This window comes from Anolis carolinensis, chromosome 3 (assembly GCF_035594765.1).
Source record: "Anolis carolinensis isolate JA03-04 chromosome 3, rAnoCar3.1.pri, whole genome shotgun sequence".
Lineage (NCBI taxonomy): Eukaryota > Metazoa > Chordata > Lepidosauria > Squamata > Dactyloidae > Anolis > Anolis carolinensis.
Window position 1 is genome coordinate 246,168,643 of NC_085843.1, and position 144,179 is coordinate 246,312,821.

The following is a 144,179-nucleotide window of genomic DNA, read 5'->3' on the forward strand; positions in this document are numbered from 1 at the left end:
ACAAAGAGTAGTTGATTCCATGCAGCTCTGCATGGAATATCTGTGTAGCAATTAAAGCATTTTTGGCTTGAAATTCAGCAGACAAAATTGACCAAATCCCAGGAAAATGCTTTCGAAAAGTCTAGGAAGATTAAGGAGACCATTCAGTGAGCAATTACTCTTTCCTTGCCCATTGATTTTGTACATCTTCAAAAAAAAAAAAAAGCGTAATAAGAACACTTTCCTCTGAACAGCTGAAAGTTTAAGCTCTTTGTCATGATTTGTAGCACTTATATCACCCAGTCAGTTTGAACAAAACAGCAAACGGTGGGCTGCACATAGCCAACATCATTTATTTGACATTTTAAGTTTATGTTGTGTTTTGCTGCATTTGTTCCATTTTGAACAGATGCTTTCTTTTTTCTTTTATATCTGATGCTAAGAATAATTCTGATTGAACTAATTGAGCAGATATGCATAACATCCTCTTCTTAGCATATTTTATGCCACTTTCAATTTCACCTTAAGAAGTGGTAGAAGTGATGGGAGAAATGGAAGATGGTGATGCTGTTGATTTGACATGACTTACTATTTCTTAAGTTTCATGTTACTTCAATTTTATGGCCTAAATATAACTACTAATTGCAAGCAGAGAAGTCCCATGTAACTAACTACATAGTTGTTGAATGGTAAATTAACACCTATGTAAATCCCATTGCTTCAGTTGGTCGACTCCAGTCCAGTCTGATGACTGCATCTATTTCTGCAGCTTACACTGGCAGATTCTATAAATATTCCATATCAAATGTGAAATTACCTTCCCCATTTCGGCCCATGTTGCACTTTGCCTGGGTTCTATGAATTAGTCTCCAGTGTTAATATTGTATGTTTTATGTTGATTTTAACTATTGTTTTTACTGTAATTGATGTTTTTATTGGATAACTGTTTTATTGCTGTGTTTTGATATTTCATTGTTTTATCGGGCAAGGCCACATGTAAGCCGCCCCGAGTCCCTTCAGGGAGATGGGGCGGGGTATAAAAATAAAGTATTATTATTATTATTATTATTATTATTATTATTATTATTATTATTATATCTTGTTATAGAGATATAGCCAGATGTTTCTCCAATCCCCCTCTCCACTAGCCCTAAATGCTGGGATGTGACTGTGTGTAGCCTTAAATATGCAGCAAAGATTTATATAGGGTATTAGCAAGAGTGTTTCAATGCATATTATATTCTCCCAGTCAACCTTCACTACCTAACCAGCATCTTGATGTGAATTGGGTTCTACCAATGTGCATCTGCAGTCTTCAGTTGTTGCCTTGATTGATATGTACAATGTATACAATGGTCCCAATGTGCATTGATCACCCTGCTGGCTCCCCTATGTAGTACCTTCTAACGCATGCTGAATACAGACTTTGGCTAGATCTACACTGCCCTTCAGTGGCTAAATGGTGAATCGGGTGAGGGAAAATCAAAAGGAGACATAGTGTAGTGTCACCTGCAGAATGCTATATCATATATTATAGGAACTTAGCCACAGGATGCAGATCCACTGAGGCTACTCCACCAGCTATTAAATCAGCCAGTAAATGGTCAAGGGGGGTATGGGAACCAAATCGTAAATGTTGGGTGGAGAGCTTTGATCACTGAAATAGATAATGTCAACTACTGCAACAACTAAAAACAAAGATTATACAGACACAGGTATAATCCATGAGTCCAGAAGTCTTTAAGAAGATGTGAATTAATCTCTTCAGTTCCTAAGCAGAAATAATAATTAATATTAGGGTTGCAAGGGTCTAGCAATGAGTTGGATTTGATCAAATGATAAGAAATCCTAGGTTTACACAGTAGATTTAGGTTTAGTTCTATCATAATTTTTCTATATCTGCATCTCTATATCACATACTATTTTGAATTTAGACATCTATATATTTAGATATGGATTAAAAAGTGATCCTACATCTTTTGTAGGCTAAACAAAACTTTGAGGATATTTAATTATTTCTGTATTGTTCTATTCTCTTTTGTTGTTTCATTTTGATGTTGAGGTCCTAATCCCACTCACAATGGAGTCTTTTTAAATAGAAAAGAGTTTATTCCCAAATAAAATGCTTAGAATTGTGCTGCAAATGGTGACATAATGTGTGGAGAACATTCTCTATTTAAGATATTCTTGCTCAAGTTATCCTATAAGAATCACAGCCTCTCTCTCTTTCTCACAACACACATACAGTCATATTAATAATTTGAATGGATTTAGATTACTGCTTTGGTGGTTGTTAAAAAAACTTTTATATAATCTTGCATTTATATTTAGAATACAGTAGACTCTCAGGTAACATCATCCGTGGGGATTGGTAGATGCCGCATAAATGTAGCTTCTGGTTGCTTGATAGTTATTATTAAAAATAGACCTAAGCAATATTATGCCCCATATCATACTATAAACTCTGTACTGACTTGATATTAATATTGAAATACAATAATTAAAAGCAAATGAAGACAAAGACAAACAAATGTAACACCATTTTACTGTATTATAAAAACAGCTTTAAGAATGCAGCATTATTTCTTCAACTTTTTGGCTGGTTGTTTGAGTTCCAGTTAACTGAGAGTCTACTATATATGTATATTTATAATAGCTTAAAAGATCATGCACTAAAATCTATAAAGTCAGCCGATTTTTTAAAAAAGCATTGTTTTCTCAATTGAACTAATCCTTACATCTTTGATCAATCACCTGTCATTATTAACTACAATGATAATCTTACCCTTGTGTCCAATGTCCTTGTGGAAAGAGGCTGTGTGTCTGATTACAGTAATAATAAGAACCCAACAATTCGATTTAGTCCACTAGTTGCTAATTGAACTACTTATACCTTTTTACACAAGAGTGTACACATGAGGCATAAGATTGGAGGAAACGAGGAACAATTTACCCCAAAGCCAACATTATAGAAGACAAATAATTCTCTAAAAGGTCATGATTTTAATAGGGTGTGCTGTGTAAAAATTTAAGCATCTCAAGGCCAGCAAGCAGCTGCTGATGCTGATTAGATGCAAAGGAGTCCCTGAGTCCTGTAGTATGTCTGCTAGAATTCCCACTTCTATAAACTCTGTGAAGCCTAATTTACTGGAATCTGTTCATCCTAAACCAGTGCTGCGAAAAGTCATATCTTCTAACGGATCTGATTTTGGAAAGGGCAGCCCTAATTCATCCTCACAATAAATGTCAGAGTGCATGGAGGTCCCCAGATGGCAATGTTTGCAGGGTGTGTGCATGAGAGAGACTGGTATCCCAGTCACTATCTCCAACTGAAAACTAGAATTGGATGCTCAGTCACTTCCAGTTTCACTCCTTCCTCTTTCTTGTAGAGGGGGCTTTGGAACAATATTATTTATTTTATTCTTATATTGCCTTTCTCATGATATATTAAGGACTTCTGGGCCAACTATGGCATCTAGTAAGTATGAGAATCTGACACCTTGGTACATTTTTGTTATATATGGAGGAATCTAGTCTTACAGATGGTATTGAAGAACCATAGAACTTTGAGTCTGCGGGATATTATGGCTGCCATGGCAATCATGGGACCACTGTCTACCTAAGGTACTTTCCTTTTAGTAAGGTATATCTAAGAGTTCCAGAGAAATCATTTGTTGATATCTGTGTTGTAATTCATTTTTTGAGTTTGACTAATAGCTGCTGTTATGTGGTCTGTTTCATTCCTGTTATATCCCTTAATTTAATATTCAAGCCACATATCAAGCATCCCTTACATTTTATAATTATATTTTAAGGTATGCTTGATATGTGGTCACACACACACACACACAGTGCACAGTGCAGTGAAATGCCTCTCGCCCCCCAAAAGTACCTTCACACACAATTCTGATTTCATCAGCTTTAATCTGAATGTTCATACCATAATTATGCCATTAAGATTCAATTCTTTCCTTTTAAAAGTCCGCATGTTCAACAAAAAAACCCCTTGCTACAGAGTTCAAGTAACACATGTAGATGTTGGTCATGACATCTTTTTTAATGGTTAAGGAAGAATAAATTTTCAACAAGCAGCATCTGAAATTTTGGCAATAGGTCCATCCATCCTGTCCACCTTCTTGGTCTCTGGTGTCAGTCTCTTTAGTGTACCTTCTTAAATACTTGCTTGCACTTGACACCACAAACTCTTATTTCCTGAAAAAAAAAGTTCAGGTTTAAGATACCACTTCTTCATTTAGTTTGGTTCTCTATAAAAACATTGATATGATCTTCAAAATCAATTAGCAGACCCATGACTAATTCACACTTTACAATTATAGCACGATGATTCCACTTAAACTCAAATGGCTGAATAACCATAGAATGTGTCCCTATGTAATCATAAAAAACAATAACTGTCTTTCAAACTACCTACCATACAAATTTAATATTGGATAAACTATATTTGGCATGTTTGGTATTTGAAAAGTCAATTTAGTTCCTTGGAAGAAAGGTATGATATGCATTTAGTAAGAAAATACCTCTCTTATTGAAGTAATTATATTTATTCTATTCCTCTGATCTCAAGACTGATGATATTGGGTGTTGTCCTGTTTCCTCTCACACACCTTTTAATCATTAAAATCTGTTTAATATTTTTAAAAATAGGGAATTGATAAATATGGGGTCATGGGAAACGTCAGCCTAGAATGCTAATGTATAGATCATTAGAAGGCTTACATCTGTGATTAATTCTGTTTTATTGTAGGATTGTTACATTAACAGACATGAATATACATGCAGCTCCCTTTCCTTGAATTAATGAACTTTTTATTTGTTTCCTGTTTCTGAGTTGCTCTCAAATAATAGAAGATATGTATCCACTAATAACATTTCAATATTTCAAATGCTCTTACTTTGAATGGGTTTGTTAAAATGTAAGTCTCATTTTTGTTCTATATTTATAATCCATTCCATTCTGCCTCAGTTCTGTATTGGGCTCTAAGACTTTTTTCATCACATAAGTAAATATACCCATACATTTAATGCTTTCCCCCAATAAATATCTACATTTGACTTCATCGATTAAGGTATCATCTTCAAATATATGCACTTTATTTGTGCACAATTTTCAGATGTATGCACAGTTCTGTGCATATTTTTCTTAAATGAAATAATCACAAGCCATGGAAATGTGTGAATTCTAAAGGTAAGATACCCTTCATTCTATTATTAGATTTCTGAGTAATTGAAACAAGGGATGTATAGGAGAATTACGAGCATTTTCCCATCATTTTTCCATTTGGGCCTTCTTTTAGGGCCTTTTCAGATGGATAAAATTGCATGTTCTATGCTGTTTTCACCCCTCTTCAGGCACGGAGCTCGCTGGCTCCCATCCCATGACATTGATTTACTTCCGACAGAGCTCCATGCCGGAAGAGGGGTGAAATCAGCATTAGCTGCCATGGTGGCAACCAGGAGGTTTCCTGTGTTGCATAAGGAACAACAGGGGGAAGCCCGGCGGCGGTCTTACATAATGGCAAGATTAATGCCACATATAATACAAAATATAGTAAAAACCAACAATCGTAAAAACACAATTAAAAACCAATATCATATCCAATTAAAACTGTAAAACACTGTGTGACCATTACAACAGGGCCAGTCTGTATTCAACTTCACATTACTCCAACGAATACATCAGCTTATGTCAACTTCTATCTTAGAATGGGCCAAAAGCTTGGGCCCACATCCAGGTCTTCAGCTGCTTCCTAAAAGACATGAGTGAGGGCGCTTCCCTAATCTCCCTTGGCAAGGAGTTCCACAGCCACGGAGCCACCACCAAAAAAGCCCTGTCTCTCGTCCCCACCAAACGCACCTCTGACGGCGGCGGGACTGAGAGCAGGGCTTTACTTGAAGATCTTAATCTGTGGGACGGCTCATAGAGGGAGATACGTTCGGAGAGGTAAGTTGGACCAGAGCCGTTTAAGGTTTTGTAGGCCAAAGCCAGCACTTTAAATTGTGCCTGGAAGCTAACAGGCAGCCAGTGGAGCTGCTTCAACAGAGGCATTGTATGCTCCCTGAATGGCACTCCAGTTAATAACCTGGCTGCGGAACGTTGGACTAGTTCCAGCTTCCGAACAGTCTTTGAAGGCAACCCCATGTAGAGTGCATTGCAATAGTCCAAATGAGATGTAACAAGAGCGTGGACCACCGTGGCCATGTCAGGCTTCCCAAGGTACAGGCGTAGTTGGTGCACAAGTTTGAGTTGTGCGAAGGCCCCCCTGGCCACCACCGAAACCTGGGGTTCCAGGCTCAGTGATGAGTCCAGGAGGACACCCAAACTGTGAACCTGTGCCTTCAGGGGGAGTGCGACCCCATCCAGCACAGGCTGTAACCCTATACCCTCTTCAGCCTTACGACTGACCAGGAGGACCTCTGTCTTGTCTGGATTCAACTTCAATTTGTTCACCCTCATCCAGTCTGACACAGCAGCCAGGCCAGTTCAGGATCTGGATGGCCTCCTTGGACGCTGGAGAAAAGGAGTGATAGAGTTGGACATCATCTGCATACAGATGACACCGAACTCCAAAACTCCGGATGATCTCACCCAGCAGCTTCATGTAGATGGTAAACAACAAAGGGGACAGTACTGAACCCTGTGGGACTCCACAAGACAATGGCTGTGGGGTCGAACAACTGCCCCCTATCAACACCGTCTGGGTAATTTTGCTATAATTATGCTGGAAACTGCTTTGAGTCCCTGTTTGGTGGGGGGGGGGGGAAGAAAAGTGGTATACAAATGAAGTAAATCAATAAATATGATAGGCAATGAAGGGCATGGGGCAATGGATTTCCTACATTCCATGCTGGGCCCCGCTGGATTCCCTACAAATTATGGTGAATCCAGTATTTAATGTGATGAGGTCCTTAATGAGGACAACTTCTACCCTCAGATAACGGCCTCACAGGGCACAAAGAACTGAAGGTAAAAGCAACAGCCTTGGGTTGTATAGTTTATTTGTCATATGAAATAGGACTGAGTTGGGAAGCTCCAGGTGCCAGAGATGAAAAAGGGAAGCCTTTATCTTTGTCTGTCTATTGTATGTCATTGTTCACTGTATAAAATGCCATTGAATGTTTGCCTTATATGTATACTATAATCTGCTCTGAGTCCCTCCGAGGAGATAAAGTGGAATATACATAAAGTGTATTATTATTAGTATTATCTTCTTTCTAATTGATGATTATGACAAAAACTGAGGCAGAATGAAAAAAGGTTGCTATTCATTATTTTGCACTATAGAAACCAGGAGAAAACATTAATTCATACTGTTAGGATGCATTAATATCGTGTTTCCCACGATCTTAGGTATATGTGCACTAACCATAGTTGGTAGGAAATGTAGGTAGGAAAGGATTATTGTTTTCTATAAACGACAACATTATAGAGGAAGTACTATAAAGCCCAGGAAATACATACATTTGATTATTAAAACCCTGCTCTTATAAGATCAGGACAAACTGCTTTTCTGAATGCACCGAAAAACTATAGTGCCAATCATGTTCTTATCTCACTTACATATTCATATTCAATTTACTGTTAGGATGCATTAATTTAGGATTTCTATTGACATCCTATAATTTTCTGAAGTCAGGCCAAAACAACCACATTCTTATAACCTTGCGGTTATCATGTTTCATTGGCCAGATAGAACCTAACCTATAACCTTGAAAATACAATTCATTCTTCTCAAACATTGAGCATACACATTTTAAATCTCAGGAGAAAAACAGCACTTGAATAGGCACACAGTTATCACATTGTGGAGATGTTCTAAGAACTTCCCACAGACCTTCAGTTTCAGTAGTCAATAGCTGAGATGATACTGACACCATAAAAGAAACGATTTAACAGAAAAGATCAAACTTGGATTTCTAAAGAAGAAACTTATAGACAAAGGTAACAATATTTTAAAGAAATAAATGACCTGGATGCTCTGAACATCATTTGCTCAGTCTAAAGGGAAGCTTTTGAAGTCACTTCTCAGAAAATATGAATCTAGTTGAGGAAAATCCATTCTTAGGGTGAGTGACCTACAGGGCATTAGTGATTTGAATGGAAGTGGAACATGGACAAAAAGAAGCACTTTAGATTTCAAAAGATACCAGAAAGAAAGATGGAATCAATGGAACTGGTTCAACAAATGAAGAAATACTGGGACACATTTTATTCATTTTTGTGTCGATGATGCTGGTTTAGAAGTAACTGCTGCAAGGCTGTGTAATCTTTCAATGGGGCTGAAAAACACAGAACAGGCCATCTGCTAAAGAAAAAAGGGCCACGATCCAATTCCTAGAAAACTGAAAAAACTGAAAAATACCCACCAAAAATAAAACACAACTGATTGCCAAAGCAGTGGTAGCTTAGTACTTTCTGTTGCTCTACTAATTTGATAATATTGAGTTTACTGAACATTTAAAAATATTGCATTATTTGTTGCTATTGGACCTGAGACCATTAGATATAGGCATCTCTCCATATCATAGTTCAGAACTTGGATGGCCTAGAAGCCGATTTTGATTCACTAGGAGACAGGTCAGGCTGCACCACCTGAAGAATCTGAAAGTCATGGAAACACATGCCCGCTTTCAACTTCCAATTCCAAAAAGATATACAGGAGCAACACACTATGTTTAGCATTTCATAGTACTTACTTTCAGCTTCCAAGAGATTGATGTATCATTTTTTATGGAAAGAAATATTTGGGCAGGGTCATGGGTGACACAAAAAGAGAGGACTGTATGTGGCTCTCTTATAAAAAAATTGAAATCAGATCTAGCTATAAATAATATGGCAATCTCCATAATGCAACACAAACACTGTGCTTTCTTTTTTTATTTGAGAATCCATCTACATTAGTTCTAGATACAAAGCAAAACAGTTCCCTACCCCTGTGTAATATTAATTATAGTTTTATTAACTTATTGGAAGTCCTGCAAACAGACAAACAGAAAAACGTGTGACCTCCATACTAATCTGCAAAAAGAGAATGTCACCATGTTCATCTTAATAAGTAAAACTGTATGCAACAAGATTAATATCATTGCTATCATACATATTATAGTACCTTAAGGGCTAAACTAGACTATAACTTTAATGTATGGGTTTATTCAATGTCTCTTATTTACACTTTAAAAACCCCACAGCAGTCCCTGAGTTGGAATGGGTATAATTGAAAGTTGTCTCTTCCCTCTGCTAACTAGTACAAAAGAGGAGTTGTTATTGGCAACTTAACCATCATTGATAATATTTCCAATATTTCTATCCCGCCCTTCTCACCCAAAGGGACTCAAATTATTACCTAGTTTGGTTCTGTAAATGTGATAGAATAAACCAATTTTAAATGGAATAGTAGAGCAGAGCCATTATAGCATGACCATTATAGCATGAAGTGCTGCTATACACTTGTGTCTCAGTCAGTCCATGTGTGTAGGGGGAACGATGGGACTTTGCAGGGGTTCTTGTTTTTCATTTTTTAAATTTTAGTTTAGAATTTTTGGAAGGAAAATATCTGACTGGCGATGCTGTGTGTAAAGGGCTTGATCCTCAGCCAAAAAGAGGAATTGATATTGAGGCGAATTTGGGATCTAACAGACTTACAATCTTAAAATGTCCTAGGCCATCAGCCAGGAGAAATGGTGCCAGTTAAGAAATTTATTCTATTAATGAAAAATGAATGAAAAATAAAGTTTCAAGGGCAGTTTCAAGGGCAGATATCCCCATCTCCCAACGAGACTCCTATCCTTCCCATTGCAATTCCCTTCAGCCTGTGGAGTTAGAATTGTGTGTGTGTGCTATCAAGTCAGCTGTCAACTTGTGGCAACACCATGAATTTCATAAGTTTTTCTTGGGCAAGGAATACAGCCCACAGCACCTGGTAGTACTCTCTCATCTGAGTACTAACCAGAGTTGAAAGCCAAAAGTTGAAGGGGACCCACAGGTTGAAAACCACTGATCTAATGCCTTTACTTGAAGGCAAATTCCCTGAAAATGTTCCTTGAACTTGACTATTGATATAAACCAGGGGTCCTCAAACTTTTTAAGTGGAGGGCCAATTCATGGTCCCTCAGATTGTTGAGGGGCCGAATTATCATTTGAAAAAAACAAACAAATTCCTATGCTCACTGCACATGTCTTATTTGTAGTGCAAACCCCCCCCAAGCAACAATTATTTATTTATTTACTACATTTATACCCCACCCTCTCTCAACCCGAAGGGGATTCAGAACGGCTTACAAGTTGTATGTACATACAATATATTATATTATTAGCATAGCACAATATTAGCATTATATAATACTATATTGTACTATACCATTATACCGTAATATTATTAGTAATATTACATTTCATATATAATATATAATTAATATTATTATATTGTATTATTATTATTAGCCACCCTGAGTCCCCTATTGGGTGAGAAGGGCAGGGTAGAAATACTGTAATAAATAAATAAATATTATATTGTATGACATTATAATATTATTATCAATATTATATGTATACACAATATATTATATTATTACCATATCATTAGTTTACAATATTTCATTTACAATATTAGTAAATGAAAGAACAATACAATATTTAAAAATAAAAATAATTTAAACCAGCATATTGTAAACTTATCAGGATTTCAGTGGGAAGTGTGGGCCTGCTTCTGGCCAATGAGATTATCAAGTAGGATTGTTGTTGTTGTGCCTTCAAGTCATTTCAGACTTTGGGCAAGCCTAAGTCTAAAACTGAGGGCGGGGGCCAGGTCAATGGCCTTGGAGGGCCGCATCCGGCCCCCGGGCCTTAGTTTGGGGACCCCTGATATAAACCATAGACTATCGATATAAACACTTGTCATATTTTCAGATGATGAAGTAGTGGAGTGTTGCCCAATAAGGTTCTAAGATCTGCCGGGGAGACCCTCCTCTTGGTCTTACCTCCGTCTCAAGTGCGGGTGGTGGGGATGACCTTCTCAGTGGTGGCCCCCCAGTTTTGGAACACCCTCTTCAGGGATATTAGGCTTTCCCCCACATTACAATGTTTTCACAAGGACCTGAAAACATAGTTCTTCAGGCAGGATTTGGAAATGATTGAGACATCTGCTAATCCAAGGATCAAACTAATATTGTCACTAGCACTTTAATGGTTGAATTGGGCTGTGGCTGGGATGCTGTATTATTCGTTTTATGGCAATTTGTACTGTGCTTTATTGATTTTAAAACTGGACTTTTTGTAATGTGCTGTTTTTATCTGAACTGGTATTGTCATTGTTTAATATGTGATGTAATTTTACCTCTATTTTTATGTGTTATGGCACTTGTATGTGCTTCTGTAAGCTACCCTGAGTCCTTCTGGGAGATGGCGGTGGGGTATAAAGTTGTTGTTGTTGTTGTTGTTATTGAGGTAGAGAATAAGGGCCAAATGCTTCAAATCCAACCTTCACCTTTTCCATTAGTTTCTGATATGCTATAGCCACTTGCAGGGCACTTCAAACTCCAAAATGTAATTCTCCCTACACTCCAATGCCTGTCTACCAAACCTGGACGCTTTCCAAATAAGAATTCTAAACAAAACTGTGAGGTGCATTTATTTAGCAGATAGCAAGGTTTCAGATACAGCATTTTAAGCTCCTGTGGGAAAAGGGCTTTCAAGAGTGTAATAAACCACTACTTTAAAAAGAAGGAGTGATAAACTTTATTAGGCGTCAGTATCTAGGAACGTAAAAGAATAATAGTTTGAAAGAAAATGATACTTTCAAAACTGTTGTTCACTTTCCTTTCCCAAGCTGCAATTTATCCTAGCCTTAATGAGAAAAATATCAGCATCCTTTCTAACTGTAACACATACATGTGGGACTTACGACTACTTTCCCCAACTGATTTCCATCTCCCATATCACACTAAAATTCTCATCATGCTAGGCAGTATAGACATGGCCATATTGGTTGTCAATCTTGGGACTTGCAATCTCAAATGAACAAAGAAGGTCAAGTTTAGGAAGCTCATGTTATAATTAGGAGCCTCCGGTGGACTAGGGGATAAAAGCCTTGTGACTTGAAGGTTGGGTTGCTGAACTGCAGGCTGCCAGGTTCAAATCCCACCCGGGGAGAGCACGGATGAGCTCCCTCTATCAGCTCCAGCTCCATGCAGGGACATGAGAGAAGCCTCCCTCAAGGATGGTAAAACATCAAAAACATCCGGGTGTCCCCTGGGCAACGTCCTTGCAGACGGCCAATTCTCTCACTCCAGAAGCAACTCTGTTTGCTCCTGACACACACACAAAAAATGTTATGATTTGGATGCAAAAACTGTCTTCATTCACATATGTTTACATCTCAGTGAGGAGCACTTGTGTTACTGTGTTGTCGAAGGCTTTCATGGCCAGGATCACAGGGTTGTTGTATGTCTTTCGGGCTGTGTGGCCATGTTCCAGAAGTATTCTCTTCTGATGTTTCGCCCACATCTATAGAATCATAGAATCATAGAATAGTAGAGTTGGAAGAGACCTCATGGGCCATCTAGTCCAACCCCCCGCTAAGAAGCAGGAAATCGCATTCAAAGCACCCCCGACAGATGGCCATCCAGCCTCTGCTTAAAAGCTTCCAAGGAAGGAGCCTCCACCACAGTCCGGGGGAGAGAGTTCCACTGCCGAACAGCCCTCACAGTGAGGAAGTTCTTCCTGATGTTCAGGTGGAATCTCCTTTCCTGTAGTTTGAAGCCATTGTTCCGTGTCCTAGTCTGCAGGTGTCAGGACCCAGGCTGCAGAGCACCAATAACCATACACAGAGGCCAGAATCTATCTAATATCTTTATTGTAGGAGTATATAAAGTTAATTAAAACAAGTGTAGAAAATAGTCCAGAAGTAGACCTTTCAGGAAAGGTCAAAATTAGTCTAAAGAAACAATGTCCAATATGAAATATTAAGGTCCAAAGTTGTAATCCAGTAACCGAAACACTCACTTTGCCAAGCAAAGTGAGGGGAGATGACAAGGTCCTTTAGTCCATGAAACTTAAGCAAGGCTAGGAAGTAAACTTGATTCTTGGAACACTAGGCTTAATTCAAGGCAACAAGAAACGAGGAGCAAGAACAGGATCCGTGGTAAATTCGTGGCGAGGTCCGGGAAGCAAGGCAAGGTCCGTGGAGCAAGACAAGGTCCTGGGAAGCAAGGCAAGGCTGGAAACGGGAACAAAGGGCTTGGACGCGGGAGTAGCGTAGTCCACACACAACCTACTCCCGAAGCTGACGAATTGACTCCGCAAGATTCCTACGTGGGCAAAACACCTAAATAGGGTCTCGTTTTCCTGCCAAAGAACAATTCTCTGGGGAACCAGAACCGAAAGCCATTCTCTGTGTCCAGATGCATGACTCCCTAAAGTTTCCCATGGGAAGCGGGCTTAATCAGCTGAATGCCTGGCAGCAATTCTAGCGCTCCTGCGAGACGCCTCTTGAGCGCCTTTCTGTTGTTTATAATAATCACGGCGAGAAAATGGGGGAGATTTCGGCTCAAGGCTTGTTTGGCCGACTTCTGGAAGGCAAATCTCCTGCAGGTGCAAGGGCTCCAATTCTGGCTGGAAAAGCTCCAATTCAGGCTGAAACGGTGGGAAACCTAAGTTTTCCTCTTCATCTGTCACAACAGTGCCAGGAGCGGGACTACATGGCCCATGAGTCATCACAGCAGGGCAGCAGAAAATAAGCTTGCTCCCTCCTGCCTATGACTTCCCCTCACGTATTTGTACATGGCTATCATGTCTCCTCTCAGCCTTCTCTTCTGCAGGCTAAACATGCCCAGCTCTTTAAGCCGCTCCTCATAGGGCTTGTTCTCCAGACCCTTAATCATTTTAGTCGCCCTCCTCTGGACACCTTCCAGCTTGTCAACATCTCCCTTCATCTGCGGTGCCCAAAATTGGACACAGTATTCCAGGTGTGGTCTGACCAAGGCAGAATAGAGGGGGAGCATGACTTCCCTGTATCTAGACGCTATTCCTCTATTGATGCAGGCCAAAATCCCATTGGCTTTTTTAGCTGCCGCATCACATTGTAGGCTCATGTTTAACTTGTTGTCCACGAGGACTCCAAGGTCTTTTTCGCACATACTGCTGTCAAGCCAGGCGTCCCCCATTCTGTATCTTTGATTTCCATTTTTTCTGCCGAAGTGAAGTATCTTGCATTTGTCCCTGTTGAACTTCATTTTGTTAGTTTCTGCCCATCTCTCTAGTCTGTCAAGATCGTTTTGAATTCTGCTCCTGTCTTCTGGAGTGTTAGCTATCCCTCCGAGTTTGGTGTCATCTGCAAACTTGATGATCGTGCCTTCTAACCCTTCGTCTAAGTCGTTAATAAAGATGTTGAACAGAACTGGGCCCAGGACGGAGCCCTGCGGCACTCCACTTGTCACTTCTTTCCATGACGAAGACAACGCATTGGTGAGCACCCTTTGGGTTCGTTCGCTTAGCCAATTACAGATCCACGTAACCGTAGTTTTGTCTAGCCCACATTTTACTAGTTTGTTTGCCAGAAGGTCGTGGGGGACTTTGTCGAAGGCCTTACTGAAATCCAGGTACGCTACATCCACGGCATTCCCTGTATCGACCCAACTCGTAACTCTATCGAAAAAAGAGATCAGGTAAATCCGTGTTGACTATTAGCAATGACCGCATTTGTTTCTAAGTGTTTGCAGACCACTTCCTTAATGATCTTTTCCAGAATCTTGCCTGGTATCGATGTGAGGCTGACTGGACGGTAATTGTTTGGGTCGTTCTTTTTTCCCTTCTTGAAGATAGGGACCACATTCGCCCTCCTCCAATCTGCTGGGACTTCTCCTGTTCTCCAAGAACTCTCGAAGATAATTGCTAGTGGTTCTGAAATAACTTCCGCTAATTCCTTCAATACTCTTGGATGTAGCTGATCTGGCCCTGGCGACTTGAATTCGTTTAGAGTGGCCAGGTGTTCCTGAACAACTTGTTTCCCTATTTGGGGTTGGATTTCCCCCAATCCTTCGTCCATTCCATGTTGCTGAGGTTGAAGATGGCTTTCTTTTTGTGAGAAGACCGAGGCAAAGAAGGCATTAAGCAGTTCTGCCTTTTCCCTATCCCCTGTCACCATCACCCCATCTTCTCCTTGCAGTGGCCCTATCGCCTCCTTTTTCTTCCTTTTTCTACCAACGTAAGAAAAAAAACCTTTTTTGTTGTTTTTTATGTCCCTGGCAAGCCTGAGCTCATTTTGCGCTTTAGCCTTGCGAACCTTTTCCCTACAGGTGTTGGCTATACGTTTGAATTCTTCTTTGGTGATTTCTCCCCTTTTCCACTTCTTGTGCATGTCACTTTTGAGCTTTAGCTCAGTTAGAAGTTCTTTGGACATCCATTCTGGCTTCTTTGCATTTGTCTTATTTTTCTTCTTTGTTGGCACTGTTTGCATTTGCGCCTTGAGTATTTCACTTTTGAAAAACTCCCATCCATCCTTAACTCTCTTGTTTTTTAATATTGGCGTCCATGGTAACCTCACAACCTCTGAGGATGCCTGCCATAGATGTGGGTGAAACATCAGAAGAGAATACTTCTGGAACATGGTCACACAGCCCAAAAGACATACAGCAAACTTGTTTTACTTTCTCTTGCGCAAACTAAGCAAATCAATCTTCTGGGAAGAATGGGAAGTTAATTAAAGCTATGTTAATTAAACATGGCTGTTTCTGAAGAATACATGTATAAGTACTAGTGTTGTATAAGACAATCGTTTTAGAAGGAAGTCAAACAAAACACCAATGGTTAGTTATTCCGGAGTTGGCCAATGTAATGTGAAAGCAAGCTATAGCTTATTGTATTTAGCTGTATAAACAAATCAAGGGAGAGGTGGGACAAAAAGGGAGATAATTATGTATTAAGCTCAAACAACAAATGTCCTTACCAAGTGCATTTCATCGCCTTCAATCCACTGGGTCCAACCACGGCCTTCCTTTTCGCCTTTCTGTACACAAAGAAGTTTATCTCCATCCCACGTCACACAAGTCTAGTTAAAAAGCAAAACAGACACAGACACAAAATCTCATCAGTCTGATATCTGTTTTCACAACTTCTAAATTAGACCAAAATTCCTTCAGGAAATACAACTTAACCTTTAATGAGGGCACTATCTGTAGTATAGCTTCTCTCAAAAAAAGAGAATGGGTGATATGAAATATTATTCATTGAAAGTGAAATTACTTTAGGACATTACAAAGTTAATAACAGAAGACAAACAATGTTCTGGTCTTGGAATTGTTACAGAAAAAATCTGATTTTTCTGTGGGAGACACTAAAATAACTTGGCACTGTGTGATGTCTTCATGGGACAGTGATTTTATGGGAAATCAATACCAAATGTGAGGTCAGTGTCTGTAAATATATTTAGTGGGGACCTAATGGAAAACCTGAGGTTCTTCCACACTTTTGCTCACCTGAAGTGCATTAGAAACAGGTCAACAAGGAAGCCAATTTACCCCATCTGATTTTCACAATCCCCACTAGATGTGACTCTTAATTGGATGCTTTCATATGCCCCTTTCACATTTATTGTTGTTATGTACCTTTGAGTCAATTAGGACATATGTAAACATAGGGTTTTCTTGACAAGATTACTTCAGGAGGTATACTATTGCCTGCCTCTTACATTGAGAGTGTATGATATGCCCAAGTGGATTTGAATCAGGAAGAAATTCAAAGGTGAGAAGGTCAATCATGCCTTTCTTTTTCAGACCCATTTTGATAGCTACCCTTTGGCATGATAGGCAATTATATAGGTCCAATGAAACAAGATATGATTGAGTTTCCCATCTCCTGAACTTCTGGATTCAAACAATAGCAGGTAACTGAGCTGAAAAGGACTACTACCTTTGCAAGGAATGGGCAAATATGCATCACAGGAAGGTTGTGAAAATGTGAGAAATAGGTCACTCTGACAAATATTTGTTTTAGCTCTGTTGCTAATTGTTGAGTGAATGAAAATCCAATTCCCTCTGTTTCAAACTAGTTTTTCATTCCAAAAATTATCAAATCCATAGTATAAGACAACAGCATCTACAATGTAGGAGGTTTACAGTATGTTTTGTTTTTCCCATCTGGAGCTAATAACATCTGTTTGTGTGCAGATGTACAACAGGAACAGGTGGCTTAATTACTCCTTCCCCGATGTTTCAAGTCCAGTCCACATTACTTTAACTTCCAAAACTGGTTTTAAATAGAGACAGACCATAATGAGACCAATCATCCATATCTTTGGCATCACATCTAGTTGGGTTAAAACATAAAAATGGTTAAACATGTCCCTAGCAACAAATCTTTTCAATTTAAATACCATACCAAGAAATGTTTGCATAGTTGTACAGAAAGACAATTTTAGACACTTCTACATAGAGTGCAATGAGTACTACTTGAGTTGTCAGGAAAGCCATTAACTTTTCTTTTTTTCACCACTACTTTATATCAGCCCTACATATGGCATTTCCATATTTGCAACTATTCTAAATTCCTGATATATTGGAGCATTTTTAAAAAAGCTCCACAGACTCTCTGTAGATTCAAACAATTCATACTATTTGCAACTTTGGCTGGGGTTTTCCTTTTATCTCTATGCACCTGGAAAGCTGAGTTTTTTATGGCTTGAAAAAAAAGTATAACTTCTGTTGTTGATGTAACAACAGATTTTAGTTGCCAAATGCCCACAGTATTGGTTTAGGAGAGTTGTTGTAGTCCTCAATTGCCCCATTTCCCTTGAGCCTCTGTATCGTCACACTGAGGGGGGCACTTGTCATTCTCTTTTTCCTAGCCTCTTCCTTCTTCATGACAAACCCCACCCATAGCCAAAAGGGCAAGTCCATGAGATCTCTGTGTGTGAGGAAATTGAACGCCCCCTCGAAGGAGGCCAGTAGTGGTGGGAGCCAGTTGGCTTCACCGCCCCGATCACATGATGGAGGCTGATCTGAGCCTATTTAAAGCTGTTCTGCCCCTCTATCTTCTTTCTTTCACTAGTTCGTGACCCACCCTCCCACACATCAGGGCCAGGTAGGATTTATTTCCCCTTCAATATTACTTGCGGTTGGGGGGGGGGGGTTGCCTAACCCATACTGTTTTAGCCAGGTGTAGTAATTGGCTTAGGGAGGGTCATTTAAATAGGTTGTTATGGCAGATAAAAGGTTTCAGAATCCTGATAGGCACTATGACACCTACCTTTGTGGGTGAAGGGTTGATTCGCTTAACAGTCTCTCTAGGTTCTGTGGCTCAGGGAGATGTGAATGGTGGGTTCCCCTTAGTGCTAGAATGAGAGTGTCTCACTCTTTAAAAACTCTGAGGTTTGGACAGGAGTACTCTCAAGATGGCCTTCCAATTAAGATCGGCCAAGGCGTGCAAACAAATATTTGGTATGGCCCTCAAGATCTATTATGCTAGTACAAGGATGATCCTTGGGGTGGTCAGCAGAAGTGACACCTAACCGAAGAACATTTTCCTCTAGATGGATGACAACAAAATGGTTATTGCTTACAAGTTCTTTCTCTGACAGATTTAATTCAGTTTACTTTTTTCCCAGACTTTCTAGCAAATAAATAAATAGGTTAGAAAATGGCCATTTAGCTCCATGCTTTTGTGTATGGTCTCTTTATTTCAGGGTGGGAATTCAATAGGCCACGGGCTGCAGATAGATCTCTGACAGTGTTGCACTGAAGGTTAACCACAGAATCAAAGAAGAAATACTATATTCAGAAGAGAGAAAGAGGAATTCTTGGTTTTGCATATGCAAATTCTCTTTGTCATTGTGTATTTAATATATTTTGTTCTTGTGAATGGGAAGTTATTAGTGATTGTTTTATTCCCAAATATGTTTGTTTCAAAAGTATGAGATTTCCATCACTTTTGACCCCCATCACTGTGGTGATTAAGAGGATAACATGATCAGGACAAACTGGCTTCAAATCCCCTTAAAGTTCACTAGGATATAGGCAATCATCTTTAGCCAGCAACTCACTATTTTCCAGTTCAGCCCATCATTTTAAAGGTTGCTGGAAGTATGAAGTGTATACATGTGGGTGAGAGAGAATAATATATATGATTTTGAATTCTTACAAAGAAGGAGAGCAGAATAAAAAATGAGTTTGAAATCAATTGCTTTCCTCCTGATATGTTCTTTACTCAGTAGATTTAGTTTGGGAAAAATATTGCATAAAAGCAACTGAACAATAAATTCTACTGTAGTTCTATTTCTGTGCTTGCAGATAATTTGTTGCCCCACTGAGAAAATGGTAGCCTTGTGCAAAACATTCAAGACTAGTGCAGTCCACACAGTTTGTACCAATTGGTGTTGGTAAAATTACATAGGGGTTAAGCTAAGGGAAGACCAGCAAAAATCAGACACCTGCTTCATGTCCAAATTAACAATAAGAAAGAGGTTCAGTTCATCACAAAAACTCAGCTTGATCATTGCTTATTGCTACTGATTCAAATGACAATACACAAGCAAGCTTTTCTACCATTAGAGGGAACCCTCATTCAGCATTTTCGTCTCTTGACTCCAGCATGAACTGACCTTGGAAAAATACAATGATTTCTATCTTTCCCCTTTAAACCTAAAATTTATTTAAAGTGATTCAGTATTCCAGTAATACATTTTGTCATCTCATGGAAGCACAAATGCATGCTTACTAAAAGTGCAATAAGGACCAGTGTTTTTCTTGAGAGTGTCTGCACTTTTCCAATGAGTTGAAATAGTACAGAAGCAGCAATGCTGAGTTTGATGCTGCATTATCTCTTTTTATTCAAACTTTACACAAACCTGCACAAACTTTGGCATCATGTCAATAGGAACAAGACTATTATTGCAAAGTTGATGAAGGCTCAATGGTGTTATACAGGGAGCCAGCGAAGAATGTCTCCCATTTGTGACCTTATCATGTTTTCCCTCTATTTCGTCCATCTTTTTAAAAAAATAGCTGCCTCCTCCCCACATTGGAAGATCTAAGATGCTGAGGAAACATCAAGTATCCACATTAATTAATAATATAATGAATGTTTTCCATTCCAATCCTGCACCCCATTCCCTGATTTTAATAAATTTAAATGCTTAAAACCCAAAAGCTGTTTGGACAATTCAAGTCAAAATATACCATTGAACATTCTTTTATGTCACCAGGTCACCATATTGCTAGGATGAGGGAACCTTCATGTGGAGGAAATCTCCTCTCTTTAAAAGCCAACACAGCTTTCCTAGGAAGTTTATATTTGGTACTGGAAACCACATCATTCTCTAGCTCATAATCCTTCATCCTCCCGTTTACTTTACTAAACTTCATCCATACATATTGGAGAATATAACTTTCTTGTACATCTTAATTTAATTTACATCTTATCTATCTCCCCTTATGAGAACCAAGGTAGAGTCTCTGCTTCCTACTGACTTTACATATTCATGTGAAACTCTGACTACGGCTCCTTCAATCCCTCTGTTTGCCCAGCACTACTGAAAAATCTGTAAGGTTTTTGAGGATACAAGAAAATCATTATCAAAATACTGATATTGCAATAATCAAATCATGATTTATTATGTTAGTGCAAAGCATTCATTTGGGAAAACAGTTGTTCTTTAAGTAATGACTTGTGCCCACAACATTATTAAATCCTCCTTTTGTAAATTGTTGAAAAATCACTCATGGACCAAAAGTACATGTTTTCGTTTTTAAAACAAAATATATTTAGGGCTTTACCTACCAGTGATCAAGGCAACAAAAACAAAACACTTTTTTTACTGAGCCAAAATGAACAAGACCATACCTATCATAATTTCTGCTCTGTTTTCTATAACATGTACATGGTGAAAACTGAAGCATTGTCTTTCTAAATAACACCAATATTGGATGATAATGAAAAAAGTGTGGGTACCACTAATTGACTGTGAACCTTACATCGGATTTGGGTGGAAACACAAGTCAGCTGGAAAAAACTGTTTTGTACTAGGTGCAACAAAATATTGGCTTTCTGGTGGCAACTTCTATTTCTCTATTTCAGTTTCAAATACAGTATTGATTAAGCTTGATTCTCACAGTACATGTTTAGTTGGAAGTAAGCCTTGGTGTGTTTATCGGCACTTCCTCCCAGATAACTGTTTAAAGGATGTTGGCCTTAAATAATTTAAGCACAGCTAGATGTGTAACTCTGCACACAGCCAATCAGTGGCATAAGTCCCATATTCAGAAGGGATGGTGAGTGTAAAATATAGTAGCAGTCTGGTAGATTCATAGCTGCCTAGTAGAGTCATGCCTTACATAAAAATAGAATCTAGGATGTTGCTGTTTTCTTTGCGGAGTTGGCTGTTTTCTGCACAAAACAATCATGTGGACATTTTGCACAGAATAAGCTCCAAATGGTGAATTGTGTAGTTTTGGAAGATTTTATTTTCTATTTGCACTGGGAAGAAAATGGTTAAAATTACCAGTTGCTTTCTTCAAGATAAAATTAGTGAAGTATTACATCACTAATGAAGACTTGGTAGATACAAATTCAAGTCCCTGCTAAGTCATCAAATTCACAGGCTCAATCATTTCCTCTCCGCTGGAAAGGTTTATGAGGATAAAATGGGCAGGACAAGACAAATGTATGTAATGCACCTTGAATTTACTGAAAAGAAAGAACACTTACACTAAAATTTTGTTTTCTGTCTTCTGCCCATGCATTTCCCTCCGTCCTCATGTGATCAGAAAAGGCACTAAGTGAATCCAACTCTAAAAGGACCTTTCTCAGTTGATCCCACTCAAGAGGCTGTCAGTCCATTAGTACATGTAGCTTCTTTGTAGGAAAAGAGCAAACAATTCTAAAGAATGGCCCATGTTAAAATTAAGGAGCAAAGCTATCTTGGTGATGCCTTCCATTGTTACATTTTTCGTGGCACTGATGAAGTAGGAAATAGAGGAAAGAACTGAAAGTATGAGTATGCTTTCTTGTGGTGGTTGAGATTACATCACCTGACTTCATCTCATTTTATATTGCTGTGGTTCCTCTGAACTTTGCAATTCATTGTTTTAAACAATAACATTTTGATTTAATTTTTATGTTGATTTGGATTGATTACTGAAAACTTTGTTAGTTAAATATGGATATTTTGTGGTTGTTTTCCTTAGTGGAAGGAATGGATTTTTGATATGCTTAGAAAAATGGAGCAGATAGAATGCTGTCATTTTGTTAGCAGCCTAACAGAAAGATAAATGCTTGTGCCTCATATGCTAGGTTTAGGTGATATGGTATACTAATAAAATGAATGATACATTTGTTGTGTCACCTTACTGGCAATTTGTTTTCTTTTCTTTGCAGGATTATGTCAGGCATATTTTATAGGAAAGCCACAGAGTTGTTCATAGCTGTTTGTGGATTTTCTGCTTCAAGTAAAATATGTAGTTGAGTGGTCAAGTTTTGTACATGGATAGCCTCAGGTTCAAACCTTGGGATCGCCAAATAAAGCTGGAAAAGTGTCCTGCTCATAGTTCAGAAGATTTGAGGTAGTTAGTCTAGTGGGATGGTTCCGCTTAGAAGTAGGTACTTAAAGATCCTGTCTGGTGATATGTGACAGTGTGGTCTATTGAAAAATATGGAGCTAACTACAAACTAATGAGTAACTTTTCTATATGAACACCTGCTTCAGTCTGGCTGCAATCAATCATATTTTCCCCCAAAGATCCCTTAGTCAATAAATACCTACTTTCTATTCTCTTCAGTGGATTAGTCAACTCACTGGAATTTAGTTTTAAAAACTTAGATTAAAAAAAACTACATCAATTGAGATGCCTTGCCATAACTGATTTGTATGATATACTTCTCCAATTCGTTTTGAAGAAAATCTGTTAATGGGATGGCTTTTTGATAATGTATGGTGGCTGTTGTTTGCATGCTACAATTTATAGCTTGCTTTTTCTCAAGATCACATACATTTGTCTCCTCCTCACTTTATCCTCAGAACAATATTCTCAGGCTGAGAAAGAGTGGCTGGCCCATTATTGTACAATGAGTTTCCGGGCAGAGTGACCATTGCAACTACATGACAAATAGCTGCCATTGCTGCCATGAAATCCTGAAATTTGAAGTTTAGGGAGGTGAATTTCAAATTTCTACCCAAGAATAGCAGCAATGACAGTTAAAATTGAATGATTGTGCTATATTTGAGTAATATGAAAAAGTGTCTTGCTTTTTCAAAAGTTTTCTTTTAAGAGTAAGTCACATTTGACAAATTGTTATATTCCAAAGACATAAAAATCTTACAATCTGCTGGCTTGGAATGGTGGACTTTGAAACCTGACAGCTTTGAAAATGCCAAGTTGACAGTCCTAAAACATTGGTACCTTACAATGTGGGCATTTATATTTTGATATTATTTTGCTACATTTTTTCTTTTATTGAAACCATTCACAATCAACAATTTAAAAATTATTTATTTACCCTTCTTTAACAGAAAATATTCAGTTGCTTTAGTACTTTAATAGAAACATTTAAATCATAGACAAAATATTCTTGAGTATGGCAGCCTTCTTTTCTTTAAAAATGCACATTTGTAGGAGTTATGTTCTGGAATACTTTAACTTGAGTTAATACTGGGATAATAAAGACTTCAACTACCTCATGGCCATGAAGCTTCATTATTCTTTGCTAACTAGAATTTTTAGGTTAGTGATTCCTAGCTGGAAGATGCAGATTTTCTTTAAAAATGTAATTTAGCTTTGTAGCTTCTAGTACTAACACTGCTGGTTCCATTTCCAATTGAGCATGAAACATACTAAATCTTCCCTGCTGCTTTTCATTCTCTTAAAATAAACATGCTTCTTTAAATTATTATAAGCATTTCCCAAGGCACTCAGCATTGACAACAGAAGGGCCCAAAACACTGCCTAGGAGGAAGGAGTAGCAAGGATAGCTGTAAACACAGCAGATTTAGAGTATTCCCTAGAAGGCAACATGTGTTTACCCTGGAGATAACACCTGTCTTGTAAACTGCACAACTCTTTCGATTTTTAAACTTTGAGCTCAAAGACTTCTCTTCCCTTAGTGTATACTACTTAGGAAATGAAGTGTCGTATTAACAAAACACACAATGGGAGTGAAATATCCAAAGGGATTTGCTGCTGCTTTCAGAATGCTACATACATTGTTTACTGGTGGAAGCTAGAGTCCCACAACACCTTTAGTGACTTTATCTTTCCTCATTTGATTATTTGTGGCATGGCCATAGTACTTACAATTTGGACAATAACTTTCTTCTAGCCACTTTGACTTTATATTCAGCATACTGTATATACACGTGTGTAAATTGACCTCATGTCACAGTTTTGGGGCCATAATGATAATTTTTTATATGATCCATGGATGTTGAAGGTAATTCCATGGAGAGACAAAAGCACCAATGTCACCTTAGGGGATAAACTGTCCCTGGCTGCTGCTGCTGTCATTTCCCCACCTAAGCATTCACAAAGGCAGAGGTGGAAGACAGTTGAAGGGGCTGATGTTTCTTTCAGGTTCTTCATGGATGGACTAAGCCCTTGCCTTTTGCCACTCTACTCTAAGAAAGGCAGGGTTTCTTTTTTGATAAGGTAATATTCACACTGACCTGTGGATAAGTCAACCCAAGTTTTCGGGGTTGCTTTTTTGACTAAATATTTCTAGACTTATACATGAGTATTTTTTTTTTTTTTACTATATTTATATACCACATTTCTCATCCCTGGGGGGAACTCAAGGTGGTTTGTTGTTGTTTATTTATTTATTAGGCTTGCTCAAATAATTCGTTTTCCCCGTTAACCGTTATTAATTCGTTATTTTCGTTTGTTTTGAAGCAATTTTGAAGCATTGGTTGTCCACACGTCTGGATATCGCAGTTTCGAATCGCGAGAGGCCGTTTTTCGTTATGTCGTCGTTTTTTTCGTTAGGAAAAAACAGCTTTTGCAAATCACCCAAACTCCCACCATTCAGGCCCTTTCCTTTTGCCCCTCAACAAAAGGGGCGTCACGGGCTCAGCCAATGGGAGGGGGCGAGGGGGAAGGAGGCCGAGGAGGAGGAGGAAGACGGAGGGGGGAAATGGCCGCCGCCGCCGCCTCGCCTCAGCTCAGGCCTGGTGTCTCTCTGTGAGGCGGGAAGGCGGCGGATGGAGCCGGGAATGGAGAGACCGAGAGAGACAGAGAGGGGCCCGGCGGTGAGGTTTTGACGTCTGTGCGAAGCTAGGCAAGTGGGGTTTATATATCTGTGGAAGGTCCAGGGTGGGAGAAAGAACTCTTGTCTGTGGGAGGCAAGTGTGAATGTTGCAATTGGTCACCTTGATTAGCATTGAATAGCCTTGCAGCTTCAAAGCCTGGCTGCTTCCTACCTGGGGGAATCCTTTGTTGGGAGGTATTAGCTGGCCCTGATTGTTTCCTGTCTGGAATTCCCATTTTCTGGGTGTTGTTCTTTTACTGTCCTGATTTTAGCTTTTCTGTAGCTAAAAATGCATATAAAATTGATTCTATAGGGAGGATAAATGATTGGATTTCAACTCCTACAGCTTAGCTTTCTCTGCCAATAATGGTACCATATCAAACTAAACCTCCCAAGATTCTGTAGCAGTGAGCCATCTTGGATATTGTAAGGGATTTTTTATTATTATTATTATTATTATTATTATTATTATTATTAGACCTTGCTCCCAGGAAGGTGCCTTCGCTGTGGCTCCCAACTTATCTATCTACCTTTCCACATATTCTCCACATTGTGTGTATGTGTATGTATATTATATATACATGAGCCCCGATGGCGAAGTGTGTTAAAGCACTGAGCTGCTGAACTTGCAGACCGAAAGGTCCCAGGTTCAAATCCCGGGAGCAGAGTGAGTGCCTGCTGTTAGCTCCAGCTTCTGCCAACCTAGCAGCTTGAAAACATGCCAATGTGAGTAGATCAATAGGTACCGCTGTGGCGGGAAGGTAATGGCACTCCATGTAGTCATGCCGGCCACATGACCTTGGAGGTGTCTATGGACAACACTGGCTCTTGGGCTTAGAAATGGAGATGAGCACCAACCCCCAGAGTCAGACATGACTGAACTTAACGTCAACGGATACCTTTACCTTTACCTATACACACACACACACACACACACACACACACAATTTATGCAGGGACTATATACACAGTATATATCACACACACACCAATTTAACAAAGTTTCAGCCACAAAAACAAAGTTTCTGAAGTAGAACAATGACTTTCACAGTAAAGACAACCCAATTTAACAGGAAATAAGACTTTCAAACCAGGAACAGATTTCTGCAATTATTAAAAAATGGTTTATTATAAAAGCTATGAAAATTCGCCAAAAATCAGAGGATAAGGGAAACGTTCCAAATTTTGGTGAGCTATCAGTGTTAAATGTGTTCTACCACTGTACCAAGTTTGAAGAAGATCACTCAAAAAATGAGGATGGGAGAGTCCTGTAAAGTCCTCTCCCTCTGTGCTGTTTTTGGGAATTGCGCATGCGCGTCCGCCATTAACGAATTAATTTAGAAAATAACGAATTTTCGTTAATTTCGAATTTTTTGGGGGGCCAAATTCGGAAATACCATCAAAAACGAAAAGCTGCCCCCCTCTAGTTTTGAAACGAGTTTAGAATCAAATTTTTCGTGGATCGATCAAGCCTATTATTTATACTTCTGACTCTTTGTGACCTCATGGATCAGCCCACACCAGAGGTCCCTATCAGCCGTTGCCACCCCCAGCTCCTTCAAGGTCAAGCCAGTCACTTCAAGGATACCATCCATCCATCTTGCCCTTGGTCGCTTTACAATGTATTAATGTGGTTTAAGGTGGTTTACAATGTATTAATGGCAGAAATGCAGTGCCAACATACATATAATAGAAAAGAAAATCATAATAACTGCATACTAACATACAGCAATAAATTAAAACCATTAAAACATCCTAATATAAATATTAAAATCACATGATCCAAAAATCATGCACCGTGGCCATTCCAATTATCATTGCACATATTTCTAAATTATTCTTTGTATTGCAAGACTGGCCAAAAGCTTATTCCCACAGCCAAGTTTTTGTTTTCTTAAGGCCAGGAGGGAGGATGCTGATCTAATCTCACTGGTGAGAGAGTCCCAGAGCCGAGGAGCCACCACTAAGAAGTATAGGGTAATTCACCAAAAGGAAAAAGGTTTCTACCACCCCTACTTTCAGCTTCTCCATTTTAAAAACTGAAAATGTGTAAACATTCTACTCCATTCCCTTCACCTCAAACATCAGTTGGTGGGAAGTTGGAATGCACATTCATCAATACATATTTTGAAGAAGGTTACTAGAGATTCGTGGTGCTTCTTCCGATCACTTGGTTTGTTTAGATTTACAAAGCCAAGCATAAAAAAGGATCTCACTGACCCTATATAAATCTCCTGCACCCCGCGTGCTTCCAGCTCAGCTATCATTCTTTTAGTTTATTCGGTATTATTTGCCCCCCCCCCCCAATCTCCTCCAGCTCTCCTTTACATAAGGCGGGCAACCTAGTATCTACCAGATATTTTTGCATAACGAAAGTCTACCACCACAGTTATTGGGAAAATATTTTGAGAATGGTCATTCAAATTGCCTGACAACATCAAGGTGCATACTCATTCCATTGAGAAAAATTCAGCTACCCATCTTGAAAAAATAGCTAACTATCTTGAAGCAGGGGAAGATAGGTCATGAATTGCTTGCTCTATCACTCTATGTGCAAAGTTAGATCTCTATAATTTTATTTATTTTCTGAATAGCAAACCAGCTCTCATAAAGTAATGGTAACACATGTGGTCATCTTGAGAAGTTAGATAAGCATAGGGCTGGAGGGCTTGATTGACTTCAGTTAATGCCAACATTAGTTCTGAGAGAGAGCCAAGTCTGATGTTATATAATTTCTAACATCCATCTTGAAAAAGCAATGAAGAAACGTAACCTAAAAATGGACACAAAATCGTTCGTTTAATATCAGGCCACTCAGAAGTAAGCATAGTAGGGCATAATTTAAAGCCAAATCTGACTTCACTGAGATTTAAACCCAAATCTAACTCTTCTAAAATATGCCCTATCCCCTTTCTCACAAGCATTTCTGGTCATTATTTTGCCTAGCTTTCTTAAAATCATTTGCAAAATGAATGCCTGGAAATGTGATGTTGAAAAGAGCAAATAGCCTCATGTTAAGGACAGTTTTGTGTGTTCTGTGTGATCTGTTACCACATTTTCTTGCTCTTCTTACTGGTTTTTATGGAATAAATTTATCCTGAATTTCAATTAAATGCTCAGCCATTCCAAGTTATGGGCCGGGTGGCAATGGATCTTAGCGGATTGTCTGCAACTCATACTGATTTGGCACAAGCTTTAAGAAATGAGAACGTCCAGCTGTATCTCAATATTGTAGAGGAACAAATCAGTTTTACGGTATGCCTGTCAGTCTTAACTGGGCTATATGTAACTAGGGTAACAGTTCTATCTTATGGATGCTAAAGAAGCACCTGACTAAAAGAAAAAAGACAAATGCACAAGCCCAAGATGATAAGCAGATAGGCATATAGGGAAGAAAAGCTGTATAACTGTAAGTCTTGTATGCATTTCTAACATAACTATTTTTTGATGCATTCTCTCTTTTTAAAATGCAGTAGGACCCCACCACCCCACCCACTTATTTCATATTCTTGGTTTTATTTACCCATGTTCCAAAAGGTATTCCTCCCTGGAAGTGTTTGGTCTAGAGGCCTGGCCTGTAAAAAAAAATCACTATCTCCTGCTATTCAATTAATTTTCATACAACTTGCATATTTAAGAAAATGCCAACTCTGAGCATATTGAAGTCCACAAAAAGACAAGTTACAACAATTATGGTATTGCCTTCAATGTAGATTTATTAAATGGTGGCAATTAGCAAAAACAAAACAAATCATTTGCATTCCTTTCAGTTCAACCTGACTGAGGCAGATGGATAAGGCCATATTGACCTAAGATCAAGAATATAGATGTTTGCATCTTACTGAAATATTCATCAAAATAATTGCTTTATCAGAAAACAATGTTGTTTGTCTTTATGATCTATGCAAGCCTTTGAAACATTTATTTATAGAGCACCCCACAATTTATCAATACTGCACTCACAAGGCAGAGTCAGATATTTCACACCAATGTGGAAAGATTTCTTTCTGAGGAATGACAGCAATGGTCTCTATAGGAGTCTTCCTTTTGTACTATCCAAGACTTCCATCAAAAGATTGTGACTGGTTTTCCTTTCTATAGAAACATGTGGTATCTCCTTGAGCTCTTACCAGTTTGCAACATTTTCCTCCTGAATATATTAAATAATAAATAGATAACTTTATTTATATTCCTCCCTATCTTCCCAAGGCGACTCATTTTGATTCCATCAGGAAGCCAAAAAGTTTGCTAAGCTTGGTAACCTCCATATTAACAAAACCCAAGATTGAGACCCAAATAGTGGGGGAAAGGCATGATAAAATGAATACAATTATCATTCATAGAAGGAATAGAAATGAATTGTATCATTACTAGAAAAAATATCATCATAAACAACAAAGGTCTCTATATTCCATCATGTTTAGATGCTTCATTCACTGTGTACATGTGTGTGGCTTGCTCCTGCTTTTCATGGACACAGAGATGGTAGCTCTCTAGCTTTTGTTGCATTACAGCGTCTATCACAGTGGTTCTCAATCTGTGAGTCCCCAGATGTTTTGGTCTCCCAGAAATCCTAACTGTTGGTAAACTGGCTGGGATTTCTGGGAGTTGTAGGCCAAAACACCTTGGAACCTACAGTTTAAGAAACACTGCTCTATCAGGTTAAGCCAACATATCCAATATTATGAAGAAATTGGACATAAAGTATGGAGCACGGTGTCCATAGAGGACTTCCGACCACTTATTGATTAGAACCAATGCTTTATTCAAGAAGAAGAAAAAATGCTCAAAAGTCTGCAACTGAAAGATAACTAAGGGAATTTTAAGAGGAACATCATACCTTTTGTCAGTGAGGGAATATATATCACCAGATCTTCCTGAATTGCAACCCCCATCAGGTTGGTAATATATCATGGGACTTAGGGTCTATAAAGATCTGGGAGATCATCTCTTGCCACTCCTGACCAATAACACCCTAGGATTTGTCAGGGTTTAAGATGCACTTCTTGTATTTCTTGAAAATCCTGTATATCATACCTCAGTAAAAAGATATCACATATGGTTTTTTTCCCAACTGCAATGCCTTCTTTGGAAAAAAAAGCCTTTCTTTCAGATCGTACTGAGTGCCCTTGGGCTAAAAGGGTCTTTTTATGATTCAAAGCTTGAGGCAGTTTACCAGTCACAGCTGTTACTCCTTGCAGTTAACAGAAATACCTATTTATCCCTATACTGACTTTCCATAATAATTAGTGTTCAAAAAGAGCAACAAGGAGATACAAGATACAAGATAAAATGCAATATTTAAATGAAAAAATAAGCACAAAGCAATTAAAAACCTACCAATAAAAATAAATAGTTAGCACCCACCTGTCAGAAATCAACATAATTTAGTTGTGTCCTTGTTTAATGTTTGTTGTGGTCTTTATTATTATTTTGATGTGGATGTTGGGTATGTTTTGGGATTTGGGTGGTTTCAGTTTTTCCTTCTTTGTTTAGTATTGAATGTTTGTCACAGCTTGTTGTAAACCACCCTGAGTCCCCGCAGAGAGATAGGGCAGGATATAAATACATCATCATCATCATCATCATCATCATCATCATCATCATCATCATTAAAAACTCAAATACTAGCAGAATAAAAAAGGTATTTATCTGTTGATATATGATCAACAAAGATGGAGCCAGTTTGGCCTCTTCTAACATAAAAACAAGAAAATTCTTGATTCAGGGGCTCGGTGCATCCTTGGGGGCAAATTTTCTAATCCTCGAATAATTACTTCTTGCTTGATCATTTATATACAATACTTGATCTCGTTAGATAAGTGTTATGTTATCTGTAACAGGGTTAGTTTGTGGGAATGATAAATTTCACAGCAATTGAGATTCAGTGGCGAATTTCATAATGTTAATAACCTGCAAGCAGGTCTGCAATATTTTCTTCATGAAAACTATCATTCTTCACAATTCACACTGTTAACTGTTAATCTTGCAGTCCTGGATGACACAGATAATTTATAACAGGGCTTGCAGAATTAATTATATTTTAACACATCCCTGTTCATTATGAAGATCTTAATAGTACAAACTAAAATATAATTTATGCACCTAAAAAGTACTTGTAGTTTGTTTTTACCAGAACTGAATGACACAACAAAGACGTTTTGCCATACCAAATTATGATTTTGCAGTAATTCTTCTGCCACTGCTGTATGGTCCAGTGAAGCTTTCCATGTGAAATTCAAAACTGTAGGACATTTTTCTTTCACCAACATTGTGCATTATTAGATTACCTTCTCTAATGTAATAGATTACCGTCTCTAAGGCCCCTTCTATACTGCCATATAGTTCAAATTACAAAGCAGATCATCCAGATTATAGGATTTGAACTGGATTATATGAGCTGGGCTGTAGTACAGCTGGTAAACCAGCAGTGATAAGATCTACCACCCGAAAGGTGGCCAGTTTGAAGCCTGGTCGGGGTGAGTGCTCGACCATCAAGTCCAGCTCTCTGTTTACCTAAGCAGTTCGAAAACAGTAGAGAAATTAGGGGAGGCATTTTACAACACCATAATGAACAAGGCCAGAAATGTGGTGACCAAAAGGAAGGTGGAAGGAGGAAGTTCTGATGGCTCTTTGTCATAGAGAATGGAGCAACATCACCCTCCTGTGACTGAATCCGAGCTCAACCTCAACCTCCAAGGCACCAAAAAAACCCAAAAAACTGGACTTTGAGACAACTTACCTCCTTCTGTCTGTCTGTTCTGTTTGTCCAAAAGGGCATTGAATATTTGCCATGTATCTGTACTGTGATCCACTCTGAGTCCACTTGGGGAGATAGGACAAAATATAAATAAAGTGCTATCATTATCATTATTGAGAGTCAACACTGTCATATAATCCAGTTCGAAGCAGATAATTTGGATTTTACATGGTAGTGTAGAAGGTGCCATGGGGCTCTTCCACACAGCCATATAATCCTAAATATCAAAGCAGATAATATCTGCTTTGAACTGGGTTATTTGAGTCCACACTGCCATATAATCCAGTTCAATATGGATTTTGTACAGCTGTGTGGATGGGGCTGTAGAGATAAAAAACAGTGACCCTTCAAATGTTGCTGCACTATGACTATCTGTATCCTTTTCCATTGGGCTATGCCAACTACCGCTGATTCCACCAATTGGAAGGCTGGAGGTGTAAACATTGGAGAAGGGTCCTGTATCTTTAATGACCATGCAGAAAAGGGAATCTCAGCAGGCATTTTAACCTGGTTGTATGAAAAGCAACACCTACTGAAATTCCCTCTTCTACACAAATGTTAAAGGTACCAGGTCCTTCTCTAATTTTTAGTTTGGCAACCGTAGTTACATAACTGTAGCCCTCCAATTGTTGAAGTTCCCATCCACTGTAATATATAGCCAATGGTAAGGGATGCAGGGAGATAAAGAGCAGTTTTTAGGCTGACAACCCTGTGTGAAACCCTAATTTAAGGGAGAACTGTTGATTTGGTCTTCAACCTTGAGCGACTTCAATTTGTTTGAAATTTCTTCTTTCTAGACTCCAACAGGGGCAACACCAAATTCAATAGCCTTTAGTTGTTTCCATGGATCCACATAACAAATCATTAAAAGTCACAATGAAGTAATAAAAGCTACCTCATAAAGTCATAGAGTTTACCTGGGAACAAGCAAATACAGTATGCTGTTTTTGTGTGTATTTAAGTTATTTCCAATTTACGGCGACCGTAAGACTAACTTAATACAGCTGTTTTATATTTTATGTTTTAATTATGCTTTTATCTGGATTGTTATATTTTACTATGTTCTTATTTTAATTGTTTAGCTTTAATTGATGTTTTGTATTTATGTCTTGTGGGCATTTTGTCCCATATGTAAGCCACCCTGAGTCCCTTTGGGGAAATGGTGTTGGAGTATAAGAATAAAATAATTATTATTGTTATCACCACCACCACCACCATCATCATCATGTTTTTTTGCAAGATTTGTTCAGAGGCAGGTTGCCATAAAACAACCCTTACTCTTTAATGGGCAACCACATGCTATAAATCCTGCAATGATATTTCTTTATCAGTAATTAACGTCTGTCACAATAGAACCTGTAAATGGTACATATGAATGTATATTTCAACAGTACTGGGCTTGCTTTTAAAAGTACAAGGAAACTGTACTGTAATTTAGTCTCTTATTATGGCTGCATTTGAAATTGCTCAAGTGTGACTGCCCTCATAGATATTTCTAAACACAATAGGAGAATTGGATTATGACCTGAACTGCTATGACAGAAGTGATTTTTTAAAAAGTTGCTTCATATTCTCTATTCCCTAACAATATGGATGTTACCTTTCTTCCTGAACCTTAGTGTGTGTGCCTGAGGCAAATTTAAAGGTTCTGACAACTGACAGCGCAGTGCTTAAAGTAAACAGGCAAAGTGAGTTTTCTCAACACACTCTACAATAATCCCAGTGATGTGTATGCAAAAAGGCAGGGGGGGAAACACACACACACACAATCTTTCTCTCCAACAATACAGCTTGACATGAGAAACTATTCTTTCAGTATATTTACTAAAAAAAAAAAAATTCGGATTGGATTTGTAATTTCTTCCAGCTGAAACTGTCAGAGAAAATAATAACACTAAAAACAAAATAGTGTCACATTTAACTATGGAGGATCTCCAAAGAAAAAAGGACTTCCATAGGTGTAGGGAAGCATAACAGTTACCACTTCCACAGGATAAATCAAATAATTCCTACTAGTATCCATCCCCAAGGAGAGAGATTCCATATGGCAGACACATGCTCTAGCGATCTGTTGCTTTTACCACCACGCTCCTGACAGACCTGTGTAGCTGGAGGTTGTTGGGTCCAAGGTCAGCAACCAGATTGAATTCCACTAATTAAGCTTCAAGGATCAGGCCTGCAGCCTACAGTCTTTCACAGTTGGGCTCTCAGCGGATATAAGTAGAACGTGATCGATCCTGAAGTGACATTAAAGTTTTTCTGGCTCAAGGAGAAAGCAGGTAAGAATTTCAGAGTTGGAAGGGATCTCAAGGGTCATCTACTCAAGACTGCATTTATACCAGTTGGATTAGGCAATTTAAAGGGAGTTGAAAAACATGTACTGCAGTTATAGTTATTACTGGAAGAAAATACAGTAGATTCCCAGTTAACTAGCACACATGAGGATTGGTAGATTCTGGATAAATGTAGCTTCTGGTTGCTTGAAAGTTACTATTAAAAATAGGCTTAATGAATACTATATCCCATACAATACCATAAACTCTGTATTGGTTTGATATTAATATTGAAATAAACTAATTAAAAGCAAATAAAGATAAATAAAGACTACTTTTATTTAATGTAACACAGGTTTACTGTTAAAAAAACTGATTTTCATTTTTATTTAAAGTATTTCTTTGATTTTTTTTTGCTAGTTGCTTGAGAGTTTTGATTGCTTGAGTTTTAATTAACAGAGAGCCTCTTATAAATGGACTACATATGCTAACTTGAGTACATATCCATTATTTGGGCATTATTGTATTCAGAGGACTAATGGAAATGGGATTTAGAAGATGTAGAGCTGATTTCATTCCCTATAACAATAGGCAACCTTGTCTTCACCAGTGGTACTCAAACTGTGGATCCCCAGGTGTTTTGGCCTACAACTCCCAGAAATCCCAACCAGTTTACTAATTGTTAGGATTTTTGGGAGTTGAAGGCCAAAACATCTGGGGACCCATAGGTTGAGAACCACTGTGTTTAGATTTCTGGGAGTTGAAGGCCAAAAATACCTGGAGACCCACAGGTTGAGAACCACTGATCTAATGTGAATTCCAAGGTGGACTTCAAGGCATGTTGAAAAACTGGCTTAAATCAAAGCATGCATCTCTTGGCTACAGACAGAGACAGTTCTTGAATTACAAACATCTAATGACTCATAATTAAGAATGGGGGTGAAACAACAGGAAGTGAAGCATGCAAATTGTTTGTTTTTGTGAGCAGTGAGGAAAGCAAAGGTGTAACTGAACTGTAGCCACTGAGAAGGTGGAAAGCTCATTGAACAGTGAACAAATAATTATAAAACAAATTTATAATATAAAATTGTATGCAAGATCATGAGAGAGTCTCAGTGTAACCATTCTATCGAATGTTATTTTTCTTTATTCTTTATACTTTGTATCCATTACCTTTTCTTGCTCAAACGAAACAGTTGTGGCACTTCTAAAATGTGGAATGCTTACTCTGCAGCCTTGAGACGGATAAAGTGCCAGATTATAGTGCTTGGCTGGTGTGAACAAGGACAGGGATCAATATTTAAGTCCATTGTACTTTTATTTATTTATAATGCTTAATGATTTTCCCTACGTATGCATTTTATTTCTATGCACAAGTGATGTTATTATTTATTTTTACATATATAAAAACCTTCCATTTCACATTAAGGTCAGGATGGAAATAATAGCCACATTTTCTAGTTATTTATTCTCTTCTCACAGTTTGTTTCTATATAAATCAAGAGTTCTCTGAGATTCAAGATTAGATTAATGCATTCAACCACTGTGCTAAACATCTTAGGATCCTTTTCTTTTCTTTTTAAATCAGTTTTCATCGCACAGGCAGCATTAACCCTGAAGCCAATGCAGAGAAGAGAGACATTTCAACTAAATATCATTAGACTTTCTCTTCATTGGAAATTAAGAATGTTATTTGTTGATGATCTCCCCTTCAAATACTAACCAGGGCTGACCCTGCTTAGCTTTCAAGGTCAGATGGGATCTGGCACGTTTAGAGTATTAAATCAGAAAAAGGTCTGGAAACAATTCCCTATGAAAAGCAGTTTAAAGAAGTGGGTATCATCCTTGAGAAGAGATTGAGGTGTGACACGATAGACCTGTTTAAATATTTGAAAGAATGCCATATAGGTGTAAGCTTTTTTTGGCAGCTCCAGAGACTTTGATATGGAGCAATGGATTAAAACTATAGGAAAACAAATTCCACCTAAACATTAAGAATTTTCTGATAAGAGTTGTTCAAGAGTGGGCTATGCCACCTTGGAATGTAGTGGCATTTTCTCTGGAGGTTTTTCAATAGAAGCTGGATGATCATGTCAGGAGTGCTTCTGATGTGTATTCCTACAATGCAGGGGATCTCCTCCAACTCTACAGTCCTGATTCTACATGAGTTGTTAATTTGAGAGGTCCCTGCCCTCAAGTTTATAATCTTTAAAAGACACAGCACACAAGGAAAACAGAATGGCAGCAGGGGAAGAGATTCAGCAGATGTCCAGCAGATGCTGGCTGTTCTTCTCGCTCTCTGAAGGCAAAGCAGTGGCACTGAGATAAGAAAGCCCTCCTTCAGCTGCTAGGTCTAGGCACTGTGCAAGCCTATTCTTTCTCATTTAGAAGCCATCGCTTTGGAATTCCACATGGCTCCAAATGCTAGCATAAATATTCTCCAAAGAAGCATTGTTAATTAATGTGGCAAAATGCTTGAGGGTCCAGCAGCAGCAGCAGCAAGTTTTGGCTCTGCTTTAGGGCTGTGCAAAACTATCATAAATCGTTAGTAATTTGTTAGATTCATGCTAACGAATCGCTATTAAGAAACATGTAGGAAAGAGGGAGAAAAAGAATCAAAACACTCACCAATAATTTTCATTAAGATTCTGTAAGTTTCGGAAGCCTCCCAAAATCAGTTTAATTTTCAGTATAAGAATTAAACAACTTTGGCAAAGACAAAGAAAGTCATTGCTAGTATTTAAATTAAGACACAGACTTCTTGTCGCTTGCACTAGGAAGGAAAGCTGGAGTGGGGCTAGCTGAACTGGAGGGGAGACTGAGAACACAGCATTCTGGGAAATGTAGTTTGGGAAGGCAAGGACCCCTGCGGCAGAGAATTCACAAGGCCCTGCCCTAAACTAATTTCCCAGAATGCAATGCTCAGCATCAAAAAGCCCCAATGAGTGCCACAGCAGCCAGATGTTTAAAGTCAGTCTAATAATAATAAATAAAATTACTGAATCTGCAAAGAGGATGAAAGTAATAATAGTACAAATCTGTGCTAAGTTGAAGTTATGTGGTTGTGTGTCATAAAAACAGACAAACATTCAAGGGGATTGTTGGTATTGCATTTTGGGGGGATAAATTGTTTTTGTTTACACTTTTTAAAATCCTCAAAAATCTGTAGATGTGTGAATCATTCTGAAACTTGGGGGGATTGATTCCCTGGTTATCTTGTACACTGTATATAAAATTCAAGTAAACAGATCTTGTCGTATATATATATATATATATATATATATATATATATATATATAGTTTGTGAAAATTTCAAAAATTCCTCAAAGATTAGTGGATGAGTGTAATGTTCCAAAACCTGGTGGGCTAATAGTGGAAAATGTGTGATGAAATTATAGCAAGTTTCATCATGATAGCTCTAAAAAAGAGGGAGAAATTAGCCTCTGACGTTTCTCCACTTGCTGAATTACTTAACGAAAAAAGCAATGAAACATTTGTTACTTCGTTACAGGTACAAAAAAAATTAAGTCCATAATTTTGGAAACATCCTCAAAAATGATTCACTCCCTTTCTCAATTTTGTAATGAATATTGAAACATTTTCCAAACCAATGTATCACCTAAAGTGAAAGATGGTGGGCAAGAAGACATTCTGAATCCAACTGTGGAGCTTGATTAATGTCCGATAGCTGGACCAAAATGAAACCTCCTGACCATCAGCTGCCTCTGACTGTCTGGCCTTCCATATCCATCCCAGAATTTAGAACTCTTTCTGGGTTTCTGAGACATTGTTTATACAAGAAGATAACACTCATCACTACTGCAAACCACAAATGGGCTCTCCTAGAATCATAGAATAATAGAGTTGGAAGAGACCTCATGGGCCATCCAGTCCAACCCCCTGCCAAGAAGCAGGAAATTGCATTCAAAGCACCCCAACAGATGACCATCCAGATTCTGCTTAAAAGCCTCCAAAGAAGGAGCCTCCACCACAGTGCAGGGCAGAAAGTTCCACTGCCGAACAGCCCTCACAGTGAGGAAGTTCTTCCTGATGTTCAGGTGGAATCTCCTTTCCCGTAGTTTAAAGCCATTGTTCCACGTCCTAGTCTCCAGGGCAGCAGCAGAAAACAAGCTTGCTCCCTCCTCCCTATGACTTCCCCTCACATGGCTATCATGTCTTCTCACAGCCTTCTCATCTGCAGGCTAAATATGCTAAGCTCTTTAAGCTGCTCCTCATAGGGCTTGTTCTCCATACCATTGATCATTTTAGTTGCCCTCCTCTGGACACATTCCAGCTTGTCAACATCTCCCTTCAGCTGCGGTGCCCAGAATTGGACACAGTATTCCAGGTGTAGTCTGACTAAGGCAGAATAGGACGCTATACTCCTATTGATGCAGGCCAAAATCCCGTTGGTGACTAATCTAAGGAGATTTCAAGCAGGTTTTTAAGATCAAACCAGGAAATTCTGTGTTTTATGCAATTCAACAGGTTTTAAAAAGAGTCTTAATGATTTTATTGGATTTAACTATGTATTTTCAATAAGTCCCCTATTTAATTCTATTTTAATGTTTATATGATTTAGGTTTTAATTTAAACACTATGATTTTAGTGTTAGCTGCTTTGCGTCTCTTTTGAAAAAGCAGAATACAAATACAATAAATAAATAAATAAATAAATAAATAAATAAATAAATAAATAAAGGAATTATGCCCATGTGACTGTCAGAGAAAATAAGTTTTTGGTGCTCTACAATTGCAACTTGTGAAGTGTCCCTTACTGAAGGATCCTGAAAAATCTTCATGCACAATACAAATTTCTGTCATACTTCTTTGTCCATAAGAGCTTCAGGGTTGCATTAGACAATATTTTAATGATGTACCTCATGGATCATGTTTGCCAGAGCAAGGAGCTCCAAGAAGAATCAAGACCTTGGGGTTAATACAGGAATGTATTAAATCCACTTCTAGATGTCACACTAAAGTCCTGATCCAGACTGTGACTTAAGGACTTGCTCTAGAATGGGATCAGTATTATATAGCCTACAGGCCACATGTGGCTCTCAGAGCACTTTTGTGACACTGGGGCTCTCCAGGGATCAAAACAAATTAATATTGCTTCCAATTTTGTTTTTGTCTTCTAGGATCCCCTGGTCATTTTACTTCCAAAAGAGCTCTTTAATAACACTATGTAACAAAATTTGCTAAATGTTCTGTTCCTAGTTTGGTAGCATTATTTCCTGTTTAATTGTGTGGTACTTACTTTGAAAGTAATTGTTGTACTCCAGAAACTTTGTTTTTTGTGGCTGCCACAAACTATATTGAATTGGTTGAGACTCGAGATATTCATTGAAAAACTATAGCAAAATGTGCAGCAGGATGTACCACAAAAACTTTTTTTTTGCAATTTAATAAACCTCTTCCATGTTTTTATGATAGAACCAATTAGGAAATTACATTTGTAATGCAGGAACAAAAATCGGGTTACATAGTGTAATAGAAAAGGATCCCGAAATAACTTCACTTTCTTTTTCTTAAAGAAACACCTTTCATGGAACTTAAATAGACTGGTGGTGAAGCAAAAAAAAAAAAAAGTTAATGTGTCATGACCCCTAGAAGTATACAGGCAGAAAATATTTTAAACATATTTTTTGGCAAGGAGATGTTTTTGGGGTATGTTTATTTCAAGATGTTTTAATTAATTATTGTATTATGCTAATTCTGTATATTGTTTTATGTTTTAATTGTACATCAAATTGATGTTTTAGCACTTGTCCCCATGTGTGCCACCCCGAGTCCCTTTGGGGAGATATTATTATTATTATTATTATTATTATTATTATTATTATTATTATTATTATTATTGTCTCTGGGAGGGGTTAATGCAGCTCTTTTCTCCCACAGTTGCCCACTCTGCTGGAGAATAAGGTCAGCTATGTCTACCTTGACCCTTAGTTCTGCTTTCTGATGTAAATGAGATTAGTTGTCCCTAATTCGTCTTAGTACAGTAACACTGTGTGCAAGACTGAAGTTTTTAATTGTTTATTTTTAAATGCCTTGGTTTATGCAATGTTGTAACAGGCTCTGGTTTTCAAATCAGACCCATGGAAATCACAAAAGAGTCTACTGAAACAGATGGAGGCATACAAGAAGAAAAATGGGGAAATGAGCACAGAATCTGTTCCAGTTATCGCACTTGTTCCCTACCAGGCTCTCCTGTTACATCTCACTTTCTCTAAGCAGCTTGACCAGCTTTCTTTAGAAAACAACGTATCCTTTGATGGGCATTAGAGTTTGTGTAACTTGATTGTTGATGAAATGCCAAGAGACTAAGCTAGGGTTTTAGGTGAATGTACTGTACCATCTTGCAAACACACTTCCTCCCCTGTGAATACTTTCATCACTTAACAGGCTCAAGTGGATGATCGGTGTAGGCACCATCACAGTTTTACAGTGTTGTTTTTAATTTCAATTTAAAAGGAGTTTTCTGTTTTTTCCCCCTGGGAATCTCTAGGTCCTCCAGTACAATCCTGTATATATACTGACAAGAAAGCAAGAGAATTATAGTATGCATGTGTGTGTGTGTGTGTGTATGCAGCTATCCATATGCAAAGATTCAACCACACTCCTTGCACTGCTAATCACTTCCAATATTTAGCAAGTCTGTCCTGCTGTTACACTCTAATTATTCCACAAAGCCAGCCATGATATACCAAAGTCTATAATCACTATGTTTTGTGGACCCTTTTCCTGTTAATTAGTGATCGTGTACTGTATTTTAGTTTTGATCAGTATTTTCATTTTTCAGGAGTGTTAAAAGGCCAAACATTTAATTGGCTTTTTAAATATCTGTAAGGAGATAAAACCTTGGGCTAATGATCAAACCAGACTTTCCTTTACAAGCTCTTATTGCCACACCTATTCCATGCTGGTTCTGCACAGCAGCCATTTATTCTTTTCTAATTCATCTTTCCCAAATCTGACTTCTGATAAATGACCAAGGACTTATCTAAGACAGAGTTATTAGCTTCAGTTAAGGAGGTACAGTTGTGAGTTGTTCTGTCTTAAGAACAGGTCCAATCAATTCCGCTCTCTGGTTCCCTTTCTTTTAGGTCTTCACCACGGTGTCATTGGATCTATGATACTTGTATAATATCGAAAAACAATGCATAGGATGTCTTCTAACTCATAGCAAGTTGGTTACACTCACTAAGGATAACAGGAGCAAAGTGCTTGCTCTAACAATTGCAAAAGGTCAAAATGCATGCATTGAACTAGCCCAACACAAACTGATCATCATTACTATCTGCACCAATTTCATATAAAAATAGTGGGACAAGCTCCAAATGTATGATATCTGGAAGTAGCATGGATGATTATGTAAATGAGCTGTGGTTCAATTAATTATTTTCTTCAGCTCTAGTGAGTACTATGGGGAAATGCCTTTTCAGTGGTGGTCCCATATTTTTGGAATAGGCATTCACTGGCACATTGGAAACATTTCCATCAATTCCAAAGGCTCAGTACTCTTTAGAAGTGAGAACTGTGTGTGTTACAGTAATCCATTCAAGGGAATTCATATGAGAAGCAAATTATATTAGGGTGATCATGTGTTCTCCTTCCTTTATTTCAAGATGTTCTTTATTGGAAGACATGACCATAAGAAGAAAAAGCAAAGGCTTTCCTTTTGCCTATAACTCTTAACACCTGGACATCAGATGAATAGTCACATGGTTTACCAGAGTACAATCTTCTTAAGATATATTGCATTTTTATTTAAATTATAGTAACTATTTGCATCTATATCCATGAATTATCATATTCATATTTTCAACATCTTTTGGTCTCTTTTGGGTGATGAGCTTAAATAAGAACATCTGTTTACATGCCAGAAACAAAGAACAATGCATGAGCTTTTGAAAACATTTGAGGTGCTTAATTTTGTATAGTATTTACACATTTCCTCAACTGAGCCTTTGGCTACCTTCTTTGTAACAAACCTCCCTATTTTTCTTGGCTTATGAGCCAAGTATATTTTCTAATCAACTCGAAGATGGAAACAATTCAGCCATTTTCAGACATTCACAGAGAAAATGAAGGAAATTAGTTGGCAAACTGATTTAGCAGCTGCATCAAAGAAAAAAAGTGGGTTAAATCACTTCCAATTTAGCAGGAAGCTATTCCTTGATTTTGTGAGACAACTATTATCAGAGCTAAACATGGGTTTTCAATGTGACAGAGGTTAGCTTGCTTTCATTTCTGTGATGCGCATTGGTTCTAATGTAGACCAAAATTCCTTTAATCATTGTTCTAAATTGTGCAGTCCCTTTGGCAGGATGCATAAGCAACCACTATCATCGGTTTACTGATGAAGACAATAAAGCTTCCACAAAAAAAGAAAAGGAGATACTTCTTTGGATACTTCTGGGCATTGAGCATCCACTGTTTCAAGGACCTTGAAACAAGTACACTGCTCAATGACTTTTGTTTTATATTACTTTATAGTGATTGGTTCCATTCATAAGGGACAATGTTGATTTTCTACAATAGTTATATGTCAAGCATTGAGTTTTCATGCTTTTTCTTATTTTTTACTTTTCATGAGAGAGGAGATTAGAAGCATTCTAGTTTTAAAACAGGGATTGTGTGGTCCTCCAGATATTGAACTCCAGCTGTTAGCAGCTCATGCTAACATAGACAAGGGTAAGGGATGCTGGAAGTGTGTGTCAATTCAACAATATCTGCAGGACTCCAATTTCCCACCTCTGTTTTAATTTTTTTTGTGTGTGTCAGGAGCAACTTGAGAAACTGCAAGTTGCTTCTGGTGTGAGAGAATTGGCTGTCTGCAAGGATGTTGCTCAGGGGACGCCCAGGTGTTTTTGATGTTTTACCATCCTTGTGGGAGGCTTCTCTTATATCCCCGCATGGAGCTGGAGCTGACAGAGGGAGATCATCCATGCTCTCCTTGTGTTGAATTCGAATCAGCAACCTTCAGGTCAGCAACCCAACCTTCAAGTCACCAGTTCTGCTGGCACAAGGCTTTAACCCATTGTGCCACTGGGGGCTCCCTGTTTTAATATAACCAGGATTCTTTCTGAACCCTGAACCAAGGAAATGTGTTTTGTTTATACTGCTATTTGCTAATATGAAGATCTGAAACAAGTGGCCTATTTCATATCTGTCCTGATTTGGCAGATACAATCCTGATAATTCTCACTTTTTAATATGCTTTAAAAATGTCTAAGTTTCTCTTTCTTTCACTCATCCTTTTTCCCTCTTTGCCCAGTTGATTTCAATTGCTGAAAAAGTAGTCTACACTTCATTAACTCAGCAGGGAGGAGGGGTAGTCAAAATCTCGCCCTTCCCAGTAGGTTTAGGAAAAGCAGAATGCTGCTTAGATTGTGTGTTTTCCTCATTAATAACTTTGATAATTTTGATTATATTGACATTGTTAGCCACATGGGTTCCATCCTTCATCTGTGAAATTCTGAAGGGCATGCTATTCTCACTATTATTTTATAAATCATAATTTGTATGGCTTAGGTAACACTGGTTTGTTTAGCTTGGCTGTGAAGTATTTCTGCTTGTTATATGTTATCCTCATAATAATGATTAACACCAAATATATACATTGTTACCTAGCACTGGGAATGTAAGCACATATGCAAGAAGCTTACTATTGAATGAATTGTGATTCTCCTTTATAAGTTGACTTCATGAGTTAACATTCTGTAAGGAAGGGATATTCACTAGCTAGTGGCAACAATGACCATAAAGGGTTGTTGTGTGTCTTCCGGGCTGTATGGCCATGTTCCAGAAGTATTCTGTCCTGACGTTTCACATCTATGGCAGGCATCCTCTGAGGTTGTAAGGTAATGACTATAAAGGATCTTAGCCTAAGATTTGTGGATGTGCAAAATTTGAGCTTTCAGCAATTAAAATCCAATATTCAGGCCACTATTCACATAGCTCATGGTTTTCAAACCATAAATATGCCAAGTCTAGCTCTTGTTAACTGTGTACCTGATTAGAAGTTAAACTCAAAATATAGTAAAGGTAAAGGTAGAGGTTTCCCCTGACGTTAAGTCCAGTCATGTCTGACTCTGGGGGTTGGTGCTCATCTCCATTTTAAGCCGAAGAGCCGGCGTTGCCCGTAGACACCTCCAAGGTCATGTGGCTGGCACAACTGCGTAGAGCGCCGTTACCTTCCCGCCAGAGCAGTACCTATTGATCTACTCACATTTTGCATGTTTACGAACTGCTAGGTTGGCAGGAGCTGGAGCTAACAGCGGGCACTCAAGCCGCTCCTGGGATTTGAACTTGGCACCTTTCGGTCTGCAAGTTCAGCAGCTCAGTGCTTTAACGCACTTCACCACCGGGGCTCCGTATATATAGTGAAGTTTATTCCCTGGATAATTTCAGCAATACAATTATCTATCTATCTATCTATCTATCTATCTATCTATCTATCTACCTACCTACCTACCTGAAGGTAGTGATAATATATGTGCACACATTATTCCTATCTCCCGCATCTTTGAAAATGGCATCCTGTTTTACCATGGACCAGTTAGATTGTCTAATTTAGAATTTGGAAACACTAGGGTGTTTAGGTCCCCAAATTTCCCACTAGATATCTGTACTGCAGAGTGATGGAAGCCACAGTCAATCTGTGGTCTATTTTTTATATAATGTAATTGTGGGTCTTTTTATACCCTAATAATATAATATTGTAGCATTTACTATTCCAGCTCCCATGTAAAACTTAAATGAATAAAACATAAATGGCTGCTTTTAGACCACACAAAGCATAAACAACATAATCTTTATGCCAAATATAAAATTAAACTCAGATGAAAACTGAGGTTGCTGAATTTACCAAATGGACACAATAGAAGCAGTGACAAATTATCATCTTGTATACACCAAGAACTGAAGTACCCTTCATTTGTGCTATTTATACATGCTAAGGGCAGAATCACAGACTATAAGAGAACTGCATCTGAGTCCTTGGATTGTTTCAAGAATTCTTATAACCCATTAAAAGCCAATCTCAGCAGACTAATTTTCCAATTAGTTCCTTCCTATTCAGGCTCTTGTGGTCAACTATTCTTTGTTTTGGCTTGTACAAAATTGCACAAACAAGACACTTAAACATGAGCATCCAGATTTGTAGCTATTCCCGGGACTATGTATTCTTGGTTCATCTTTCATCATATTAAGAAGAAATTTCAAACAAAGTATGACAGTCACAATTTATATTCCAAGCAGCAAATAAAGCATGAAAAAAGTATCTGGCAAGATTTATAGTCATATTGATATCAATTAAAACATTGCATAATATACCAGATTGGAGCAATGGACCAGATTCATTCTGAAATTCTTTTCTAAAAGCCAAGTGAAATGACTTGAATGTCATATTTAATGCAGGAACGCATGTAACACACATCTTCTATGTTAAAATTGTTTACATATTCTCTAAGCTAAACGTTGTGATACTCATCTCTGCTTTGGCAATGGTGCAAACCAATAAGGGATGGAAAGAATATTCAAAAATATCTGAAAAAAAAGGTTAAAATAAATATATTTTGAATGTTGGAAAACCTTGACAAGAAGAATTCTGGACTGCTAAAAGTCTTTATAGTCTAGGACTATTTTCTATTTGGGACCTATTCTGTGCAAAATTTGCACATAGTTGCACATGGAACACAGTATTTCTGCACAAAATAGCAATATGTGAATTTTGCATAAAATAAGTCACAAGTAGAAAATAGACTTCAAAAACTGAGTTTTGAAGATTTTCTCAAAGCAGGAAGAAATTACTTATAGCTACCTTTGGTAAAGAATTACACCCCTAGCTGTAATTCAACAATTAAGCATATCAAAATTATGTGAAGTGACTTTATTGTGTTGTCTAAATTTAATTTATTTGTCCAACAAGACAGGAAAATAAGTAAAAAAAAACCACAAATGCTCCATGGAGAGGGAAATGTCTATATTTAGATGATGATAATGATGATGATGAGTATCTTTATTTATACCCCGCTTTTTCTCGCCAAAAAAGAGACTCAAAGCGGCTTACAGTAAAATCGATAAAATATGATTTAAAATCCAGAAAACATACAAACATTAAAAAGAACTAAATATTGATAGATGAGAAACAAATAACCATGGAATGGGAGTGTCTGGTCAACATGTACCAGCACACTTTTATAATTAAAAATGCCATCTGATTTTTTTTCAGGTCCTTTTGCTATAATCATATTCTTGATAATTCTTTTTTTAAAGCTGAGAACTAGATGTCATTTTAGAATTTCCAGTACTTACATTTTTTTTCAGAACAATCTAGATCAGTGGTTCTCAACCTGGGGTGCCCAGATGTTTTTGGCCTACAATTCCCAGCAATCCCAGCCAGTTTACCAGCTGTTAGGATTCCTGGGAGTTGAAGGCCAAAAACATCTGGGGACCCTAGGTTGAGAACCACTGATCTAGAAAATAACTTTGTAAATCACAAATCTGAAAGACACTAAATAAGTATTAAAATAACAAAGCAGATTGTACCAGGAAAAAAAACTTTGCATAGTTAAAAAGTCAAGCAGAGGAAGCAAAACTCTGGTTTTGTTTAGTGTCAAGCATAATAGGCCTCTTTATGTGTGGACAGAAATGGAACTGAAGGGAAAAAATAGACTTTTAGATACATGCCTTCGCATTGTTAGGTACCTGACTTGGACAGGACTGAATAAATATTTTACTGTCCTAGACACCAGTAGTGCGCAAGTAATATAAATAGCTTAAGGCAGATTCACATAATTGTGAGCACATGAGCAGGGGGATTTCTTTAGTAGGTGCTTCTATTAGAATATGTATAGTGAAAGGAGGAAACAAATGCCATCAAATATAATTTCTATGAGCAAGGCATAGCTTCTGCCCAATTATAGGTATTGCTGCTGATCAAATCTGTGATTAAATTTATTATTGAATTTCTATCACCTATTACAGACAAAACCATCAAAGTTGTTTACAAAATTAGAAAGCCTACAAGGTCAAATAGAATAAAAAAGCTTGAATCCTGAAAATTATGTGCTGCAGGAATTTTATGAAAGTGAGTTTTCAGTTTCTTCTTTCTCACTGACTGCAATTCTCCCTTTCCTCAAAATGTGAAGCAGAGTTAATCTAGAAGTTGCCCAAAGTGTTTGCTTTAGTCAGAACTGTCTTAGCCAGGAAGGAGTGCAGATAGCATATCAGTTAAACCTGGGCAATCATGGCAATAGTGGTCACTTGAGCATCCAGGAGCAATGCTGGATCCAAGGGCACTCAACATACCCCTTACAGCAGGGAAGGACAACTGAAGCAGGTTCAGAGGCCAATTTGCTGCTCTGTGGCTCACAAGGTTGTGGCCTGCCAAAACTGCCACCCTCACAGAAAAAAAAATAGCAAGCTCCAGGAGATTCACATCAAGTTTTGCAAAATGAATAACTGTTGAATTACTTCTAAAAACCATTTAAAAGGTCAACTGCTACCCCAGTGATTGATACAGCGTTCAAGCACTATTATTCCACTTTAGCTATCATAATGCCATTCTGTGGAATCCTGGGATTTGCAGTTTAGGGAAGGAGTGTTCACAATTTTCATTCAGAGAGCTCTAGTGTGGTGGTTCTCAACCTATGGGTTCCCAGATGTTTTGGCCTTCAACTCCCAGAAATCCCAACAGCTGGTAAACTGGCTGGGCTTTCTGGGAGTTGTAGGCCAAAACAACTGGGGACCCACAGGTTGAGAACGACTGCTCTAGTGCCTCATCAAACTACATGATCCAAGATTCCAATGAATATAGAAATAGCAATTAAAGTGGAATAATTTTGTTTTAGTATTTTAGAGTGAAAGAATATCAGGATAACACATTCTTCTTTGGAAAAATTCGTGGTAGAAAAAGAAAGTTGGTCCAGAGAGTGCCCTATCCCCAAAACAGAAATTCTATTATCCAACAGCATCTTTCTCTTGAGTGACTGACTTTCATCTTGTCAGTCTATACCTAATCCATCACCACCGAGCAGTAATATTTCAGAATTCCCCAAAGCTTCCTTGATATTAGTTGGCAAGTAGAGTGGGCAACCTGCATGTCACAGTCCGAAAGCCTAGAATAGCAAAGTCTAAGATGAGGCTCTGCACTAGATAACATTAGAAAGTCACAAGTGTTATGCTACCTATGAAAAGGCAATTCAACAAAGATGTAGGAAATTATAGGTCACCTCTCTTGCCATTTGTTCTGAGGTCAGTGAAAACTAGTATTAAACATACAATACTCAGTCTTGTAGAATAGGGGTTTGTAAAATGTCGTGTATGACACTTTGTTTTAGAAGAAGAATCAAGATAGTTTCTGAAAAGCTAAGTTCTGTCTCATAAACGTAATAGATTTCTTTCAGGGGATCAAAATATGTTTGGATAGGGGTGCTCTAGTAGATAGTAACATAAACAGTCTCCAAAATGCTATTGATATTCTTTCACCAAAGGCTGCTATATGAACCCAGAAGTCATTGTAAAAAAAGAAGGGTTGAGTAGCAACCAACAACTGGTAAAATAACAGGAATTAGTAGGTATGAAGAAATGAAATGTGTTTGCAATGGGATCCCCCCCCCCCTCCGGCCCAAGATTTTTGTTTTCTCTAATGCTTATTGACTTGTTAATTCCTGGACTAAAGTAAGGGTGAGTAGTGAGGTGTCCAAGTATGTCAATGACACGAAAGTATCCAGAGAAATAAAATCAACAAAGAGATTATGAAGAGCTTGAAAGATCCCTCTAAGTTGGGTAAATGAATAAATGAACATTTGATGTATGAATGGTGTCCACTTGGGCAAACATTCCTAAAATTTGTAGGATAGAGTCATAGCTTTGTGATGACTGACCATGATATCAGAGAGAGCTTAAGTAAAATGTAAATGTGTGGCATAAAATAAAATAAAACAACCTCTGTGTTAGCATTACTGGGGGGAAAATCACAATATCCTTTTATACAACTATGGTAGACCTGGACCTACCTGGGTTCTTGCAATGAAAACATTTTTCTCTTTTTGTATCTCAATTTTTTCCATTCCTATCTTAAGATAAAGTGGGGAATTTAATTTGTTTTTAGACGAGAGCACTGAAATCTTAGAGATGGCCTGCTGTTTCAATTCCCTTGGCATTTCTGTTATCTTCTTCACCCAAATAACCTTGTGAAGCTTTACAAACTTCATTCTAGGACTCCGTAAAAGTGTCTTCCTCTCAAAGTATCAGACAATGTTTAGTCTCTGATTCAGCTAAGCAGTTTGGTATTAGGAAGCCTGTGCTGCTAATTGGTATTATTTCTTAGGAGCCACAGAATATTGTTTGCTTGTCAAAAGCTTAAAGGCCATAAGGGAAAAGTCTTAATAGTGTCTGTTTCCGTTACGGGTGAACCTTTTGTTTCTGGTATAAATAGCTCTTTAAACCATGTTCATTCTTCCCTGGTATGTTCAAAATCACTAGCAGAAAGTGAGCAACAGAGAAGATAAATGCCCTGCTTCAGCTATCCAGCTCAAGATGATTAGCAATATATTTGGTCCTCAGTCCAACATAAATCAATGATTTTACCGAATTTGTTAATTTGTTAGTTATCAATATCAACCAAAGTATACAGTCTTAAAAATTATATCTAAATAAAAACAAATGACATGTCTTATAGAATAGCTCTATACATATGGGAAGTAAACCCTACAATGTTGAGTGAGGCTTATTTCCAGAATCATTTGTATAGGATTTTATATTCATCAACACATTTATTCTATGTTCAAGTTTGCACTGGTTCAGTGGTGCTGGGTAAATATTGCAGATAAAAAAGAAAACGAAGATCTGCAGAAAAGCTTTACTGCAATGGCTGTGACCACTGTGAAGTAGGATTTTTAACCCAGTCTTTTTTTGTCATGCAACAGTAGCTGAACTAATTCTTACCATGCATTTGCGATCATCCACCCCTGTTAAATCCTCCTCAAATTCCTTCCCTATGTGGAAATCCATGATGTAGTTTTTAAAAGTACTGAGTGTTCTAATGATCATGTGGTCTCCATTCTGAATGATCTCTTTGTCAGGTTTAAGCATATTGGCTATTTTTCTTATAGCAATATTTACATCTGGAAGAAAAAAAAAAGAAAGACAAAGACCAAAAGAAGAATAGGATTGCTGTATGGTTATTTATACAAGATCTGGTAAAAACCTAAACACTATGCAGTGGTTTTTAAAAAAATGTTTTCAGTATATGTAATTTTTTAAACATTGAATCCAGTGTTCAATTAGCCTTTTAAATTTGTTTATATACTTTGTCCTTTGTTGATAATATACCATATGCATTACTGATACTATAATAGCAAGCTATGATCATTTTAATTTTGATGATTCTGAAGTGTGTTTGTACGCATGCAACTTTTGAGTTTTATTTCTACCTCCTTTTCATTGTTTCAGTACTTTCTTTGAGAAAGTTAGAAAAAGATTTATTGAAATGACACTGTGAAATACTGAACTCATACAAAAGCCACACAAGTATTGTGTGACATATACATAGATGACTGTGCAGGAGAATCAGATCCATCCCAAGTCTACATGGTATAAAAGTATGATCACATAAGAAATGACAAGGAAAAAAACTTACCAAGTGCTTTCAAGTAGTCCTCAAAATTGTCATTGCTGAGCATTTTCCAATAACCGTTGAAATCCGCAGGCATTACTCGTGTTTGTTTTCTGGTGCAAAATCAAAGCCTTTGCCTAGCGTGTTACTTCTTTACCATACAGTTTAGAGCCTTTAGCTGAAACAAGTTTGAACTCCGGTTTCTTTTATCTGCTCCTCCGACCATGCAGTTATGCTAGTCCCTTTAAGCCGATTAGTGTTGGAAGTGGTACCTTTAAATCCTCCTACAAAGCTGAAGCTTTTAGTTTGCTAATGACAGAGGAATGGCTTGATTTAAATGGAATAGGTCATTGCACTTCCATAGAATGGCTGATAAGGCCACTGATTAGCTGGATATCAAATCTAACCATATTATTCTTTCTCCCCAATAGAATAAGAATAATAAGATAACTTTTTCTGACACAGAGACAGGTTAATATTGCTGTTAGAAACATATTTGGTGGATTGGTAAGGATAGCAGCAGTGACAAATTGTAACCTTCTGGTGAAATTTGATGTCTTTGAGCATATTTATACTGCATACTTTATGTCTCCATCTTGCAGAAACCTGAGATTGGTGATTTTGGCACTTACAATCTTTTGCTAGAAAGCTGTAGTGGTCTTACTGAAATGCTGGATTAGACCATTATAAACACACCAGTTAGATCAGGCATGGACAAGCATTTTTGCCTTGGGGCCGCATTGTGGGCCCGGCTGGGAGGGCTGGGCCAGGAAGGAGGGCTGGGCACACGCTGGGGGGGGGGAGGGCCCTGGAAAGGACGGGGCCAGGAGTGGGCATGGCAGGACTTGGGTCATCCTCAGATTGTCCTCCCAGCATAAGGATAGGGCTGTTTGTCCCATCCTTATGCTGGAAGGCAAGACATGCGGTCACTGCCCCAATCCTTCCTATCCTCCTCCCCCGATCCTCAGGCTGTCCTCTTGCCATTATGCTGGGAGGAGGGTGAGACATATGATGGCTGAGTGTGCTCTGGAGGGCTCTCAGCTGCCATGTGCTTTCCTCAAGCCATCCTCCTGGTATAAGGATGGGATCACTCGCACCATCCTTATGCCAAGTGGAAGGTGAGCTACATGGTGGCTGAGAGTGCTCCAGAGGGCTCTTAGCTGCTACGTGCCTTTCTCCCCCATCTTTTTGGCATGAGTCGCAGCGGGCCACCATGTCCTTATGCCAAGAGGACAGGGAAAATGAGGCAGGCCTGAGGTAAGCACCCAGGGGGTCGTATCCAGCCCCTGGGTCTTAGTTTGCCCATGCCTGAGTTAGATCCATGGCAGTTATAGTGGTACTGAACTGCTACATGGATGGAGCGTACTCCTTGTGTACTTTATGCTGTACTTTCTACCACTAACAAGAGACTGCACCATCTGCTATGAATAGCTAAATTTGTCCTTCAGGTCATGCTTACACAGTAAACTTTGAATGATGGGTACTAGGTGGAGATATTCACTAGCTGGTTAATAGATGCCTGAAAAAGAGCTAGCCATTATTCATCCAGCCTTGTATTATTAGAGTAACACCCAATTCCAGCTATCGCCCAGCATTTTCAGCAGAATGGCACGCTTTTATTAATCAGAACACGCTTTCAGTTAAGAGAATGAGAAGTCTTTCCAGACCAAGAAATAAGCAGTACTTCACAGAAACCCATTAACTGCAGTGCAAATAAGCAAAGGGGAAAAAACCCACACACCGTGTTGCACTGCATTATTCAACAATACACTGTAGCCTGAAAGGAATCACTTCAGACTCTAAAAGTCTTCCTAACACTTAGGAATACAGCAGGGAAATTTTTGAACAAACCTACTGGAGAACAAATAGTTTTCAGTGTAGCATTAACTGAAGGTTAAATTAATTGAGTTAGCTAATCCAAATGCTGGCTGCTGTGCTTCTGAATAAAGGCTGTTTCCTCTATCTAGTGGGGCAAGAAGGAAGGCTTTCATAATCCAAATTCTGTATTTCTCAGGGGATGCCCAGTTCACAGTGATATGCTACTTATTTCATGTTTATTCGACTTCCATACTTCAAAACCCTGGAAAAATTAATTTTTAAGGCCATCTTACAATACAGGGTTTTGAGATCTTTCCACATAACATACAAATATAAGTTTGAAGGGGTGTTTTTTAACAGAATTCTTTACAAAAAGTACTATTGCTGTCTTAATACTAAAATATAGTTATCCTTTCCATAAAAAGGATCAAAGGAAAATGTCCACTAAAAGGAAAGGATAAAAGGGAGAGAGAGGATGATAAGAAAAAGTCAGAAAGTGACCCAATGGCTAAATGATGTACAGCCATATTAAAGAAAGCAATTTGCTTGGACAAAGGAAATGTTCCTAGTAAAGTCAAGTTAATCATGTATAAAACATTCTGAAACACACCCTAAACATGTTTTGCTGATATGGTAACAGCTAGAACACTGAAATATGATACAAAAAGTGTGATTTATATAATTTGAAAATAGTGCTTGCTTGTTATTGGTGAGTTTGCAGGTATCTCCAAATGCTGTCATTGGGTTTTTATAAGCATTCTATATAAAACTGATTGAATAACCTGCCCTATCAAGCCAGAACCTGTCCGGCACTATTTAAAAAATGCTAAATTTCATCTGCTATCAGACTCCATTCATGAACCTTAAAGGGTTAAGGAGAAAGAATCCTCTTCAAATTTCACATTCTGACAAATTCCCAACTGAACTGGCTGATCCAAAAAAATTCCAAGGCTTTCTGAATTGATGAAGTGTGCCCAGGAGGACCAAATCCTCAAAATCCTGAAGATTTGTTGCCATTTGGATTCAGATGGATGCATAAAGAAGCAGGATATGTGCTTCCAAGTATTTTTCCAATGTTTCAGCAGAAAAGAAACAGTAAAAATGGGAAAAGGGAAGATGACTACAGGATGTGGTTTTGTGACTGGCCATTCTATCTTCTAATCACAGTTAATGGTTTTACAAAGACTCTCAATCCTAGTGCTTTGGAGAAGGGATGTCAAAGTAATAAGTTGCAGGGATAATCCACTGTTCAGCACTTTTGGCTAGAAAAAGTAAATGATTTTTCTTGTGCAATCTGAAATGGTGTAACATTTGAGTCCTTACTTGAAATAATTGGATATTATTGGAAGAAGTGTTGTCTTCTGTTACTTTACACTCAACAGCCACCATCAATTCCAAAATGAGCAGAAAACTCGACACCTTGAACTTTTTTACTTGTCCTGTGATCCTACTCCCTGCACCTAGCTTTCCAATATATTTCAGGTATCTTGTCCAAAGATAGCTTTATGATAAGGGTCCAAATTCCTATTTGGAAAGAATCCACAGGTTCTGGCCTGTTTCCAAATTGGCCCTACCGATTTGGAAACATTTTCCCACGATGCCTATATAGCACAGTCCAACACTATACATTTCAGAGAATCCCCTTGCCCAATCACTCCATGCAACAACTTTATGGTTTAAATTAATAAATGGAACAGAATAATTTATTAAGATAGAACAACTATTATGCTATTCCAAAATGAGTATACACTAATGGGAATGCCATAAACATGTCTACTGCCCATGTATGCACAGACACATACAAATAATTATCACTTTCTAAAACCTCATTATTTCTCTAAGAAGGTCATTAACCTATTCAATATTAAAAACAATAACAATGTAGTTTTCATCATTGATATATCAAATATTTGACCTGAAAACTGACTAGAAAGAACCAATAGAAAGGTTGCCTCATATCAACAAGATCATGGTATTGGAGAATGACACTACTGAGACTGTGTCCAGAAGGCATAGGGACAAGTGTACTGAACCTGATTTCTGGGGAAGAATTAGTTTTACTTCTATGTTATTATCTGCAAGATAGCATGCAAAAATGATTTCTCATGAAGATCTATACAAATTTACATTTAAATATGTATTCTATTCAGTCACAACTCAATTGCGGAAATGTAATGAAATAAGCATCATTCAGAATCTTGACTGGTATTCTTATCACTTTATAACGAAGTGCCTGGAGACATTTTAAAAAATGACTCCCTGGGTTTGAGCAGAAAAGCAGGCTAGAAAATTTAAAAATAAATAATAAATAACTATGCTTCTGAAAAATCAGCTGCCAATTTATGTCACAGGACTGAATTGCAAAATAGACAATTCTTCTCTTAAATAATGCCCGGAACAAAATGGAAGTTGAAATTGATGTTTCAGGTTGAATTGTGTTAGTATGAAGAAATGGATTAGCTATGTAACCAATTTACTTAGGATACACTATGGTTCTATGTCCCATTCAATTAACTAATTTTCTTAGAATTTATATTAGAGAGAATTCCAAAACACAGATATGAAAAAAATGGTTTTCCCTCATTGCATCTTTAGAAAAATAAATGCTGCTATAGCACAACAGAATTTTCAACACATCAATCCACTTACTGATGGCAGGGAGGGGAAAGCCCTTGCAAATCCAGTTGACAAGTGGGATTGTTCTTTGCACTGACATGACAACAACTGACAATTTTATACTAAAGCAGAGACATTAAATGCATTATAGCATTGTGATATGGTAAGAAAATTACACAAATAATTCAAGAGGACTCAAAAATCACACTGATATATTAGGAGAACTACAATCTTAAAATAGCCCAGTCATATATAAATAGTCCACATCTTCACAAGGCCATCATAACCTATCTTATCTTTCTTGTTTATAAAACGACATTACCCACAGTTCTGTGGCTGAGACAAGGAGGTGGGGTGGGAATGGGTGGACTATGAGTTAAGGCAAGTACAGATCTTCACAAAGAACTGACACTTCACAGGAAATGGGCAGAAAAGGATAAGGGACCACGGGACTAATTAATAATTTCATAAATCATGGTTTATTTAGATGATTGGCCATGAATTATGAAGCCTAGGCCAATCATCTAAATGCGGCCACTTCATGAAATCAATGTGGCTAATTTCCATATACATTGTTTAGCTAGTTGATAAACGTTCTTGTATATTGTCCTCCCAACCCTGTTCTATGCCTGTGAAATGTGACTGTCTACAGACGTCACGCTCAACTTTTGAAACCATTCCATCAGCGTTGCCTCTGAAAATTTTTGCAAAAATGTCAGTGGGCTGGAAGAAAGACTGGCCACGTTGTACAAATGCCTGATCACTGTCTCCCAAAGCAGTTACTATACTCTCAACTTCAAAATGGAAAATGGAATGTTGGTGGACAGGAAATGAGATTTAAAGATGGGCTTAAAGCTAACCTTAAAAACTCTGGCATAGACACAGAGAACTGGGAAGCTCTGGCCCTTGAGCGCTCTAGCTGGAGGTCAGCTGTGACCAGCAGTGCTGTGGAATTCGAAAAGGCAAAAATGGAGGGTGAAAGAAAGAAATGTGCCAAGAGAAAGGCACATCAAACCGACCCTGACCGGGACTGCCTTCCACCTGGAATCAATGTCCTCACCATTGAAGAACTTGCGGGTCAAGAATAGGGCTCTACAGTCACCTATGTATCCATCGCCAAAACACTACATTTGGAAGGTCATCATATCGGACGCTGACGGATTCCCTAAGCATTACAAATCAGAGGGGAGCAATTTAGCAACTGGTACTTATTTCAAGTAGACATACATTTATAATCCAACAAACCTCCTTCTTCTTTACTCATTCAGTCATTTTCGACCTCATGGACCAGTCTGCGCCAGAGCTCCCTGTCAGCCGTCGCTGCCCTCAGCTCCTTCAAGGTCGAGCCAGTCACTTCAAGGATACCGTCCATCCATCTCACCCTTGGTCAGCCTCTTTTCCTTTTTCCTTCCATTTTCCCCAGCATCATGATCTTCTCCAAGCTTTCCTGTCTTCTCATGATGTGGCCAAAATACTTCAGCTTTGCCTCTAGTATCCTTCCCTCCAGTGAGCAGCCGGGCATTATTTCCTGGAGGATGGACTGGTTTGGTCTTCTTGCGGTCCAAGGCACTCTCAGGATTTTCCTCCAGCACCAAAGTTCAAAAGTGTCTATCATCCTTCGCTCAGCCTTCCTCATGGTCCAGCTCTCGCAGCCATAGGTTACTATGGGGAATACCATTGCTTTCACTATGCGGATCTTCGTTGCCAGTGTGATGTCTCTGCTTTTCAGTATTGTATCAAGGTTGGCCATTGCTCTCCTCCCAGGAAGCAAACGTCTTCTGATTTCCTGGCTGCAGTCTGCATCTGCAGTGATCTTCGCACCTAGAAATATAAAGTCCGTTACTGCCTCCACGTTTTCTCCCTCTATTTGCCAGTTGTCAATCGGTCTGGTTGCCATGATCTTGGTTTTCTTGATGTTTAACTGCAGCCTGGCTTTTGCACTTTCTTCTTTCACCTTGGTGATAAGGCTCCTCAGCTCCTCCTCACTTTCAGCCATCAGAGTGGTATCATCTGCATACCTAAGGTTGTTAATGTTTCTTCCAGAAATTTTAACTCCAGCCTTGTATTTGTCAAGTCCCGCACGTTGCATGATGTGTTCTGCATACAAGTTGAATAGCTAGGGCAATAGTATGCAGCCCTGCCGTACTCCTTTCCCAATCTTGAACCAGTCTGTTGTTCCATGGTCTGTTCTTACTGTCAGATTTTTAAACAGATTACTTAGGATACAGACAAGGTGACTTGGTATCCCCATACCACCAAGCACATGCCACAGTTTGTTATGGTCCACACAGTCCAACAAACCTAGTGAATATGAACAGTCTTCCAGTGCTTGCAAGGAACCTGAGATCCAACAAGGGCAACATTCATTCACTTTGAATAGCTCCGAATATCCTTTTAATCAGTTTTAGGGATTTTAACTGTTAATTTTTAATTAGTAGCATTGATGTTTAATTCTATTTTAATGTTAATATAGTTTGGGATTTTAGATTGTACTGAAATGCTTTTAATGTAAGCCTTTTGGAGTTTCCTTTGTGGAGAGAAAAAGCGAGGTATAAATAAACAAACATAATAATAACAATAACAACCACTTCATCCTGGGAAGGAACCCTAATTTGAGGTGTGTGAAACAGTTGTGACACTGAAGACATAGGAGGAATATACATTTTCATACATTTGAACATCAAGTCTCTGCAGAAGCTTTGGAGTGGAATATGCAGATATCCCTCAAGACTGTGGCTTTCCAAAAACAAAGCAAGCAAAAATACTTCCACCAGACATATTTTTCTTTATAGATAAAGGTATTTGATTTATTTCTCTGTTAAAGTGAATAACTTTGCTAAAGCATACTGTCAGTCGTTCAAAGAGCTGAGCACAGCACTGTATCGCTTAAGAGGTTGGAGCAAATCCCCTTCATTTCTCCGTTCTGTTTCTTCGGTGTATATATTGTGTTGCTTAATGTAGGAAATAACTGAGTCTGGAACCAGGTACTTTACACTCTGCCCTTTACACAAGGCCTGTCTTATACTGGTGGCACTGATTTCATTCTGGATCCACTCTCTCACCAAGTGGATATTGTGTTGGTATCGGCTCAAAACCTCTGATTTTAATATACACTGAGAAGAATCACTGCCAGCACGACTAATGCACACCAGTCCAAACTTGCCCACTATTTCTAAAATGTGTTCTTCTTTCCAAAGATCAGGCACTTGAAATGTCTTCAGAAAATCAGCTCCACAAAGAAGTTTTAACTCTGAGACACCTGTAAGGACATGACAAATGGTTACTGTGTTTCCAAAAAGGGTTACTTTCATGGATTTTTTAAATAAAGTATCTATTATCTACCTGTATTCATTCACAATTGTTCTTTATGCAAAGACACATTGGCAATGTCACCATGTCTATTATTTACTGAAAAGCAGCACAACTTATAAAGTTGGGTAGGCTCCAATTAATACATACACATGGTTACACTGCCTAGGAGATATTTTTCCAATCCCAAGGCAATATGCAGGAGATAGAAGGGATAGGAAACAGATTTGTTGTAAGATGGTATTTTTTTAATGAATGGAGCAAATGTGCAGTCCATCAAGATTCAGCAGTGATCTAGAAACCATTAAAAAAGTATTACCAAGAATAAACTAGTCCTTCTGGTGTCTGTAATGTATAATACAACAACATATTGGCTGTACCGGAATGTCAAGGGGAACTGCGTTGTTTAGCTTTTAAATTATTGAGAAATAATTCGTGAAACAGATAACATTTACAGGGGGATTTGTATAATTGAACAATATTTCGGTCACAAGCACTATTCACAAGTGAGCAAACCACTTTACACACTGCTATTGATCTGTTAATGTAACCCAAAAAACTCACTTTCCTAAAAGCAAATTATAGCTATTGCAGACCTGGAGAAATGCAATGTTCCTGCAATAACAGCTGCATTATTAGGGAAAACTTTTGTGCCATCTGTGCAGATGAACAAAAATGATACATTTATTGCAAGGCAAACATCAACTCCTCCAAACCATAAATGAATGAATATTAAGTTTGGCAACAAAACCACCCTTTGAAAAACTGGTGGAGTTGATGGCACCTTGAGTTCCTACCCTGCTGTCTCAGTACTGGTGATCTATACTGATGCGAATTAAATAATATCTATGTGATTCTTGTGACCTGTATTAAAATTTGACTTGTCACTAGGAGACAAATGCAGTTAAGTTCAAGGCAGTTACTTACCAGTAGATCTAGAGATCATGAGACAGATAAAGAATCTCGAAAAGTGGTCCTGGTCAACCAGATCTCTGTATTCTCTACCAGGGTCACCATGAGAAGCTGATAAGGGGAAGTATAATCAAGCTCCAGAACAGCATCCTATTGGTGATGCAGAATATAGGATTGGTTTGCAAGGAGTGTGGGAATGATGAGACGGTATATGAGAATGAAATGAAGGGTATGAGGTGATGATCCAGGGATTGAGATTATAGAATCATAGAATCATAGAATAGTCAAGTTGGAAGAGACCTCATGGGTTGGATGCAGTCCAACCCCCTGCCAAGAAGCAGGAAATCGCATTCAAAGCACCCCCGACAGATGGCCATCCAGCCTCTGCTTAAAAGCCTCCAAAGAAGGAGCCTCCACCACAGTCCGGGGCATTAGTGTGATGAAGAGATAAGTAGACAGATAGGTGATTTTGTTATGTGAGCAGAACATGTGGTGGGAGGGCCTGTGAATGTAGGTTCAAGTATCGAAACCACTATCTGCAGCAACTGATTTGTTGAGGGTTGGTCAGTGCCAGCAGTTGCCACTTCAAAGCCCATCTTGTGCCAACTAATACTCATCATATGTTATGGAATCCACTTCAGAACCAGATTGTGTTCACAGAAGCAGCAGTCACTGAAACTGAAGTAGCATGGTAAGGTTTTGATTAATCCTTTCCTTGATCCACTTCTTATTGCACTATCTGCATTGTCATTGGTCCTGGGAATTCTTAGGGTGCTATAGATGGGACTCTGTCAAAGACTGATCCAGATAACATGCCTGCTTCCTCAACAGGTAACATGGTAGGGTCTGTAAAAGCCCTAGAAAGTGATGGGGTTCTTCAAACTGACAGAAACATTGAGTGGAAAGGATAATTTTTTGGCTGCAATGCTAGTCATTCTAACCAGAGATTCTCAAACTGTGCTCTATGGAGCCCTTGGGGCTCCACAAGTGATAGTGAGGGGCTCTGCGGCACCATGCTGCTTCCCTCCTCCTCCTCCTCCTCTTTCCTCCTCCTCCTGAGAAATGCAGGGAAATTGAAGTTTGGAGCTGCCAAAATAGCAGCAATAGCAACATCCTCCCGAGGCATAGATCTTTTCTCCCCTGCCTTCCTTGCTGCTCAAACTCTTTTTATCCACACCCAGACCCTCCCTTCTTTTCTTCCAAAACCTTATTTCCCTCCCACTGCTCAGGGGATGCTTTGGTTGTGCTTTTCCTGAGTGGCAGAAGGAGCTTGGACTGGATGGCTCCTGGGATTTCTGCTGCTGTTATTAAAGTTTGGGTGTGCTTTGATTGTGCTTTTCCTGCATGGCAGAAGGGAGTTGGAATGGATGGCCCCTGGGGTTGGTCTTATTATTATTATTATTATTATTATTATTATTATTATTATTATTATTATTATTATTATTACATGGCTGCTGGGATCCTCCACTGAAAAAATGTTAAATTTATATTGGTTAAAATTGTTATTAGTTTAAATATTCTTTCTGTCTGTCTGTCTGTCTGTCTGTCTGTCTTTCTTTCGTACTGCACATGAGATATGTGCAGTGTGCATAGAAATTAGTTCATGGGGTTTTTTCCAATTAGTTCACACCAACACTCTCCATACATCTGCAACTGGCTCGGCCCATTGGTCAAATTTTAAAACACAATGCAGCCCCTGTGTCCAAAAGTTTGCCCATGCCATCCATGTTCTATACGTTTTTAGGACAGAAGAAACAACAAAACCATTGACCAAAACACACCAAATTTGGCCACAAAACCAATTACTTTCCAGGGAGTGACCATCAAAATAAATAAATAAGTAAAAGAGACAAGGCCAGAAATATCCCAATTTTTTTTTTAAAAAAAAAACACTCTGCGTAGGTGCAAGAAATCTCCCTCTTGCTCTGCTCTTCCACCCCCACTCACCAAAATTACCCTCACCACCAGATTCATTCCTGCTGCCCCATGTTCTGGCTGCAGGTGTTGGCACCTTCCTTCTCCTGCTCAGAGCCTCCTCCTCTGCCCCGCCATCACTGCAGGTCCCACCCCGCCTGGCCGAGGCCTCCCCGCCCTGCCCCCAGGTCTGTATACTCAGGGCCGCTGCCGCCTCTGCTCCTGCCGGCCAGGCCCCTGGTCTTCATGGGGCTCCTGCAGCTTATGCTGGGTGGCTGCAAAACCTGGCTCCCAGCATTAAAAAACTCTAAAACCAGGACAGTCTCCTCCTGCTTGAAGCCTCTTGGACTTCAGATCCCATCAGATAACTATGCTTTTAATGAACGAAGGTATATACACAGAGATGGTAGCTCTATAGCTTTTGAAGTAATTGTTGCATGACAACCTCTATCACAGTGATTCACAACCTGTGGGTCCCCAGATGTTTTGGCCTTCAACTCTCAGAAATTCTATCAGCTGGTAAAGTGGCTGGGATTTCTTGGAGTGTAGCCCAAAACACCTGGGGACCCACAGGTTGAGAACCACTGCTTTAGCTGGACACAGTTTATATTCTGAATACAGAGTATTTGAGAGAATTCACTTTTCAAATCTCTTTTCGGTCATCAAATGAGAAAAACTCAAATTAAGAAAATAATAAAACAGCACAGACACGATAGGTAGGTAGGTAGGTAGGTAGAGAGACGGGTAGATAGACAGATGGCCTCTTTAGTTTTCCTCTGAATAAATAAATGAGTTGTGCTCATTCACAAGTAAGCACAAACACCAACATGTATAATCAGCATATAACATACCTTCATCCATCCATCTTGGCAATCATTAAAAAAATAAAAATAACAAGTATAAGTAAGAAGGACCTAAGAATTCATTTGCAAAAAAAAGCATCAAATCTTGAAATGAAGCCAGAACTGAAAAATTGAATGGATTTTTAAAGAAAATTTGCTGATAAAATCGAATCCAAAGGGAAAGTGAGTGAGAATACACTGTTTGTAGACTTCTGAGGACTATTGTTAAATAATGATTTTGCACGTTCATAACTGACAATGCTTTACTAAAGTCTAGTGTGTATAATATTGCATCAGTTTCAACTGCCTATCTGAGCCTTCATTTTTGTAAGCTTTTGACTGGTATACTGGAATCAATACTGGTGGAGATAAAGTTATTATAATACTCTTTACCTTTGAGAAGGGAAACCAAAGTAGCCAAAGGCGAAACCACCACTGGTACAAAGGAAGCAGCTAGATTTAACAGCTAGAAAGATCTCATTAAGAGACAAAACTTTTGGACCAAAAAAGAGAAAAAGCCCATAGACTATGATATCTATCCAAGTTCAATTTGGAATGAAATAAAGATCACATATCCTTTATAAAAATGAAAAGACTGTTGTATATGAGATACCAAACTTTATTCACCTTTATTGGAGTTTTAAAATCTTACAGAAGTTGCACAAAGTTGCATGAAAACAGAATCAAAAGCAGACCTTGCAAATGTCTCAAAGGAGTTTTCAACAGAAAATAGCAAAAAAGGCATTTTCAAAAATGGCAGCTACGAAGAATGTAGTAGAGATGTTAGTGACGTTCTCCTCCTTAGAGAAAACCCTGTGGATTTCTTAAAAACAAAATGAGATGCAAGGTTTCTCCATATACACACACATACACATATACTTCTCTCCATTCAGACTGAAACTTAAATTGAAGAAGAAATCAGAACCTCCCTCCCCCTTTGCAAGGGTTCCTAGGATAGGGTTTCAATAGTAGGCATACACCATGTGACTTGGCAAACCATTACTTAAGTCAATTAGGTCATCCACTGCAAGAGTAAAGATAATGGAAATCCATCCATGATTGTGATGTTTATTTATACCCCGCTTTTTCTCTCTACAAAACGACTTACAATAAACCAATGCAATACAATGTAAAACCTAAAAATATATAAACATTAAAATAGAATGAAATATTAATGGTATGAAAATCAAACAGTTTAAATCCTTAAAACTGATTAAAAATGTATTCAGAGATAAATCCACAGCACCCCCTGACTTGATGTTTAAAAACCCCTTCTTTAAAAGCCTGCCTGAATAAAAAAGTTTTAGCCTACTTGGAATCTTCTGTGCCATTTGTTTGCAAAGAAAGCCAGTAATTCTTGTCTGGTTTTATATTGTACTGAACAAGAGACATTAGGGGCTGAGAGATGGATTGTTGTTGTTTTTTTCCAGCTGCAGGCTTGCTTAAAAAACTGAGGACATCGTTTTTCCGGTGTGTGCCTGATGGCGGTGAGTCGGATCTGCTGAAGCTCCTCCAGCAGATCAGCCTGCTACACGACTGGGTAGAGCTGTAGCTCCCTCTCCTCCGTGGATCGAAGCGGGGAGACTGCGAAACCCAAGGCGCGACCCGACGACCTATAGAGGGGTCCTCTCCTCAAGGGGGGACTCCTGGAAAGGTCCGGGACAAGCGCCACAGGGTATGGCGAGTCGTGATTAGGCGGAAGGGACGGGGACCCATCCCGGATTCTTCACCGGCCGCACACATTTTAAAGTATACAAGAAGTTTTTACAAGTACAAGTCGACTCTTAAGAGAAGGGACTGCAAAGGTGGTAAGAATACTTCGCTGATTTATGTTTGTTCTAGCTCTAACTAACTAAGTTAGACAGACCTCCGATCCGGAAGGAAGTAACAACAGCTGATTTATATATATACATATATTAAAAGGCAATACATAACGTTAAAAGGGAACTTGCCTTTCCTCTCCTTGAAAGGGAAAGGGAGAAGATCCCTTAGGCTTAAGATCTGATCCCCCCTTCCGAAAAAAGGGGGAAAAAGGAGGAAAGAAAACCTTTGCGGAGAAAAAGAAGGCAATAAAATGGCGCCGTGAGAGACACAAAGAGCGACCTTGAAAACGATACCTGGCTGATAAGAAGATAGCCGCGAGCTGGATGTTATGCCCTGGAGAGATTGATAGTGAGGGAGGACACCCGAGCCAGCATTCACAGAGCGTGGGAGCTTTGGCTGATATCCAAGACAGAGACGAGAGGAGAACGCCCGGTCACGCGAGAAAGAGCGAGACCCACCGCTCTTTGAGAGAGCTGAACAGGAAGTCTCGGAGGAGACTGCTGATATCGCGAGACCGCAAACAGAAGTGAGAAGCGGCTAATCGCTCCCAACACGAATTGAAGGTGAACGCGCAGGCGGGAACGCGGAGGCAATAACAGATTAGCCTGCTAGACGAAGGTAACAAACAACCACAGGAATTTGGGAACATACAGCTGGGGGCAGTAAACCGGCAGGCTCTGTCTCTGTCTCAAAGAGTCAAAGAGCCAAAGAGACATAAGTCGTTTTGCCAGAGGGAAAGAGAATTAATTGGGGTCCTTTTTTGTAAGACCCGGTGAGTAAAGATCCCTCCCCCCTATGTTTCCTTCCCTTTTCCTTTTTCCCTAGAGATCTATTAGCTAAAAAGAAAAATAATACTAACAACACCAAAAATTAATAATAAAGAATATAACAAAGAATATAATCTCAAGAAGAACTCCTCAAAACTTAAGATAAGTGGAAATAAGGAGGGAGAGAGAGAGGGAAGAAGAGGGAGAGTAGAGGAGGAAGATGGCATACAAGCTAAGAGACAGAGATCTGAAGGATAACAGAGGCTTTCAGAAGAGAGCATCAATCTCTGAGGATATTCAAAATAGAGAAATGATGGAAACCATATTAAAAGAGTTGCAGCGAATGCAAGAAAAACAGGACGCGTACCAAAAATTGGCGCAAGAACAAATGCTGGATTTTAAGAGGGAGATAAAAGAAGAGTTAAAAGAAGTGAAGCAAGACATAAGTGCATTGAATCAGGAACTGAGAAATTTGGAAAGGGATAAAAAAGAGCTCAAGAGAGCGCACGAGAAGCTCCAAGAAGAGGTTAAAGCCGTAGAACTCAAAAGTAACAAAATGGAAGAAAAGCAAGAAAGGATGGAAGCCAAAGAATTAGAGTTCCAATTAAGATTTAGAAACGTATGGGAAGAACCAAAAGAGAATATAAGGAAAAAAATGACTGAAATAATATCTAAACTGCTGCAGTGTTCGGAAGAAGAAGTGGAAGATAAGATGGATAGAGTATATAGAATAAACACCAATTTTGCAAGAAGGAATAAAACGGCTCGCGACACAATTGTGAACTTCACAAAGAAGATATTTAGGGACGAAATCCTCAGAATGAACAATGGCCAACCAATAAATTACAAAGGGAAGAAGATCGCCGTACTGAAAGAATTTCCGAGTGAAGTGATAAACAGGAGAAGAAAGTATACATTTCTAGTAGAGGAACTAAAAAAACATAATGTCAGGTTTCGATGGGAAAGACCAGAAGGATTAATGGCGACCTATCAAGAGCAAAAATTTTGGATCACGTCTGAAGAAAAGGCCAAAGCCTTTCTTAAAAGATTAAAGGGGGATATGGAAAAACAGGGTATTGGAGAAAACGAAGATTCAAGGAAAATGAGGGATAGAGAAAGGAGACTGAGAGCAGAATCACAAAGTAGGAAAGACATAACCCTAGGCCTCCCAGGCACAAGTCCTGGGGAGAGAGAGGACTTATTAGCGGCGGGGAAAATAAATGACGAAGCAGCCACAGAAGAGGAAGAAGAGGAAACAGACGGGGAAGAGGAACAAAGGGAGAGCGAGAACGAAGGATGAAAGATATGAAGAGACAACTGAAATTCTACAGTAACAATGTTAACGGTTTAAACTCAACTTGTAAACGTAATAAAATATTCAATAGAATTAAGAAAAATGCCTATGATGTAATTACATTACAGGAAGCGCACATCACACAACTTCAGGCAAAATACCTAGAGCAAAAAAGTTTGGGACAAGAATTCTATTCCCTAGACAAAAAAAAAAAGAGGGGGGTAGTTACATATATAAACGGCAAATACCCGGCTAAACTAACCTTCAGAGACACAGAAGGGAGGATGGTTGGAGTAACAATTACGATAGAGAACGCAAAAATCCTAATTTGTAATATCTATGCGCCAAACGACACAAAGTCATCGTTTGTAAAAATATTGAAAGAATCAATTATGGATAAGGAATTCGATAGTTTAGTAATAATGGGAGATTTTAATGGAATATTAAATAGCACAAAGGATAAAAGTGAAGATGAAAGAAAGAGGAAAGGGAAAAGGAAATATAACAGAACTCTACCGAAGGCTTTTAAAGACCTAAAAGAAGAATTCAATCTACAAGACGCATGGCGTCTTTTACATGAGGATGAAAGAGACTTCACGTTCTACTCGGCCAGGCATAAGTCCTGGTCGAGAATAGACATGATTTGGACATCGAATTCACTAACCACTAAAATCAAAAGAGTTGAAATATTACCAAGATTGGATTCGGACCACTGTCCTCTAGAATTAGTGATAAACCAAACCAAAAAATGTTGGAAATGGAGGCTAGAAGCGAACTTAATCAAGAACAAAGAAGATATCGAAAGAAATAAAAAACTAATAAAAGAATTTTTTGAACTAAACAATAACCAAGAAACACCAGACCATGTAATATGGGAGGCAAGTAAAGCAACTATAAGAGGCTACTTCATCCAACAGGGATCGAGAAGGAAAAGGAGGGAACAAGAACAAATAAGGGAAGTGATGACACAAATTGAAGAAACAGAAAAGAGACTTAAAGCTAACCCAAAGGACCAAAAATTGCTCAGCGAGTTAATTCTGAATCAGAAGAGGAGAGAAAATTTGGAATTAGGAAAGAGAGCAAATCAACTAAAATATATTAAACAATCGCATTTCGAGAATGCCAATAAACCAGGGAGATGGCTATCCAGAAGACTAAGAAAGAAAAAAGAAGCAACATATATTAACAGAATCAAGGTAGGGGCTGAATACTTCACATCGGAGGAAGATATTAAGAAGCAATTTAAAGAATTCTACAGTCAGCTATATGAGAACGACCAAATTAAGAAGGATAAAATTAACATATACTTAGGGAAATCCAAGTTACAAAAAATCTCTGAAGAAGATAGGGAAGCGCTCAACAAGGAGATCTCAGAAAAAGAAATCCAGAAGGCCATCAGGAAATTAGATGTAAATAAGGCCCCAGGCCCTGATGGCTTCTCTGCGATATACTACAAGACTTTTGAAAAAGAACTAACTCCCCACCTACAGAAAATAATGAATAGTATAAGGGAACAACAACAAATGCCTGAATCCTGGAAGGAAGCCCAAATTTCAGTAATTCATAAAGACGGAACAGATTCAGAAGATATAAGGAACTACAGGCCAATCTCATTACTCAACGTCGATTACAAAATCTTTACAAGTATCCTAGCCGAGAGATTGAAAAGCTTCTTAAAGAACTGGATAAAAGATGATCAAGTGGGCTTCCTCCCAGACAGACACCTTAAAGATAATGTACGAATCATTTTGGACATAATAGAATATTACGACATAAATGTAGGGAAAGAAGTATTATTTTTAACCATAGACGCAGAAAAAGCCTTTGACAGGGTCAACTGGGACTTCTTCAAATTATTAATAAAAGAATTGGACATAGGGTACTATTTTCAAAATGCTATAGAGGCAATCTACCAAGATCAAACTGCAAAAATCTCAATCAACCAGCAAGATACTGAAAAAATAAGAATTAGAAAGGGCACGAGACAAGGTTGCCCTCTGTCACCCCTCATCTTCATAATGTCATTAGAAATATTATTAAATAATATAAGAGAAAACAAGGACCTCAAAGGAACAAAAATACAAGGAACAAGCTATAAGGTGAGAGCTTATGCAGACGATATTGTCTGTATTATTGAAGACCCCGGGAAAAACAGCAAAAAATGGTTTGACGTAATTACGGAGTACGGAGACGTAGCAGGTCTAAGAATTAATACGACCAAAACTAAAGCCCTCCCAAAAAATATAGTAAAGGAAAAACAAGACCAAATAGCAAATCAATTAGGTATCCAAATTACTTCAAAAATTAAGTATCTGGGAATCAATATCACCGCAAAAAACTCACAATTATTAAAGAACAATTATGAAACTAATTGGAAAAAAATAAAAAAGGACCTAGAGAATTGGAAAACTCAGAAATTATCATTATTAGGTCGAATAGCAGCGGTGAAGATGAATATTCTTCCAAGAATGATATTCTTATTTCAATGCCTCCCCATACTGAGATCTAATAAAAGTTTTATAGACTGGAAAAGTGATCTAAGCAGATTTATCTGGCAGGGAAAGAAACCCCGAATAAAAATGAAGAGTCTAACAGACGATAAGAGAAGAGGAGGCCTTGCGATGCCAGATCTAAAAATGTATTACGAAGCCAGCAATTTAATTTGGATAAAAGATTGGATACTCTTAAAAAATAGGAAGTTACTAAATTTAGAGGGATGGGACCTCAGTTCCGGATGGCACTCATACTTATGGTATGAGAAAACTAAAAAAGAGAAGAGCTTTAACAACCACTTCCTCAGATCATCGCTAATTAAAACATGGAGTAAATATAAGCTGAGAATGTACAACAGAACACCCAGATGGCTTTCCCCCCTAGAAGCATCCCAGAGAAGACTTATCGGATGGACAGACTGGCCTAGTTATGGAGAAATAATAAAGAAAGAGAGACAAGAATATGAGCTATTATCACAACAAGAAATAAAAGATAAGTACAGTAATATTACGTGGTTGCAATATTGGCAATTGAAAGAATTCTTTAACAAGGATAAAAGTCACGGCTTTATGGATAAGGAGAATAAGTGGGACAAAGTATGGATCTCAGACAATAGAACTCTCTCAAAAATTTATAAATATCTAAACGAGTGGAATACTGAAACTGAAATAGTGAAAAACTGCATGACTAAGTGGGCTAAAAATATTGGAAGGAGCATTTTAATGGCAGAATGGGAAGATTGTTGGAATAGGAAGATCAAATTCACGTACGCTTATAGTATGAAGGAAAACTGGTGGAAGATGTTTTATAGGTGGCACTTTACCCCTAATAAATTAGGCTCAATAAATAAAAACAATAGTACAAAATGTTGGAAATGTGGAGAGACAGAAGGAACATACCATCATATGTGGTGGACCTGCAGAATTGCAAAGGAATTCTGGATAAAGATTCACGAATACACCCAAAAAATATTAGGCAAGAAGCTACCCAAACTGCCAGAAATATTCTTATTAAATATATCAAGAATCCAAGCAGGTTCGAATGATGAAAAGATCTTAACATTCCTTTCGACTGCAGCCAGGATAGTGTTTGCTAGATATTGGAGACAGAGCAAAGGCCCTACAATAGAAGAATGGCTAATAAAGGTAGCGGAAATCAAGAATATGGACAGATTGACTTATCTATTGGCCAAACAACAAGGAAGACCAAGAAAGGAAACGGATTGGAATAAAGTAGAAAGCTTTTTAAATAGAAAGAAAATCTTATAATGCATGAGGAAGAATTAACCTTAGGAAGAAGTACCGGACCGGAACCAGAGAAGAGACAATTGAAGACAGCGGATAAGAAGAAGAAAAGAAAGGTAGAATGCAAAATGACCCCGGAGCAGTCCTGGAAGTACACATCATCAAATGCCCCCCCCCCCCCCCGCACACCGACCTCATCCATACCCGCACCCTCTCCCCCCCCCCCCAGTATACCTATCCTTACCCTCGATGGATTGTCACCTTGCCGTGGTGAGGGGGCTTGCGTGTTCCGATGAACCTGTGGGCACTGGAGTGATGCACTCCCAGGAGTGGCCGCAGGGGAGGTTCCAGACCAAGCACAATCCGAAGACCCAAAGACCTCAACGGCGGAGCAGGCGGAGGATAACATGGTACATGTTACAACGGCTGTGAAGGCGGAAGAAGGCTGCAACAGACTGAGAAGCCACTGTCGTTGTGTTAACCACACCACTGCTGGAACCTCACTCTGTGAAGACTGTGTGTTGACCGGCCGTGCACCGACCTCCACACATTAAAAAAAATCACGCACAGGCGTCTTCCAACAAAAATAAAAACAAACCTACAAAAGTCCCATGGCGATCAGCGAGTGGCGACGGGGGCAGGACTGTGAAATCTGGAAGCCCCTAGTCACAGACTGGCACATGGGCGGTGGATATGGACTCAGTCGTTCTACCTCAAGGACCGAGGCAGTTGAGTAGTCCGGCAGCTGTATCCATGACTGAGCAGCCCTTTTTAGGATCCGCTCTGCTCACCCCACACGGGGAAGGGGCTAGAAAAGGTGCCCTAAACATAGTCTGCCTCTCCTACCCTGACTGGACTGCCGCGTCCAGAGGGGTCACCACTCTGCGGCCAAAAAAGAAAAATGAACTTTGGAACATGGAACGTACGGACATTGTTAGATAACACTGACAGCGAGCGCCCCGAACGCAGGACTGCTCTCATTGCAAGAGAGCTGGGACGCTTCAAGATCGACATAGCAGCCCTTCAGGAGACCCGGAGAGCAGGAGAGGGGCAGCTGAAGGAAGAAAAGGGAGGCTACACCTTCTTCTGGAAGGGACTACCTGAAGAAGAGCGAAGAAGAATACACGGAGTTGGCTTTGCTATCAGAAACGACCTGGTGAAGCACCTGACTGAAGCACCCACTGGCATCAACGAACGACTTTCAACCCTCCGAATTAACCTTGCCAAAAACCAACAGGCAACCATCATATGCGCCTATGCACCAACTCTAGTTGCTGACGAAGACATCAAGGAAAAATTTTACTGTCAGCTGGATACCATCCTATCGGAGATACCTAAGGAGGACAAAATCATCCTCCTGGGGGACTTTAACGCAAGAGTCGGAAGGGACTCTGACCTGTGGCCAGGGATCATAGGAAAAGACGGGGTCGGAAACAGCAACTCGAATGGCATCTTGCTTCTCACCAAATGCGGAGAGCACAACCTTGTCATCACCAACACGCTCTTCCGCCAGAAAAACAAGCTCAAGACATCATGGAAGCACCCTCGGTCAAAGCATTGGCACCTCCTGGACTATGTTATCACACGTGCCAGAGACCGCCGCGATGTGCTTCTCACAAGAGCCATGACAGGTACTGATGACTGCTGGACAGACCACAGGCTAATCCGATCCACGATGGCTATCAAGATCGTCCCCAAACGCAGACTCCAAGGAAGAAAAACAAGGCGAAAAATGAACACCCAAGCCCTTCAGGAGCCCTCCAAACGAGCCCTTCTCCAAACAACACTCAAAGATCATCTACCCACAGAACACCCCGAAAATGTTGAGGAACATTGGAACAAACTGAAGACCTCCATCATCACAGCCTGCGAAGAAAGCATTGGATACCTAACTAAGAAACATCAAGACTGGTTTGATGATAACGACAAAGAGATCCAACAGCTGATTGATAACAAAAGGAAAGCCTTCCAAACATGGCAGAGAGACACCAACTGTGCTGCCAAGAAAAAGATCTATGCCAGTGCAAAAGCTGAGATCCAAAGAAGGACCAGAGAACTCAAGAACATCTGGTGGACAAAGAAGGCTGAAGAAATCCAACACCTTGCAGATACCCATGACGCTCAGGGATTTTTCAAAGCCACAAAGATCATTTATGGACCAAGAAACCATGGCATACAGCCCCTACGCTCATCAGATGGAACCAAAATTCTGAAGGACAAAACATCAATTGCACTACGTTGGAAAGAGCACTACCAGAACCTGCTGAATCGCAGCTCCAATGTGGCCGAAGAGACCCTCTCACAAATCCCGCAACAACAAACCAGGGATGAGCTTGCAGCACTGCCTAGTTTGGAAGAAGTCAGCAATGCCATCAGCCAACAAAAAAACAACAAAGCTAGCGGACCTGATGGGATTCCCGCTGAAATCTTCAAAGAGGGTGGACCTGAGCTGATGCAACAACTCCACCAGCTTATTGAAAAGGTGTGGATGACCGAGAAAATCCCAGCAGACTTCAAGGATGCCACCATCATCACCCTTTTCAAGAAAGGGGACAGAACAGACTGCGGGAACTATCGTGGTATCTCCCTTCTAACCTCCGCCGGGAAAATCCTCGCAAGAATCCTTGCAAACCGCCTTCTCCCTGTCTCAGAAGACACCCTCCCAGAATCCCAGAATGGCTTCCGCCCCTCCAGAGGAACAGTGGACATGATCTTCACTGCTCGACAGCTCCAAGAAAAATGCAGGGAACAAAACCAACCTCTGTACATGGCATTCATTGACCTTGCAAAGGCATTCGACACAGTGAATCGCAGCGCTCTCTGGACCATCCTCCAAAAAATCGGGTGCCCTGACAAATTTGTGAACATCCTGCGGCTCCTCCATGATGACATGATGGCAACAGTCTTGGACAGCAACGGCTCCCAAAGTGACCCATTTAAGGTTGAATCAGGTGTCAAGCAGGGATGTGTTATTGCCCCCACCTTATTTTCCATCTTCATCGCTATGATACTTCACCTTGTTGATGGGAAGCTTCCCACCGGAGTGGAAATCATCTATCGGACAGATGGCAAGCTATTTAACCTCAGCAGACTGAGAGCCAAAACCAAGGTCACCACAACATCTGTTATAGAACTCCAATATGCTGATGACAACGTAGTCTGTGCGCGTTCAGAAGAAGACCTACAAGCCACTCTAAACACCTTCGCAGAAGCATACGAGAAGCTCGGCCTCTCACTGAACATTGAGAAAACCAAAGTGCTCTTCCAACAGGCACCAGCTAATCCCTCTGCAAAGCCAGGAATACAGCTTAACGGTGCAACATTAGAAAATGTTGACCATTTCCGCTACCTTGGTAGCCACCTCTCCACAAAAGTCAACATCGACACTGAAATACAACACCGCCTGAGCTCTGCGAGTGCAGCATTTTTCCGTATGAAGCAGAGAGTGTTCGATGACCGGGACATCCGTAGAGAGACCAAGGTGCTTGTTTATAAAGCCATTGTCCTCCCAACCCTGCTCTATGCCTGCGAAACGTGGACTGTGTACAGACGTCACACCAAACTCCTGGAGCGTTTCCATCAGCGTTGTCTCAGGAAAATCCTGCAAATCTCTTGGGAAGACAGGCGGACAAATGTCAGCGTGCTTGAGGAAGCAAAGACCACCAGCATTGAAGCGATGCTCTTACGCCATCAACTCCGTTGGACTGGCCACGTTGTCCGAATGCCCGATCACCGTCTCCCAAAGCAGCTCCTCTACTCTGAACTCAAGAATGGGAAACGGAATGTTGGAGGGCAGGAAAAGAGATTTAAAGATGGGCTCAAAGCCAACCTTAAAAACTGTGGCATAGACACTGAGAACTGGGAAGCCCTGGCCCTTGAGCGCTCTAATTGGAGGTCAGCTGTGACCAGCAGTGCTGCGGAGTTTGAAGAGGCACGAACGGAGGGCTTAAGGGAGAAACGTGCCAAGAGGAAGGAGCGTCAAGCTAACCCCGACCGGGACCGCCTTCCACCTGGAAACCGATGTCCTCACTGCGGGAGAATATGCGGGTCAAGAATCGGTCTCTTCAGTCACCTAAGAACACACGCCCAAGATACCAAGGTTGGAAGACCATCGTCCTCGAACGTCGAGGGATCGCCTTACCCATACCTACCCTATCTATTCACAACCCCCATGGACAGTTCTTTTTTGCTTCTTTTCTTTTAACATCTGTTAATAACTAAAAGTTAATAAAGATTATTTAATAAAAAAAAAAAAACTGAGGACATCATCTGCCTCCTGCATAATTTTGGATTTAAAGTGGATAGATGCTCTAGTGCAGGCATGGGCAAACTTTTATCCCTTGGGGCCACACTGTGGGCTTGACCGAGACAGCCAGGCTGGGAGGGAGATGGCCTGTGAGAGGGTGGGGTCGGGAGGGGGCGGGGCAGGGCCCGTGTCATCCCCAGATTGTCCTCCTCGCATAAGGATGGGACTGCTCACCTCATCCTTGTGCCAGGAGTTAAACATGACACGTGGCAACTGCCCCGATCCTCCTCTTCTGATCTTTGGGCTGCTCACACTGTCCTTATGCCAGGAGGAGGGCTCTCAGCTGATTCATGCCTTCCTCTCCTTTCTGCAAAAGGATGCAGCGGGCCACCATGTCCTTATGCTGAGATACAGGGAAAATGAGGAGGGCCTGAGTTAAGCACCCAGTGGGCCACATCTGGCCCCCGGGCCTTAGTTTACCCATGCCTGCTCTAGTTTGATGAAGTTCTTTGGCATGATCTTCCCTGATACAGTGGTTATTGCTGAATTGGGACATCCAGCTTCAAAGGTTCGACTTATTAGCTTTCAGAAGCCTTTACCTTGATTTTATAATTTGTTTTCCAAAATCTGCTTTTAAGATTTACATTTGATAAGGGGCTTATCAGGTAGGCATTTGTCAATTCACTTAGCTATTACTCGTTTAATCTTTATACAGGGTGTTTGAAAAAAGAACTACCTAGTTTTAATGTGTTTTAACTTAAAACTAGGGAGTTCTTTTTCAAACATCAGGTATAGTGGTGCATAGTTGCAGCCTTCTAGTGCATCTCATACTTTTCACAGCTGTGTATGTAACAAAGACTGTCTACACAAGGGTTGATCACTACATCCTCCCAGCTATTTGGAAAGCCAAAGTCCTTACCCTTAGTTATCTGATGGGATCTGAAGTCCAAGAACATTAGAAGGTACATCACTGCTCACTTGAGAAATACACAAAGTCAGTTTCAATTTTCTGTTCATATGAGTGGTAATGGGTGACCAGTACTGCAGCAGCAGGATGTTCCCACCTACACACACTAATTAAAATATATAGAGGATATGTAAAAAGGAGAACACAGAAAACCTTTTCCCCAATTAGAGTTCCCAGTCCACCTGAAGAGAACCACTGCATGTATGTTCAGTGGGTGGGATGGGGTGGGCTCCCCTATAGAGCCTGCCACTGTAATATCATCCTACACACCATGTGTTCCTGTGCAAGTCTTTTATAGCTGAATGCTCCACTTATAGCTGCATCTCTTGCTGAACGACGTTTTACTAACCTTTGATTATCACTTGTACTCACCAAAAATAGGAATGTCCAATTTTCCCACTCATACATGGATGTTAAACAACTGATGGTACCAGATTTGTCACTTAAACAAGGAGCACAGTACTTACAGCAAGAACAAACCTGTGAGTGATGAAGGGAATGATGGCCCAGCAGCTTTTTCTATGGGCCGATTGTTTTCCCCAGGCAGTTTCCTGATATGGTGTGATTTAAGCAGTTCTTTGTAATGGTGCCTGTGTTAAAATAAAGAGCCCTGTGTAAGGTAATCCTCTCAGAGATACAGAAAGCGATTATCTTGCACTTTCAGTTTCTAAAACTCAATCGGCTTTTGTGTACTTCAGGGCTTAATTAGATGGCTGGAGAATTTGCCATATTAATTCAGTTCACTGAAAGATTTGTGGCAATAGTAGCTCACACACTTGCCCAATTTGAACATCTTCGATTGAGCATTATTTCCTTTTTATGCTACTGTTACTTCTCTAGGAAAATCTAGGAGATTTGTATCTTTTGCTGGATCTCTGCTTCAGAAAATACAATAAAATGTAATAAACATTTCATTAAAATTCATTACAATTAAAACCAGTATCAAAAAGTGAGAGGAGAAAACAAAAAGAGCCATTTGCTATTATTCAAAAGACTACTTTAAGCATATTCAACAGAGCTGAACTTTTTTTCTTTTTTGAGAGAAAGACATCCAGATTACTTTTGAAAGTCATCAACTTTCAAAGAGGGACCGAATGCTATTTGTGAGTGCTGTTCAAAAAAAGTGCTAACCCAAAACTCCCCTTAATATGTGGAGCAGACACGCAAATCTTCATTTTTTTCATTCCCATGTTCAAGAACAATTTCAGCTATCTTCTTCCCATTTTTATCATATTTTATGTGAAATGTCAAGCATTATTTGCATTTTAGGACTTAAAAACTCATTTCCACAAATATAAATATGGTTTGCCTGAGCTAGGAAATGTATTTTTTATGCAGAACATATGCATTTCTTGCAAAAGGCATGGATCCTAATGCAAATATGTTGGTTTCCCGTCCCCTGCACAGGAGTCCATAGATTTATTCAACCTGTGTAAATATTAGATACACTATGTGAAAATTAGATAATGATCATGACACAGCAGAATTATATGTAGTTTTACTGCACATGAATTAATGTATTTTGTAAAATATATATTTTAGAAGAAAACTCATGTGCATTTTTGCATAAACGACTTTTTCTCATCAAGATCCCCAAGGGCAAAGATTCTCAGGCTGGTTTTCTTTTCTATAGCAGGATATTTCAATTGTTGGCACCCCTTCTTTTTTCTGAGTATTCTTCACATCTACATACATGTTTGGATCCAAGCAAGATCCTATTGAACAATTCAATACATGAAAGTCTGTGGAATCCCTTCTCTTGTTCCTGCTGAAGTAAAAGAGAGGCAAAATAGATGCACAATGGTCAGAAGTAACTGCAGAATTACCTAAATTTTAGACACCAGTGACAAAGCCTGGTTAAGATGTTTTTAGAGAGCTCAAGGAATCCCTCAGTTCTGACCTACTGTATATATCAGGCATGGGGAAACTAAGGCCCGGGGGCTGGATCCGGCCCCCTGGGCGCTTACCTCAGACCCTCATTTTCCCTGTCTTCTCAGCATAAGGACACGATAGCCCGCTGCATCCTTATGCAGAAAAGACAAGGGAGAAAGGCACGCAGCAACTGAGAGCCCCCAGAACACTCTTAGCCACTGCATGTCTTGCTCTCCTCCCAGCATAATGCCAAGAGGACAGCTCAAAGATTGGGGGTGGAGGATCGGGTAGAAGGATCGGGGCTGTTGCCGCATGTCTCATTTTCCTGTCAGCATAAGGCGAGCAGTCCCATGCTTATGCCAGGACAACCTTAGGATGACCCAGGCCCTGCCCCACCCCCGTCCTCTCACAGGCCCTCTCCTTCCCCGCCTGTCCCTCTTGGTCGGGACCACAATGCAGCCCCAAAACAAAAAAGTTTGCCCATGTCTGGTATATACTCATGTAAAGTGGCTCTCATGTCTACATCGAGGGCAGGTTTTGAGGCCAAAATTATGGATTTTGATATGCCCCGTGGATAAGTCGAGGTCGTTCCATAAAAAGGATCATTGCCAACTCATGGGAGCAGCCGCTTTTGGCCACCAGTGCTGTTTATCCATCTGGACATTCAAAAGGCCTGAAGCATCACCACAACAAGAGCATAGAGAGAGTTGGTACTTCTTTTAAGTTTCCCTGGGATAGACTAAGCTCCCTCCTTTCATCACTCAACTCAGTGAAAGGGATAGTTTCTTTTTTGATAAGAGTTAAGGTACTAACACTGACCTATGGGGAAGTCGACCAAGTTTTTTGGGATTTATATGTTGACGAAAATTTCTAGACTTATATAGGGTATTTCTTTAGAAGAAAGGTCCCTGGTGAAGTTGTTCTCCTCAAGCCAACCTGGGGGGAAAGCGGTGGAAATCTAGTATGTATACATGCTTCAGTTCAAAATGTATTGCATGGCTAAGCCCCTACATTGTAAGCATAAACTAGTGTCCTAATTCTTCTCTACTTACTCTACCATTCAGGATGGTTGGCAGGTGGGGTGTTGGTGAAGGGAATAAGCAATGCAACTTTAAACTGAATCCACTACTCTGGGGAGTTTCACATGATCATAGTTGTCAAGATCAGTAAGCAATTGCATTGCTGCTTCCTTTTAAATAAGCAGCAAGGAATGAGGATGATTCATTTAGGTGACTACAGAGGATGAGAGCAAGTGAGAGTCACGTCCTTCTTAATGGGTTCAGGCTTACAGCACATTAATAATGAAAACATGGTGGTTGCTTAAAACGTTTTATGACAGAAAGGATTCCTTTCCCCACATAGGTCTCTATTTTAGGAAGTGCCAATCCATCTCCCCATCCTATATTCACTTAACTGAATGTAATACCTCTTGAACTCTATAGGCTTATTTGTCAACACAAATGTAGTGTTAGCTAGCAACACAAATGTTAGCACTTCCCAAGCTATCACTGAAATGTATGTAGTTAATGTCAGAGTCAATTCAAACTGAGATTCAAAGTGAACCAAAGACTAAACAAAAAAAGTACCAAGCTATATGCCATTTGTATGTTTATTTCAAAAAAATTCTTCCCTTGTTTTGATTATATTTTAGTCATATACGAGACTTGCAAATAGGAGTCACTGGTAAATCAGTTTGGCAGTACTGCAACAAGAACATCCAAACACTGTAGAAAATAAATATACCCAAAGGATCTTTTGTTGCAAAGAAGGGCAAGGCACCCACCAGCTGGTCAAAACAAAATATACATAACTTCCCTCTCCCACTTGCTATTTCCCAACACATTTTGCAAAAAAAGCGCCTTATTTAGAGGTTTTCCAGAGACAGGGTCACTAGTCATTTCTCATAGTTACAGAAATCCTAGAGGATTAAGAAAAGCAGATTGTAACAACTGCACAGCAGAATCTGCTAAGCATTATTTGAATATCAGTTTTACAGGCCAGACAGAATGTATGTGTAAGCTGTCAGACTGGGCACTGCAAAGCAAACAGGAAGATATACTCTTAGAGCTACAACAAGTAAGCATTTTGCTCTTGTGCTTTTTTTCTTCTGATTCCCAGAATTAACAGTTATTTTTGCTTGTCAGGAGTGTGGAATAGCATCAAGAGAGAAAGCCAAACAGAATCTAAATAAAGCAAGATGTTGTGTCACAAACAGAATGCCATCAGTGACAGAACTGAGTAGTTGTCAACATGGAATCTGGAGGGAGACCAGGGCTGTGCAATGCCTTCCAAAACAAATGTGCATGGGCTGAAGGGATGAGCTAGATCTACCAGCTCTTGGATAGATAAAAAAGTGAAAGAGCTGTGAGCTTGCAAACTGTGCTGATGTCAAAAATGTAGTTTATCTTACACATACATATATGCATGTGTCTGCCCAGAGAGAAAGATTTATTTTTACAGAGGTTTGTCCAACAGGCAGAAGAAGCTAGTCAAGAACTGATAAGAATTTCCGAAATAGTAATATGAATGACACATGAAGGATGTCATCTAAGAATTTCCTTTGACAACGCTTTCAGCTAAACAAGGTGGGATGCATGTATTGTCTCATGCAGTGCTAATCAAATTATTTGATACATATATCAGGACAAATGCGTACCTACATGCGGCATGACATTTTTTGCTCTTGTTCTCCTCCCCTACCCCCATCCCAGTGTTGGATTGCCCATGCTACCTGGAAGACTGCAGAAGTTGTAAACAGCAACCAAAATGTCTCAATCCTATTGGCCTTGGAGTCATGAGTAGATTTCAAATGGCCTTTACTATCATGTGCAATATTTTTCTACTCAAAACTAGATTGTGTTAGGAAAGAATTTGAACTTCATTGGTAAATATGTTAGGCAGACTGGCAAGGAGACCCTTGAAATATCCCAGACCATAAAAATACCAAAATGCTGCAAGGAAGGGCAAGGCACTCACCAACTAGCCAAAACTAAACCTGCATAATCTAGCACAGTAACAAGCACAGACCAGGGCCAATGTATTAATGTATTGCTGTTTGCATAGCAATGGAGCCAGATGACTCAAGCAAGCAAATCTCCCCAACAAGTACATAGGGCACTGGGAGGAAAGAGGAAAAACAATAGCACAAGATCATTTGTTGTCTTAACTTGCAGGAAAAGCTCTCCTTACTTGCCTTGTGTGTGTATGACACACACACTTACATCTAATCTACATAGTTGTTTCATGAAATTTACAATGAGGAATATATTTGACACACACAGATGATACTACCTTCTCTTTGATCAAACAAGCTTTGACGCAAACTTCTAGTTTGCGGCCTGCCATGTTGTAGCAATGTGAAATGCATTTAGACATTCATTCTAAGATATTCTTGTTAACAATGACAATGCCAAGAAAAATGTCCTTAGATGAAACAAAAAAAGTGAAGACAAGATTTCTTAAGGACTTTAGACTGTTCAAGCTGCAGCCCTATAAAGTGCAGGGAGAATGGCATGAAGAATAGAAAATAAATCTTATCATAGGAAAGTATAACGAGTCTTTCAGGAAGGAGGTGGAAGAAATGGAAGAGCAGAACAGACTTCTGCAAAGGTGGCTGAAGGACAGAGGCATGTTGAGAAGGGTCAAGGCTATGAATGGACAATAAGACAGGCAAGTATTGGATTCCGGACTTATCAACACAATCAATATGCTGCTGTATGCTAACCAATCATTCCTGCTTGTAGCAGGAGCAGTTAAGCAAACCATAGATCTTTGGTAGGTGCTTTATCTACTGTGATATGTAAGCACAATAGGAAGGTGGTTCTTTGGACTATTTATCTAACAACAACCCAGAGAATTAATCCAGAATTTGTTAATACTGTACTTATTCTCTGGCTTGCTAAGGAAGAGATGAGACAAAGTCACTATACTGTTTCATCCACACATCACAATACACTGCAGTGCTGAACTCTGGGAGACTTAGGGGCCATTTTTGCCCTCCCCTAAATCCCTATAGGCCACAAGAACTATTCCCTATTGTAAAAGCTTAGGGGCATAATCACAAGGTACTGTTAGAAGCCTCTGGATGAACTCAATTGCTTATTTGAAGGCTACTGTAAGCAGGAGCAACATAATACATTGGCATATCCACCACAAGTGTAAGCTGTCTCAAATTCCTGTTTGTCATGACTCTGAAAGTGGCCGCCATTAATACAATACTTCAGACAAAATAATGGGTGACTGTAGCTTACTTGACACATTATTCGTATGTAAGGTATCCATGCACACAAAAGGTTAATAGGCTCATAGTTACTTGCACTGTTGGTTCACGCTACCTTTGCATATTCAATATAAAAACAGTATCAGCATTACCTGAGAACTGCTATGGTCTCAATCCACTGTCTCTGTTGACTCTCCCAAGCATCCACTCTGATCCAATCTGATGTCTCAAGTGCAAGATGAGCCATTGCTACTCGATGCTTTGCTGCCACTAATCCTTGCTTTCCATAATCATCGTTAACTGGTGAAATTATACCTCCAATCACTTGGTACTTTCCTTAGTAAGGAAAGAGAACAATAAATAAAATCCACTGTTTTTAATCTGTTTTTGTAATAGTGATAAAGGAAAAACTGAAAACTGTGTAAACGGTAAAACCCATTGTTCCTTCTCCTCTGTGATTAAACTGTTGGAAGTTCTATTATTGAAGCCTTAACTCTATTAGACAGTAGTAAAAGGAAGAGTGGATAAGCATAAAATCTTCTGCAAATAGAAACATTTTTCATCTATAATGCATAGGATTAGACAGACGGAAGATAAGGTTAATGAATTTTTAGTTCAAGTAACTGTACCAGAACAGCTTCAAGATAGCTCAGTTGATGAATGTTTTAATTGACCAATGTTTATTTCTTCGTATCCAATGCATACTGGTTAACAAGATTATCATGCCTTATCCTTATTCTAAAGTGCCAATATTATGTTTCTGCAAATGCTTCCTGCAATTCTCTTTAACAATACAAAACAAAACACATTACTACAAAAAGGGGAATAAATTGTTAATAAAAGGTTATTTAGCCCAAAACAAGAATGTTACACCAAAACATATTTATATGAACTTTTTACTAACAGGTCTTCTTCCATATGATTGAACATGTTAATTAAAATGTGAAAATAATATCTTATTTTTCAGTACTGTAATAAATGTAATGAAATCATTGAAACAGTAAGCTTTTCGAGCCAGGTCCTCAACACCACAGTTCAAGTTAGGAAAAGTCAATATCATATTTTCTTAGAAGTCATAAAATTCACGAATGTATAAACAGCAAAGGAGTACTGCAGGAAGACAAGCTTTCATCTATATGTTTGCGAAAGCTGCATGCCAAATGAAAATGTCTAGCTACATAAAGAACCTCAAATGTTTTCATGGATTAGTGTTGGCAATGATGTCAACCTAAAACCATTCAAAGTTGCAGTTGTTTATCATGAACATGTATGAAATGGCCTTAAATCACTCAATATTATCTACTGAACGGCAACAGCTCTGCGAAATCTTTTCCAGCCTTGCTTTAACAAAGATTCAGAAGTCAACTTAGGATCTTACGAACACAACACCACATCATCATCATCATCATCATCATCATCATCATCATTTAATTACTTATTAATCGCCCTCCATCCACGATGCTCTAGGCGATTTACAAGATAAAATTGTAAAAGATAAAAATACATACATACAAATATTAATAAAATTAACATAGATTAAAAGCTCTAGTAAAGAGCCAGGTCTTGAGTGCTAGGGTAAAAGGCCCTAACTCATGCATGGCTCTCATGTAGGGTGGCAAGGCATTCCATAAGGCAGGGGCAGAAATAGAAAAAGCTCTGCGCCTGGTCCTTTCCAGGTGCACTTCTCTAGGACCCGGTACATAAAGTAAGTCTCGTTGTGTGATGACTCATGGGCCTTGTAGTCCTGTTCCTAGTACTATTGTGGCAGACAAAGAGGAAAACATGGGATTTTCGCCGGTTCAGCCAGAGCCGGAGCCTCTCCACCTGGAGGATGTTGACGTTTGCCCTCAAGAATTCAGCCAAACAGGCCTTGGGCAGAACTCCCCCCCGTTTTCCCGGAGGGACAATTATACGAAAGATAGAGGAGTCAGGGAGGCTAATCGCAGAAGCCTGAGAATCGCTGCCAAACAAATGGCTGATTAGGTCTGCTTCCCTTGGGAAATTCTAAGGAGTCATGCATCTGGACAGAGTTGGGTTTCGCTTCTCGTTCTCTAGGGAAAGAGTTCTGTTGGCGGGAAAACGAGACCCAATATAGGTGTTTGTTGCAAGGGAAACTTTGCGGAGTCAATTGATCAGCTTGAGCAGAGAGATCGTGTGTGGACTTCGTAATCCCTGTTCCCTGCTTCCCGGATCAAGTTTCAAGTCTTGTCTTGTCTCACGGTTTACCACGGACTTTGTTTCATGCTTCTAGTTTGCCTCGTTTTAAGTCTTGGATCAAGTCAAGTATCAAGTTTATTTCCAGCCTTGTTGTCAAGCTTCATTGGACTATAAAGACTTTGTTATTTCCCCACACTATTGCTTGGCAAGGTGTGTGTTTCGGTCAAGTGGATTACAACTTTGAACTCTAATATCTTATATTGGACAATACATTTCTGGACTATATTTGGCCTTATCTGAAAGGTCTGCTTCTGAACTATATTCTTCACTTGTTTTTATTGATTTTATATATTTCTTTAATAAAGATATTAGATAGAGACTGGCCTCTGTGTAAGGTTATTGGTGCTCTGCAGCCTGGGTCCTGACACATTGGGATGGTCGTTGCGACCTCCGATGATGGGAGAAGGAGAGACGGTCCCTAAGGTACGATGGGCCCTGGCCGTAAAGAGTTTTAAAGGTCAGAACTAGCATCTTATATAGACCACGGTAATCAGTTGGAAGCCAATGCAGATGCTGCAGCACTGGTGTTATGTGGCATTTCATGGGTGTTCTTGTGAGTAGCCTGGCTGCCGCATTCTGAACAATACGGAGCTTTCGGGTCGTGGACATCAGAAGGCCAACATACAGGGCAATAGTTGCAATAGTCCAGCCTAGACGTGACCATGTCATGGATGAGTGTTGCCAGTGCCTCATCAGATAGATAGGGTACCAGTGCCTCGCTTGTCGTAGGTGGAAAAAGGCCTGTTTGCTGGCAGCAGCGACTTGAGCTTCCATTGTCAGCTGCAAATCTAAAACGACACCCAGGCTCTTAACAGTAGGCGAAGGAGATAGGGCAGCACCATCGAAGGTGGGTAGCAAATGGGTCAGACCAGTCGAGCGGCCATGCCAGAGAATCTCGGTCTTCGCCGGGTTCACCTTCAGTCTACTAGCACGTAGCCGGTTCGACAGAGCCGCCAGACATAAGGTGAAATTGTCTGGTATTGACGTTGCTCCAGGCTCCAAGCGCAGAAAGAGTTGGGTGTCGTCCGCATATTGATAGCAGTCTAGGCCGAAACTCCGAACCAAACTAGCAAGGGGTCTAACGTAGATGTTGAAGAGAAGAGGGGAGAGAATTGCACCTTGGGGAACCCCACATAGGAGGGAAGATCTGTCAGAGACTTGATCCATATACTCCACGCATTGGCTCCGGTTTCGCAGAAATGAGTTGTACCAATTGAGGGCCTGACCGTGAACTCCGGACATGGCGAGACGGTGAATCATGCATTCTACCTCTCAGTCTACAATACTGGGTACACAATATACAGCTATCAAGAATTCCCTCAGAATTCTACTAATAAATATACTTACTCAAGTAATGTATTGATATAATTTCTTCCAAAAAGGGCAAGGCAATTTCCAATTTCAAAACACAATAAACAACAAAGTATTACAGCTGTCTTGTTTTTGCATTATTTATTTACCATCAATTTAAGTTCTAGCTTTTTAAAGTTATTTGTACATTTAAACCACCTTGGATGGTCCAAATGTTTCAAATAAATGTGTTTCATTACAAGTAAGGAATCACCTGTCTTTCCAGCAATAGTTCCAATAGTTCTGAATCTTGTACTGATAAAAATACTATCTTTCCATCCACTATAAATACAGTTTGCGTACCTCCTTATCTGAAACACTTGGGACTAGAAGTGCTTTGTATTTCAGATTTTTTATTTTTGGATTTTGAAATATCCAGAACATTTGCACTTATATCTTGGAAATGGGACCCAAGCCTAAACCCGACATTTATTTATGTTACATATTAACCTAATACACATAACAACAGCAGCAGCAGCCTGGAGATAGTTTTATACAATAATTTAAATAATTGTGTGTATGACCCAAGGTGTGTGTACCCCGAAAGCAAAGGTGTCATTATCAGCCACCCAAGTGGACAGCTTTGGATTTTGGAGTATTTTGTAATTCCGGATAATAGGTACTCAACCTGTAAATAATTAAACTCTGCTATTCTGTGCTTTTCTCCCTCAAAGGTGACCCAGACTAGGAAAATAAAAGTGAAATATTAGAAAAGAAGGGGTTAGCTTCAAACTGCATATGACCAGGTAAAGGAGCAAATATATGAGATCTGGCAACCTGACAAAGTGGAAGGGAAAACAAATCTTAGTGGCTATGCAGTAATTGCTACAACCTGTTTCATTCCTGCAAATTGGAAAATGAAAATTATGTTGCTTTGTAAGACCCACAGATAATTAATAATCACATCTAAAAGCTATGACTTTTCCTTGCTGATCAAGAAGACTGAAATGCAAGAACCATTGCCTTTCATAACTGCAAATTTCACAACAGGTGTAGGATCCCGATCCAGTCATGATTTCAGCCCTACAATTTCACAATGGTTAGAGCTGCCTCATCAAACTGCTCTTATTAGGTGAGGGCATTATATGAAACACAGAACTCTTTTTGTTATATTTTAACTAACTGTAAATTAAAAATCCAGCAAAATATGTCCCAAAGAAGACAATGCCTAATGTGTTCCTTCCCGTGTGTATACATGCAACATTGCATGATAAATTAGCAATTTCCTTATCTGCCTGAATTCTCTGAAATTTGCCAAAACACTCAGGGCTGACAGAGGCTCTTAAATATTACCCAGTATATTTTGGAAGCTGGGACAACCATATATAAACTAACCATGACAGATGATTTTTCTAATCTATTTTTAGTAGGTCCCAGTAATGGGCACTCTAGGCTCTGCCGTAAAGTAATTTATGGCCCCACTTCAAATCTACACTTTAATAGAAAGTGCAAACCCTTCTATTAAAGTGAAAAACTGAAGTGAGGCCATAACATTGCATCATGCTTATCACAGACCAATTACTCCAGGTCATACTGACTACAATTACAGTTAGAAAGCAGTCTCCTGTTTTCAGTCTGGGGAGAGAAATAAAAATATTATTGAACGGTGTGCTGACTCTGCAGCATCTTGAAATATTAAATTGGCCATCTTGAATCTGAAAAAATCTGGCCATTGTCTTTCATACTAAGATTATCTGATATTACAAAAACATTATCTCTATCATTCAATACATGAAAATTGGGACATAACAGCTAAATAACACCAGAGTCTGGTCAAGATATTAAACTGTATTAATGAGGAAGAACACATAAGCTAGAAGAAGCTGTAACAGTTTGCTCTTGCTTTAATCTACTGAGAAGGGAAATATTCTTCCTCTCTAATTTTTGAACTATGAACTCAGTGAACGATAGGAAGACACAGAAGAATACAGGGGAGAATTTTAAACTGTGAAAGTTTCCAAAAACTGACTTACTAACAAAAGGATATAAAGGAATCCTAGCCTTTCTAAGGACCCTTCCATACTGCCCCTACATCCTAGGATCTGATCCCAGATTATCTGCTTATCCCAGGTTTTCGGGTTGTGGGTTAATCCAGTTTAAAGCAGATAAACTGGGATCAGATCCTGGGATGTAGGGACAGTGTGGAAGGGGCCTAAGGAGGAGATCTAAAGACTGGGAGCAGCTATCAAGAATACCCTCTTCTTTGTTCTCACCAAATACGTCTGAGAAGGGTGGTGGGACAGAAAGAAGGGCTTCTCCAGATGATCTTAAGAGTTGTAATGAGATCTTAAAGAGAGATCTGGTTCTTCAAATATACTCCAGCAACTAGTGAACTAGTTTTAATTTTGCAAATATACTCCTGGTCACTCCTCAAACCTGGGCTTTCAAGCTCAGAGTTGAATCTACAAGTATTCCAAAATTGAGTGTGAGTTTTAGGGGAAGCGTAAATCCACCAGACACATGCTAAATCTGTATTTCAATTGACCATGATTAAGTTTCTATTTCACCACTATCATCCAGTCCTTTAAAGCTACCAGGCACCAGTTGAGCACAGGAACAGCTTCTTTGCAATTACGTGAAAATGAGTAATACAGCAGAATACCACCAGCATACTGGTAACAGCTGGCCCAAAAGATCTGGACCATGTATCCCAGCCATTTCATGTACAGGCAGTCCCCAAGTTACAAGCTTTGGATACCATAGGGAAGAGTTAACACCCATGTGGTGTTTCTTTTGCTCTCTGTGCCCCTGTTAAGATTTCACCTCACTTTCTGTCCATGTGATTACTGGATTTTGAAAAAAAATGGCTTGTTGTGGAGACACCTTTTCTCCATGGTAACTCTTTCAGGAGCAGATTTCCCTTCTTAAGAATAGATTTCTCCAATTTCCTGTTGTCTCACCCCCATTCTTAACTATGAGTTGTTTGTAAGTTGGATTTTTGTAACTTGGGGTCTGCCTGTATATATTAAATAGCATAAGGGAAAAGAGAAAACCTGACGAACTCTGTGGTTCAGTGGTCAAGGATCTGAGCACCACCATCAGAGAGCACTCTGCACGAAAGAATGGAGCCACTGTGAAACAATAGATCAAAGTCCCATTCCAAAGAGGCAACTCAGAAGGATACAATGACTGATGTTAATGAAAGCCTCTGAAAGGCCCAACAGAACTAACAGAGCCTCCCTTCCCCAGCCACTCCAGTTTTCTGTATAGGCTGTCCACCAAGCCAACTAAAGTTGTCTCCATTATCAGACCTTGTCCAGGAAGATATTCAATGAGGAAATATGACTGTGACTAAGCACATGACTGTGACTGAGCTGAATCATGCTTTATTTGTTTGTTTTGGCATGGACACACCACTGTTCAGCTCCCCCAGAGTCCTACAACAGATAAAAATAAATATAAAACAATAACTAGATTAAAAACGTTTTATAATTAAATGACAAAACACGTGTTAAACGTAATTTATTTTCTGTATGCACAATACATTGAAAGATGGGGAATGTTGAAGATTTTAGATGTGATGGGAAATAGATGACATTTCTCAGTATTATATGGCTTTGCTTGGTTAATGAATAGAAAAATATATAATGAATTTATATATTTAGTTTATGTCTTACAACTTCCCCATAAGCTCCAGAGGTTTAAAGGAGACAGTGCTTCAGGGTTTAAGAAGAATTATCACAGATTACACTTTAACCTTTTCTTTAGATTACATGGAAATATCTTATCATGCAGTATTTAATTTTCTCAAGTTTCATTCTGTAATAAAAATCTAAGTTAAACTTATGCCAGCAACCACTGTGACATTAATTAAATCTGACACTAACGTGGCAGCTGGGATCAGGCGGTTTCTTCTTATGGTTGCATAGTGGTTGCTTTAAATGTGATGCAAATCCCAAGCAATGGTGGTGGAAGAGGTTTTATTTAATAATATGCAACCTTCCTGTTGCTACTAGTTATCTAGATCTTAAAATGCATTCAACATCTGTTAATGGGGATTAAAGGGTAATTTCCAATGCAGCTGCTATCAGGATGATACCACTGTGCTAGAAAAGATGACATAATTACTGGCAAGCAGGAGACAGCTGGCAAAGACTCTACAGATATCTAAGAAAGGATAGTTTTCAATAAGTATACACTAATTGAGAGGTGGTCAACAGTGAGATTTTGTGTTTGAGACAGCCAATGCAAACAAAAAGCAGCATGATGCTTGGAAAGGATGGTGCACAGAAGGCTTCTTAATAACTTAAAACCATGTAGGGTTTTAAAGGTCTAAACCAACACTTTGTACTTTGCCTGGAAACTAATTGGCAGCCAGTGGAGTGACTTTAGGATAGGTGTAATATGCTCACTCCTAGATGTTCCTGTACCCAATCTGGCAGATGTATTTTGAACCAACTGGAATTTCCAAACTTGGTACAAGAATAGCCCAATGTAAAGTGCATTACAGAAGCCCAACCTTAAGGTTACCAGCTTATGCACTGCCATTTTTAGGTCCTCCAATTATAGGAGAGGTGCAGCTGACATATCAGCAGAAGCTGATACCAAGCTTTTATAGAAACTTAGGGTTCTACAGAACACAGATTGTGCACACAACTACAATTTATATTAAAACAGAATGTGCTTTCATTTGAGAAATGTTTGCCATAGTATTTAAACCCTTACATTAGAACAAACATTCCTTGGATGTCAGGTAAAAGAACAGCAAAATAAAGACAAGAAACAACAGAGCAGCATCAGCAAAAAGCAGTGTACAAGATACATGGTACTTCTGCTCAACCAATGTTAGCAGGGATACGTCTTATATTTGGCAGCTAAAGTAACATTTTTTTTCAGTTGATATGGGGCAGTGATATGTTCTATCCAGGATTGGCTGGAAAACACTTCTAGCTTTGATTTACTTTCATTTTCATTTATTTGAGAATATTTTATTTTGCTGATGGGGAAACTGCCCATGGTTAGCTTGGTGATATGGGGATACCTTTCCCCCTGATTTTTAAAAAATAGGCTCTGGTGCTATAGGATGCATATTCCCCATCTCTGTTCTAACCAGTCACATTTAGTCACATTGGTGGCTAAAGAGAATACAGCCAAGAAAGGAGATTGAAAACAGCTACACGTATTGTAGATATTTAGCCCTAAGTGACAGGCTTTTTAATCCCAATTTTTTTGACCTAGGCCTATTCCATCTTCCATTCTTCCCATTTTGGAATCCAAAACAGTCTCGAAAGGTATTGAAGGTAAAACACATAATTCATTTCTGACCATTTTGACACTGTAAAAAGCAATGCAAGATAATAACAGCACAGGGGAACACGAGGGTCTGAACACATTAGCACTAACAGATTGCAAAAAGATATTTGGCACCATCAGCGCAGTACTAAAAGGCACTTGTAGAACAAGAAATTGAATCACATGATAGAGAGGAAATCTAACCATGCATGACAAGGCATGAAAAGTTAAACAAGGTTTCCCATGAGTAATAATAAAATACAAAAGGGTGTATTATTTTCCTAGCTGCTCATTGGTCTACACTGCATTAAGAAAGTGACTTTATAATACTTACAAACTGCAGGAGCAGAAGACAGAGACATTCATTTAATTTAAGGAGACAAGGTTGCTTAGGGAATAAAATCCTTTACTTAAGAATGGCAAAAAGAGAAGAAAATAAAGGAATCTGTTTGAACTAAAAAATCGGTAGCAAAAATATTTGTTTAAATTTAATTGAAAAATTAATTTGTACTCAGTTGATTTAAAGAGGTGGTGGTACATTCAAGTGACCTATGCAGAAATCTATGTGTCTGCTTGTTTCCTTGCAGACAATGATACTGCACTTATAAAACCATTGTTGTTTTGGAACTTATGTTCAGATGAGTAAGGTATTCTGCATGAAAAAATGAAATGTTAACTTTTTTGGACTACAAGTTCCAAAATCCTACGCTCATTTTCCCTGGACTGTGAAGAAATTCAATAATTTCTTGAATAACTTTGATGCACAGTTATCCTGTTAGATCTAGACCATTCTGTAACATAAACCCCCAATAAAAACAGTTTAGAACTCTATCATGTTGAACTAGCATCTCAAATATCAATAAGACTGACATTCTGATGCTAGATTCATTTCCAGCACCAATATGTTTTCACTATAAGAGTAGTAAATGCACTGTTTGGAAGTGACAACAGTAGATTCTCACTTATCCAACCTTCGGTCATCCAGCGTTCTGTATTTTCTGACTCAGTTTGTCTCCCACTCGGATCCACAGTTGTTTCTCCAGGCAAGCAAGGATCACAGATTTTTAAAAAATCTTCACAGGACTGAACTTTTTTCTGATTTAACTCCTGACAATGTTGTTACTGTAAGTTCATCTCATGCAATTCTATCTTTATTTGTAGTCAATGTTTTAGTAGTCAATGTTTTTGTAGTCAATGTTTTCAATACATTGCAGTGTTTTGGTACTAAATTCATAAATACAATAATTACTACATAAAGCTACTGTGTGTATTGAACTGTTTTTTTCTGTCGATTTGTTGTAAAATAATAATAATAATAATAATAATAATAATAATAATAATAACAACTTTATTTTTATACCCCGCCCCATCTCCCCGAAGGGACTTGGGGCGGCTTACATGGGGCCCTGTTGGATAAAACAATCAAATATCAAAACACAGCAATAAAACAGTTATCCAATAAAAACATCAATTACAGTAAAAACAATAGTTAAAATCAACATAAAACATACAATATTAACACTGGAGACTAATTCATAGAACCCAGGCAAAGTACAACATGTGCCGAAATGGGCCGAAATGGAGAAGGTAATTTCACAGTTGAAATGGACAAAGTGCAATATAGCATTGGCAACACCTCGAGAATGGGGCTATTCTAAAATGGGCAGATAGATCAATCCGACACCAAATTAAGTATCAAAGGCCTTTTGAAAGAGCCAGGTTTTTAAGCTCCTACGGAAGGAGAGGAGGGTAGGGGCCTGCCTGATCTCTCTAGGGAGTGAGTTCCAAAGCTGGGGGGCCACAGCGGAGAAGGCCCTCTCTCTCGTCCCCACCAACCGTGACTGCGAAGGTGGTGGGAGCAAGAGAAGGGCCTCCCCTGACAAGCGAAGAGAACGTGCGGGTTCGTAGGGGGGGATGCGGTTAGGAAATGATGTTTTGGTGCTTAATTTGTAAAATCATAACATAATTTTTAATAAAATAAAATTTTAATAGGCTTTTCCTTCATCCCTCCTTATTATCCAACATTTTTGCTTATCTAACATTCTGTCGGCTCGTTTATGTTGGATAAGCAAGACTCTACTGTATTTGCAAACTGCTTGCAGACAATTGCTTATTTGCAATCATGGGCTTTCCCCAACAACAGAGGTTTAACTATATAATGTTACCCCTATAACTTAAAATAGGGTAATATTACACCTTTTGTGCTGTAACTCAATGCTTCTCTGTCAGGACCCAGGCTACAGAGCACCAATAACCATGCGCAGAGGCCAGATTCTATTTAATATCTTTATTAAAGGAATATATAAAGTCAATAAAAACAGGTGAAGAATATAGTTCAGAAGTAGACCTTTCAGGGAAGGTCAAATATAGTCCAGGAAATTAATGTCCAATATATGATATTAGAGTCCAAAGTTATAATCCAATAACCGAAACACACACTTTGCCTTGCAAAGTGTGGGGAAATGACAAGGTCCTTTAGTCCATAGAACTTGACAACGAGGCTGGAAACAAACTAGATTCTTGGCAAAACAAGGCTTGATACGAGGCAACAAGAAGCAATAAGCAAGAACAGGGTCCGTGGCGAGGTCCGTGGAAACAAGGCAGGCTTGGAACTAGAACAAGGTCCGTGGCAAGGTCCTGGAAACAAGGAACTGGAGTAGCGTAGTCCACACCCGATCTCACTCCTGAAGCTGACGAATTGACTCCGCAAGGATCTCCTTGCGGGTAAACACCTATATAGGATCTTGTTTTCCCGCCAAGGAACACTTTCCCTGGGGAACAAGAAGTGAAACCCATACTATGTCCAGATGCATGACTCCTTAAGATTTCCCAAGGAAAACAGGCTTAATCAGCTAATTGTCTGGCAGCGATTCTGGCGCTTCGGCGATTCGCCTCCCTAGCGCCTCTATCTCGATTATAATTATCCCTACGAGAGAACGGGGGAGAATTCTGCCCAAGGCTTGTTTGGCTGGCTTCTGGAGGGCAAACATCCTGCAGGTGCAAGGGCTCCAATTCTGGCTGAAACGGTGGGAAACCAAAGTTTTCCTCTTCGTCTGCCACAATAGTACTGGGAACGGGACTACATGGCCCATGAGACATCACATTCTCAAGCTATCTGATCAGGGGAACCAGCAGGCCTTCCCCTCCATGTACCAAGGACTGGCACCTTATTTATGTCCATTGGCTAAAACTGTCTCCTCCTTTCCTTAAAACATGCTGCAGATTTCCAGCCAATGGTTTGTGGACAAACACTGATTCACAAGCCACCGCTTTCAAGTAGCATTGGTATAACTATAACTTTCAATTACTTTTACAATTACGAGAGCGTGGCTCCACTAAATAGTGGATGAAGAATATCACATAGTTACAGTCTTGGTTCATACATTGCCTCAAGCTATATTATGGACGTTGAGGTGACACCTAACTGGAATGAAGAGGCATTTTAAATAGCAGAGGCTTGGGGCATATAGCATTAAGATAGGATTTCTTTTTTTAAAAACAACAAGAACCTAGAACATTACTATTCTAGTTAGTTTGAGAACCAAGAAATTAAGAGTTACTGTCCAGTGCTGGGGCTCTACCAGTGTCAAGGGCTGAAGTTGGCATGTTTAGCCTGCAGAAGAGAAGGCTGAGAGGAGACATGATAGTCATGTACAAATACGTGAAGGGAAGTCATAGGGAGGAGGGAGCAAGCTTGTTTTCTGCTGCCCTGCAGACTAGGACACAGAACAATGGCTTCAAACTACAGGAAAGGAGATTCCACCTGAACATCAGGAAGAACTTCCTCACTGTGAGGGCTGTTCGACAGTGGAGCTCTCTCCCCCGGGCTGTGGTGGAGGCTCCTTCCTTGGAGGCTTTTAAGCAGAGGCTGGATGGCCATCTGTCAGGGGAGCTTTGAATGCGATTTCCTGCTTCTTGGCAGGGGGTTGGACTGGATGGCCCATGAGGTCTCTTCCAACTCTAATATTCTATGATTCTAAGTTTATCAAAGAAACACAAGGTGAGCCAAGACCATATTTCCTTAAATGGAAAACTAAAGCCTTGAGTCTTTTTAAGGTCTGGCTAACAAAACAGACAGCCCACAGCTGGAGTAATATGTACAAATCAAGGTCAAGAGTCCAATTAATGCAGAAACTACTACAAAGCAAGAACAATCAGTAGCCAAGTTTGCAGTCCAAAAGTCAGATGCCAAGAGTTCACTCATCAGAGTTACTAAAGCAAGTCCAAAGGTACAAATAGAAATTCAAGTCCATAAATCAAGCCAAAAAGTAAATCCAGAGTTCAGATTCAAGGTTTCAAAATACAACAAGGTCAACAAGGTATAACGGGGTTATAGCAACAGCAGAGTGCAAATTAGGATTATAGGAACAAGATTAAGGTCCAGAATTCTAACTCAAGGTGTAACAGTGCCAAGGTCCAGGACAAGAGTTCGACATTATCTTCTACCAAAGACCCATCTCTTCCAGACCCCTTTTAATCCTGAGTTTCTCATTGCTGCTCAATTCAGCAAGCCTTCACAGATAATCCCCGAAGCCTGTGAAGTTTTTCTCGTAGAGAAGGTCAGATTAACCCCCTCCAAGCTCCCAGCAGCATCCAAGCCAGGCCTAACGAACTGCTGGCTAGGACAGTAACCTAAAAACAAAAGCATCGATTACATTGAGAAAATATTTTGAATCTTGGAACTGGTAAATGTTATTAAAGTAAGTTTTAAAAGTAAGTTTCAAGGCCACTGAGGGCCCATCTACACAGCATTTAAAACACAGGAGTTCCTGAGTTAAAATGGGGGGGGGGGGGGGGGCTACATAACACTAGCAGTAAATCCATACTGATTTGCAGCAACTGACAAAGCACATGGAGTAAAAATGTCCCGTTTTATCCTGATTCCGTCTGGAAAATGTGCATATTTGCATCGCTGTATATCCCTGCACTCATGAAAAACACATTATTTCCTTCTTCCCCCCCCCCCCACCCCGGTGGAGAGTATTCCAGCACATGTCCACTTTTTAAAAGTCTGAAACAGTTGGTCAGCTGATTGTGCTGTGAAACGGACACATAGCTGATTTAAAAGAAGAATGAACGGGGAGCAATTAGAACTCTCTGAAACTCTTTATTTTAAACTTTATAATATTCAACAGAGCTTGAACAAACAATTGGTGAAAGAGAGAAATCCAACGGAATTTTTAAAAATTCCCTCCAATATATGCTGAACCTCATATGTGCACATGCAAATTGGCTTGTATTTATATTAAGATAGTCACAGTCCAGTGCATAATGGAGTGATTTTTTTTTTAAACTTCAGATTTACCAAAGTCATGGTCCACAAGACTATAAATAAAAGAGTAGATAAATCATTTAGTTTGCTGTCATCACAAGGAGAGAGAAACATAAGAACTGTTTTGGATTGAGCAGAGAATAAAGCAGCACTCATGGAGAAATGGTAGAGAGATTGAAACGGAGAAAATCTCAAGGATCCTTTAAAAAGCAGATGAAAGACTGTCCCTCCATCCCAACTGCCACTGTTCTGATCTTAGGAGGAATGAAACAGCAGTGTCTGCTGGACTTAACCCCGTTCCTTGCTACCATATATTTACCTTTATGCCCTATCTTATTTGGATTGTAAAGCCTGGGGGCAATTCAATGATTTGTAAGCTGCTCTGAGAGCCTTTGTGACTGAAGAGTGGGATATAAATACTCTACATAAATAAATATGGATAATCTTGATCTTATTTTGTTACCAAGGAAGCACTTTCACTCAGTAGAATTTAAGAATGTCTTGTGTAAACAGCAGCAACCTGATGGTTCTGCTTCCTTGACTTCATACTTTACAATGTAAACTAAACCAGTTCTGCAAGACAACTTAACATAAAAATAGCTGTCCCAAACTGGCCCCTGGTCCTTTACTCATATAGATGGGATCTGATCACTCTGCTTAAGATCTGTTAGATATGAAACTAGGTAAATGGAATTAACATTCAGATTTATTTGTTACATGAACAGACAATGGTACTACTGAAGATTTTCTCAGAAAAGCAAATAGCAGTTTCAGAGATTTTTTTTGTTGAATCCACTCAATTCCAAGAGTCCTCAAGTTTTCCCTATGTTTATGTGTATATGATGATGATGATGATGATGCAATCCCAGGCAACAGCAGAATTGACAAGAAGCAACTGGAAAAACTTACACAATATAAGTATTTAAAGATTGAATTGCAAAAACTCTGGCACAAGCCAGTAAAGGGTGTCCCAGTGGTGATCAGCACACTGGGTGCAGTGCCTAAAGACCTTGGCCAGAGTAAAAACAATAGGCGTTGACAAAATTACCATGTGTCAGTTGCAAAAGGCCACTCTTCTACTGGGATCTGCACGCACTAATCGCCGATACATCACATAGTCCTAGACACTTGGGAAGTGTCCGACGTGTGATCCAATATAACAGCCAGCATAGTGATCTTGTTTGCTGTATACTAATCTTATTGTGCACGAAATAATAATAATAATAATAATAATAATAATAATAATAATAATAATAATAATAATACAGCTCTACATTCAAACTTTTTTTTAAAAAGGTACTCCTTTGGAAAATGTCCTATTTTCCAAAAGATGTCAAAATGTCAAATACCCCCCCCCCTCCGAAATTGTCCATTATAACAGCACACCTTGTTTTTCTTTCAAAAGCAGCACTGCTTATTGCATTTTTTTATCGCACCCAATAGACAAATGATTTGGAAGTTTTTCAGACAGTTCACAAATAAAGTTTTAATTCATAAGTTCTGTAAATGCAGTGAAATACAATATAAAATCTAACTAAAATTATAAAGGCACAGAACAAAACCAAAGAAAAATTCAAACAGTATCAGAAAGTAGGATTTCAAGAATCCCAAAATCACTAAGTTTTACAACCAAAGCAAGTAAAAAGGTTAGGATAAAAAGGTTTTCATAGGAGCTGGTGTGTATGTATGTGTGTAATTCTTGAAAAGATCTTAGAGACTGAAAAAAAACAACATTATTCCCCAGTGAGTGTCATGCTGAACCATTATATGGGCCATCTTTCATTTCAACAGTTAAAGTAAATACCAATATTAGGAGTTTGGCTTGTCAGCAGTAATTCATATAGCATTTGCTTCTGGTTTTCCTAACCTTTTCATAGATAGTATTCTAAATCTTAACTGTAAGCATCTTCATTGTTTTGGTGTCAGCCGTGTATTTGATATTTGCAATCTGCTGATTGCTCTGTTTCCTGATGCTTTCCAAGCATCCACAGGTAACGCTCTATCTGTCAACAATTCTGAGTCTCAGATTTTTAAATGAATGTCTGCCCATCCCTATCTTGAATTTTTGCTGGTGCTGGAATGAACATGACCCAAAGAACTGTCTGGGTCATTAATTGTTCTGTCCATCTAAGCAGAACATGAACACTACTGAAACACAGCTTTTCTGATGTTTTCTACCCACGTTGTTTTGCTGAAATGTGCTTTCAGATAAGACTTTTATTGCGCAAAATGTACCCCCATTCAATGAATTTTATTGGGAATGGGTCTAGAGGATGACAGCTTCACCTTGTAACAGTGTCATGCCCTCGTCACTTCTACCTTTATTTCTTGACACGCAAAGACACAGAGAAAAAGATGGAATAGCTACACAATATCCTTTTGATTGGACTCCTAGTGAAAGTGCACTGGAAAAAATTCATTGTTTTCCCATTTTTCTTGTTAAAACTGCAAATGGACTATCATTTCTTTAGATTAAATGGTAAGATCAATAAACAGATGTGACAATGCAATTTAACTTTTCCTCTCCCCGTAAAAATGGGGCAAAGCTCTTTTCACTAAGTTTAAACTTGCAATTATCCCACTAAACCATTGGCAAAACTTCACAGTAATGGTGTGAAAATCCTATTTTATAGCTACACGTTTTGTGCCCTTCTTCAGAAGTTGCTAAAACTGCAAAGTTCCTATGTAGCACGCTGTGAAATATCTGGTATAAGTCTTGAACTTTAATTAATGGAACTAAAAATGTGTTGAAATCGTGTGAAATGTTTTTGAATCTCCGAGTAATTCTCACTGATTTTCCAGAGAGGTTTATAGACTGACCTGTTTGATGCAGGTGATCTCTTGCTAGTTCAAACAAACGCAAGTGCATATTTGTTATGGGATTAAAGGAGCCACAGGCAAGAAGGGTGAGAGGTGTCAGATGCTTCATTTAGGCCAGCGGTCTTTAGCAGCAACACCTTAATGGAAAAACAGCAACAATTAAAACAGTCTATCTAGCTAACATATTCCTAAAGTGCTTCTCATAACAAAACTCTGAAACACCAAGGAGTCCATTATTAGAACAACATGACAAGTCAGCAGAATGCATGTTGACTTTTCCCAATCTGAGAACACCCACATATTTTAGGCTAGCATTCTCATCTACCACAATCAGTGTCAGCAATTAAATTATTGTTTTTAAGTGGTTTGTTGTTTAATGGTGATTATAGTTTTGACAGAATGGTGGAATTATTGAGTTAGAAGGGGATTTATGTACCATTAGGTCAAACTCCCTGCTCAATGTAAGATCTTCACCCACAACATTCACAGTAGGGAGCTGTCCAGCATCTTTTTGGAGATATCCAAAGAAGGAGATCTCAACTCCTTTCTGGGTAACTGGTTCCATTGTTAAATTGTGTCCACTTGTAGTGTCAATACATTTCTTTGACTGTTTTGGTAGAAATCTACCCCCCTGTAACTTAAAACTATTAGACCTAGTTCTGCCCTCTGGAACAGCAGAGAACAAGGCTGTACCCTTCTCTTTCTGACAGCCCTTAAGGCAGGAATGTCAAACTCATTGTCTCTGAGTGTCATGGCAGCCTTATGGTTGCCTTCAAAGGGCCTTTTGTAATTGTAAAACTATAAATATAAGTATGTTGCCCTAGCACGAGCCACATAGAATGATGTGGAGGGCCTGCTCTGGCCTGCAGGCATTACGTTTGACATGCGTGCCTTAAGGTATTTAAAGAGTGCAGTCATGTCACCCCCTTAATATTTTTTATACTGACCTTGAATCATCAGGTGGGTAATAAATAATAATAATAATAATAATAATAATAATAATAATAATAATAATAATAATCTTTTCTTCACCAACCTGAACATTCCCAGCTCCTTCATCCTCCCCTCATGTTTTGTTTTCTGGGTCTCTTATCAATCTCTTGCCCTTCTCTGAACTCACTCCTATTTGTTTATATGCTTTTTAATTTGAGGTGCCTAGAACTGAACATAGTATTCTGAATGAGGTCCTACCATACTGGGATGATTAATTCCCTTGAATGGAAAACTATGCTTCTATTAAAGCAGGCTAAGATAGCATTTTCTTTGCTGCAGCCCCACTGCCAGCTCATATTCAATTTATGATCTGCTATAATCCCAAAGCACATTTCAGATGTGGGGGGTACTTGACCGTTGAGTCAAGTACCCCACACCCCTCCATCCCATACCTGTGCATATGGCCTCTGTGGCCTCAATGTCTCTGTTAAATTTTATATCATTTTCAGCCCAGTTGTCTAGTTTATCAAGCTCCTTTTGAATTCTGTTCCTATCTTCCAATGTGTCGGCTACCTCTTCCAGCTTTGTAAAATTTGCAAATTTGGTAAGAATTCCTCCTACCTCATAAGCTACATAACCAATCAAAATATTGAAGAAAGTTGGCCCCAGGACAAAACCCGCAGCACTCCAGACGTCATTCTAATTTGAAGCAACACCAGTAATGACAATTCTTGAAGCAGAGTTTTCCAATGAATTATGGATCCATCTGATTGGGTTTCCATCTATTCCATATTTAGTCATAGTCCAGGTTTTATCTATTTATTAACAAATTCTTTTTACATTTTAATGTGTAAGCTGCTTTAGTACTCCTATGGCAAAAAAAAAACTGGGATAAAAACTAAATCAATAAAATACAAAAAAAATGTTCATGCTGAAATGTAGACTTTATTCAAATGAAAAACAGAGTTAGATTTTTAAAAAGTTCATAGACACAACTACATATAATTCACTTATTTCTGAACTGTGCAACCTACTACAGTTGCATAGCATCCTCAAGATGACTCATAATAGAGGACATCACAAAGTCAAACATTCTGTGCACAAGTAGCTTAGCAGAAAAAACATTTGTCTCCTTCTCCATCCCCATTCAGTATACTTATCCTGTGCACCAACACACAGCTTCTCTACCCATTGCTTCTCTATTACTAATGGGGATCTTTGCTTTCTTAATGAGACTTCAACTCTTACTAGTATGACTGTCTGTGCTGTTGGCACTCAGAAAGTGAGCTCAAAAGACTGGGGCAGCAGTTATATAGGATTAGTGGCTGCTAGCTCCAACCCTGAGCAAGTTAACAACTCAGAAGAGAGCAGATGGCCAAAACCAAACAAAAGCCTCCCCATAAGACTTTAAAAAACAGCAAAGGAGTCAAGGATGAGCCTAAAATCACGGCTCACCTTCTACTCTCTACTCAGAATCCTGTGGGTTTGCAGTTTTGTGAAGCACTAAAACTCTTTGGCTGGGAATTCTATGTACTCTTCCCTAAACTGCAAATCCCAGGATTCTATAGGCTGCTTCCACAGCAGTTAAAGTAGCATCATAAAGCTATCACTATGAGGTATAAATATGTCCTCTCTTCCATTCCTATCTGTTGTTCATGCCCCTCTCCAAAGTGGTCAATACTTCAAGTTCTTAAGCATACTTAGTCCACAGGTTTTTAGGGCTCCCCTGTCTCTGATTACTGTATATTCTCATATTTAAGTCATTTTAGTAAAAAAAATCAACCCCCACCCCCAAACTGGATTGACTATCTACAGGTTGGGGTGAGTACTGTATTCATATATATATAAGGAATGATCCTTTCTTTGAGCAGAGTGGCAAAAGGCAAAACCTTAGTCTGTCCAGGAGAAGATGAAAGAAAACTGATCCACTCTACTCTATCTGCTGTGAATAACCACAAACAGTTATGCCTGCTGGAATTTTGTTAAGTTTATTGGCTTCCTTTGCTTCTTACATTAAATTTTTTCCTTACATGCCCTATTTTTTACTCTCAACTTAGCCATGGGACATATCAAAATCCACAACTTGCCCACCAAATATGCCTCGACTTATACATGTAGTTGACTTATACATGAATATATACAGTAGTTATTTTTCTCTTTCTAAAGATTTTTTGTAATACGTATGCAAGTCTTGGGGCTGACTCATCATTCTTTCTTGTATGTGTGGTGCCATTTTCGCTTCATAAATAATAGAACATACTCAGTCTAAAGATCAGAAATAGAAAGAATGATGGGTTGGGAAGAAATACATACTGCTTCTGTCTGTAAACATGGAGACATTATGGATATTATAAAGAAGACATCCATAGAATTATGGAGTTGGAAGAGATCATAAGGGCCATCCAGTCCAACCCCCTGCCATGTAGGAAAAGCACAATCAAAACACCCCCAAGAGAGGGCCACCCAAGCCTATGTTTAAAAGCCTCCAAAGGAGCCTCCACCACCTTGGGCAAGTCACAATCTCTCAGCCTTAGAGAGAGGCAATGCCGAAGACTCCTGAACATACCTTGCCATGGGTTATGTCAGGATTGTCATAATTTGGACCCAATAATAAAAACTTCAAGTGTTTTCTTTTTAATGCAATTGATTTCCTATAGTGGCCAATTTGCATTTTATTCTCACTGAGAAAATTCTGGTACAAAGTTGTAAACTAATGAAAGCCTAATTAAGAATACATGATTCCGTGAAGCTGCAGCTTTTACTGCAGCATCTGTAACAACAAACACTGTGAATTAAGGATCATTAGGAAAGGTCCTGGGAACAACTTCACTTGCTTTAAGAAAAGGGAAGCATTAATCAAGTTAGCAACACTCTGCTAAGATGAAAATAGGAGTCAAAAGTCAATTTACACCTTTTTTTGTTTTTGTTTTAAATTCACAACACCCCAGAATAAAATTTGCCAACACTTCAGTCTCTCTCTCAAAAAATAGCTCACTGAATTTGTTCCCAAACAACTGCCTCTATTATGCAGGCAAGGTAATAATAACTCTCATGGAAAAGTGCTACAGCATAATAAGCGGGTCACATAATATTTCTTCCATGGATTTGTTGGGAGGTTGACATCAGGGTTGCAAAGTGTCCCTAACTGTAAGAGATGTCCTTTATTTAAAGGTCAGACATCTATTTATGTATGAGCAACCAAGAGGATACCCCATATTTCTAGGTATTGGTTGAACCCTCTGCCCTCAAATTACATGCTAAAAGTGAGTGTATGACAGGGAAGTTTGTTGTGAGTTTGGCTGGTATCCAATGTGAAGGAGCCTTAGGCAGACCTGGCTTCAAGGAAACCAGGTAGGGCTCAGAGGCTGTAAAGAGGGGCCACGGAGAGAACAGAATGTATCAAAAGACGGTTTTGCTTCTGTAGGATTCAGACAGGGTTTGAAATTGACATAGATAGGGATATGACTTGATAGAGACAGGGATTGGAGCTGAAGCAAGGACTTTGGGTTAGAGAAGGAAGGGAGAACTTCCTATGGTTTGGAGTGGCATAAATAATATTTTATTAAATGTTAATGCATTTTACTGTGTTTAATAAACATATTCTTGCTGCTGTTTGAAACCTGTCTATGGCTCTCTATCAAGTCCAAATTGGAGTCAGGCCATGCATGACAAAACTAAAGAATCCATAAAACAGCACGGACACAAGCCCACATTTCCATTCCAGCAAGGAAATAATTGGGAGAATAAGGGCAGAGTTGGAGTTTTGGAACCAACCTAGGTAAAAGGATGTCATAATAATAATAATAATAATAAAAACTTTATTTATACCCCGCCACCATCTCCCCAACGGGGACTCGGGGCGGCTTACATGGGGCCATGCCCAGAACAATACAATACAACAAAATATAATAGAACAACAATCATAGCACATTAAACAACACAATAAAAGAAAATATACATATACAAATATAATCACTTTTTGCACTTCTGACCAAGCAGCACATCCAAGTCAGTGGCAGTATTTTTTTCCTTCTGTGATGGTGGTGGGCTTACCATCAGTTTTCCAGAGGTTTGGCATTCATATTAGATTTGAGAACTTGCAAGCACCTGGAACTCTTCATGAGAGGTCCTCCTCATGAAAATTGACACAGAATTTATGTAGGCTGTCTCACATGTCCCAACTAGATGAACTGAGTATTCTTGATATCTTGAAAACCTGACAACCTAATGGCACTATGTGTTGCTGTAGTTCTCTTTAAAACAATGGTTCTCAACCTGGGGTCCCCATATGTTTTTGGCCTTCAACTTCCAGAAATCCTAACAGTTGGTAAACTGGCTGGGATTTTTGGGAGTTGTAGGTAAAAAACATCCAGGAAAGAAATGTTTTGCAGTTCCTTACACAAGATGCGACATTGTATTTGCACTCATTCGTGGATTTCTTTTTAAATCTGAGATGTTTCAGAATAAAAAAATATTGTTCTCTTTTCCTCCTTTTTTAATTACAACGGCATCATGTTTGAACTATAAAGTATCAAAGAATGGCCCTTTGGCACCAAAAGGAGCAAATTTACTCTTCACCTACCTCAAGAGACCATTCCTCATTTTTTTCAAAAAGCTTTCAGAAGAACTCTAATTAATTTTTTAAAATCTCTACAAATTACTCCCAAACAGAATGGAACAGGCAGCAGTGACAACACCTAGCAAAACTCATAAAGCCCCAAGGAACCAGATTATGAGATCCCATTCTTCTTTAGAACAATCTAGAAGTGCACATGGTTTACATTCTTTCTGTTGTTGACAAGGAGTGACAATCTTTTCATTTTTGCACACGGGCAACATTTGATTTTGACAGTATATCTTGAGGTGTGTCATCATGGATGAAAACTTTTTGAATGGTTCCTAAGATATAGCTTTACTTCTCTGACCTGACCTGAAGTCAGTAAGAAGGGATATGAGTGTGAAGATCGATACAGCTATGTTGACTAGACATTTCAGGGGATGATGGGTCCAAAAATTATGTAAGCAAGAGCCAGCATATGGATGTGAAAGAATCATAGTTGGAAGAGATCACAGTCTAGCCCCCACCATGCAGGAACACACAATGAAACCACCCCTGAAAGATGGCAATTCAGCCTCTGCTTGAAAATCTCCAAAGAAGAAGACTCCATCACCCTCTGAGGCAGCATATTCTAGTCCCAAACAGCTCTTACCATCAGGACGTTCTTCGAAATGTTTAGGTGGAATCTCTTTCCCTACAGCTTGAATCCATTGCTCTGTATCCTAATCTCCAAAGCAGCAGAAAACAAGCCTGACCCCTCCTTAATATGACATTCTTTCAAGTATATAAACATGGCTATCATGTCCTCTCTCAGACATCTTTTCGCCAAATTAAACATACTCAGCTCCCTAAGCTGCCTCTCATAGGCTTGACTTTCAAATCTTTAATCATTTTAGTCACCCTTCTCTGGATACGTTCCTGCTTGTTTTGAATATCATTCTTGTCCAATCTCCTTTTTGTTCAGGCCAATTGGTGGAAGAAAACGAACTTCCTTGGGAAGCGTTCTTGGCACCTTCTGGTTTTCTCTCTTGGCCACATTTTAACACTGCAGCAAGATCTCTGTTTGAAGTGGGTTTCACCAATTTGTTTAATTACTTCTGTGTTCATCACTGAGAGTCTGGAAAGCAAGTTCAGGAGGATGCAATGAACAGATGGGACTGAAATCTCCCTCAGCCATTCCTCATAGGGCTTGGATTCCAGATCTTTGATCCCTTTGGTCATTTTTAAAGCAAAAAAGAAGGCTTCCATCACATTTTGATCTTGTTGGGGGAATGTGGATCAACAGACAAGGTGCCAGCGTTGGAAGGAAAGTTCTCTCACATCACCAGAACCTCCCTCCCCACCATCACAAGCAATAAAGGCAAGTAAGATCACTGAACTACATTGACAAGCTTTTCAAACAAATATTATATCCCTAACTAGTTATGTTTCAGATAAATGCTCTGCATTCATGTTGTCCTCCTATGCCAAAAAACAATTTGCTGTCAACCTGCTTGGAGACTGAGGCGACAAACCTGCTTTTAGCCTGTTCACAGAAAAGTTATCCTATTAAAAAGATATCCATTTCTGTCCATAAGTATTAACTTGAAAGATAGGTTTGAATTTCCATGACAGAGACTTCTAGTAAAATAGGGCTCTTCAGAATCTTTGATATAGCCCTCAGGAAATCTATTTTGAACAGATGCAAGTGCACACACACACACACACATGCTATTGTATTTTAAATAAAGATGCCATAGTACATCATCTGATCAGAGGAAGATACACAGCTGTAAAGTTTATGGCTTCAAAGCAGTACTCTGCAAATACTTCATTCTTTTTGATAGTTGTAAAGCACTGACAATACACCTACCATGACAATGAAGACAAAAAGAAAAATATCCTCCTAAAAATAGACCACTTTGCTCAGTAAAGCTCATAAATTTAACTATCCATGTGGCTCCAGAAATCCCATGAAGAAATAACACATTCAAAACATACCTTACACATGCAGATTCTATTCTATTTACATGGCACATGCATTTCTTATCAAGGGAAGTCCCTATTTTGTCCTGAATCTGAAGGTCAAACTCGACGGAAGAGGAAAACCAGGCATATACATGGCTGCTCTGTTCATATATGAACCAAATAGACATTTTGATTGATAGTTCTTACACTCCAACCTTTTATCATGCAAGCTGTAGCAATCCAAAATAGTTACCATGATACAAAATACCATGTTAGGGAAAGGTGTATCTTTAATATGAAATGTACATGGATGAGAATGCAAAACACTGTAAATAAAACACATGTAACTATTTTAGCTACATATTTTCAAATATACAAAAATACATTTTTACAATAAATTGTGCAATGAGTATTCCTGGATCACTTATATTTCTATAGTGCATCAATAATAAATGATGTTACCAACGACCAAAGAAGGATCTCCTGAAACAGCCAGTAATCGGAGACATTCATGATTAATTACAAGAATCTACAATAAAGTGCTGTGTCTGCATTTTAATTTATGAGCTCCTGGGTGTGCCGCAAAATTAGTAAAATGAAGGACAAAGTGCATACAGGTACCTTGTATTGAGTGACAGAGTGACCCTTGGAAGAATAATTTAATCTAAGCAATAAGCTGGCGGGCAGAGGAAAATGTGCTACTATATCTTTTATATGAAGAGTAATAAATTGGCATTTCAAAAAACCACTGGGATTCTTATATAATGGGATCATTCAACATTAAATACTTTTCTTCACAGATCTCTTGCTAGCAGCTATCTTTTACTAGCAGCCTCTTTCAAAGTGGCACCTCTTGTGAACCCACAGCTCTTCCCAATACAGACAGCTACCTCAAGGTAGAATTGCCAAACCAAGAGGGCTCAGAATATATAGACTCTAATGGAGAACTCCCCAGAGCTATTACTGCGGAGCAGGTTGCTCAGCCCATTCAACAAAGAAGTCTGAATCCGTCTATCAGTTCCAAGGTTGTTCAAGGTTGATCCTCCTAACTGTTTCTGTCAGGGAAGGGATGGCAACAATTTAAGGCCATTCAGAGATGCCAAAGTACTGATGCCGAAGCACTGACCCTTTCCCCTGCTAGTTCCACTTGGAGGGGTAGGTAGTATAGGGCTTTATAGGTCAAAACCAGCACTTTGAATTGTGCCCAGAAACAGTCTAGCAGCCAACAATGCAGTGGCTCGTTCCGTACAGCCAGCCCAGTTTAGTAATTTGGCTGCAATGTTTTGGACCAGTTGAAGAAAATCCCAAACATCTTTTGAACCTTTTTATTATCACTTAAACAGACTAACCTGAGCAATGAATGGCAGAAAAGAGGAGCATAGACAGTTGAAATGCAAAGCCTCAGAAAACTAAAACCAAACAAACCCTTGTTCTATAATAAACAAAATGTGCAGCTTCTTTTTATCACCTTCCCAGGTAGGCAACCTGACAACCTACAGATGCTTTGGACTACAACTCCCACACACCTTTGATATGCAGTGCAGGGTTGATAAGAATTACAGACTAAACCATCTTAGAACGCCATGATGCCTGTCCCATAACATATAAGCAATGCAGTATGAACTATAAAACAATACAATACTAACGTCCTGAGTGAAATTTGATGTACCTTTAAGGCTCTGTAAAATCTATCGATTATTTTTCTCTTGCAAGATGTAGAATGTCTTTTAATAATAATATTTTAAAAATATTATTACTAAAATAATAGGATCATCTATAAGTACACGGCCAAACACTCAAAGAATGCTATATTTTTACATAAATTCGAAATGCCCGAGATGCTTACAGAGATGTCAGCCCTCTCTGGAACAGTCTCTGATATCCTTCACGTTCGCATCTCTCCAGACTCTATAATATGACACAAGTTGGTGTCTGCTATAGTTCACAGTTGAATAATTCACACACTCCCCTTGCATAAAAGCTCCAAGTGCAGCTTCTCACATTTTTCTCCAGCTGCACCAATTAGCTTTAAGAACACAATTTTCCAAAATAGTTTAATTTTAAGCAAGGTCAGAATAGAGGCATTAACCTGCAGCCAAAAGGGAGATCATCCTTCTGTGAACCCCGAAAGTATTAAGAAAATCCAATTTTTCCAGCCAAACAGTCTTGAAGATTTCTTGACCACACTCAAAACTAGCCATACACAACCTGTCACCTTCCACTCTGCAGCAACAATATAAAATGTGAAACTGAGATCGAGATGGGGAGTTAACTGTGTTTCCTTCCCATGGTGGGCACAGGGTTTTGTGAGTCATGGTCCAAATAAATAACTTTGTCCAGCTTTGCCCATCACAAAGTCTTTTCTTGTTGGAGACTAGCACCAGTTTTCAGAGGGAAGATCCTACCTAGCCATTTCTACCAGACTTCTGGATCACTTCTACTGATAGAACTGCTTTCTTCAGAATAATTGATGCAGTTTACTACCACTTTAGCTGTCATAGCTCAATGAGATTAAATCCAAGGTCTTTCTTCAATCAGAGACTAGGTGGACATTTATTTCATCCACCCAGGAAGCCTGTAAGTCATCATGAGGGCAATTGTACTATACTCATTTGTAAGCAACCCAACCCCACTGAGTAGGCAAACAACACGATCATTAGGCTGCAATTCTATAGTTCATTACTTGGGATTGCACTGTCTGAAGTGGGTCTTAGTCTCAAACAAAAATATGCAATATGCTTGGATGATGCAATTCTAAGCATATTAACCTCCAGGTCCCAATGTACTTGGTGAAATTAATTTCCCAGAAAGTGCAGAGTAGGACTGCGTCCTCCATGAAATATATAAAGCAGATGATCACATTCAAAAGTTTCCAAAATTCTAACCTTTTAAAAAAATTATCAAAGCCTCATTGCTAAAACAAGTGTTTTCACATATTTTACACTGATGACTTCATAATTAGCATTCTATACCTATATGCAAATTGTGTGGTTGCCATCATAATTATTTGTGATTGCTTCTTCATGAACAACATGAATTAGCTGCATCTAATCTGTGAACTGCTAGTTCTAAAGCGAACACCTGCAAAGAAATGGAAATGACTCTATGTGACATATTTACACAGTCTCTACAGCACAGAATGTCGGGTTTCAAGTGTCTCTTTATATTTTTAGCAGCGTAATACAGAGGCAATCAACATATTCATGCAGTGAAGTCACAATGGCGGTTTCGGCGCTGTGTTTGTGTTAAATAAAGATGTGGAAGAGGGCATGATTTCTGGCAAGCAGAAAATCACTTCTCATTTTGCTCTCTGCTATTTGGGGTGAGGGCCAAATGAGGAAAAAGAAATGTCTCTAGGAGGCAGCTCTGTATCATTTCAGGATACAAAAAAAGGTAATCTATCAGCCAAAGTCAGGCACAAAAGGAATGTGTTTAAAATTAAATAAATGAATTCACTTTCAGTACTAGAACTGAAAACAGTTCACTGTTCTTTTACATAAAAGCTTACTCTTGGTTGACTCAAGATTTTTTTCCATTCCAGACAATTTCTTCAGGTGGAAACAACAACTTTGCCATTGTCAAAGGCTTTCATGGCTGGAATCACTGGGTTGCTGTGAGTTTTTCGGGCTGTATAGACATGTTCCAGAAGTATTTTCTCCTGACATTTAACCCACATCTATGGCAGGCACACTCACAACCTCTGAGGATACCTGTCATAGATGTGGGTGAAACATCAGGAGATAATGCTTCTGGAACATGGCCAATCAACCCGGAAAACTCACAGCAGTCCAGTGACTTTGCTGCTGCTATTGTTAAACAGTTTGGAATCAAACCCCCCAAATATTGCAATCTACCTTCTGTCCAGCCCCAGCCTCAACCACATACTGCCATTTTCCAGCTTGCAAAAGTTACTTTGTTGGACTTTAACTCCCAGAATCCCCTCACTGCCTCAACTTTTCTCAGGTCTGCACTTTATAGCTTTTATAGCCTTTAGAAAGAATTCAGTCTGTCATTCTTCTGGATAGATAAATACGAATAAAAATGTGTTTGACAACTGATAATACTTATCCTGAAGACTGCATATATTCACAGAAATGAATGACTAACATTGTTTAATTAGATGTAGTTATGATCCATTTCTATTGGCTTTCATTCCTACTAAAACCTTTGTCTCATGCTACATGCCACATTAACCACATTCATAAGCTTGTAGACACAAATGTTACAGTTCAGAAAAAAGCATTTTTCGCATCTCTTATGAAAGCATCGTATATTTGAAAGACATACTGAAAAATTAAAAAGATCACCAATCAAAGGCTTCACATCTATAGAATTAATCATATAAAACCATGTGCTGTACTGAATTCAAACAATATATGAGTCACTCATATCAAACACACTTTACTAACTTTGACCATGAAAATAATAGACTTCTCAGCATGTGCCACCATAGGCAATAATAATAAACAGTCCAGGGGCTTTTCATGTTACACAATTACAACACTATGATTTTGCTTTAACTGCCGTGCTAATCCCCTATGAAATCCTTTGTAGTTTAGAGAATCATTAAGACTCTCTGGCTCGTAGGAATGCAAACTCTTATAAGGCAAGAGGTTATATTGATGATAGCAGTGCCAATATGATCTCTCACTTCAGATAGACTTTTGCCAGGCCAAATGTGCCAAATAGCTACTGGGCAGCAATAGTGTATGTGTGTATGTGTATATTTGGAAGTGGAGAAACTGTTGAGGATCTCTCTTGAGTTGACTCTAAAGGAGCTAGGAATATGCAGAAGGGGGTGCTGAATAAACTCCTGCATGCCCTTTATGACAATCCAATCCAAAACTAAACAAAAGATAGTACTGGAACATGAAGCTCCCAGGTCAGAAGGCGCTCAATCAACTACTGAGGAAGAGCAGAAGACATGTATTAGCAGTAATGTGTCCAAGGATGTAACTGGGCTCAAACTCCTAAGCAGCTCAGATGTGAAAGGAAAGTCTGAAACTATACAACATACATAGCAGCAATATAAAATGTGGGAAACACTAATTAGGGAAAACAGGAAATTGTGTTCCATACCTTGTCTTAAAAGAGTCATACCCATATTTGGTTGAAATGGACAAGAATAGGACATTTTCAAATGGATAATTATATAATGTTTTACTCTAAAATTAAAATCATTTGTGGCGACGGGGGAGGAGATCAGAGAAGCATCTGGCTACATCCCTATAGTCAGAAGCAGGAGGATTACATCTGGGTCTCCTATGGGAGAGGGCTGCTGAAACCCAATTGTAGGTCCAGATGGGCTTTAGTCATTGCAGAAGGGAGAAAGGAATATCAACTTGCAGAACAACCAAAAGAAGACATATATGTACAAATAAAACATGGACTTCCATCTGCATATGTCACTAACAGGAAGCCAACTTGTGTGTGTCTGTATCCATAGTTCACAGACCATTTAAAACGTACGTATTTGACACCGTGAATCGCAATGCTGTCTGGACCATCTTCTTGAAAATTGGATAACCTGATAAATTTGTGAATGTCCTGTGGCTCCTCCATGATGGCAACAGTCTTGGACAGCAACAGCTCCCAAAATGACCCATTTAAAGTGGGATCAAGTATCAAACAGGGATGTGTTATTGCCAACCCTATTTTCCATCTTCATAGCTATGATTCTAAACCTCGTTGATGGGAAACTTCCCAGAGATGTGGAAATCACCTATCGGACAGATATCAAGCTCTTTAACCTCAGCAGGCTGAAAGTTAAAACTAAAATCACAACAACATCTGTTATAGAACTCCAATATGCTAATGATAATGTAGCCTGTGCTCATTCAGAGGAAAACCTACAAGCTAGTTGGAAATACAACAGATTTTCTGATCACAGACATCTGTGGAAAGCCTCAATACAGAGCCATTCTTGAATTATCCAAATGAAGAAAGATGTTGTGAAAATACCACCTTTTATTGCTCTTTACCTGCTGTGATTTTCCCCCCTTCTACTCATGGACCTTATTATAAGTAGCAAGGAAACGAGGCTGCAGACGACCACATGTGGATAAAAAAAAAAACCCATCCAACCACCCCAAGCATTCACAGTTTATTGCATGAGCCTAAAGCATACATTACGAGAATACAAAAACAGAACTAAATCTATATTTATCCTGTCGAGAAAACTAAAGCAAGCAGTGGACAGGCATTTCAAAATGGAACATCATCACATTTCTGATTTGTCTCCTCTTTGCTACTGAGGTGCCATCATATTCAGGCCTTTTGAACAAACGGGAGAATTTCTGGATTTATAGATTTAAGATCCTAAGACACAAACACAATCTATTCTAGAGGATAAAGCCATCACCCACTGAAGAATGTTGAAAACATTGTTCTAAACTGCCACCTTGACTGCAGCTCAATTTCATCTTTACTGACTAAAGAAGGGGGAAGTTAAAACATATTGCTCTTTATATATAATATATATATATATATATATATATATATATATATATATATACACACACACACACACACACACACACATACATACATATATATATATATACACACACACACACTGTTTGTTAACCACTTATATCCATATATACATGCACAAACGCATATACATTATGTGTGTGCATACATGTATATACACTTTATATATACAGTGTGTGTGTGTGTGTGTGTGTATATATATATTACAGTTACAATATATACTGTAATCATTTACATATATTCGCTTTCACATCCTTAAACCCAGTGGTCTCTCAGCCTCCAGATGGCTTTCAAACAATCCAATCCAAAGCAGTGCTCACACAAAGCAGTGAAATGAAATAAAATAGTTTACTGTGTGCAATCTGACTGATGAGTTTCCATAAAGCTCTCTCGAATCTTATTTGCTGCGAGGGGCAAAGCAGGGCACATAATATGAGACCTTGCTGTCAACATCTCTCAGTAAAAATACTATTTTTTCGATGTTGGACTTTCCACCAAAATGATACAGAGTTTACCTTTTGCTGCTTCTTTAAAAGATTTATTCCTTGATTTCCTAGGAAGTTTAATGTTATTTATCCCCAGCCCTTGGCCCTGCGTCTTCCCTTCCATAACCACAAAACTGGATTTTCTGCAGGATCAAACTAGTTCTTTTCTCCTTATTTTATCTTGCTGAAATACATCATACACAGATTCAGACACTGCCAAAATCTGGCACAATAAACAAGCCATAAATTAGCACCTAGCAGATAACAACAGAGTGCAAATATTTCTATTTATTATTCTTTTTAAAAACTATGAATTCTCTCCTCTCTGGTTTTAGTGAGCCCCTAAGCCTCTCCACATGCTGCATAGAAAGAATGAAAAGGACACTGATTCAGCTGATAACATTATAGCAACATTAAATAAAACAAAGACAGCACAAAAAACAGGAGTATTTTAGATTGTCTGAAATATGTAAGTCACAGAAGTTGCATGTGCAATATGCGTTAGGTATCGTTTATCTGAAATGCTTGGGATCAAAAGTGTTTTGGATGTTGTTGTATTATTATTTTGGAAAACCTGTATTTGCATATACAGTAAAGTCTCGCTTATCCAAGCTTCGCTTATCCAACGTTCTGTATTACCCAAAGCAGTCTGCCTTTAGTAGTTAATATTTTCAATACATCGCAATATTTTGGTGCTAAATTGGTAAATACAGTAATTACTACATAATGTTACCGTGTATTGAACTGCTTTTATGTCAATTTGTTGTAAAACATGATGTTTTGGTGCTTAATTTGTAAAATCATAATGTAATTTGACATTTAATAGGCTTTTCCTTAATCCCTCCTTATTATTCAACATTTTTGCTTATCCAATGTTCTGTCGGCCCGTTTATGTTGGATAAGCGAGACTCTACTGTATGTACAAAATGAGATATCATTGAGTTCCCAAATGAGTTGGGAAACATGACATTTGCTTCATTTACACCTTATACACACAACCCAATGATAATTTTATACAATATTTATAACAATCTTGTGCATGAAACTAAGTTTGTATAAACTTTCAGAAATTTTAGGTGCCACTTTCTCAGCCACCCAATTTTAGAAAAATAGTGTTCAACTTGTAATTATCATCTTCTGTTTGGTTTCTATTGTTAACTAAAAAAAAACCTCAACTTATTGATGCCTGGTCTACAACTTTGTTATCATAAGAACATCCACAAATTTGAACAACTACCAAGAAAACATGACATAATACTATTGTAGCATGGTATAAAACAGGATAATAGAAATTTATATGTCAAAAGCATATTACTAGGTTGGACTGGTACTAAGTATAAGCTGAATCTCAGCTCTATTTGAAAATCAAACCTGTCTATCTAGAAAACTACCTTTCCTAGGACAAACTCTGTGGGACTTATATCCAAGTACACATCTATAAGTCTGAGAATATCATCCATGGATAATATAACAACAATAACAACAACAACAACAACAACAACAACAACAACAATTATCCATCTCTCCTGATGAGAGAATAAATACAGGATGAGGAAAAGATGCCACCTGACATTTTTTTTCAAACATTTCACAGGTTTCTGGCTGTTCCTTTTAAATCGGGGTGGAAATCACACAGACTTCCATCTAACATTGGAATGTAGATCCCATTAGCCTTTGCTAATGATGAAGAATGCTGGGAGTTGTGGTCCAATAATATGTGGGCTACACCTAATCATCACCCTTATTTAACATACTGAACTCAAATGAAGCCTACCTGGTGAATACAATGTTCCCTCACTTATTGCTGGGGTTAGGTTCCAGGACCACCCGCAATAAGTGAAAATCCATGAAGTAGGGACACTATATTTATTTTAATATTTATACATTATTTTAGTATTTATACACTATTTTAAGTCTTTATCAACCAATTGTGTGTTGATAAATCGCCTCCTTCTCCTCCTGTTGCCACTTGGGCTCCTTTTCTCTCCCTTTAGCTTCTCCTGATTTATAATAGTCTTTTAGAGTTTATTGAAAAACCGTGAAACAGTGAATCTGCAAAAAGTGAACCGCGAAGTAGTGAGGGAACACTGTACACTGAAGTACAGCTCCTATGATCTCATAATCTACCTTTATTATGGGATTGAGAACTATCATCCAAAATATCTAGGGAGCTAATATACAACACAGAATTATTTGTATGGCCATCTACACTGCCATGTAATGCAGCTTGAAACATTATATAGTCAGTGTAGATTCGTCTAATGCAGTTTAACTCTACTGAACTGCATATTATGAGTCTACACCAGGCATGGGCAAACTTGGGCCCTCCAGGTGTTTTGGACTTCAACCCCACAATTCCTAACAGTCTGCTGGCTGTTAGGAATTGTTGGAGTTGATATCCAAAACACCTGGAGGACCCAAGTTTGCCCATGCCTGGTCTACACTGTCCATATAATGAAGTTTCAGATCGCATTATATGGCAGTATAGCTCCACCCTATGTTTATGCTCAGAAAAGTCATGCCAGTGAAAACTACCACAAAGTACGCAGCTGACTTCCAACCATTTAACATGTAAGACACTGAACTGGGGCCTAATCTGAGTTTCCAACGTATCCAATCCTAGTCTATCCTAGCTTTTATTTCAATCCTATCTCAGGATGCATAATTTAATTTATGTAGATGCCACCTTTCCCCCTATGGTTGGGATAAACAGCGGCTTACAAAAGAACCTTTAATAGAGATTGGAGCCCTCCGTGGCACAGCGTGTTAAAGTGCTGAGCTGCTGAACGTGTAGACTGAAAGGTCACAGGTTCAAATTCAGAGTGGAGTGAGCTCCCACTGTTAGTCCCAGCTGATGGTCTGAAAGGACCCTGTTGACCATTTCTGCTACCTTGGCAGCCACCTCTCCACAAAAGTCAACATCGACACTGAAATACAACACCGCCTGAGCTCTGCGAGTGCAGCATTTTTCCAAATGAAGCAGAAAGTGTTGTCGAAGGCTTTCATGGCCGGGATTACAGGGTTGTTGTATGTCTTTCAGGCTGTGTGGCCATGTTCCAGAAATATTCTCTCCTGACGTTTCGCCATAGATGTGGGCGAAACTTCAGGAGAGAATACTTCTGGAACATGGCCACACAGCCTGAAAGACATACAACAACCTGAAGCAGAGAGTGTTTGATGACCAGGACATCCGTAAAGATACCAAGGTGCTTGTTTATAAAGCCATCGTCCTCCCAACCCTGCTCTATGCTATGCCTGCGAAATGTGGACGGTCTACAGACGTCACACTCAATGCGTTTCCATCAGCGTTGCCTCAGTAAAATCCTGCAAATCTCTTGGGAAGACAGGCGGACAAATGTCAGTGTGCTGGAAGAAGCAAAGACCACCAGCATTGAAGCGATGCTCCTATGCCATCAACTCCGCTGGACTGGACACGTTGTCCGAATGCCCAATCACCGTCTCCCAAAGCAGTTACTCTACTCCCAACTCAAGAACGGGAAACGTAATGTTGGTGGGCAGGAAAAGGGATTTAAAAATGGACTTAAAGCCAACCTTAAAAACTGTGGCATAGACACTGAGAACTGGCAATCCCTGGCCCTTGAGCGCTCTAACTGGAGGTCAGCTGTGACCAGCAGTGTTGCGGAGTTCGAAGAGGCACGAATGGAGGGCTTAAGGGAGAAACATGCCAAGAGGAAGGAGCGTCAAGCCAACCCTGACTGGGACTGCCTCCCACCTGGAAACCGATATCCTCACTGTGGGAGAACATGCGGGTCAAGAATAGGTCTCCGTAGATGGCTATCTACGGACACACACCCAAGACCCCACAACTGGAAGGCCATCGTCCTCGGCCTACACGGGAGCTAAAAGCTAGTCCCAGCTTCTGCCAACCTAGCAGTTCGAAAACATGCAAGTGTGAGTAGATCAATAGGTACCGCTCTGGCGGGAAGGTAACGGCGCTGCATGGTCACGCCTATGGCCACATGACCTTGGAGGCGTCTACGGACAACGACGGCTCTTCGGCTTAGAAATGGAGATGAGCACCAACCCCCAGAGTCAGACCCGACTAGACTTAATGCCAGGGGAAAACCTTTACCTAGAGATTGTATCTATTATGGTGTAGTGGCTCGAGTATTGGAGACCTGGGTTTGAATTGCAGCCTCAGTCATGGAAACCCCATTGACTAATTTTGGGCAAGTCACACTGTCTCAGCCTCAGAGGAAGGCAAAGACAAACCTGCTCTGAAAAAAACCTTGCCATGATTGGCTTGACATTAATTGGAAACTAATCAAAAGCACATAAAGCACAACCATCGAACTATTGTAAAACCCAGATCATTTCTAAACCCCAAATTGACAATAAATCTGTAAGAAACTATTTTAAAACTTTAGCACATGGTATCACAATTACGTTCCCCCTTAAGAGTTCCAAATATCAGAGCCTGGATCTTTGCTTTAACTTTTCAAGACGGGTTTGAAACCTAGCATTGGTCTTTAACTGATCATAACACTAGTAAAAACTCATAATACTCTGCACATGCTCAGAGGTACCCTTAGTGTTAAGTTTCTTCTCATACCAAACATGCCTGCAGCCCGCTATGCTGGTTATATATCAGGTAACGTGTGTATGGCCCTACACGTGTACGCACTTATGACCCTTGGGATGAATTTCTCCTTCAGTCCGTCTTCCGCGATTCCGCCTCCAATCGGCGAGGGCTGGACTTTCCCTTTTGGATTTGAAAGTATCTTCCCCCCCCCCCCCCCGAAGTAGCTCAAATGGACTCGTCCGCTGGAAAACAGACAGACCCGTCCCTGGGAAGGAGCTTTTTACGGACGCAACCAATTCTGCAGGGGGTGATAATAATAGGCTGAGGCGGGGCTTGGAAAGGCAGCGTGTTAAATTTGGAAGCGTTGATTTTCCTACTGCCTGCTTTTCTTTAAAAACAAATCTGCCTTAAAGGGAAAGAGCAGGTCCTAGCCTCATATACTGTATACAGAAAATTATATTCTTATTTTAAAAAGCAAACTTTACACTGAGACCCACTGGAGCGTTGCATCACACCAAAATACTGGTGAGTCAGGCTGTTTCCTGCCTGGGGGAGTCCTTTGTTGGGAGGTGTTAACTGGCCCTGATTGTTTCCTTTCTGGAATTCCCCTGTTTTTTGAGTTGTTAGAGTGGTCCAGCATTTCTCTGTGTTCTCAAAAAATATGCTGTGTCCAGGTTGGTCCATCAAGTGCTCTCCTATGTCTGACTTCTCTGATTGAATAGTCTGCAATGCCTTTCATCTTCTCTGATGCGTGTTTGGGCATTGGACCACTCTTACAACCACCATGTCAGTTTACACAGAGGAAACCATGAGAATGAACAAAATCTGGCTATAAATATTTTTAAAAACTCTAAAACCAGGACAGCAAATAAAGAACAACACTCTGAAAACATGGGAATTCCAGACATGAAACAATCAGGGCCAGCTAATCACCTCCCAAAAAAGGATTCCCCCAGGCAGGAAGCAGCCAGGCTTTGAAGCCGCAAGGCCATTCAATGCTAATCAAGGTGGCCAATTGCAACATTCACACTTCCCTCAAACAGACGAAGTTCTTTCTCTCACCCTGAACATTCCACAGATATATAAACCTTACTTGCCTAGTTTCTAACAGACCTCACAACATCGGAGGATGCCTGCCATAGTTGTGGGCGAAACGTCAGGAGAGAATGGTTCTGGAACATTGCCAAACAGCCCAGAATACTAACAGCAACCCAGATAGATAAGATAGATAGGTTTTTAAAAAGATTTCCATTCTTCTAATAGTGTGTCTAATGACTTATCCCATTTCTGATTTATAGCAGATCCTAGTTTTGTTGAAAAAAAAGTTTTGACTTGCCCAAGGTCATCCAGAGCAAGAAAGTGAACCCTGGTCTCCCAGTGTCCCAGGGTGCATCTAGTAAAGGTAAAGGTTTTCCCCTGTCATTAAGTCTAGTCGTGTCCAACTCTGGGGGTTGGTGCTCATCTCCATTTCTAAGCCGAAGAGCCGGCATATACACATATAAGGTAATGTGGCCATAGGCATGACTGCATGGAGCACTGTTACCTTCCTACTGGAGCGGTACCTATTGATCTACTCACATTTGCTTGTTTTCAAACTGCTAGGTTGGCAGAAGCTGGGGCTAACAGCAGGAGCTCACCCCGCTCCCTGGATTCGAACCACCATCCTTTTGGTCAGCAAGTTCAGCAGCTCAGCAGTTTAACCCGCTGAGCCTTCGGGGGCTCTAGGGTGCATCTACACTGTTGAATTAATACAGTTTGATAGCACTTTAAACTGCCATGGCTCAATGTGATGGGTCATGAGAGTTGTAGTTTTGCAAAGTCTTTAGCCTTCTCTGCCAAAGAGTGCTGGAGCCTCAGCAAACTACAACTCCCAGAGCATTGAGTCATCACATTTAAATTAGTGTCAAACTGCATTAATTCTGCAGTGTAGATGCACTCCTAAGGCATGTGTCACCAATGCTTTAGGAGCAGACATATCTAGGAATAGTTGATGCCAAAAACACTAAAAGGAGGGCCTTGTGGTTTTACTCTCTGTGCAAAGTTTTACGTGTGGCTAGAAAGGCCTCTAACAGTTGACTTCCTATCATTCTTGACTATTCAGATCAAGTGAAGTCAGCTTAGCCATTAACTTCAGTGGATATATGCCTTTGTTTATGCTCATGTGCTTTCTCCCTCCCCGCTGAACTGTAAGAGACAGAACATCAATTTTAATTTCATTAATCTGCAATTACAGAGTGCAAAGAGGTGGTCTAATGTCATCTTGGGGGAAAATTATAGTTTCCTGGTTGGCACCTAAACAAAACCTCCTCGTTTGTATAATGTCCATTTCCATTTAGATGACCTTTCATCCTAGTGCGGTTTTTTATTATTATTTTATTTTTTGTGGGTGAACTGGTCGTTTTTCAGAATACCTTATTACAGTCCCGACTACATTTCTGTCATAAATATGATTAATCTCAGACAGTAATTCAAACCGTCGTGCTTTGGGAGAACACACCAACAGAAAATTGAATAAAACGGAGATTTGCTCGACAAGAATCCTATAAATCAGCAACAAACAACAAATTCTAATTGGGTCAGTATTACCTCTTTTGCCAGGAGTTTTGCCAGGAGTTTTAAGCTGCTGTTGTTACTGTTGTTTTAAGGATAGGCTTATTTGAAAAATAAGTAAAAATGAAATACTACTGTGTCGTACTGTACTTTAAAAAGTGCTAAATTATTACCATCACCATTATACCATCATTGGTGAGACTGGGGTTAGTGGGTAATAATTATTTTTATGGAGCCAGTCCTTTCAGGAACAGAATCAGACCAATATGTTCTGATGTGGATCTCACTGAAATAAAACTGAATTGCCACTTATTCAGCCTTCTTTTCCACTTCTGTGGAATGAAAAGGTGTTTGGCAGATAGGTCCTCTGGCAATAAGATTTATTGTGTTTGCTTTAAAAAGGAAATTGCTGAGCTTTCTAATACAGGTCTCTTCCTGTTCCTTCCTGATTGGAATCGCTACTGGGATGGATGGTATTTCGGCTTCATCATTACCATGGACCTTGCTTTGCATTTCTTATTGGTTTAAGCTTCAGGGACCAAAAGTGCCAATGCAGCCTTTCTTAGGGCCCTTCCAGACCGGCCCTATATCCCCGGATCTGATCCCAGGTTTTCCATTTATCCCTGATTACTTGGCAATGTGAACTCATATAGTCCATTTTAAAACAGAAAACCTGGGATCGGATTTTGGGATATAGGACCTGTCTGGAAGGGTCCTTAGAATCATAGAGATGGAAAAGATCACAAGGGTCTTCCAATCCAACCCTCATCATGTAGGAAAACACAATCAAAGCACCCCCGACAGATGGCCATCCAGCCTCTGCTTAAAAGCCTCCAGAAAAGGAGACTCAGAGATAGCATATTCCACTCCCAAACAGCTTTTACTGCCAGGAAGTTCTTCCAAATGTTTAAGTGTAACATTTTTCTATAATATGAAAGTATTGCTCCAGAGCAGCAGAAAACAAGCTTGCCCCCTCCTCAATATGACATTCTTTCAAGTATATAAACATGGCTATCATGTCCCCGCTCAGCCTTCTTTTCTCCAAGCCAAACATACCCAGCTCCCTCAGCTCTTCCTCATGAGACTTGGCTTCCAAACCTTTGATCATTTTGGACACATTCCAGCTTGTCAATTTTCTTTTTGAATTTTTGGTGCCCAGAACTGGACACAATATTATTCCACGTGAGGTCTGACCAAAGCAGAATAGAGTGGGACTGTGATGTTCCTCAATCTCAACACTATACTCCTATTGATGCAGCCTAGAATCACATTGTCTTTTTTATCTGCCGCATCACGTTGTTGAGTCATGCTCAGCTTGTGGTCTATTAAGCTTCCCAGATCCGTTTCACATATACTGTTTTCATGCCAGGTGTCACCCATCCTATATCTGTGCTTATCATTTTAATTGCCAATGTGTTGTTTCATGGTTGGGGGATATTACAATGCACACGGTCTTACTCTACTGTTGCCACCTTCTATTGCTATAGTGCAACAATAATTTGTAACACAGTACCTTGATGGAGATACCATCTCAATAAGTAAGGTCAAAGGATACAGACTTGTAGCAGCACATTGAAATCCTTGGAGGAGGTGGAAAGCTCTGGACGTGGGGATATATATGTTCATGATTTTGTTTATGGTTCTGCTGATGAAGCAATTCAATTTATTATTCTGAATGATTTTCTTCAATCACTTCATATAAGTTATAATGAGATACTGCTACTAAGAAATCGGAATTGGGATCCCAGCTTTTCTGGATATGAAAAAGACATTGTACCTAGGCATCTTACCTGGCCCTGGGTACAGATCTAGAAGTTGCATATTTTCTGAGCATATTAGGGAAGCAAAATAAGTAATAAGCAAACATTAAGAGTTTAGAGGCTGTAAACCAAGTCAGGATCCCTCGGAGCCTTGAAAAGTTACTTTTTATGTACCAGAGCTCCCAGAGTTGCACAGAAGCATGTGGCCATGCTGGATGTGAATTCTGGGAGTTGTCATCCAAAAAGTTGAGATGGATCCACGTACCCTTGACTTGATTCTTTTCTCTCAAAAAGAAAACAAAAGATAGCTAGCTCTTCCATTAAACCGGTAAGAAGGAGAAATGCATATTGCTTCTGCCGAAATAGAAGGAAATGAAAAGTGGAAACCCATTATCTAGACATTAGAAAGATTTTGAGCATCATTAAGTGCAGAAAGGAAAACGCACTGGGGTCAGAGTAATAATATTATTCTTTTATTTACAAGTGCATCTCAGATGCATGAAAACTGTTTTAATGTAATACAATTAAACATAAATTCATGCATTTTGTTTCTGGAAGCAGCTCACAGGCAACATCAGCTATTTTTGGCTGGCTGTTGAAGATCCCTGACATTTATAAAGATAAGTGGTAACACATCTAGAATCATGCAACAGCAGAAGGCCTCCACAATAGCAATCTTTCCTGGACATTACTGCAGGACCACTTTCTTGTTGGCTGGTGATGATGGGCATTGTAGTCTAGCACAAACACATTGATGAAGACTCATTAATGAGTGATGCGCATATCAGCACTTCTAGGAACCCTAACTCTCACAACATCTGCCTGGCTAGTAGCATCTGTCAAGAGTTGAATTGCCCTTGACCTGTAAAGAAAATGCAAACAAAAAAAAATTCAACAAATAATAACAACATCCAAACATATAGTAGAGAGATAAAGACCCCTTTCACACAGCTGAATAAAATCCCACATTATTGGCTTTGAACTGGAATATATGGCAGTGTGGACTCAGATAACCCAGTTCAAAGCTGATATTGTGGGATTTTCTGCCGGGATATTCTGGTTTATATGACTGTATGGAAGGGTCCAAAGTGAATACTAGAATTACTAGAAATCATATATGTCTCTACTCAGAAGTAAGACAGGGTGCATTTACACTGTAGAATTGATGCAGTTTGACAACACTTTAACTGTCATGGTTCAGTGCTGTGAAATCCTGAGATTTGCCACTTGCTGAGGCACCAGCACTCTTTGGCAGAGAAAACTAACCAACTTTTAAAACTACAACTCCCATGATTTCATAGCATTGAGCAATGCAGTTTAATTGGTGCCAAACAGCATTAATGGACAGTTTTGATGCACACTGAGTGTGTCTGGTCAAAGGGGCTTACTGCCAGAGAAGTACAGTAGGTACATATTGCTTCTAAATGACTTCAAAGGGAAAAAACTAACTTACCACAAGGGCAAACTAATCAGTAATATTTATTATCAGATAATAATCATAAAATAATAGTGTCCTGGAGTTCTACAGAAGAATAAAAATGTTTTAACCTGGTGTAAAAGTATGTTTTAAATGGCTATACCATGACTTTCTAAAATTCAAGGTGGCTTATAAAAAAATTAAAGCAATAACCCCAGACATTTTATCTGCATGATGAATATAAATGTAGCCTCCCACACAAAACAGAATGAGCTATCATAAGTTGTAACAGTAGTAGGAAGATCTCGATAAAATTCTCCATTCCAAAGCCCTGAGGATTTGGTGAGTTTTGCACCTCCGCTCGAAGGTTAAAAGAGAAGAGTAACAATAAGCTTCATGGGTTTATTTCATAGATAATTATGGTGAAGGCTTCTCGCTTCAGATTCTAGCACTTCATACCCCACAGACAGATGGAGAGTGGAAGCCCAAACTATGTGGAAATGGCCTGTTTCTCTTTGGGGAGGAGGAAAAAAACTGAGCAACTAATGTAATCATTCCCCAAACTGGTGTTAAAACACAAAGCTATTGCTATGATATGCATAATCATATCCCACTATATATGACCTTAATAGGAGTGGTTTCCAAAATAAAGAAATTATAGCTATTCCTCCACATTTGCAGTTTTGACTATTGCAGTTTGATTCATCATGAATTTGAATTAAAAAATTCCCTCTAGGAATCTCTTTAGCTTTCTCTTCCAAACAGAGCTGATACCTCACTAAACTATAACCGTCATGAGTCCATAGCATTGAGTCAGGGCAGTTAGAGTGATGTCAAAATGCATTAATTCTACAGTATAAATGCCCCCTAAGGGCATATCAAGGCAAATAATCCACAATATCTGCTTTGAACTAGATTATATGAGCTCACACTGCCATACAATCCAGTTCAATGTAGATTTTATACAGCTGTGTGGAAGGGGCCTTAGTTTGCAAGAATTGAAGTAAGTTGAGGACAACGAAGGGAAATGGAAGAGAGAAGTTGCATTATTTTAAAATCCAGTGAAGAAGTAGACAACAGAATTAATTTATGGTATTAAATCTGTAAAGTTGGGGATATGAGGTTAGGGAAAAAATATAAACCTTCCTTGTTTGGTTTTTTCCAATATACCTCACAACCTCTGAGGATGCCTGCCATAGATGTGGGCAAAACATCAGGAGAGAATGCTTCTAGAACATGGCCTGAAGAACACACAACAACCCTGAAAAAATATTATTTATTTTATGTTACAATGATTTTTTAATCATTAATACCTTTTGTATTCAAGGAGGGGATGTGCTTAAATTATTCCAAATTTTCATTTAAATTTACATTACACTACTACATAAAAAATTACCCAAATGCAGGTAAAAAAAATCACATCCATCTTTTACCAATTTCTTCTTGCCACATTTGGCCCCAGTTACTTCACCCCACTTTTCCTTGCTACTTTCTTTTTATGTTGCCTCCTTCAAATTCTCTTTCATTTCCACTAATTTTTCTATTTTTCTCCTCCTAGCTGTCCTTCTCCAATGCTCTATGCTCTCTTTCTATGATCTCTGTCTCTCTTGGATTCTCATTTTTTGTATAGTACTCTGAAGAGTTTCTTTCTTCTTTATTTCCCTGGTGCCCTTCACCCATCTTCATAATTGTCTGGTTCTGTGTGAATCCTTTCCTCTGCTCTTTATCTGCACACCTCTCCTTTCCCACTTCCATGTAATTCTTTGGCTCCCCACACCCATGTTATTGTCTGCATAGGAAGGCTTTTCTTTTCCATGTGCACCCTTGCACCATGGGCTGCTTCTGCCTTCATCTCTCCAGTTATGATGTCCCTTGAGATCACTGATCACTGCATTAACTGCTGCCATAGAGTCACAAGATCAGTGGGAGGCAGTGGATGAGGAGTACAACATTGCAAATGAAAATGCTACCTTCTTCTGGAAAATGCCCTCAAAAACCACACTAAAAGCCAATCCATCAATGTCAAAAACATGAGATCTTTCACAGTTTTAATACAGTTTTGGATTTCCTGGGTAGTATTTTAAAATTCATAGTAAACTTTCCAAACTAGGGAGGGGCACGAGAATGAAAGAAGCTGGTTAGGCAATTTTGCTAATAAACGTTCTGATTTCATATCAACAATAGGCCAATCATAGATCTTTTGGGGCCTTTGCTGATTATTAACTCTGCCTAGAAGTGGCCCTCATAGTGTCTCTATACCAAACATGAGCAAACTTCAGCCCTCCAGGTGTTTTGGACTTCAACTCCCATAATTCCTAATGGTAAATTGGCTGGGATTTCTGGGTGTTGAAGTCCAAAACACCTGGAGGGCTGAAGTTTGTCCATACCTGATCTATACTGTAGGATTAACTAAGATCCCATCAACACAGCTGTATGATATCCACATTGAACTAGATTATATGGCAGTGTGCACCCAGATAACCCAGTACAAAGCCGATATTGTGGATTATCTGCCTTAATATTCTGGGTTATATGGCTGTGTGGAAGAACTCTCAATTTGATGTCACTTTAACTGCTATAGGAGCCCCTCCGGTAGCGCAGTGGGTTAAACCACTCAGCTGCTGAACTTGCTGACCAGAAGGTCAGTGGTTCAAATCTGGGAAGTGGGGTGAGCTCCCGCTGTTAGCCCCAGCTTCTGCCAACCTAGCAGTTTGAAAACATGCAAATGTGAGTAGATTCAATAGGTACTGCTCCGGCGGTACGGTAATGGCGCTCCATGCAGTCATGTCTTGGAGATGTCTATGGACAATGCCGGCTCTTCAGCTTAGAAATTGAGATGAGCACCAACCCTCAGAGTCAGACATGACTAGACTTAATGTCAGGGGAAAACCTTTACCTATACCTTTTAACTGCCATGGCTCAATGTTATGAAATCCCGAGAGTTGCAGTATTTGGCAGAGAAGGCAAAAGACCTTGTAAATTATACCCCCCCTTAATTTCACAACATTGAGCCATGGCAGTTAAAATGGTGTCAAACTAGATGCACTCTCTGAAACCCTTTAAATGTACCGTATGTTCTTTTCAAAAATGTTTTGTTTTGTTTGTGGTGGTGTGCCCTGGGATTTAATTTTTTTTAGAAAAGTCACTAAGTGAGAATAAAATATTTCTGTTGATACTGGGATTTGCCTCTGGATGTTTTGTGAAGAAAAGCAATGTCATTCATTTATTTAAAAAACAAACCCCTCAAGTTTTATAGCAACAAAAAGATTTCCTCCAATGGGAACATTTTCTTTCTCTGTTTTTCCCCTGCAGTTTCATTGTGAGCAAGGGTATTCTATATTCTGGTTTATTTTCCTTCATGAAATGTATATTAACGTAATGAATATTAATTCAGTGATTCCAATCTCTAGATTTTTCTTTTTATATCCAGTCCCTGCCCCTGTATAACTTAAATGAATTAATTCTGTTGTTAATTACCATTCTGCACTGCTACCACTATGATTATTGGAAACTCTCTAGGGAAAATGCAATGAAAAACATAAGGGGTCTGATGGGAATCTGCTAAAATTGGCTAATAATAACTGCAAAGGCTGTGGCTTAGCAAAGGCAATATCTATGCTGCAGAGTGGGATAAGACTACAAATGGCAAACAAAAGACTGCCAATTATACAGTCTGTCTGGAGAATGCCAGGGCTCAGCAGCCTTGCCAGAAGTTTGGCATCTGTTTTGTGATCATTCCCATTCAAAGTTCCTTTGAACTTCATGGAAAGTTGGGAATATAGAATTGCTGCAGTTTGTAGCTATGAATGTCTAAGATCTGTCAACGAATCAGCAAAGCTAGGCAAGGCAGTCTTTTGTGCTTCTGGCACTGTTCCTTGCCAATGAATATTTCTCGTATTGGGAAAGAATGAGCAAGACAGAAAAATATTCTGACACATTGCTTTAGGATGAAAGATCACTTGAAATATACGAAGACTCTGTAATGATATTTTTCAGTGCAGGTTGCGAAGGAGATCCAGGCGCAATTGAGCAAGCAGGTAGGATGTCCAGACAAAATATATAACAGGAGCCCTCTTCCTTTAATGGTTGTGCAAAAGGGAGGGTGTGTGTGTGTGTGACAAACAACACCTGCTGAAACTCACCTGCCAACCCTACAAGCAAATAGTAGCAATCCTATCAGGAGACTGAAATTCTTCAGGAGATCCAATATTCTTCTGTCATGGGACCAATTCCCAGGGCTGAATTTGCAAGCCCTGGATTTGGAGCCATAACATAAACAATCCTGAATGCCTCAGGAAAGCACCTGGCAGCAGAGCATGGGAACTCGGGGTTGAAAATCTAAACAATTATAATGAGTAGTTTGTGTGGGAATAGTAGAAATGTGAGACAGGGGGTGGGATTTGGTGATGATATTTACGTGTGGTGTTACGTTGCAACCAAGGTGATAAAATTGCTTGTATGTAAACATTATGTCATTCTCGACTTTTCCAAGTCGTGTGTTCTTCAATAAAGATCGGTTCTGATAGCAGCTGTCTTTGATCTGCGTTCATGCTGGTTGTTTGAAGTGAGCAGGACATTTAAGTCGAGAATCCCCATTCTCACCCTCCTGCGGAGCCGCAGTGAAGTGGAAATGAGTGGAGGGGGCGATCAAAGCCCGAAAGGAGCAGAGGGGCCCTTGCCAGAGGCTCGGCCGCTGGGAGAGGAAACGCTACAAGATATCGCTTCCTCTACCGGATACCCCAGACCGAACGGAATTACCCAGAGAATCCCCAGAGGAGGGAGATGTGTCTCAGCAGCTGCAGAGACCAGTTGGGGGTCTGGAGGGAGCATGCCGGAGACCGTGGCCCTACGGTTGTCTATCTTGGAGACCAACCTGTCCAGGCTGTCGGAGACCGTGGGAAGATTGGTGCCGCTGTTGGAGGAGAATCTCCAGAAGGAGCCCACTCGATACGGTGCCGAAAGAGAGCCGAGTAAGGACTCGGCTTGGGGCCAGAGGGGCCAGCGCGCATCGACGCAGAGCCCGGCGGCGGCAGGCGGTGACGGAGACGAGGAGTACTGGCAGGAGATGGAGTTCAGGGAAAGGATGGCGCGCGAGGAGGAGCGCCAGCGAGCCTTGGAGACTCTGAGACCGCCAACTCCAACAGTACTACCGACCCCCCGAATGGGTGTCGGGGTTGAAAGACCGCTGGGACCAGGGATCGGCTCCAGCGGGTTAATGGATGAAGGCGAGGAGGAGCCGGAGATCCCCGAAGATGGGGAGGATGCCCCGTACGGCGAAGGAGTGCGAAGTGCGGGGGCTACAGCAGGACCTGCATTCAAATGGGTGGAAGGGCCGACAGCAGCGGCGGAATCCCGAGGGCCGCGGGGAACGACCGCTGGGCTGGGACGCGGAGTGATCAAAGGGCCAGCTCAGGGGAACCTGATGCAACCCCTCCCCAGACTACCCATGCAAAGGCAGAGGGCTGCAGAATGGATGCCTAGGAGAGAGGAGCTCAAACTAGAATTCGGAGGGGAATCTTCCGAACTGAACTTTTTCCTCATTGGCATCAGAGGATACATGGAGGACAATGCACACACATTCCCCTCCGAAGGAAGCATGGTGCGGGCCATTGGTAATACTCTGAGGAGGGGAGCGGCCAGCTGGTATGTGCAACTACATGCCAGACGCGACCCGTGCTTGAGGTCAGTGCCCCAATTCCTCGCAGCACTGGAAAACCGATTTAGAGACCCGCTGGAGCAATTGAGGGCTCGAGACCAACTAAAAGGAATAAAGCAGAGGGATAAGACGGTACCCGAGTACGCAGAAGAATTCCTCCATCTCGCGGAAAGGGTACCAGAGTGGTCCGAAGTGACCAAAGTGGAAATATTCAAAGAGGGACTGCGCCCCGAGGTATTTAGTTGGGCGGCACACAGAGATGACCCAGAGACACTATGGGGTTGGATTCAACTGGCAGGGCGCGTCGAATCCACCCTGTCCCAAGTAAAGCGCTTCCGGAGCGGCGGCGGCGGCGGCCAGCAGAGACCGGTGGCGAGGGGTCGGGGAGAAACGAGGAAGCAGGAGAAACCCGGAGGGAGGCCGGGAATCCCCTTCAAAGGAGACGACAACAGACCTAAACCGGGATGCTTTATATGTGGGAAGACGGGCCATCGGGCGGCAGAATGTTGGGCCCGAAAGGGAGAACCGCCCAAAGCCTCAAAGCCCACGCCAGCAGCCGGGAGACGAGCGGAGGAGGAGGTGCGAGAATCTCCGGAGAGGCTGGTGAGTCAAGACAAACGCATGCTGGTGGTGCCGATCTGCTTGTCGGGGTTAGAGAATCGGGCTACCTGTAGAGCGTTCGTGGATTGTGGTTGCTCTAGGAACATTATAACTCCGGAATTAGCAGGGGCACTAAAGTACCAGCAGACGCTGCTTGACTCCCCAATTGCATTTTCGCAGCTAGATGGATCAGTTGCTGCTGGGGAAGTATCTACGAAAGAAATACAGGGGATCCCATGCAAAATTGGCAAATGGGAAGGAAGAATATCCTTTGTGATAGCCCCTATTGCCACATACAATATCATACTAGGGATTCCATGGCTTGAACAGGCAAACCCCGCAGTGGATTGGAGAGGAAAGAGCCTGGCATTTAAAGAGCAACAAACACAATGGGAGATAAGCAAAATAGCAGAGGAGGAGAGCGAGGAAGATGAAGGGGGGGAAATAGACCAAAAACTATTGCCCCCTGAATACAGGGACTTTGTGGATGTGTTCAATCAGAAAGAGGCAAGTAAATTACCTCCCAAAAGGAATATAGAAGTAGAAATCGAAATAACCCCAGGAGCAAACTTACCAAAACCAAAAGTGTATCCCATGTCTGTCCAGGAGAAGGAGGAATTGAGGAAATACATTGATAAGAATCTGGCGCGAGGCTTCATTAAGCCGTCCAGCTCCCCTTTGGGAGCCCCAGTGTTATTTAGGAGAAAGAAAGACAACTCTTTAAGACTGTGCATTGACTATCGAAATTTAAATGCAATTACTAAGGATAATAAATACCCTATGCCCTTAGTAAAGGATCTGATTACCGTGTTAAAGAAAGGAAGCATATTTACCAAACTTGATTTAATTGAAGCTTATCATAAATTAAGAATCAAACCCGAGGATACTTGGAAAACTGCATTTTCCTGCGCATTCGGCCATTTTGAATATAAAATTTTGCCTTTTGGATTAAAAAATGGAGGCGCTTGTTTTATGCAGCTTATAAACGAAATCTTACATCCACTATTATATCGAGGAGTATTCATATTTTTGGATGATATCCTTATCGTAAGCGAGGACAAAGAGCAACACATTGAACTAGTCCGGGAAGTTTTGCAAAAACTGAGGGAAGCAAAACTGTATGCGAAACTCTCCAAATGTGAATTTAATAAAACGCAAATTGACTTTTTGGGGTATCGAATATCTCCGGAGGGGTTAGCTATGGACCCATCCAAAGTGTCGGACGTAAGGGAATGGGGAGTGCCTCAAACCAGGAGACAATTGCAATCGTTCCTAGGATTTGCAAATTTTTATAGATCATTCATAAAAGGCTTTGCACAGATAACCGCACCCCTCACAGAACTTTTAAAAACAAAGGGGAAAGGGGAGACAGCGAAAGTGAAAGCCCCTGGCGCCAAGTTGAGCTGGACGCCAGAATGCCAAAAGGCTTTTGAAACCCTAAAAGAACGCTTTACAGGAGAACCTGTCCTAAAGCACCCCGACATTCAAAGCCCTTTCATAATACATTGTGATGCTTCGGATTGTGCATACGGAGCAGTACTATTGCAAAAAGATCAAAATGGGAACTTAAAGCCTTGCGGATATTTATCTCGGAAATTCAGTGAAACTGAAAAATGTTGGCCCATATGGGAAAAGGAAGCATTAGCTATATTAAAAGCCTTGGAATGCTGGCGACACTTCCTCGAAGGGAGTGGAATCCCATTTGAAATTTGGTCTGATCATAAGAACCTCCAGTACTTACAGTCTCCTCGAAAATTATCCCCCAAACAAATTAGATGGGCACAATATTTTAGCAGGTTCGATTTCCAATTAAAGTTTTTCCAAGGGAAACAGAATGTTTTGGCAGATGCTCTTTCACGCATGCCTCAGCACGAGGACATAACCACAGCAAAAGAGGGAACGTTATTTTCTGAAAGGCAATGGGGTTTAGCTGTCAGTACAAGAGCGCAGGCTCAAAGGGAGAGCATTGCTACTGTCAAATTTGAAGGAGAAGATAGTTGGGAAAAGGAACTGAGGCAGTCATATGAAGGAGATCAGTGGATCTTATCCAACGCGGGAAAAGGGGAGCAGAAGGGAGGATTTTGGTTTGTGAACAAGAAACTGTATATCCCAGCGATATTGAGGATTAAGATTTTGCATCGTTTTCATAATAACCAGAGCGCTGGTCATATGGGGATTACAAAAACGACGAAGGCGATAGCAAAACACTGTTGGTGGCCAGGGATGAGAAAGGACATAAAAACTTATGTTATCCAATGCGATGATTGTGCCAAAAATAAACTGAGAGGAGGGAAACCAATGGGACTATTACAAACGGTAGCAGAACCTACCAGGCCTTGGGAATGTGTAGCCATGGACTTCGTGGGAGAACTGCCTGTTAGCAGGGGGCATCGCTACATATGGACAGTATTAGACCTGTTCTCTAAGCAGGCCCACTTTATAGCACTGGCTAAACTACCATCGGCAGAGAAACTGGCTGAATTATACATAAACCACATTTACAAACTTCATGGATGTCCCAGTAGAGTGGTCAGTGATAGGGGTGTTCAATTTACAGCAAAATTCTGGGAAAAATTCTTGGAAATGCTAGGAGCAGAAAGGAGCCTAAGTTCTGCTTTTCACCCCATGACAAACGGGGCGGTAGAACGTACTCAACAGACGCTGGGGCAGTTCCTTCGCATGTACTCTAATCTGAGACAAAATGATTGGTCTAAGTGGCTAGCCTTTGCTGAACTAGCTTTTAACTCTACCATACATTCCGCAACAAATAAAACCCCCTTTGAAGTAGTTTACGGGTATGAAATCCAGCCTCTGCCCCAATTGCCAAGGTGGGCAGAGGATGAAGAAACAGGGGCAGGGAAATGGAAAACCCAAATGCTCGAATGTTGGAGTAAGGTGACTGCATCCTTGAAAGAAGCACACAAAAAGTATAAAACATTCGCAGACAGGAAAAGGGTGGAAGGCGATAAACTGGAGAAAGGGGACTTAGTGTGGTTAAGCACACAAAACATCAAATTGGGGCTACCTTCAAGGAAACTAGGCCCCAAATTTATTGGACCTTTCAGGATACAGGATGTGATAAACGAAGTGACTTTCCAATTGTCCTTGCCAAAAAGTTTGGGGAAAATACATCCAGTATTCCATCGCAGTTTATTGAAAAAGTATATGGGTACTTTGGACAAAATGGATACCTAGTGTTCTTGTTTGATTTATTTCAGAGTCGTGATAGAAGAAGCACGGAAGAGGAGGACGAAGAAAAGGGGGGCGCCATGTCATGGGACCAATTCCCAGGGCTGAATTTGCAAGCCCTGGATTTGGAGCCATAACATAAACAATCCTGAATGCCTCAGGAAAGCACCTGGCAGCAGAGCATGGGAACTCGGGGTTGAAAATCTAAACAATTATAATGAGTAGTTTGTGTGGGAATAGTAGAAATGTGAGACAGGGGGTGGGATTTGGTGATGATATTTACGTGTGGTGTTACGTTGCAACCAAGGTGATAAAATTGCTTGTATGTAAACATTATGTCATTCTCGACTTTTCCAAGTCGTGTGTTCTTCAATAAAGATCGGTTCTGATAGCAGCTGTCTTTGATCTGCGTTCATGCTGGTTGTTTGAAGTGAGCAGGACATTCTTCCAAAACTACTTTCCTCCAAATATATCAAAAAAAATGCTTTCAGAACTGCACACACTTTCACACTCTTTTTCTGGCAAACATTGCAGGTTCAACAGAGGTCAAATCAGCAGTATGAGCTACAAATACATGTTATGCACTGTTGTACATAAATGTTATCTTCCTATAAGTTGGTCTTAAGGTTTTGTTGGTATTCTTTAAATCTACATACAGTAGATATTATTGTTATGCATCCACGTTTCAAAATAATTCTATTTTAATATGACAATGACAAAACACCTTTGCAAAATTGACATTGTTCAAGACAGGGCATTTAAAACATTTCTACTTGGGACCCCTTTCCACTCAGGAAATATTTATGTGACCCCTGGATGTATAGGTATATAAAATTAGTATAAACATCAAAGATTTACTGATAACAAAACAGCATTTACAATGCTTGCTAAGCAGGCTGATTTTTCTTTTTGTGAAGTATAGTCAAAACATCTTCTGCAGAGTCCACTGTACAATTGATGTGTAGTAAATGTCTAAAAGCAGCCACTAGGTGACAATCAGGTTTTTCTACTGTTGCCAAATTTTTGAGACCCAATATTGAACTAAGGTGGGCCCATTTGGGCTCTGGATCACAGTTTAAGAAGCAGCGGTCTAGGATATCCTTTTTTAATTTGGGCTTTATCCTATGCAGCTGCAACACATTGATACACTTTAGCTATCAATGTTCTCCTGGCATTTGTAATTGGATGATATACTTGGAATTCTTTTCATGCATACAGTCACTGGAACTTCCTTGTGGAGAATTCTAAAGCACCCTCACCAAATTACAAATCCAGGACTCCACAGAACAGATTGATGACAACTAGAGTAGAATCATACTGCTATAATTGTTCACTGTAGATACTCACTTAATACCCTTCTACACTGCCCTATGTCCCAAGATCTCATCCCAGATTATCTGGCAGTGGAGACTCATATAATCCAGTTCAAAGCAGATAACCTGGGATCAGATCCTGGGATATAAGGATGGTGTAGAAGGGGCTTTAGTGACCTCTAGCTCAGTTCGATTACAATGAGCACTGTCCACAGCCAACATGGGGGAAAGCTTGTCATATACAACCTCATCAGATGGGGCGAATTTAGCATCCTAGGATGCTTTCACCCCATCTGTTGTCGACCGCGTTTTAGGGGATCGGGGCCCTTAAGGAGAGACCCGATCCGGTCCTGAGAGAACAGACCTTGGCGGAGCCAAAAGGAAAATACGAGCCGCATACAACCTGAAGCCGAAATGAAGAAGGTCCGCCAAAGTTGAAGGAAAATCCGCCAAGGAGTCTTTATTGAGCAATTCAGCTGAAGAGGACTCTAGTAGCGATCATTCGACTTACTAGAAGTCCCATACAATCAAAATAAAGCCATATTTATACAAAATTTCAGTCTGACAGCCCTTTGAATTTCCCGCCCTGCTTCCCCGCCCATCTGATCGTTGATAGGCTAGAAGGTTGAACGAGGCGGGCTTTCGTTTCCCGCCTCGCTCCGTTGGCCCAATAGGAAGCTGCCTTACGTCTCCACTCGGGCCAGTCAGGAGAGAGAAGGCGGGAGTTAGCGAAACAATGAGGTGATGGGGACAGGAACCAGAGGATTAAGTCCTGCTAGACTGATTTCTAAAGGGTGCTATTGTATTAATGGCAGCAATCAAGGATGTCCGGGTTTCTGTCACGTATACAGATTTTAGATATGCCTTGGGGTGTCAGAGATGGAAGCAAAGATGGGTGGTGATGAGCCATATTGACAGGCTCTGCAGGGCGCCTTCCTGAGGTGTCCTGGATATTTTTTTGGGTGAGCTATGACAATGTTTGCCTTGGGGCGAATCTCCTTTAGGTCAACAACTCCGAATTCGGTGACTCAAGCCCTATATTGTCCATGCAATTTGAATTTGATTGGATTTAGCGGTGGCAGATTATCCTTTTGTTTTTGGGAAAGGAAGCCTGGGTCATAGGAAATGGGATAGGTTCTGGGGTTCATGTTGAGTTCAAAATATTTCCTATTTGATTTCATGATTTGACAATTATATGAAATAAAATGAAAAATAAAATAAAGTTGGAATATAACCCAGGCTGGGAAAAATACATATTTTCCGGGGATTCCAAAGAGTACAAATACATATAGGCAGATAGATAGATTTCATGGAAATAAGGGAGAATTCATAAAAGTGAGTTACATTTCATAAAGGGGAATCATGAATGATATAAACAATTGAAAATATTTGATAAGAACGAAGTTCATAACATCTGGAGAACCCAGCATGGAAATTCATAAAAGTGGAGTTTTAGCATCATGATTTTACAATTCATGAAGTTGTTATCTCTTGCCTCAGGCTAAAAGGTCAAACACCTTTTGTGCAGAGAGTTTTAATAAACCACAGTAAACTCCAGTAAAAAGTCTCAATCACCTTCTACTATAAATATATGGAATATAGAACATAAAGTCTTGATTTTTGAACTATCTTTTACAAAGTCCTGGGGGGGGGGGTGGTCACCTCGATCACACATCTAATGGATGGAGCCTGACACTGGACATCACACAACGTTGTGTCACATCCGGCCCTGCCCACAACCACGGTGAAAGCTTCGCCTGACGCTTTCCCTCCAGCATGGGAGATTTCTCGTGTTGTGCTGGCTCCAATAGAACCAGCATGGGGCCTCTCCATGAGGGTGACACTTTCCCCATGTGATGGGGGAAAGCATTGCGTTGCCAAGAGGGAGCTGCGCACAGGATGACACGTTCACTCCACTGCTCCCTCTTTTCTTGCAGAAGCCAGGCGAAGTGGGACGCTTTGCCTGGTCTTTCTGATAAGGTTGTTAGAGGTCTCTTGGATATATATGGTTGGTGACATGTAGACATACATGGTATATAATATTTTCTTTAGTCTATTAAATGTTTGCATCTCTTGAGCTAACGGCCATTCTAATACAGGAGTCTTTTCCTTCTGGATGCATCCCTCTGAACTTCCAGATGATCCATTCCCAGAAGGTGCCAAGAGAGCATCAAAAGTGATAGTATCAAAAGTGCAAGAACCGTCCAGCGGAGGGAAAAACAGGCAAATATAGTACAGTACATGAGTGTTCTAAAACGTAGCCGCATTCAGCTCTACATCTAGTTTTATCACAGTTACTCTAAGTTTAATATGGAGGTTAATGGTTGGAATAGATTGTATTTAATCATTGAATAGTATGGACAAAGAAATCTTACTAGTAGTTCAGAGCAAAGAGAACCATGAAAGGAACATTAATGGTAAAAATGACACCAAAAGAAAACAATAAACCCAGATGCCCAAACCCTTACTAAAACTGTTGTCTTGCACTAATTCTGGAAGTGGTATAAAATTGCATCTAGCACAGCAGCCAATGGGTGTATAGGAGAAAAATGCCCCCTACCTTCTCTACAGTTGCTCATCCCTATTCTAAATAACATTGTAAATTAATTTGGAAAATGATTACTGGCCCAAGTCTAACAACTCTTTAAGTTATGGTGTCTCATGGTGTTTTTGTACTCACAGAATTGAATCTCACTTGTCATGACATATGTGTGGTGCTGACCTGATTTGTTGTTTTATTGTCTCAAACTGTATGATGCCATTAAAAATGGTTCTAAAATACAAATTCCAGAGGATATATAAATCTATTCTCTCTTCTTTCCCTTCTTTCCTCCTTTTTCTTTCTCTCTTTCTCAGAAATAAGACCGACCAGGTAAACTAAAGTTATTTGTGTGATTAAGCTGGATTCTCCCCATTTGGCAATAAAATATTTTAGACGCTAGGAGAATTTGATGGATGATGTGATAAACCTCACCCAGAGTAACCTTGAAATATTGTTTTACATCATTTAATACACAGAATCCTACACAAAGTGGCAATTGGCTGAAGAAATCATCAAATCTCCCATCCATCTTTATTGCTTTACATTTAGGCCCAGATCCCTACTCACACACCAGATGGCAACTTCTGCAGAGCCTCAAAGAATCCTTTGCAGCATATGAAATGATAACTGCCTCTTGAGGACAAGGAAAATCAGGCTGCATATCCCTTCTAGCAGGTAACTTATTGCCAGTCACTAAATGGCTTGTCTGTGTGTAGCTAATTCGAAAGCTGACAGTAGCATAGCAGCTAGCTTATGTTCAGCCTAATTATTTCTGTAGAGATCACTCTTGTAATGAACGCTTTAAGAAAAAGCATCCTGAAGAGCACTCTGCAGAAAAGTTATCGTCCTTTCCATTTGTTGATGCCTCAGGATCCAATGCTTTAGAAGATTCAAAGAATATTGGATAGTTTTGCAATGCAATCATATTTAGTTATATCCAGTTCAAATAATTAACTATGACTCAGGCCCATCCAAATCTCTTATATGAGACTGTCCAGGAACTGGGATCATTAGGAGGGACCCTCCCCTCAGAAGCATTGCTGGTGAAGAGGTGAGAAAGGGCCTTATTGGTGGCTGCCCCTAGATGCATCTACTACACTATAGAACAGGCATGGGCAAACTTTTTTGCCTTGGGGCCGCATTGTGAACCCAGCCAAGAGGTCCAGGCCAGGCTGGGAGGGAGGGCATCCAGGCACATGCTCAGTGGGACATGCCTGGGAAGGAGAAGGTGGGGCCAGGAGGGCTTGGGGCAGGATCCGGGTCATCCTCAGGTTGTTCTCCTGGCATAAGAATGCCACTACTCACTCATCCTTATGCCAGGAGGAAAATGGGACATACAATGATTGCCCCAATCCTCCTCATCAGTCTTCAGGATGTCCTCTTGGCATTATGCTGGGAGGAGGGCGAGACAGACGATGTCCAAAAGCACTCTGGAGGGCTTTCAACTACTGCATGCCTTCCTCAAGCCGTGCTCCTGGTATAAGTACAGGGCCACTCATACCATCCTTATGCCAGGAGAAGGGCGAGACACACGGTGTCTGAGAGCCCTCCAGAGGATTCTCAGCTGCTGCGTGCCTTCCTCCTCTGCCATTTCTTCATAAGGATACAGTGGGCCACCTTATGCCCAGAGCACGGAAAATTAGGAGGGCCTGAGGTAAGCACCCAGGGCACTGCATCCGGCCCCCGGGCCTTAGTTTGTCCATGCCTTCTGTAGTATCAGTGAAGTTTGACAGCACTGTAACTGCCATGACTCAATGCTATGGAATTAGGAATTGCAGTTTAGTGAGCACTCATTGGTGAAGAAGGCTAAAGACTATATAAAACTCCAATGATGCCATAGCATTGAGCCATGACAGTTTTTGGACTCATTATTACACATGTATTTTCCCTCAGTTGATCCTTACTGAGGTTCACATCTATCACACCTTATCTCTTATTGAGGCTCACAGATCACTTAAGATAAAGAATAATTTCTAATAATAATTTTAATGGTATAGTGTTCATAGAGTAAAATTCCAACCATTGTCTTTCTATTGCAGTAGTCTTATTTTTCCCAACGTATTCCATTGGAAGCACTCCTATTCTTTTCTTCCATCTCTCCAAGATTTCTTGATGCAAGAGAAAATTATTTGCAAACATGGCAAACACTGCCATTTACAGAATGATATTTGCATAATTAAATCCTTAACACGTAATCTCTGTGTCAGCCAGGCATAACAGGATCAGAGTAGCACTGCTAATACAACTCATCCTGGTGTGAAAGTACAGCAGGATCAGAAGCTGTGATGATAGAAAAATAAATTATGTTCCTTGTTAAATAAATATTAGGTGTCATTAATCAATGGACACGAATCCTGTCTTTCAACGAGTGAGAGGAATAGTTTGCGAAGGGAAGAACCCGCTAATGAGAATGGCAGCAAGGTTTGCAAACAGTGAAAGGGCAACATATACTCATGAAATTAAAAGGTATATTCACATCAAAATTCTAGTTTAGGGAGGCTGAAGCATGATCCAAGAGATATTCTTGGAATGCAGCTCTCATCAGCCTCAGCCAATTCAGGTTAAATATCCCTTATTGTGATGACTCATGGGCCATGTAGTCCCGTTCCCAGTACTATTGTGGCAGATGACGAGGAAAACTTGGGTTTCCCACCGTTTCAGCCAGAATTGGAGCCCTTGCACCTGCAAGGTGTTTGCCCGCAAAGAAATCCTTGCGGAGTCAATTCGTCACCTTGTGGAGTGAGATCGTGTGTGGACTACGCTACTCCAGTCCCTTGCCTCCAGGACCAAGCTCCAAGCCTTGTTTCACGGACCTTGTTCTAGCATCAAGCTTTCCTTGTTCCACGGACCTCGCCACGGACCCTGTTCTTGCTTATTGTCTTTTGTAGACACGTATCAAGCCTTGTTGCCAAGAATCTAGTTTGCTTCCAGCCTTGTTGTCAAGCTTCATTGGACTAAAGGACCCTGTCATTTCCCCACACTTTGCCTGGCAAAGTGTGTGTTTCGGTTATTGGATTATAACTTTGGACTCTAATATCACATATTGGACATTGTTTTCCTGGACTATATTTGACCTTTCCTGAAAGGTCTACTTCTGAACTATATTCTTCACTTGTTTTTATTGACTTTTTTTTTTATAAATTTTTATTTTTTAAAACACAAAAAATACATACCGTAGACATACAAAACATTTACAATTCCCACCACCAACACGAGGATTGTTTTCTTTTTACATATTCGTTTCTTTATGAGACAATTTTTATATCTTTATCTTAATCCATTTCCAACCGATATACTATATAACATTTGTATCTTATTTCTTATGGCTTGATCTCCAGATTGATTCATGATATAGTTCTTTACCATTGTCCATCTTTCTTCCATTTCTCTTTTTCTATTTTCATTAGTTTTTACAACATTTAGTTTCACATTCATAATTTCAAATTCCATTTGCTCCACCATATATTGGTACCATTTATTTACTGTCCATTTTGATTTATCTTTCCACCCTAATACTATTACTGCTTGTGCACATTCAATTATTGCTTCTTTTATTTCCCTTTTATTTCCCATTTCCTCTCTTTTCCCTAATACCGCTATTTCCTTTGTTATGACCCACTCATTTCCTAGTATTTGATTTGACTCATTTTGTATAGTCTGCCAAAAATATTGTACATGTTCACATTCCCACATCATGTGCATAAACCGCCCTTTCTGATGACATCCATGCCAGCACTGACTACTCCCCTTTTTATAGTAGTATGCTAATTGGCAGGGTGTACGAAAGGTCTACTTCTGAACTATATTCTTCACTTGTTTTTATTGACTTTATATATTCCTTTAATAAAGATATTAGATAGATTCTGGTCTCTGTGCATGGTTATTGGTGCTCTGCAGCCTGGGTCCTGACACAAAGTGGCATTGGTGCGCTCCGTTTGCCCATCTGTTTGGGGATGATGAGCTGAGAATAAACGAGAGTCTATGCCCAATAGTTTTTGTAGAGCCTTCCAGAATCGAGAGGTGAATTGAGATCCACGGTCAGTGACTAAACTCTTGGGCAATCCATGTAGTCGGAAAACATGCTGAAGGAATAAATCTGCAGTCTCCTTGGCCGTGGGAAGGCCATCACAAGGAATGAAGTGGGCCAACTTGGTGAAAAGGTCCACCACCACTAGGATCGTGGTATATCCAAGGGAGGGTGGTAGGTCGGTGATAAAATCCGCAGAAATTATCTCCCATGGACGAGATGGAGTAGGAAGGGGATGCAGTAGCCCTGAGGGCTTCTCCCTTCTTGTCTTGGAACGCTGGCATACCGGGCAGGTATTGACGTATTTTTCTACACCCTTGCGGATCTTGGGCCACCAAAAATCTCGTAGGATCAAATGCATGGTTTTGAATAGCCCAAAATGCCCTGCTGGCTTGCAGTCATGACATAGGTGAAGTGCCTTTTCTCTGCCTGGTCCTGGAGGGATGTAGACATGATTTCTGTACCATAGTAACCCATCCTTAAGTGAGAAAGGGAAACGTAGTCCTTGGCGAATTTGGTCCTGAGCCCAGGCATCCGCCTGTTGACTGGCTCTGATTTCTTGAGCACAAAGGGGTCCTGGAGTAGAGAGAGTTGGTTCAACTGCAGTGGATTTGGTGTTTCCCACTGTGAGCGTGGCAAAGTTCTCGGGCTGCAGCAATTGGGATTCGAAGGTCTCTCTGCGCCCTGCAGCATACTCTGGTTTCCGTGATAGAGCATCTGCTTGCTTGGTCTGAGCTGGGGTTACATAATGGATCTGGAAATCAAAGCGCTCAAAAAATAAAGCCCAGCGCTGCTGCCTCTGATTTAACTTGCGGGCAGTTCTTAGATGTTCCAAATTACGATGGTCAGTATGGACCTCAATGGGAAATTTGGCCCCTTCTAACCAATGTCTCCAATTTTCAAAGGCTGCTTTTATGGCCAAAAGTTCCTTCTCCCAAATAGTGTAATTTCTCTCTGGGGCTGTTAGTTGACGGGAGTAAAAAGCACAAGGATGAAGATGTTCTCCCACTGGTTGCATGAGTACAGCCCCAATTGCCACATCGGAGGCATCAGCCTGCACAACAAAAGGGGTTTTAGGATCAGGGTGCTGTAGAATTGGCTGGGACGTGAATAACTTCTTTAGTTGCTGGAACCCTTTCTCTGCTTGCTCCGTCCAGCGGAAAGGCTGTTTTCCACGGATGCAGCTGGTGATTGGGTCAGACCAGCGGGCAAAGTCTGGAATGAACTTGCGGTAGTAGTTCGCGAACCCCAAGAAGCGCTGCACCTCTTTCTTGTTGGTTGGCGCCCACCATTCCAATACTGCTGAAACCTTTGCCGGGTCCATGGAGAGCCCTAGTGGCGAGACACGGTATCCCAGGAAATCTACCTCTTGAAGATCAAAAGCGCATTTTTCCAACTTGGCATATAGTCCATGATCCCGCAATCGTTGTAACACCATTCTGACGTGTTTCTCATGTTCTGATTGTGATCTAGAAAACACCAAAAAATCGTCCAGGTATATGATCAAGAACCGATCTAGATAATCTTGAAAAATGTCGTTGACAAAGTGCTGGAACGTTGCGGGAGCTCCGGATAAACTGAAATTCATGACTAGGGACTCGAATAATCCGAATTTAGTCTGGAAGGCGGTTTTCCACTCGTCCCCCTCCCTGATGCGAACTAGATTGTAAGCCCCCCGAAGATCCAGCTTGGTGTAAACCTTGGCCCCTCAAAGCCGGTCTAATAGGTCCGAGATCAAAGGCAGGGGATAGCGGTTCCGCTTTGTGATATTGTTTAATGCTCTATAGTCCACAACCAAGCGTAGGTCCCCTGACTTCTTTTTTACAAACATCACTGGGGAAGCGGCTGGGGATTGAGAGGGTCTGATGAACCCCTTGCGAAGGTTTGATTCTATGAACTCCCTGAGAGCTTCTTGCTCTGGTTCAGTCAGGGAGTAGAGATGCCCTCGTGGGATCGGGGCCCCCTCCACCAAGTCAATGGCACAATCGTAGGGTCTATGCGGGGGTAGTTTCTCGGCTTCCTTTTCATTGAACACATCCCAAAAGTCTGAGTATTTCTTGGGCAAGGTGATGATGGGTTCAGCGTCTGTGGCATGACAGACCTTGGCTACCAGACAATGGTTTTGGCAATATTTAGAAGCAAACTGCAGTTCTCTGTTGGTCCAGGAGATGTTGGGGTCGTGGAGTGTCAGCCATGGAATTCCCAAAATCACAGGGAAGTGAGGGACCTCGGTAACAAAGAAGGAAATCTCTTCCATGTGTTCCCTTATCCACATTCTGGTGGGTTCAGTCCATTGGCTTACTGGACCTGTCTTTAGGGGACGGCCATCTATGGCTTGCACCACCCGGGCGTTCTTGAAATCGTGATATTGTAATCCCAGAGAGTCGGCATACTCCCTGTCGATGAAATTGTTTGTTGCTCCTGAGTCTATCATGGCATGGATCATGACGGGTCCTTTTTTCGCTGACCACAAGATGACCACTAGGAGGAATAGGACCCCGGTTTGCGGCTCTTGAGTGGGGTTTTTGACCGGGTTGGCGAGCCTCTCTACGCCCGGTCGCTGGCTTCCCCCGCCGGCTTTGCGCCAGCCGCCTCGGCCGTCTCTGTCTCCGCGGAGGACGCCACCGCCAAGCGAGCGGCGGGCTTTCTTTTGGCTGGACATTCTCTGGCAAAGTGGCCCCCGTTCCCGCAGTACCAACAGAGGTTTAGACGTTGGCGGCGGGCCTTCTCGGCAACATCTAATCTGGGACGCACATTGCCCAACTGCATCGGCTCCTCCTCGCTTCCTCTGGGGTATGGGGCTGGTGGTGGGGGTCTCCACACTGGACGTGGCTGAATGCTGGCGGGAGCGGGAGGGTTTACTCCTGCTCTTCCACTCTGGCCTTGGAGCCACTGTTTTCTGTTGGCAAGCATGACTTCGGCTCGTAAACATTGGTCAATAAGTCTCTCAAGAGAGTTTGGAGGATCCACCTTGGAAATTTCTTCCTGCATCTCGATGTTGAGACCCTCACGAAACTGTCCTCTGAGGGCTATATCATTCCAACCGGTGTTTTGGGCCAGCACTCGGAACTCGGCTATGTACTGGGACAACGGCCTGTCCCCTTGGAAAAGGCGCCGGAGTTTATGGCCGGCCGCCTCTAGATTGTCCTCGATCCCCCAAGTTGCCTGAAGGTGATTCAGGAAGTTTTGCGCGGAACTTAGGTGCATGGAGGCTTCGTCAAATAGCGCCGTCGCCCAATTGGCCGCTGGCCCTTCTAGGAGGCTGTAAATCCATGCCACCTTGACTTCTTCTTGGGGAAACTCGGCGTGGCGGGCTTCCATGTACGCCTGGCATTGGCGACGGAAAACATGAACCTTGGAAGCTTCTCCAGAAAACTTGGTTGGTAGCGCTAGGGCAGGGAGACGAGCTCCGCGCTCCTTCAAGCCCCGTATTTCTCCCTCCTGCGTATGGAGCGTATCACGGATTCTGTCTAATTCATCCTTGGAAATGGTGTAGCTGAGCGGTTGGGCTTCCGCCCCGGTTCCTGTAGACATTCTGGTCTAGGTTATTTGGTGCTTAGGTGGTGGAGTCAAACTGTCAGGACCCAGGCTGCAGAGCACCAATAACCATGCACAGAGACCAGAATCTATCTAATATCTTTATTAAAGGAATATATAAAGTCAATAAAAACAAGTGAAGAATATAGTTCAGAAGTAGACCTTTCAGGAAAGGTCAAATATAGTCCAGGAAAACAATGTCCAATATGTGATATTAGAGTCCAAAGTTATAATCCAATAACCGAAACACACACTTTGCCAGGCAAAGTGTGGGGAAATGACAGGGTCCTTTAGTCCAATGAAGCTTGACAACAAGGCTGGAAGCAAACTAGATTCTTGGCAACAAGGCTTGATACGTGTCTACAAAAGACAAAAAGCAAGAACAGGGTCCGTGGCGAGGTCCGTGGAACAAGGAAAGCTTGATGCTAGAACAAGGTCCGTGAAACAAGGCTTGGAGCTTGGTCCTGGAGGCAAGGGACTGGAGTAGCGTAGTCCACACACGATCTCACTCCACAAGG

General features: G+C 40.0%; 1 protein-coding gene across 7 annotated transcripts; it reads right to left on the reverse strand.

Annotated features, from left to right (window-relative positions):
* Positions 1–3,883: 3,883 nt before the first annotated feature.
* LOC103277529 (retinol-binding protein 1) lies at positions 3,884–117,375 on the reverse strand. 7 transcript variants are annotated; one of them, XM_062976553.1, is made up of 7 exons: positions 117,173–117,334; positions 98,113–98,249; positions 81,374–81,557; positions 75,611–75,720; positions 50,215–50,393; positions 15,939–16,040; positions 3,884–4,191 (listed from the first exon to the last, which is right to left on the reverse strand). In XM_062976553.1, the coding sequence occupies exons 2-7, from the start codon at positions 98,219–98,221 to the stop codon at positions 4,138–4,140; spliced, it is 738 nt and encodes a 245-aa protein (XP_062832623.1). In that variant the 5' UTR covers positions 98,222–98,249; positions 117,173–117,334; the 3' UTR covers positions 3,884–4,137. The 7 variants fall into 7 exon arrangements, with proteins under 7 accessions (XP_062832623.1, XP_008104499.1, XP_016847595.2 ...); XM_016992106.2 differs by lacking the exons at positions 3,884–4,191; positions 15,939–16,040; positions 50,215–50,393 and adding an exon at positions 58,108–58,577 and having other exon boundaries at positions 117,101–117,375; XM_016992105.2 differs by lacking the exons at positions 3,884–4,191; positions 15,939–16,040; positions 50,215–50,393 and adding an exon at positions 58,108–58,577 and having other exon boundaries at positions 117,173–117,373.
* Between the last annotated feature and the right edge of the window lie 26,804 nt (positions 117,376–144,179).

What these genes read in the sequence shown, in the direction of transcription:
- LOC103277529 (XM_016992106.2), bottom strand. Translation starts at nt 98,221, where the DNA reads ATGAAGCATCTGACACCTCTCACCCTTCTTGCCTGTGGCTCCTTTAAT. An exon ending in AGATCACCTGCATCAAACAG is followed by an intron (nt 81,558 to 98,112) that starts GTCAGTCTATAA and finishes TTCCTTACTAAG; the next exon opens with GAAAGTACCAAGTGATTGGA. An exon ending in ATTCCCTTCATCACTCACAG is followed by an intron (nt 58,578 to 75,610) that starts GTTTGTTCTTGC and finishes ATGTCCTTACAG; the next exon opens with GTGTCTCAGAGTTAAAACTT.